Source organism: Chionomys nivalis, chromosome 7, assembly GCF_950005125.1.
Source record: "Chionomys nivalis chromosome 7, mChiNiv1.1, whole genome shotgun sequence".
Classification (NCBI taxonomy): Eukaryota; Metazoa; Chordata; class Mammalia; order Rodentia; family Cricetidae; genus Chionomys; species Chionomys nivalis.
Window position 1 is genome coordinate 61,002,761 of NC_080092.1, and position 143,396 is coordinate 61,146,156.

General features: G+C 42.8%; 3 protein-coding genes across 9 annotated transcripts in view; all 3 read left to right on the top strand.

The window, feature by feature from the left end:
- Positions 1-19,675, top strand: part of Adap2 (ArfGAP with dual PH domains 2) — a 24,630-nt gene extending 4,955 nt beyond the window's left edge. The window contains exons 4-11 of the mRNA XM_057774646.1: positions 2,038-2,117; positions 3,450-3,562; positions 8,314-8,460; positions 9,923-10,006; positions 13,904-13,966; positions 15,627-15,704; positions 16,570-16,798; positions 18,117-19,675. Of these exons, the coding sequence (XP_057630629.1) occupies positions 2,038-2,117; positions 3,450-3,562; positions 8,314-8,460; positions 9,923-10,006; positions 13,904-13,966; positions 15,627-15,704; positions 16,570-16,798; positions 18,117-18,151 (829 nt within the window). The 3' untranslated portion in view covers positions 18,152-19,675. The remainder of the gene's footprint in view (positions 1-2,037; positions 2,118-3,449; positions 3,563-8,313; positions 8,461-9,922; positions 10,007-13,903; positions 13,967-15,626; positions 15,705-16,569; positions 16,799-18,116) is intronic.
- Positions 19,676-25,162: 5,487 nt separating this feature from the next.
- Rnf135 (ring finger protein 135) lies at positions 25,163-37,680 on the top strand. Its single transcript, XM_057775419.1, has 5 exons — positions 25,163-25,528; positions 28,132-28,278; positions 31,275-31,437; positions 33,112-33,189; positions 35,526-37,680. Exons 1-5 carry the CDS (start codon positions 25,169-25,171, stop codon positions 36,053-36,055), a joined length of 1,278 nt encoding a protein of 425 aa, XP_057631402.1. The 5' UTR covers positions 25,163-25,168; the 3' UTR covers positions 36,056-37,680.
- A 7,612-nt stretch (positions 37,681-45,292) lies between these two features.
- On the top strand, positions 45,293-119,976 carry Rhot1 (ras homolog family member T1). Of its 7 annotated transcripts, XM_057774616.1 has the most exons (22): positions 45,293-45,538; positions 63,401-63,459; positions 66,145-66,226; positions 68,716-68,759; positions 69,141-69,194; positions 70,433-70,485; positions 77,302-77,410; positions 77,765-77,866; positions 87,109-87,207; positions 87,657-87,765; positions 88,765-88,885; positions 94,417-94,501; positions 95,999-96,144; positions 97,962-98,062; positions 100,299-100,429; positions 101,218-101,301; positions 102,934-103,053; positions 104,405-104,607; positions 105,582-105,677; positions 107,256-107,378; positions 117,248-117,391; positions 118,951-119,976. In XM_057774616.1, the coding sequence occupies exons 1-22, from the start codon at positions 45,463-45,465 to the stop codon at positions 119,066-119,068; spliced, it is 2,259 nt and encodes a 752-aa protein (XP_057630599.1). In that variant the 5' UTR covers positions 45,293-45,462; the 3' UTR covers positions 119,069-119,976. The 7 variants fall into 7 exon arrangements, with proteins under 7 accessions (XP_057630599.1, XP_057630602.1, XP_057630601.1 ...); XM_057774619.1 differs by lacking the exon at positions 117,248-117,391; XM_057774618.1 differs by lacking the exon at positions 105,582-105,677.
- Positions 119,977-143,396: the final 23,420 nt, after the last annotated feature.

The following is a 143,396-nucleotide window of genomic DNA, read 5'->3' on the forward strand; positions in this document are numbered from 1 at the left end:
TCCTCCAGTTCTAAAACAAGGAAAAGAAGGGGAGATGGAAGAACCACACCAGGGGCTCCAGTATGACCCCGTCTTTCTTATTCATGTGACGCTTGTCCCTCCATCTTCCTCAGCCAGACTTTTACCAGGAAATCCACTTGCAGGTTCATGCTGCTTTACCCAGCATAGCCCTCTGGTCCGTCTCTTTTGATCCCTTTGACCCCGAAAGGCCAGGGCAACCCAGAGTTCCAAGTGACCTGTTTAGGCCAGATGCACAGCTCCAGGTCACTCCTGGTCCCAGGGCATTTGGTCAGCTAACCTTTGAAACACGTACCTGGAAAAGATAAGAAGGTACAAACTGAAAATAAGTTTGTTCTCAGCTGCCCAGTTTTACTGCAGCCAAGAATAACATTTGGTTGACATTAGCATTAAGAACCTACTGTGGGCTGAGTAGTGGTGGCACTCGCCCTTAATCCCAGCACTTGGGAGGCAGACAGAGGAGGATTTCTGTGAGTTCAAGGCCAGCCTGGTCTACACAGCTAGTTCCAGGACAGCCAGGGCTACACAGAGAAACCATGTCTTGAAAAAAAAAAAAAGAAAAAAAAGGAAAAGAAAAACAAAACAGAACCTGCTGTGAGCCTGGTGTTGTGAAGCACACCTTAGCTATCTGGAAACAGAAGCAGGCAGATCTCTGTGAGTTGCTGGCCAGCCTATAGAGTAAGACCCTATCACCTTCAACAACCATGACAAAAGCCTATTGTGTGTTTAGTACGGTGCTAAATTCTTTACAGACAGCTGCCCACCCCAACAGCACTAGGGAAGGCAGGTATATTGCTGGCTCATTTCCCAAGCTTAGAGATGTTCGGTAATGTTCAGTAATTTGGTCTGGGGGTGTAGCCCAGTTGGGAGAGTGCCTGCCTAACATGTTTATATCCCTGAGTTGGGTCCCCAAGATACATATAGATGGTGTGGTGGCACACACCTGTAATCTCAGCACTTGGGAGGTAGGAGCAGGAAGATCATGAGTTCAGAGTCATCCTCAGTTACTTTAGACACCTCGGGGTCAGTCTACTCTAGGCAGTGTGGGGAATCAGAGTCCATCAGCAGGTCCAGGACATTTTTGGCTCAAGTTTACAAGAAGAGTAAAGCACGATTAATAAAAACTCAGACGGGAGGCAGAGATAGGCGGATCTCTGTGAGTTCGAGACCAGCCTGGTCTACAAGAGCTAGTTCCAGGACAGGCTCCAAAACCACAGAGAAACCCTGTCTCAAAAAAAAACAAAACAAAAAAAATAATAATAAAAAAAAATAAAAACTCAGAGACAGAAAGTGGGGTTCAACCTAAAGGTCAGAAAAGTAAAACAGCCAGCTACTAAGCTCTTACCTCTACCTCACTCCAAAATGGCAATCCTGCCTCCAGGAATCTCAGAATGAGACTGAACATGAGAGCTGTTTCCTCCCCTTTTATAATCCTCTCTAGGACAGGAACTAAAGGTGTATACCACTGGGATTAAAGGCATGCACCGCCTGGCCTCTATGGCAAACTAGCTTGGCTACTGGGATTAAAGGTGTGTGACGTTGTTGCCTTGTCTGTAAGGCTGGCTAGTGTGACTGTTTTACTTTTCTGGTCCTCAAGCAAGCTTTATTTATTAAAATACAAATGAAATGCCACTACAGCAGAGAGTTGGGGTGGGGGTGCTGGGTACAGGGTAAGTGTCTAGGGAGTCATATCTTCATCATTGACTTAGAGGACTAAGGGACAGTCTAGAGCTTCTCAACCCACTAGAAGACAAATTTCCCTGGTGTGACATCTGGAGAGCAGAAGCGCCTGGAATCTAGGAGGTTGAAGCTAGAGGTACTGCCACACATTTCATAAACCACCCACTCCCACTACAGAGAATCATCCAGCACCAATGTTAACTATCCTAAGGCCAAGAACCTCTGGGTATCCTGAGAAGGGGAGGCTGTCCCCACCCACCACTGAAGGGTCTTGGAAAGTCACTGTGGGAATGGGAAGACAATGCATCAGACACAACTGACCAAGAGGTCTCTTTTTAGGGTTTTAAAGGAGCAATGGATTCGAGCTAAGTACGAAAGACAGGAATTTATAGCTGACGAGAAAGCCGTCACAGCCCCAGGTAAAGTTACCATGTTGTCTGCATGCATGTATGTGCCCCACGTGTGTGCAATGCACCCAGAGGCCAGGACAGGGTGTTGGATCCCCTTGGATCCCCTGAGACTGGAGTTGTGACAGTTGTGAGCCGTGTGGTTGTTGGGATTTGAACTTGGGTCTTCTGGGAGAGTAGCCAGTGCTCTCAGCCCTGAGTCATCTCAGCAGCTGAAGGTTTTTGTTTAATGTTTTGAGGTCTATGCTCTAATGAGCACTAGAGAAATGAAAGGTGGGGGTAGACTTGCACTCATGCAGGGCACAACCTGACTGGCGGCCCTAGACCCAGGACAGTTTTCGATTTCCATTGACTTGAATTCTCAAGCTGCCACTGCCCTGAGAACAAAGCTTCCAGGGTTTCCAGGATGCAAACTAGTCCTCAAACTAGGGGTCACTCTTATACTCTTTTTTTTCTGTGAGGCAGGGTTTCTCTGTGTAGCCCTGGCTGTCCTGGAACTCACTCTGTAGACCAGGCTGGCCTCAAATTTAGAGATCCACCTGTCTCTGCCTCCCAAGTACTGGGATTAAAGTCATGAGCCACAACTGCCATCCCTAAATTAAAAAGAAAAGAAAAGAAAAAAAGAAGATAAAGAAGAAAAAGTCGGGTGGTAGTGACACACATCTTTAATTCCAGCACTCAGGAAGCAGAGGCAGGCAGATCTCTGTGAGTTTGAGGCCAGCCTGGTCTACAAAGTGAGCTCCAGGATAGCCAGGGCTGTTACACAGAGAAACCCTGTCTTGAAAAAATAAATTAACTTCATTTTTATGTGTATGGCCTGAATATATGTGCACACCACATGCAACACTAGTACCCTCAGAGGTCAGAAGAGAGTGTTTGATCCCCTGGAACTGGAGTTATGGGTAGTTGTGAGCAGTTATGTGGGTGCTGGGCCCTGGGTCCTCTGCAAGAGCAAGTGCTCTTAACTGCTGAGCAGTCTCTCCAACATCTTGTCCTTTCTTTGCTATGGAAAGCTGTGTGGCCAAGGCTGGTATTGAAATCATAACCACTCTCCTTCCTCAGCCGAGATGCTGGGATTACAGGCCCTGCCACACCTGTCTTCCAGTGAAGCCGGTTGACCTCAGGGAGAGTCAAGACAGAGAAGTTTTGTGCAGTAGGTGGCTACTGAAAGTCTATAAAGTTGGCCCAGGTAGGACCCTGTGTCCTGCGCCTGAAATAGGCCAGTTAGATTGGCCGTATTTGAGTGGCAGGTGGGGGCTCTTCCTACCCTCAGGAACTTGAGGCAATCCTTAGCTTATTCATGTTGACTTCATGATTTACTTCTTCTTGCCCTTGGTGGCTCAGGTGACAGAGAAGGGTTCCTGTGGAAGCGGGGGCGTGACAATGCCCAGTTCCTGAGAAGGAGGTTTGTCCTTCTGGCAAGAGAAGGCCTCCTGAAGTACTACACAAAAGAGGAGGTAAGAGGCCAGGCTGCCTGTGCTTCCTCAAGATCACTCTGCTCGCCAAGGCCTTCGTGGACAATCCCTTGTCTTTTTTTTTTTTTTTTTTTGACATTTAAGAATTTTTTTTTATTGATATTTATTGAGCTCTACATTTTTTTTTTGCTCCCTTCCCTGCCTCTCCCCTCCCCACTTCAATCCTCCCCCAAGGTCCCCATGCTCCCAATTTACTCAGGAGATCTTGTCTTTTTCTACTTTCTACTTCCCATGTAGATTAGATCTATGTAAGACTCTCTTAGTGTCCGCATTGTTGTCTAAGTTCTGGGGGAGTGTGGTTTGTAGGCTGTCTTTCTTTGCTTTATGTTTTAAAACCACCTATGAGTGAGTACATGTGATAATTGTCTTTCTGCGTCTGGGTTACCTCACTCAAAATAATGTTTTCTAGCTCCATCCATTTTCCTGCAAAATTCAAGCTGTCGTTATTTTTTTCTGTTGTGTAGTATTCCATTGTGTAAATGTATCACATTTTTCTTATCTATTCTTCAATCGAGGGACATTTAAGTTGTTTCCAGGTTCTGGCTATGACAAACAAAGCTGCTATGAACATAATTGAGCACATGTCCTTGTGGCACGATTGAGCATCCTTTGGGTACATACCCAAAATGGTATTACTGGGTCTTGAGGAAGGTTGTTTCCTAATTTTATGAGAAATCACCACACTGACATCCAAAGGGGTTGTACCAGCTTGCACTCCCACCAGCAATGCAGGAGTGTTCCCTGTACCCCTCATCCTCTCCAGCATAAGTTGTCATCAGTGTTTTTGATCTTGGCCATTCTGACAGGTGTAAGATGGAATCTCAGAGTTGTTTTGATTTGCATTTCTCTGATGACTAAGGATATTGAACATTTCCTTAAGTGTCCTTCAGCCATTTTAGATTCCTCTGTTGAGAGTTCTCTGTTTAGGTCTGTACTCCATTTTTTTATTGGATTATGTGATCTTTTGGTGTCCAATTTCTTGAGTTCTTTGTATATTTTAGAGATCAGACCTCTGTCTGATGTGGGGTTGGTGAAGATCTTTTCCCATTCTGTAGGCTGTCATTTTGTCTTGTTGACTGTGCCCTTTGCTTTTCAGTTTCAGGAGGTCCCATTTATTAATGGTTTCTCTCAGTGTCTGTGCTGCTGGGGTTATATTTAGGAAGTGGTTTCCTGTGCCAATGCGTTCAAGTGTACTTCCCACTTTCTCTTCTATAAGATTCAGTGTGGCTGGCTTTATGTTGAGATCTTTGATCCATTTGAACTTGAGTTTTGTGCATGGTGATAGATATGGGTCTATTTTCATTTTTTTTACATGTTGATATCCAGTTATGTCCGCACCACTTGTTGAATATGCTTTCTTTTTTCCATTTGATATTTTTTGCTTCTTTATCAAAGATCAGGTGTTCGAAGATTGATATCCGGGTCTCCTATTTGGTTCCATTGATCCTCCTGTCTGTTCTTATGCCAATACTGAACATTCCCTTGTCTTACAGAGGACTTCAGCCCTGGCTGGCAGGACATTCTCGTACTTTTCCTTGTCTACTGTCAGTCCAGTCTACTCAACAACCACACTCTGGTCACTTGAAATCGCATAGCTTGCTCCACTTCATTGTTGTTGTTCTCTACTTTTTTTTTTCTGTGTGAGACAGAGTCTCACTATGCAGCCCTTACAACCCAGAATTTGATATGTAGTTCAGGATAGCCTTGGACTCATTGAGAGCTGCTGAGGTTTACCTCATGAGTCTTGGGATTAAAGGAGTATATAACTATGCCTGGCCGAAAACAATTTTCATTGAGATATATTTGCATGTGTGATTTCCTCATTTAAATGAGGCTGGGCAGAGTGACAGGTGGGTGTGTGTGAGTTAGGGGCCAGACTGGTCCCTAGGACATCCAGGGGACTTCAGAGTTGTTTAGAGAAACCCTGTCTCAAAAAAAAAAAAAAAAAAAAAAAAAAAACACTAAACTAAATAACTATTATAAGACTAAATAAAACAGAGCTTTCTCTTGTTTGCCCAGGTCCCCAGAACCCCTGTGGCCAGACGGTTGCCTACTCTTCTATTTTTCCCCTTGTGATGTTAGGGATTGGGCTCATGATTTGTGCATTCTAGACAAGCGCTCTGTCACCGAGCTCTTTCCTGGTACAGCTGGCTCAGTTTCTTTATGGCATGAAGGCTGTTTTCTTTCTTTCTTCTTCTTTTTTTTCATATTCATTTATTTATTGCTTTTTTTGAGACAGGGTTTCTCTACGTAACAGCACTGGCTGTCCTGGAACCCACTTTGTAGACCAAGCTGGCCTGGAATTCACAGAGATCCGCCTGCCTTTGCCTCCCAAGTGCTGGAGTTAAAGGCGTGCGCCACTACTGCCATCTGAGGCTGGCTTCTAAGCCAAAGTGATTGCTGCTGGATGTGGTGGTGCTTGCCTTTAGTCTTTGCCCCCTGGAAACAGAAGCTGGTAGGTAGATCTCTATGAGTTCCTAGACAGCCTGATCTACATAGTGAGTTCCTGTATAGACTGGGTTGTATAGAAAACCCCTGTCTAAAAAAGAGCTGGAAAAATGGCTCAGCACATAAGAGCACTCTTGCTCTTGCAGAGGACACTGGTGTGGATCTCAGCACCCACATCATGACTCGTAACCACCCGCAACTCAAGTTCTAAGGGATTTCACACCCTCCTCTAAACTCTGCAGGCATCAGGCGTGCATGTGGCACACATACTTACATTGCTTAACGAAAGGGATGCAATTTTACATCTTTCTGAGTAGAGCATCTGGGGCCTACTGGGAAAGAAGGAAGTGGTGAGGATATCTTTGGAGGCTGGCTACCATACTGAACCCCGGGGCATTCCAGATTAGAGAACAGAAAAACAAAAAGTGCTAACACTGTCAATGGGAAGAAGCAGCCGAGCAAGCGGAGGGGTAAGGGCTGAGCTCTTCAGCCGGCACTGAGGCATTCAGCCTGTGTGTTTCCTCTGTGGCTTTCCTAGAGGAACAGGCAATGCTAGAAGGCCAGCTACTGTGCTGCAGTCTGGGACTGAGTGTGTTTCAGGAGCAGAGTGCTAGCCCTCCCAGTAGAAGTGAGGACCTGCAGTTTTAGGGTCTGGCAACTTGTTTTTTCAACACTTCTTTTTTTTCCTTTCTTTTTTCATCCTTTTTAAAAAAGCATTTGTTTATTTATGTATATATGTGGGGTTTTTTGCATGTACATTTGGACACCTGAAAGTACTGGATCCCATGGGACTACAGTTATAGACAGCAGTGATCCTCCATGTGGGTGCTGGGATTTGAACTCAGGATCTCTGGAGAACAGCCAGTGCTCTTAACTGCAAAGCCATCTCTCCAGGCCCATGCCACCTTTTTTTCCCCCTCAAGACAGGGTTTCTCTATATAGCCTTAGCTGTCCTGAAACTCACTTCAGACTGGCCTCAAACTCACAGAGATCTGCCTTCTTCTGTCCCTTGACCCATCCAAAGGCATGTGCCACCACTGCCTGTCTATAAAGAGTTTCTTTTCTTTTTTCTTTCTTTTTTGTTTGTTTGTTTATTTTTCTGGACAGGGTTTCTCTGTGTAGCTTTGGACTCTGTAACTTTGCTCTGTAGACCAGGCTGTCCTCGAACTCACAGAGATCCTCATGCCTCTGCCTCCCAAGTTTTGGGATTAAAGATGTGTGCGACCTACCTCTGCAATACCACAGCAAACGTCGTTTAGTGTATGTTTGCATAGTCATGCAGTTACTTCCTTGTGGTAGATTCTTGGATGCAAACTGTAGGTCAGACAACACGCTCAGGCCAGGAAGATGACTCAGTGGGTGAAAGGGCGCACCCCACAAGCCTGGCAGTCTGAGTTCAAATCCTGGAACAGAGGGTGGGAGGGAAGAACTGACTCTTGTCCTCTGACTTCCACACATGTACTGTGGCACATGTGTACCCACAGTCACACACAGTATGACCAAGTTTCCCTCTAGAGAGATTTCGTAGAACTTTCCTTGGTGATGACGTAATTCTGTGTATGCCCTGTCTGGTTCTCATGAGCTGGCTCGTGAGCACTTGACATGAGGAAATTTTTTTTTTTTTTTTTTCGAGACAGGGTTTCTCTGTAGCTTTGGAAGCCTGTCCTGGAACTAGCTCTTGTACACCAGGCTGGCCTCAAACTCACAGAGATCCTCCTGCCTCTGCCTCCCGAGTGCTGGGGTTAAAGGCGTAAGTCACCACTGCCCGGTGACATGAGGAAATTCTAAGGATGGAATTTGAAATTGTGTCTAAACAATCTGTGGGCCAGAGAGATAGTTCAGTGTGGCTCCTGCAGGTCTAGGGGCTCGGAAACATCGTGTCTCTGGTCAGGATCCCTTGGTATCAGTTAGTGCTCCACCACGTTTCAGAGTCCAAGGGACAGGCGCAGAGAATGTGTGTCATGGGTGCTCGGAGCCCCCACGACTGCTCCTACCTGGCTGTTTATTTCACGCCAGTGCTGGATTTCCTCCAGCAAAGTTTCTGTGGCTGAAACGTGTGAAAGTCCACAGTGCAGGCTTCCTAGACGCTTCCGGGTCAGAGGAGCCAAAGTGACTGGGCAGGAGGAGGAGCACAGGCTATTGGTAGGACAGCTGTGCCTTTGGCTACTAGAGCAACCCAGGGCTATGTACTGGGGGCTTGTCTGTGTTAAAGCTCTGAAAAAGGTGACCGACCATAAGGCACCCGTTGCCATCAGTATCTTGAGAACTGCTTTTCTCTCTTCTAGGGTAAAGCCCCCAAAGCAGTCATCAACATCAAGGACTTGAATGCCACCTTCCAGACAGAGAAGATAGGACATCCCCACGGTCTGCAGATCACCTACAGGAAAGAGGACCACACCAGGAATCTCTTTGTGTATCATGACAGTGGGAAGGTGAGATGGCTCACGTAGTTTCTGCATTCTCCAGCATGGCGCCCAGTCCTTTGGGCTCTGCTCCCGCCTCCACTGCACAGTTCATCGCATGCTCACTCAACTGCCCCTGAGACCTCCTTGCTGCAGCTGCTGAGGCTGCAGTTGCTGCTGCTTGCTTTTGTCTAGTTTCACCTTGTAATGCAGCAGAGATCTGAGGAAGGCAGAGGGGATGTGGGAGATGAACCTTTTAAGTACTGGGAACATAGCTGGGCTACCTAGGCAGTACTATTCAGCAGTACACACCTGCAGTCCCAGTACGTGGGAGGAAGAAACAGGAAAATCAACAGTTCAAGGCCAGCCTCAGCTACTTAGCTGTTTAAGGAGGCCAGCCTGGGCTACATGACTGTATCTCAAAAAACAAAAGCAAACAAACAAAAAAGTAAAAAAGGCTCTGGAGATCGACATTAGTTGTAAAGGGCGTCCCTAAATACTGTAAAAAGGAACCGGGTGGTGGTGGCGGCACATGCCCTTAGTCCCAGCACTCGAGAGGCAGAGGCAGGCGGATCTCTGTGAGTTCGAGGCCAGCCTGGTCTACAAGAGCTAGTTTCAGGACAGGCTCCAAAGCTACAGAGAAAGCCTGTCTTGAAAAACCAGGAAAAAAAAAAACTGTAAAAAGGGGCAGAGTGGGGCTGGAGAGACGGCTCGGCAGTTAAGAACACTTGCTGTTCATGCAGAGGACCTGAGTTCAGTTTCCAGTGCTCACATGGTGGCTCCAGTCACAGGGTTCCGAGGCTCTCTTCGATCCTCTGCAGACAGCACACACACACTTGGGGGCACATGCGCACACGTAGGCCCTCACACATACACCCGTAAAGTGAAAGCCTGGGCGAGACTGAAGAAAGAGAAAGGATGTCTGATCAGAGAGCAGCTGAGAAAGCCCTGGACCATCTCCACGTGAGATGATGCTGCCCCACGGTCATGAGGGATGCATTCTCTCACTGTGGCAATACAAAAGTTCATCTAGTTGTGGCCTGTGTGCATCCCAGGTCCTGAGTCTCTCTGATGGAGGAATGTCTCCATATGCAACCCCCACACACCCAAAGACCAAAGAAGTATGTGTGTCCCCACAGCACCAAAGGGTGAAGGGATATAGTCTCAGGCCCACTCCACACCATGAGTCTCCTAATAGGAATCCAGGTGATTCTCAGAAACGTTGGGAAGTATACTAAGCCATGTGTGCAGGTCACACTGGCCTTTTTCCGTGGCTGGGAGCTTTTCCTGTCTGTGACTTCTGACAGCTCAGGGCAGCCCCCTGGGCTCTGACGTCGTCCTCTCCAGATGTCTCTGAATGGGACTGTGTGGTGTGTATGTTGGCTGAAGGCACATGCGTGTGCTGTAGCCGTGTTGCCTCTGGCCCTGCCACCGGGGTCCTCCCACATCCACCCGTCTCACCACTGTGTGTACTTTGGATTTTTCCTGGCAGGAGATAGTGGATTGGTTCAATGCTCTCCGTGCGGCCCGCCTGCAATACCTAAAATTGGCCTTTCCTGATCTCCCGGAGTCTGAGGTGAGCTAAATGTGGGCTTGGCTTCTGAGTCTCTCATCCCTTCCCTTTTTTTCTTCCTGTCTCCAGACCCCTAAGATACTCAGAGGCTAGACTAGGCTTATTTATAAAGCCCAAGGAGACCTCTCCCACTAAAATGTGCAGATGAGCCCTACATACTGTAGACAAAGTGCTTTTGACCCATTTCAGCTCATAGCTCTTGCTATATAGTAATTACTTAGAACAGGCAAATGGGCTGGGTGATCATTCCTGTTACATGAGTAATGGACCAGGCCCTTCCCTGGCTATCCCAACTGTGTGTTGTGATGCCCTGTCCTTGGGAAGATTGGGGCCCTCCTTATCACAGGATTATATCTGCCTGTGCTGGCGTAGCAGTAAGCTGAGAAGTTCATTTTGATTGTCCCTAGACAAGTGGGACCTCTGTCTATTTCCTGATTGGGAAGCTGGAATGACATGAGCAGAGGATGATGTTTTAAGCCAGGAGGCCTAGGCTCTCATGGATGCTCTGTCCCTGACATGCTATGTGACCCTTACAGGTCACAGGCCTTTCTTTCAGAAAGATGGCGATTGACCCTTGACCCAGGTCTCCTTGAGGTTCCCTTTACCTATGAAATTCTGTAATTGAGCATGTGGGTTTGCTTTTTTTTTATTTATTTTTTTATTTTTTTGATAGTGTTGTTTGTTTGAGACACAGGCTCAGTGTAGCCCAGGCTGGCCTAGAACTCACTCTGTAGACCAGGCTGGCCTGGAACTCACAGAGATCTACCTGCCTTTGCCTCCTGAGTGCTGGGATCAAAGATGTTCACTTACTACTATGCCAGCTTTGAGGATATTTAAGCTTCCCATTAAAAGGATTGTTGTTTAAGTGAAAGGGACAAAGGTACCATGCTGATCCTTGGATCTGTCTGTCTGTCTGTCTGTCTGTCTGTCTGTCTCTCTGTCTTTCTTTTGGACAGAATCTTTTCTAACCAAGGCTGGCCCAGAACTAATCATGTAACTAAGAATGATCTTGAACTCCTAACCTCTACCTCCCAAATACTGATATTACAAGTCCATTCGCCACACCTGAAATCCTGAACTTTCTTTTCCTTGGGTTTTTTTCCTTTCCTTTCCTTTCTTTCTTTTTCAAGTTTTGACGTATGTTTATTTATTCTGTGTGTGCACTAAGCCATCTTAGCCTTAATCCTGGGGGTTTTGTGTGTGTGCTTATGTATGTATGTGTGTGTGTTTATGTATGTGTGCGTATGTGTAAGCCGGAAGTCAGCCTCATGTGTCACTCCTTAGCTACCACCCACTTTTATTTTCTTGAGACAATCTCTCTTCATTGGCTTGAGTTCTCCCATCAGGCTAGGCTGGCTGGCCAGAGTGACCAAAGGACCCTCCTATCTGTGTCCACCCCAGTGCTGAGATTACCACACTCACAACCATGCTCAGATTTTTTGGTGGATGCTGTTGCTCAAAGTTGGGTCCTCAGGCTTGCATGGCAAACATTTTACCCTTGGTACCATCTCCTCAGCCTGATCCTGGAGTTTCTTAGTCTCATCTGTTAGACCTTCATTGAAAGTCTAAATGTTCCTCAGTTCCCAGGGTTTACAGGGAGCTGAGTTCCCGGGATAGGGTCGGCTTCAGGCCCAGTGATGTACCCATTGAGAAGTTCCCTAGACACAGTTTCAGCAAGGCTAGGGGTCAGGGCTCAAAGTTGAAGTTGCTGTGCTTAGTCAGCCCCCCCTTCCCCAAGCTGGCTGCTGCAGGCTCAGTGAAGTCCAGAGTGCTGACCGCAGCTGACCCAGCAGAGGGGAGGGGACGGAGCAAGTGCTCAACCTTGTTTAATCCGGCCTGGCTTTCCATGTTTGCTAAACTGTGTGGAGAAAGTTAGTCTTTGACCAGTGTCCTCCATGTTCCCTTCATCAGTCTTTACCGTCCCTGCCCTGCCTGCCCCTCTTTCTTGTCTTCCCTATGTTTAGGGGTGGTACCCAGGCTTAAGAATTTGGGCTGGAAACCAATGTTTTTTTGCAGGGTTGTAATGGTTTCATCTGAAATGCCGTGTGGGTCAATAGTAAAGCGCTTGTCTAGTTTGTGTTAGAATCCGAGTCCCCTTCTCAGCACAAGGGAGAAAAGCTAGGCTTGGTGGCCTATAATCCCATCACTCTGGATGCTGAGGTGGGAGGATTGTTGAAGGTTTGAGGCCAGCCTGGGCCACACAGTGAGCTCAAAGTCAGGCCAGCTTGGGATACACAGGAAACGTGTCGGGGGTGGGAGAAGGAAAGAAAGGAGGAACGGAGGGAGGAAATGATAAAAGTACACAAAATGTCCCTGGAGTCAGAGAGCCCAGTGTGCTGCCCAGCAAGCGACATCACCCCTAAGCTTCGGGGTGCCATCCGTCATGCGACATCACCCCTAAGCTTCGGGGTGCCATCCGTCATGCGACATCACCCCTAAGCTTCGGGGTGCCATCCGTCATGTCACCCTGGCCCCATGCCACTGAGCCAGTGTCTGAAGTACAGGAAAGAGTCCTGAAGGGAACTCCAGCCAACATGTGGCTTCCCTTGTTTCTCTTCCTCCCCTCGACCTCGACTAGCCCTGAGCTGGCTCAAATTCAGAATACAGAACACGGGGGGCTTGAGAATAAATCCTATAGACTATGTCTGAGGAGAAATGGAGTAGTCTAGTGTAGATTTTCATTGTGGGCCACAACTTCTCTCTTGCTTCCTCAGCTTTGCCCCTGTAACTCCAGGGATCCTGCTGCTGTTCTGGGCATCTAGGTTGCCATTTGAAGTCCTAGATTTGTCTGGTTCTCCTTTCCCTACTTCCAGGAAGCACAGGAAGTCATGGTCAATCTCTGGGAACTTCTCTGAGCATAGGAAAGCGGGCTGTGAGGGCTGGTGGAGATCAGGAAATGGAGACAGAAGCCTTACCAAGGTAGCAGCTGGTCAAGGCTATGGTGCTAACATTCTGGTCTCCTAATGCCCAATCCAGAGTTTTCTCTATTTGTCCACCCTGGCATCGCCTCTTCCTGGCCTGTGTCATATTCTGTGACCAGGTCTCAGCTGGCACGGTGGGGCGTCTGGTCAAAGGGTTCTGCTATCTTTACATTTTGGTAGCATCATGTGTTGGTACATAGGCCTGCTGTCTGTCAACCCTGAGTGTGATCCCACCTCTGTATGTTAGCAGTCACGTGACTTCCACAGAGTCTCCACTCACATCTCTATGGCCTAGTTTCTTAGTGAGTTTGTTGAGGCTGATAAAATCTACTACGGGGGGGGGGGGGGGTCGGGGATTGTACCCTGAGCCTGCTACAGCAAGCAGGTGGGTTTCCCCTCCTTCTGCTCTTCTTCTGTTTGGTTGTTTGAGATAAGGTTTTTCTATGTAGCCCTGGCTATCTTGGAACTCACTCTGTAGACCAGGCAGGCCTCAAATTCAGAGATCTGCCTGCCTCTCTGCCTCCCAAGTCCTGGTATCAAAGGCATTCGCCACCATGCCTGTCGACAAGTGAGTCTCTTTTTTTTTTTTTTTGGTTTTTCGAGACAGGGTTTCTCTGTGGTTTTGGAGCCTGTCCTGGAACTAGCTCTGTAGACCAGGCTGGTCTCGAACTCACAGAGATCCGCCTGCCTCTGCCTCCCGAGTGCTGGGATTAAAGGCGTGCGCCACCACCGCCCAAGTGAGTCTCTTGACAGCCTTGCCTGGATCTATAATTTGGGATGAATGAAGTACTTAAGTCATGACTGCACCATGCTGGAAAACTACAGATGAATCAGGGCCCGTGCACTGGCTTTGTTGAAATATTTGCACTACACCCAGCACACACTCCAAATATGATCCATCAGCCATGAGCACACTCCCTTCTCCACTCCAAACTTCTCCTGGCTCTGACTAGGGAGTCAGCCTTGTCTCTCCCTGCAGCTCGTGCCTCTCCTCACCAGGAACTACCTCAAACAAGGCTTCATGGAGAAGACCGGTCCAAAGGTAAATTTTCTGGATTATTTAACGTGGTCCTATCCCAACCACCAATAAATCAGACAAGCATGGACGGGAGCGGGAAGGAGGGCTGAAGAGAGAGGAAGAGGAAGAATGCCAGTATCTCTGTGCTGAGGGACGGAGTAGGGACCAGGAGCTGGCTGCTGTGTGAAGCCCACATTGCTCCCGCGGTTTCTTCCCCTCGGGTACCACTTTATCGTCTTCATCAGTGTCTTTCCTCTGTCACCATTAGACTTCAGCTAACCCTGGGAAAGCAGTGCTGAGTAGGAATCCCCTAGAGAGACAGCTCTGAGCGCTAGACGTCCACCAAGACAGAGCAAGGGAGACAGCCTGAAAAAAAAAACATGACCCTGTATCCTGTCTCTTCCTCCTCACCAGGGCCTGTGCTTTTGCTATTATCTCTCCTATCTAAGGAGGAAGAGGAGCTGCCCCTGAGGGGAGGAGCCTGGGGTTTCCTGTGAGCCAGAGAAGGGTTGTACAAACCCAGATTCTTAGGCTGAGGCAGAAGAATGCAAGCTAGCTTGGCCTACATAACAAAGTCAATGTCAGTCTGCACGTTTAGTGAGCACCCCCTCCCATCTCAAAATAAAAAAAATAATAAGGTGAGGTAGGGGTGAGGTGTGTAGCTCAAGGCTTGCTTAGCATGTGGAAGGTCGGGTTCAATGTAAAAATACAATCATAATGTGTTACAGGATGACTGTTAGGAGGACCCTGAAAGGTGTTGGGGGACAGTGTAAAAGAAAACCTTAGGAGCCAGGTGGTGCCTGTAATCCCAGCAAGGCAGGTAGATCTCTGAGTTCAAGGCCAGCATGATCTACAGAATGAGGTCCAAGACAGTCAAGACAATAAGACAATACAGAGAAACCTTGTCTCAAAAAAAAAAAAAGAAAAGAAAAACGAAAAGAAGAAAGAGAAAGATAGAAAGAAAGAAAGAAAGAAAGAAAGAAAGAAAGAAAGAAAGAAAGAAAGAAAGAAAGAAATCCTCTGGAGTTGGAAATGTGGTGTACAGGCTCCTTCCCTCAGAAACCAGGCACACAGGCACGGTCCCTGGCTTTCGCCTCAGGCCTTTCTCTCCCCTGACCTAGGCTGCACTTTCTGACTTCTCTGGCTTCCTTTTTCTGAGACTTCTTTGTCGCAGTCCGAGAAAGAGGGAAGTACCCCTTCACTCATAGGCAGCACCTAGCAGTGGGGAACAAAGCAAGGGGGAGAGAAGAGGTGAGGGCAGAGAGGGGCTGGGCTGAGCCCTCAGAGTCTGAGCAGGTGCTGGCTCCTGTTATTCCAGCACTCCTGAGGCAGAAGTTGGGGGAATCCCTGCAAGTTCCAGACCAGCCAGCACTACACAGTGAGACCCTGTCTCAAAACAAACAAACAAACAAACAAACAAACAAACAAACAACCCAGAGTCTGAGGAGGTGTTCAGACGTGTGGACCCTAGAACCAGTTTGGCTGGACTCCAATCTCAGCCCTGCTCTAAAGTCATCAGCTGGGGAGGGTATGCATGCCTAGGAACTGGCCCCAGGGAGACACTCCCAGTGTCTGGTTGCAGAAATCAGGCTGCAGAAACAGTGCAATGACCTCTTCTCTGAGCTGGCCCTGACCTCTGTGACTGGCTTAGCCAAGTCTGGTAAAGAGGTTCCTCCTTTTGCAGCACAGAGAACCCTTCAAGAAAAGATGGTTTGCTCTGGATCCCTTGGAGAGGAGGCTACTGTATTATAAGAACCCTCTGGTAAGAGCCATCCCTGCTTCCCTCCTTAGCATGTCCCCAGCCAGAGGGGCTTGTGCTGATCTCAGAATATACAGAAAGGCAGGCTCTCAGAATCCCAGGACAGGGGAACCTGTAACAGGAAAGCCTGTACCCCAGATTCTCACTCAGCTCTGTTCAGGATCCCCAGTGCTGGCAACTGTGCTTAAGGTAAGGTGGAACCAACCACTCCCTTGTAACCTGGAGGTCCGGAGTAGAGCGGTTAGGGTTGTGGGCTCAGGAACCAGTTTGCCTGGAGTCTGGGCTCCAGTCTCAGCCCTGCCAGTGTAGAGCCATGCCTGGGCAGGGTATGACTTAGCTTGCTATGCTGCATTTCCCTTCTGACCAAAATATTGGCTTAGCATTAATGCCTTGCTCAGAAGGGGCCGTGATGAGTATATAAGTTGTTAACATGTAAACCACTTGAGTTGGGGCTGGGGCACCAGCCTGTAATCCCAGTCACAGGGGAGGCTGAGACAGTTGGATTGCAAATTCAAAGACTTCCTGGACTTCAGAATAAATTCAAGGCCAACCTGTGTAACTTAGAGATACTCAAAATTAAAAATTAAAAAGAAATAAAGGGCGGGGATTAAGCTCAGCAGTAGAGGACTTGTTTATTGTTTTGAGACTCTGTGCTCAATCCCCAATGCCTAAAGCAAAGCGAGAACCCAGCCTTTGAGTTCCCAGTGCCTGGTCTAGTCTCTGCGTGTTAGTGTTTTCAGCAGACTAGTATGCAATATCCTTGAGGTTTTAATTTGAAGTCACACCTGGCAATGGCGGCACACGTCTCTTTACCAAGCTTGACCTTGGGCCTGGCAGGGCTGGATAACCACGTGCCTTCCATTTTCAGGATGCTTTCGAGCAGGGCCAGGTTTTCCTGGGAAGCAATGAGCAGGGGTATGAAGTATGCGAAGACCTGCCCAGGGGCATCCGAGGGAATCGCTGGAAGGTTGGACTCACTGTCATCACTCCAGAGCGGAAGTTCATCTTCACCTGCCCCAGTGAGAAGGAACAGCGAGAATGGCTGGAGAGTCTTCAGGATGTCCTGTCTAGTCCCCGGTCGCCCCTCCACCTCCTCAGTGAGAAGCAGGGGTGGGGGTGGGCTTGGGGGTTCTTTTGGTTGAGGGCAGAAAAGGGCTCTGTCACTGTGGTCCCGGAAGGGCCTGACTCAGCGTTTGGAGTTGCCCTTACTTCCTGCCAGAGAAAAGCACACGCATTACACATTATTACCAGAAAGTCCCCTCTGCACCAACTTCCTCTATGCAGCTGTCCTCATGAGCTTCAGGCGGAGTCTGGCCCTAGCAGAACTGTGGAGGTTTGGCTCTACCAAGCTTTCAGATTCCCCACACGCTTGTCCTTTCTCTCATAAGTGCTGGCCTGGTATCCTTAGCAGAGGTCACCCTGCCAGCCGCCTTCCCAGGATTCTGGATGCCTCCCCACGCAGAAGGAAGGCTATTTTTAGTGTTCTCCCTGTCCTCAAGCCTCTCTTTTGCTGTCTCCCTCCCTTGCTCCTTCTTTTCACCCCGCATGTGTCACAAGGAGACTGTTCCCCTTTGTTGACCACCCCACGAAAAGCAGAGATGTGCTGAGTTCAGGAGGAAACATCTGGCCCAGAGCCAAGCTTCTGGGGCAGAAAGGAAAAAGTTCTCTGTTTGGAAAAGTACAGACTGAACAGGTGACCCCAACAGCCCCAGGGGGAAGCCCTTGTGCCTTCCTGGACTCACCAGTATAAACACAACTGTCAGACTGGAGAGGTGGCTCAGCAGTTAAGAACACTGGCTGGTCTTCCAGTTCAGTTCCCAGCAACTACATGGTGACTCACAACCTTCTATAATGGGATCTGGTGCCCCCTTCAGGCATGCAGGTATTCATGCAGGGCACTCATACATAAAACTTAAACTGTCACATCCTTGTGTGGTGGGTAGCTAGTGCTGCCTTTAATCCCAGCACTTGGGAGGTAGAGGCAGGTATAATTCTGTGAGTTCAAAGCCAGCCTGGGCTACACACTGGGTTCCAGGACAGCCAGGGCTACACAGTGAAACTCTGTCTCAAAAAACCAAAACCAAAACAAACAAAAACCCAATCCACAACTGTCTTCACTCACTGTCCAGTTGCTGAAGCCAAGGACACAGGAGGTAATTGAGGACACACTTGCACTCTGTCCTCTCTGGGCCCGACGCTCTATGTCTCTGCCCTGCTTTCCTATCTATGTGTCTGCCTCCTGTCTATCTCCTTCAGTCTGTTTTTCTTGTTTTATTCTCATTTAAAGTTTCTCTTTGCTCTCAGTGCTGCTCTAGTCCCTCTGTCGTGGCACCTTTGTCCCCTTGGCCACTCCTTCCCTGCAGCAGGACCTCACTAGCACTGCCTCCTTACCCAACCTTCCTGCTTCCCTTGCAGCTGCATCAGCAGAGAGTGGCTGTGGCCTCAGGTGACCCATCTCGGAAGAGTCGGCTGGCCACCGAGCACCTGAAATCCCCAAGAAGTGTTCACCTCTGCCCTGGTTGTCCAGAAGGAAGCCCCGAGACCAGCAGCAGCTGCTCCTGTCAATGAACTCTGTCAAGATCGAGGGTGTGGTTTATCTCGTGGCTCCCAGGATCCTTCGAGCAAACATTTCCCAGTCTTGGGGAGCTGGTACTGAGAAGAATGTAGCTCTCCAAGCTTAGAAGACCTGAAGGCTTTCTCATATTTGCACCGAGAGCAGGGTGAAGTGATGCATGCCTGTGGAGAGGCAGGAGTGCCATGAGTTTGGTGCCAGCCTGGACCATACAGGGAGTTCAAGTGCAGCTCAAGACCTTGTTTCAAAAAACAAAGACAAAAACAAGCGAACAACAACAAAATCTACAGAGAGGGGGTAAAGACATTGCAATATAAAAAACACCCTCAGCATCAAGATTGTGCAAGTAGAAAAAATGTAAATGTTTAATCTGAACCTAACTATGAAGAAATAATAAGATATTTCAATATTACTTACATGTTGATATACAACTAGCCTGGACTTTTCAAATATCAATATTAAAAGATAAAATTGGCCATACATGGCGATACGTGCCTCTAGGTCCATGCACTCAGCAGGCAGAGAGAGGTAAATCTCTGTGAGTTCAAGAGCAGCCTGGTTTATAAATCAAGTTCCAGGACAGCCAGAGTTATATAGAGAGAACTTGTTTCACAAAACAGAGGGGAGAGGGAGACAAAGACCAAAGACAGGAGTAGTGTGGTACCTATGATGTTTGCATTAGGGAAGTGAATCAGAGGTTCTGCTATTGTCCATAGAGAGCTCAAAGCTAATGAGACCCTGATTCAAAGGAGAACAAACAAAAAACACAAATTAGGGCTGGGGAGATGGCTCAGCAGTTAAGAGCACTGGCTGCTCTTCCAGAGGTCCTGAGTTCAATTCCCAGCGACCACATGATAGCTCACAACCATCTGTAATGAGATCTGGCACCCTCTCCTGGCCTGCAGGCATACAGTACAAAACAAATAAATAAATAAACAAATATTTAAAACAAACACCCCCCCAAAAAAAAGCCAATACCAAAACATGGCAACCAAATACAGTTGGGAAAATAAGAGAAGCCCAGGCTGGAGAGATAGCTCAGTGAATAAGAGCACAGACTGCTCTTCCAGAGAACCTAGGTTCAAGTTCCAGCACCCACTTGGCAGCTCACATCTGTTTGTAACTCTAAGATCTGACACCCTCGAACAGACATGCATACAGGCAAAGCAGCAGTGTACATAAAAATCATAAAAATAATTTTAAAAAGAGAGGCATTGGAGTTGGAGAGATGGCTCAGCAATTAAGAGCACTGACTGCTCTTCCAGAGGACCCAGGCTCAATTCCCAGCACCTTCTTGGTAACTCACAACTATAATTCCAGTTCCAGGGGATCTGACACCCTCACACCAATACACATAAAATAAAACAAAGTGATTTATTTTTTTTTTCAAAGTGATTTTTTTTTAAATATTTATTTATTATGTATACAATATTCTGCCTGCGTGTATGCCTGCAGGCCAGAAGAGGGCACCAGACCTCATTACAGATGGTTGTGAGCCACCATGTGGTTGCTGGGAATTGAACTCAGGACCTTTGGAAGAGCAGGCCATGCTCTTAACCGCTGAGCCATCTCTCCAGCCCCCAAAGTGATTTTTTTTTAAAGCCACTGTAAAGGACATAATTGATGTTGGAGCAATTAGGATCTGGATGTATATCAGCTAACAGTATTGTAAAATTGTGATACTCACGTGTGTGTATAAAGTGTTCCTGTTCTTAGGGGATGTGCGCTGAAGTAAAATGTAAATGATGTCTGTAGCCAACTTTTAAATGGTTCAGCTAAAAAAGGATCAGTATATGTCGACATGTACACTAATAGCATGCACATGTGTCCATATCTATGTCTACATGCACAGAGCACAGCACTGATGAATCCAGGTGAAATGTAGATGAGCATTTATTTTCTTACTTGTGATCATTTTATATAGATTTGAGTTTTCATATTAAAAAGTTGATAAATCGCCCAGTTGTCACTCTTCAAAAACAAAGGTTTTCCTTCCAGAATCCCATATCCATGGAGCCGGGCGTGGCGGGTACATCTTCAGACTCATGTAGGCAGGGGTTTCGGCAGGACCGCTTGAGCCAGAGTCTGGGAGCATCCTAGGCAACCTGGTGAGATAGTGTCTCAGATTTCCTAGAAGAGGCTGGGGGGACAGCTCAGTGGTAGAATGTGTGCTTGTGTTGTGCCAGGAACAGTGGTGACCAAAGGGAGGTACTGGGGTAAAAGTATTTACCTAACTAGAACAGATAGAAAAAGATTAAATAGGGGCTGGAGGGTTAAGAGCACTGGCTGCTCTTCCAGAGGTCCTGAGTTCAATTCCCAGAAACCACATGGTGGCTCACAACCATCTGTAATGAGATCTGGTGCCCATTTTTAGCGGGCAGGCATACCTGGAGGCAGAATGTTGTGTACATAATAAATAAATAAATAAATCTTTTTAAAAAATATTAAATAAAATGCTGCCAGAGAGACAAAGACTTGGAGAACTCTCAGAGAGGAGTCCTCTGTTGCCCAAGGAAAGGGTGTTCCTTGATCTCCTCTCCTGTGCTGGTTGTGTGTGGATATCTGGGCGAATAAATGACATCTCTCTCCATCTTGATAACTAGTCCATTTACAGCGCTGTGGAGCTTCTTGAGACTGGCTATTCACGGGTCATTTGAGTTAAGCTCTGAATGTTTGTATAAGGAATGGCAAGTCATTGGGGACAGGCTCCAAACAAACAGTCAGGATCTGGTCGTTAAAGTGTGGGAATTTCTCCTTTTAGTTTTAGCCCTCCCCTCCACTATACTTAGAATACTTCTGTCATTAGCACTTAAATAAGCAAAATAATAATTAGTTTTCCCCATGAGGGTTGGAGAGACGGCTCAGTGTTTAAGAGCACTTGCTACCCGACAAAGGACTCTAGTTCCTAGCGCCCACATAGAGGTTCACAACAGTAACTCCAGTTCCTTAGGATCCATCGCCCTCTGCTGGCCGCCATAGGCACTGTATGTACAAGGTGCGCTTACATACATGCAGATCAAATATACACATACAACAAAAATAAATCTTCTTAAAAGATTTTTTTTTTATTTTTGGTTTTTCAAAACAAAGTTTCTCTGTATAGCCCTGGCTGTCCTGGAACTCCCTCTTTAGACCAGGCTGGCCTCGAATTCAGTGATCCGCTTGCCTCTGCTTGAGTGCTGGGATTAAAGGACTACTGGCTAAAATATAGATTTTAAAAAGTTCCTCAGAGAATTCCATTTTTGTGCACATTTGAGAAGAAATAGAAACACAGATAATGAGAAAATGATGCCACCTTCATTATCAAAGCGCTTTGGGGAAAGAAAGCAGGCTGTATCGGGGTCTGCCATTCGCTTGAGAACACAAGAAAAGTCCCTTCACTATTTGCCTTACTTTCTATATTTAAAATGAGGAAGTCGGGGAAGTTGGATGGATGGCTCAGCAGTTAAGAGCACTTTCTGTTCTCCCAGAGGATTTGAATTCCCAGCAACCACATCAGCCAACTCGCAAGTACCTGTGACTTCAGCTCCAGGAGGAATCATCCCCTCTGGCCTTCATGGGCGCACACATGTTTAAAAATTAATTTTGAGCTTATTTTTAAGAAAGAATAAGAGGAAGCTACACTGATTGTCGAAATTCAATGTAAGTTACCCGCATTTCATCACTTGCCAAGTGCTGGGCTGAGCCCCACTTACTAAGCAGGTGAGAGCAGGTGGTCCCTGCTGTTGCACATGGCAGCCTGCAGGGGGCACCAAAGCGGCGATGGGTGTGTGGCAACCAGCCAACAGGAGCGTAGAGGGCGAGGGAAGCCTCCTTCCTCCTTCCTTTTGAGAAAGTGACGTTAAAGCTGAAAATGTCCAAACTGTGTAGAGGCTAATCAAAGGGAAGGGGTAAGGAAAATAACTCAAGTTGAGGACAGAGAATGCTCAAAGGCAGGCTGTCGTCAAATTTACAGAGATCTGCCTGTCTGTCTCCTGAGTGCTGGGATTACAGACGTGTACCTTCAGGTCTCCTGAGTCTCTGAATCTACTGGACTTCCCTGAATTCCCCAAAGAAGCAGCAATACAAATTCTGGATGTCTCTTTCCAGAACGAAGCTCGTCGGGGAGATGGGTCCTCTCTAGCTACTAAAATTCTTTGACTTTATCGGCTACAGTGCCTGCTGGAGAAGTGATTCTCAAACTCTGGGTCGCAACCCCGTTGGCAAACCTTTATCTCCAAAAATATTTTCATTGCGATTTATAAATAGTACCAAAATTGCAGTTATGAAATAGCAACGAAAATAATTTTATGATTGGGGATCACTACAACACGAGGAAACGGACTAGAGGATCGCATCCTTAGGAAGGTTGAGACCTACTGTAGAGCACGCATCAAGAGCCACTCGGGGGCTGGAGAGATGGCTCAGCGGTTAAGAGCATTGCCTGCTCTTCCCAAGGTCCTGAGTTCAATTCCCAGCAACCACATGGTGGCTCACAACCATCTGTAATGAGGTCTGGTGCCCTCTTCTGACCTTCAGGCATATATACAGAACATTGTATGCATAATAAATATTTAAAAAAAAAAAAAAAGAGCCACTCGGCTGCCTTTTCCACTACTGTGCCCCCATTGGGGGTCTACGTGGCTAAGTTCTCGGATGGGGGAAATGAGTAGAGGCACAGCTCCGTGCTCAAGGAACTCACCACCGCAAAGGGCAGGAAATAAGCAGTAATACAGCTGGTTGATTACAAGGGAGGGGGGCTTCTGTGTGGGTGTGTTCCTCAGAGCGACAGGAGAGGACAGACAAGAAAGCCCAGTGAGATACAGACATGGTCTGGCCCGGCTCCTGACCTCTGTCTTAATCCCTCTGTCTTGGTCTCTGAGGTTATCTCTTTATCTTTATTTTATTATTTTACTCATTTATTTTTAAGCAGAGAAAATGTAGATTTTTTAGAAAGGAAAAATGAGGAAAGAACTTCCAAGAGTAGAAGAGGTCTCCAAAGCAAAAAATGCTGTGTTTCCCCTTTGTGTTTATTAGATGTTATTATTGTGTGCATGTATGTATGTGTGAGGGAGTGCGTGTCACAGCACACATGTTTTAAAAAGACAATCCTGCCGGGCGGTGGTGGCGCACACCTTTAATCCCAGCACTCGGGAGGCAGAGGCAGGCGGATCTCTGTGAGTTCGAGACCAGCCTGGTCTAGAAGAGCTAGTTCCAGGACAGGCTCCAAAACCACAGAGAAACCCTGTCTCAAAAAAACCAACAAAAAAAAAAAAAAAAAGAAAGAAAGAAAAAAGAAAAAGACAATCCTGTGGGGTTACTTCCTCTTTGTCCCTTTCTGTGGGTTCCAGGACCAAATTCCTGTGTCAGGCTTCACAGTGAGCACTTCACTCAGAGCCTTCTCACCAGACCAATTTTATTCTTTTTTAAATTTTTTTTTTAAATTTTTTATTTATTATGTATACAATATTCTGTTTGTGTGTATGCTTGCAGGCCCGAAGAGGGCACCAGATCTCATTACAGATGGTTGTGAACCACCATGTGGTTGCTGGGAATTGAACTCAGGACCTTGGGAAGAGCAGGCAACGCTCTTACTGGCTGAGCTATCTCTCCAGGCCCACTTTATTCTTTTTTGTGTTGCTTTTTGTTTGTTTGTTTTGTTTTCTCAAGACAGAGTTTCTGTATAACTTTGGAGCCTGTCCTGGAACTCACTCAGTAGACCAGGCTGGCCTCGAACTCACAGAGATCCTGTCTCTGCTTCCCGAGTGCTGGGATTACAGGCGTTTGCCAGCACTTTATTCTTTGAGAGAAGTTCTTATGCATTCCAGGCTGACCTCCAACTGACTGCATAGCTAAGGATGGCCTTAAACTTTTGCTCCTCTTCCCTTACCTGAGTGCTGAGATCACAGGCTTGTGGGACCATGCCGGAGATCAAACCCGAGGCTTCATGCATAAAAACTGCTTCCCATCTCCAGCCCACCAACCCCCTTTTTAACTTGAACAACAGATCAGACAGGCTGCTTCTACTTAAAGTGGTAAGTATTCTTCATCAATTTAATGAGCTCAATGGACACCTCCAAACATTCAAACAGATTTCAAACATGTAAGATAAAATCCTCCCAAAAATATTAGACTGCCAAAGGTGTATTGAAATGAACAATGCTCTAATTTTCCTTTCTGAATATATCAAGTTAAACAAAAGTATCTCTAAGTAAAAGCTTAACTGATTGAATTGAGAGTCACTTGACAAGCCTTTGAAAAGGGATTTTTGGCATAATTTCTCAAAAATAAAAATAGTGAGTTTTGTTTGTTCATTTGCTTGCTTACTTCCATGGTTGTCTGGTTTTTCTATTCATTCATTCATTGACTCACTCATCCATTCATTCATTTGTTTATTTATTTGTTGGTTTGTCGAAGCAGAGTTTCTTTGTGTAGTCCTGACTGTCCTGGAACTAGCTCTGAGACCATGCTAGCCTGGTTTTGTTTTGTTGGCACAGATCTCAGAAAATGAAATACGATTGGGCTGAGGAGGAAGGAAGACTTGATTGGGGGAGGGGGAGGGAATGGGAGGTGGTGGCGGGGAAGAGGCAGAAATCTTTAATAATTAAATAAATTAATTAATAAAAAAAAAAAAGAAAGAAAATGAAATACGACACCGAGTAGGCGCAACCCTAAAATGAGTTCCTGAAGTGAACCCTCTTCATAGCTTAAGTTGTTGGGGTTGCATGTTGATGGATAGATGAGCCAGAAGATTGAGAGAAATGACTTTACAGGCTGGAGGACAGCCAGCGCTTTTAGAAGCTGGAAACACTGCGAGCGGCTGGGCGGGGCGAAGCTGGGGAAGTGGGCGGGGCTAATCTGGGGAAGTGGGCGGGGCGGGGCGGAACCTTACTGGGCATCCTGGCCATCGCCCAGTATGGCGGCCCTTGACCTAGGCGGTGCAGTCCCTGTGTGGCTGAGCGAGGAGGACCTGAGCTGTATTATCTGCCGAGAGTTGCTGGACTTGCCCACCACGCTGCCCTGCGGCCACAGCTTCTGCTACCGGTGCCTCGATGACTTGTGGGTCAAGCAGCGCGCCGGCGTGGGTGGCCGCCCCTGGGCCTGCCCTACCTGCCGGGAGGCCCCAGAGGCGAAGCCCAAGCTGCGCAAGAACCCGCTGCTGCAGGACCTGGCGGACAAGTACCGCCAAGCGGCGCTCGAGCTCGAGCCTGGCCCCGAAACCGCGCCCGCGCCCGCGCCCATGCCCGTTCCGCCGCGTCGCCCCGCGCCGCCGCCGGTAGGAAGCCCGCACCGCTCTGGCAGTCCGCGTGCGCCCTCTTGGGCCTCTCCTGCCTTCCCGATCTCTTCTTCCGCTATGTGATTTAATCAGTGTAATCTTTGAAAAGTTCAGAGTTGTATAAAGAAGGTGAAAAGTCCGGCGTGGAGAATGCACGCCTGTAATCCCAGGATTTGAGAGGCAGAAAACAGGGACATGCCCCACACCATCCAGATCTACGTAGTAAGGTCTGGTCACAAACAATAGTTAAAAATCTCATAAGTAATAGTTATTCTAGCCGGGCGGTGGTGGCGCACGCCTTTAATCCCAGCACTTGGGAGGCAGAGGCAGGCGGATCTCTGTGAGTTCGAGACTAGCCTGGTCTACAAGAGCTAGTTCCAGGACAGGCTCCAAAACCACAGAGAAACCCTGTCTCGAAAAACCAAAAAAAAAAAAAAAAAAAAAAAGTAATAGTTATTCTAAATCCCATCCCACCGAGGTGTCGTGCACCCTTCCATATTACCAATTTTTTTTTCGCCAGCTTTTCTGTGGTGTCTGAAAATTTTTAGTGTGGTAGAATATATTTACATTTTATTATATATGTGTATATATATTATATATACTCACCATAAAATTTGCCACTTTAACACTATTTAATTCTACTTATTTATTGAGACAGGCCCTAACTAGTGTAGACCACGCTGGCCTTGAACCTGAAGTGAGTGATGACTTGTGCCTGCCTTGCCTTTCCAAGTCTGCCATTACAGGTGTGGAGCACTTGAACTCAGAGCTCTGCTTGCCTCCGCTTTTCAAGAGCTGGCATTAAAGGCATATGCCACCATGACCGTCCAACGATTTGCACAACTTTTTTAGTGTACAGTTCGATGGCATTTGTCACCTCTCCAATACTGTGCTTCTATCACCGCTATTTCCAAAGTGATTTCATCACCACAAATAGAACCTCTGTACCCACTAAGCAATAACATCTGATTCCTCCAGCCTCCGCACACGTCTCATTGTACCAGGCTTTTTCTTTTGAGTGACCAATCAGCTCTCAAATCATGACACGGAGCCTTTTTAGCTTTTTATTTTTGGTTTTTCGAGATAGGGTTTCTCAGTGTAAGAGTCCTGGATGTTGCTATCCTAGAATTCGCTTTGTAAACCAGGCTGGCCTCGAACTCACAGAGATCTGCCTACCTCTGCCTCTCAGGTGTTGGGATTAAAGACGTGGACCACCACTGCCTGGCCTGTTTTTCTTTTTCTACCTTTTGCCTCAGTGCTTTTTACTTTTCTTCTTTTTATCTTACGTTCGCTGCTTCTCTTGTTTAGTTGGCTGCTTGGCTTCTTGGTTCTTGCCTTGGGGGTCAGTTGGTGGGTAGCTCGCTCTCTCTCTGCCTGCCAGCCCTGCATTTCCTTTCTTGCCTAGATCTTGCCCATTCAGCTCCTTATTAGACCAACCAGGTGCCTTAGGCAGGCAAGATGAAACAAATGCAACACATGTTTACATAATTAAACACATCCTTACATTGTTAAACAAATGCAGCAGAAACAAATGTAACACATCTTTATACAGTTAAAATAAATATTCTGCAGCATAAACAAATGTAACACATCTTTATACAGTTAAAATAAATATTATGCAGCATAAACAAATGTAACACATCTTTATACAGTTAAAATAAATATTATGCAGCATAAACAAATGTAACACATCTTTATACAGTTAAAATAAATATTATGCAGCATAAACAAATGTAACACATGTTTACCTAATTGAAATAGTATCCACAACAATCTATTTTATGTCTCTGAATTTACCTATTCTACATGTTTCATATAAATGGGGCTATTCCATGTCCCCTTGTGTCTAATTTCTTTCATCCCAATAATATTTTCTGGGCTGATTCATGTTGTAGCATGTATCAGCACATCCTTACTTTAGGTGACTGTCTTATCATTTGTGTGGCTATATCACTTTCTAATCAATTTATCCAGCAATGAACATTTGAATTACTTCTACATTCGACTATTATAACTACGGCTACAATGTACATTATCTTACAACTGAGTTCCTATTTTCAATTTTACTCTTACAATTTTACTAAGTTGGGGACTGATCTGAGGGCCTCAGATGTACCAGGCATGCACTTTCCCCTAGCCTCCTCATTTAATTTTCTATATAGTGTTAGGTAAGCATCTAACTTCAAGCAGGGCATGGTGGCACATTCCTTTAATCCCAGTACTCAGGAAGCAGAGACAGCCAGATCTCTATGAGTTTCGGGCCAGCCTGGTCTACATACAAAGCTCCAAGACAGCCAGGACTGTGTAGAGAGACCCTGTTTCAAAATCATACCAAAGAATCTAGCCTCATTCATTGGTATACAGATACACATTTCTAGTAGTATTTGCTGAAAAGACTGTTTGCACCTTTAAGCAGTCTTGGCATTCTTGCAAAAATTTATCTTACGGTACATCTGAAGATTTGTTTCTTGACTCTCTAGTCTTTGCCATCACTCTGAATGTTTCTTTCATGCTGCTGCCGTGGCATGTATAGCTCCCTTTATTGACTGGTGGTCCTGGGTCCAGTTTTTGGGAATCAGAAACCCCGTTTTGCTCTTTTAAAGGTGACAGTACAGAAAAGCACCACGGAAGAAGTCATCCAGAAGCTGACAGAACTGGTGCGACAGCTCGTGGATGTTGTCAAGAGCCTTCCAACGCAAAATCCTCTGTCGGGATCCGAACCGGACAATGAACTAGGCATCCTGGGCATGGTAGGTTCAGGTAGGAAAGGAAGGGCCAGAGTGAAGGACCGCTTCCAGCTAGAGCAGTCTGAGACATGGAATCATGGAATGCAACAGGTCTCACGCTTTACTATTTCTTTTTCTTTCTTTCTTTCTTTCTTTTTTTTTTTTTTTTTGGTTTATTGAGACAGAGTTTCTCAGTAACTTTGGAGCCTGTCCTGGAACTAGCTCTTGTCGACCAGGCTAGCCTCAAACTCACAAAGATTCTTCTGCCTCTGCCTCCTGAGTGCTGGGATTAAAGGCGTGTGCCACCACCACCCGGCTTTACTATTTTCTTTACTGCCAAATATGGGTGATTAGAAATCTGACATGAGGCCGGGCGGTGGTGACACACGCCTTTACTTTAATCCCAACACTCGGGAGGCAGAGGCAGGCAGATCTCTGTGAGTTCGAGACCAGCCTGGTCTACAAGAGCTAGTTCCAGGACAGGCTCCAAAACCACAGAGAAACCCTGTCTCGAAAAACCAAAAAAAAAAAAAAAGAAAGAAATCTGACATGATAGACATGAGTTAATGAAAGCTTCAAGTGGGCTGGAATCTGTCCTTCCCACTCCACTCAATCAGCCCTCTCTAAAATCACCAACGATTTCTTGGCAAATTCCACAGATTTGAAAGTCCTTCTCTTCAGTGGCCTTTAAATTTTTTTAAAGATGTATTTATCTTATTTTATATGTGTTTTGCCTGCATTAACACACACACACACACACACACACACACACACACCATGGGAATGTCTGGTGCCTGTGGAAGTCGGAGAGGATGTTGAATCCCCTGGAATCAAAGTTACAGATGAGTATGAGTCATCATGTGGGTGCTGGGAACTGAACTCAGGTCCTCAGCAAGAGCAACATGTGTCCTTAACTGCCACTCTCCAGCCCCACTCAGTGACCCTGTTTGTTTGTTGTTGTTTTGAGGCAGGGTTTCTCTAAGTTAGAGCCATAGCTGTCCAGGAACTGGGCTCTGTAGACCAGGCTGGCCTTGAACTCACAGAAGTCCACCTGCCTCTGCCTCCCAAGTGCTGGGATTAAAGGCCAACCACTGCCCACTGCCTGGCCCCATTCAGTGACTTCTTAAAAACAATAGAATAATTGTATGGAAAAAGAGCATGTGTGTGTATGGGAGAGAGTGTGTATAGGGGAGGGTGTCGGTGTGCAAGCGAGAGCGTGTGTGTGTAGGGTAGGCCAGAGCATACCTTTCAGGAGTCTGTTCTCATCTTTCACTGTAGGTCCCAGGGATTTAACTCAAGGCATCACCAGGCTTGTGCAGCAAGCACCTTTACCAGTCTTGCTAATGCCCTTTCTCCTTTAGTGATGGGATCTTGTTGTGGCTTCTTACCTCTTGCTTCTTGGGCAGCTACATGGTGTCTGCCTGACTCCGCCTTCTTTCTCCCTGTATTGAGTTTAGTTTCCCGCCTACCTGTATTCTTCCCTGCCATAGGCCAAAGCAGCTTCTTTGTTAACCAGTGGTAATAAAACATATTCATAGCATATAGAGGGGAATCCCACATCATGTGATACATATATACAAATAGATAGGCAAAGCATTCATAAACATAAAATAAAAAGAAATAAATGTTCTGGGTGGTGGTGATGGTGCATGATTTTAATCCTAGCACTTAGGAGGTAGAAGCAGGCAGATCTCTGTGAGTTTGAGGCCAGCCTGGTCTACAGAGCTAGTTCTAGGATAGCCAGAGCTACACAGAGAAACCCTGTCTTGATAAAACATTGTGAAAAAAATGCTCCACTATCATGATTTTTGTTTTGAGACAGAGTTTTACTTTGTAGCCTAGGTTAACCTTGAACTCATAGCAGTCTTCTTGCTTCAGGACTTTTTAGTTTTTTTAATTTTTATTTATTTATTTATTTATTTTTAAAGATTTATTTATTTATTATGTATACAGTATTCTCAGTACTCTGCCTACAGGCCAGAAGAGGGCGCCAGACCTCTTTACAGATGGTTGTGAGCCACCATGTGGTTGCTGAGAATTGAACTCAGGACCTTTGGAAGAGCAGGCAATGCTCTTAACCACTGATCCATCTCTCTAGCCCCCTTCAGGACTTTTTTTTTTTTTTTTCGAGACAGGGTTTCTCTGTAGCTTTTGGTTCCTGTCCTGGAACTAGCTCTCTTGTAGACCAGGCTGGCCTCGAACTCACAGAGATCCACCTGTCTCTGCCTCCCGAGTGCTGGGATTAAAGGCGTGCGCCACCACCGCCTGGCCCTTCGGGACTTTTTTAAAAAAATATTTATGCAGGAATCTTAAGTGCTTGAGTTATAAACATGACTCATTGCATTCTGCTAGGGAATATTATTTGTTTTTGTGTGTATGGTGTTTTATCTGCATGTATGTCTGTGCCCATAGGCATGCCTGGTGCCTATGGAGGTGGCCATGTGGGCCCTGGGAGCTAAACCTAGGTTCTAGAAGATCAGCCATTGTTCTTAATCATTGAGCCATCTCTCCAACCCCTAATTTTGTTTTTTTTTTTTAAATTTTTATTTATAGCCGGGCGGTGGTGGCGCACGCCTTTAATCCCAGCACTCGGGAGGCAGAGGCAGGCGGATCTCTATGAGTTCGAGACCAGCCTGGTCTACAAGAGCTAGTTCCAGGACAGGCTCCAAAACCACAGAGAAACCCTGTCTCGAAAACCCCCCCCAAAAAAAAAAATTATTTATTTATTATGTATACAATATTCTGTCTGTGTGTATGCCTGCAGGCCAGAAGAGGACACCAGACCCCATTACAGATGGTTGTGAGCCACCATGTGGTTGCTGGGAATTGAACTCAGGACCTTTGGAAGAGCAAGCAATGTTCTCAACCTCTGAGCCATCTCTCCAGCCCCCTAATTTTGTTTTTAAAAGCCTGTTTAGACTTAAATGAAACAAAACTGTGGATGGAAGGCCTGGCTCTTGAGTGTATTTGATGAGTTCCATAGTTGGCTTTTATTTACTTGTTTCCTCATTGATCAATAGGCTTCTTCCTCTGAGAAGGAACATTCCTTGAGTTCTCCAAAGGCAGTAGCGTCCAGTGCATCCGAGAGGAAAATTCGAGAGATTCTCCACAACTTAGAAGAAATTCAAGAAAAACTGCAAGGCGGAGTCACATGGAAAGAAGCTCCTGGAGAACAAGTTCCTGGTGAGCGGATGGAGCTGAACTTGACCAAGAGAGTTGGGTGCTGGAAACGGAGACTGTGCTTTCGTTTCTCCGCTGCCCAGATCTGAATAATCACAGAACTATATTAATTACAACACTGCTTGACCAATAGCTCAGACATATTCCTAGGTAGCTCTTACATCTTAAATCGACCCATTTGTATTAATCTATCGCCTGTGGCTTACTGGTATCGGTGGCTACATGGTGTCTTCTTTACTCTGCCTACTCTCTCTATATATATCTATGTTCGGATTTCCCGCCTGACTTTACTCTGCTAAGCCATTGGCTGAAACAGCTTTATTCATCATCCAGTAAAAACAACACATATACAGAAGGACATCTCACATGAGGATAGAATGACCAAGTGCCCCTGGCTTTGTCCTTTGGGGACAGGACCTAGAACATGTCTGCTTTTTTCTGTGGCGGTGTAAGTTGAGTAGGAATAGTCTGAGGTATGGTCATGGCTGTGGACAGTTTGGGATGTGGACATAAGGGATTTTTCTGTAGCATAGGCCCTGAGTAAAGCAAAACTCCCATTTTTAAGACTTGTGACCCTGGATCCCAGCATGTGGCTCATCTTTGCTGTTTGCCAGAGGAGTTTGCAGATAGGTTGATTTGGACTTTTTGTTTTCATTTTTACTTACATATATGGTGGTGGTGGTGGGCATGTGCCTGCCATAGCTCCCATGTGGAGGGAAGTCAGGCGACAACTTGCAGAAATTGTTCTCTCCTTACCCCTCGTGTAATCTGGGAATCAGCTCAGGCTGTTGGGCTTGGCAACAGGTGCCTTTGCCCATTGAGCCATCTCTGGTCCCTGCTATCACTGTTTTAGTTCTAGTTCCTTTGTGTGGGTGTTTGCCTGCATGTATGTCTGTGCACCCTGTGCATGTCTCGTGCCCTCAAAGGTCAGAAGAGGGTGAGAGTGTCAGGGTCCCTGGGGCTGGAGTTAGGGATGGTTGTGAGCATGTGGGTGCTGGGGACCAAACCAAGGTCTTCAGTCAGAGCAACAGTGCTCTCAGCTGCAGAGCCATCTCTCCAGCCCCTCGCCAGCCCCTGTTCTCATTTTTGAGATGAGGTCTTTTTATGTTGCCCAGGAAAGGGCTCCCTCCCTTTCTCTCTTCCCACTTTCCCATGGCCATTGTAGTCTAGCATATATAATTGCTTACGTTAATAATTAAACTTTGGAACATGGAGAGGGAGTTGGAGGTGTCAGCAGTGGACATGAACCTTACATCAGCCCAGGTTACCAGCTTATACCATGATGGTTTAGGGCTTTGACAGGAGGTTGTGAGTATTCTGGATATGAGGGGCTGTAATCCCCTGGAACTGTATTAATTTATCTGATAAATATGCACAAAACACTTTCTGTCTATGGGGTTTTAGGGATCTTAATACTTAGAATACAGAGATGAATAAGATCTCTGCTAGCAAGGAGTTTGTGGCTTGTGGGCGAAACAGTTTAAAAAAAAAGTCCCACAGTGATAACTTGGGGCTAGATATACTTGGTCTGAATGTGGTGTCTGGCATAACCTAAACACCCAGAATACACTAATGAGAAAGAATGCAGGCCTGTTCCTATATCATGACAGTTGAATACCTTCAGTTTGCCTTTTGCTAATGGGCCTTCCTCCTCCCAATTATTCTTTTAATTCCTAGAAATGCCATCTTCTTCCTTATGTCTGCCGCCTGTTCAAAGATGTCCTGTACCCAGAAAAGCTTCTCAGTTTGCCCTACGTAAGTATGAGGTCCACTTCAGTACACTTTACTAGGATTAGGATATACTCAGTAGATCAACCAGATCAACACACTTACTGTCGGACTAGGAGGATATAACTCAGTAGATCAGCCAGGCTGTGGTGGTGCACGCCTTTACTGCCAGCACTCAGGAGGCAAAGGCAGGTGGATATCTATGAGTTTGAGACCAGCCTGGTCTACAGAGCTAGAAACCCTGTCTTTTTTTTTTTTTGGTTTTTCGAGACAGGGTTTCTCTGTGGTTTTGGAGCCTGTCCTGGAACTAGCTCTTGTAGACCAGGCTGACCTCGAACTCACAGAGATCCACCTGCCTCTGCCTCCCGAGTGCTGGGATTAAAGGCGTGCACCATCACCGCCCGGTGCACCCTGTCTTGAAAAACAAAACAAAACAACCAAATATCTCAGTAGACAGAGTACTTTCCTAGCATGCACAGAAACCCCGGATTCAGTCCCTGGCACTGTATAAACCTGGTGTGATGTATATCCGTGTAGTCCTAGAACTTGGGAGAAAGAAGCAGGTGGCTCAGTTTCAAACATATCCTTAGCTACATAGTTTGAGGCCAGCCTGGGCTACATGAGATTCAATCTGAAAAACAAACAAACAAACAAAAAAAACCTTATAAGCAGTAGGATTCAAGAATGTGCTGTGCCCACCTCCTTGCTGTGGGACCTAACCTTTGATTTTTATACTCTTAGATTTTTTTTTTTTTTTTTTGGTTTTTCGAGACAGGGTTTCTCTGTGGTTTTGGAGCCTGTCCTGGAACTAGCTCTGTAGACCAGGCTGGTCTCGAACTCACAGAGATCCACCTGCCTCTGCCTCCCGAGTGCTGGGATTAAAGGTGTGCGCCACCACCGCCCGGCTACTCTTAGATTTTTTTTCCTTCTAGGCGAGGTTGCTCTATATGGAGAGCTTAATGTAAAGACAAAGAGGATTTGAGAATCCCAAATTCCAGGCTCATCTAGGTCCTTGAACACTTAGATGCTGAACTCATCCATGCTGATGTCACCAGTTACAACTGCCTGCTTATTTCCCCTCTTACATATATGTTGTCTCAGGCTAGTTGATCTTTAAGAGTGCATGCACCCTGGAGTCCTGAGTTTGTCTGCAGCACCTGTATAGACAGCTGTGCAGGCCTAGACAAGTCACCTCTTAGGGCCTCTGTTCTCTTATCTTTGCAGTGGTCATAACATGGTAGAGTTGGCTTATGGCTACAGGAGAGCTCGGGAGGGAGGGAGAGAAAGAAGTACCTGGAGTAGAGAAGACATGATATTCAGATATTAGCACTTAACAATAGGGGCTGGGAGTGCGATTCAGTAGTAGAGTATTTGTTTAGTATGTGCAAGACCCTGGGTCTGATTCTCAGCACTAGACAGACAAGAAGGGAGGGAGGAAGGAAGGAGATATTACATATAAATGAATAACACATAGATGTGGGCATAGATAGCTATCATACTCACAAAGTACAGGTGTTGAAAAAACTAAGAATGACCTTGTACTGCATGGGATTCAGAGATAGCTTCCGGATGGGAGGTAAAAACAATAAAAGCAGCCGGGCGGCGGTGGCGCACGCCTTTAATCCCAGCACTTGTGAGGCAGAAGCAGGCGGATCTCTGTGAGTTTGAGGCCAGCCTGGTCTACAAGAGTCAGTTCCAGGACAGGCTCCAAAGGTACAGAGAAACCCTATCTGGACCCCCCCCCCCAAAAAAAAAAAACAATAAAAGCAGGAACAGGGTATTGATTATACAACATGACCGTTATGTAGAGCTTTCTACAAGTTCATGTATCAATTTAACCTAAACGCTACCCCACAAGATAAAATGTTACTTCTTGCTAGTCAGGAAATGACTTCCAGCATGCATGGATGGTCAAAAACTAAGTATCCTGCCGGTCGGTGGTGGCACATGCCTTTAATCCCAGCACTCGGGAGGCAGAGGCAGGTGGATCTCTGGGAGTTCGAGGCCAGCCTGGTCTACAAGAGCGAGTTCCGGGACGGGCACCAAAGCTACAGAGAAACCCTGTCTCGAAAAACCGGAAAAAAAAAAAAAAAAAAAAAAAAAAACTAAGTATCCATGACTGGACAGATGGCTCGTGGTTAAGAGCAGTGGCTGCTCTTCAGAGGACCCAGGTTTGATTCCTAGCCCCAAGTTGGTGTCTCATAATGGTCTGAAACGCTAGTCCCAGAGGATCTAATACACTCTTCTTGACTTTGTGGGCACTGCATGCGTGTGCTGCACAGACATACATGCTGGCAAAATACCCATACGTACAAATGGAAAAATAACTGACTGTCATGTTCTTGTGGTTCATGTCTTCCCAGGGGCCATCAGTCCAACCTTTGACCTGAGGAGCCTCTCCTGTAACCTGGAGGTTTCCAACAGTTGCCGGACAGTGACTGTGTCGCGTTGTCCACAGCCCTATTCTTGGAGTCCGGAGAGATTTTTAATTAGCCAAGTCTTATGTTCCCAGGCCCTCTCTTCTGGCCAGAACTACTGGGAAGTGGACACTAGGAACTGCAACCACTGGGCTGTTGGGGTGGCTTCGTGGGGCATGAAGCGGGATCAGATGCTGGGAAGGACTATGGACTCTTGGTGCATAGAGTGGAAAGGGCCTGGCCAGTTCTCTGCTTGGGCTATGGTGAAGAAAACCGACCTTCACTTGGGCCGTCCTGGGGTGGTGGGCGTGTGGCTGGACCTTGAGCTGGGGAAGCTGGCCTTCTACTCAGTCTCTGCTCAGGAGAAGCTTCTGTATGAGTGTGAGGTCTCTGCCTCCTCCCCTCTGCATCCTGCCTTCTGGCTGTATGGGTTAAGTCCTGGAAACTACCTGGAAATAAAGCAGGTAAACTCATGAAGCTTCCCCTGGGGTTAGAACACGGGCTTCCTAGTCTCTGTTTAGAGGCAACTAGAGCTAGGAAACTTGAGGAAACTGGATATGGAAGTACATGTCTGTAACTCTAGCACATGGGAAACAGAGGCAGGAGGATCACTGCAAGTTTGAGGCTAACCTGGTCAGCAAAATCAAGGCTAGCTTGGACTACATGGTATGGCTCCACCCACTTTTGAAGTTTTTCATTTTTGTGTGGGATAAGATTAACTAAACGGGTTTGTGCTCTTTGAACCTTGGGCATTTAAGAGAAAGAGCTGGCCTGGCCTGTCTCCTGAAGGTGACCTCTAAGGCTAGTTTGACTAATAAGTGGGACTTTGGACAATTCTGTCACTTAGGACTCATCTGGGTCTGACTGTTGGTTCAGTCACCCTGTGGTCAACGAGTCATGCTTACACGACTGATCCATCCCTAATTAAAAGCCCAGACCCACAGCACAGCTGGTTAAACACCACTAGCTAGCATACACTAGATAAGTCCCCAAGTACCACTATTGGGAGGACAGAGCACTGTCCAGTGACTTGCGAGAGGGAGGCTTCCTGGACCCTACCTTGTGTGCCTTAGCTATTGTTCCTGTTGTTCTGTGGCCTTTCAGTGTAGTAAACCGAAATCATGAGTATTACAGCTGTGCTGAGTTCCGTTTGTTTTCAGAGTGATATTGGAAGCAGACCATTAAGGACACACAAAAAAAAAGTGCTATATATTACTTAGCAATTGCTGTGTAATAATAGTTCCATGAATTAGTGCTTTAAAATAACACACAGGCTGCGGTGTAGCTTAGTGGTAGAGCCTTTACTCTGCACACACAAAGCCCTAAGTTCTGTTCTCAGCCTTTCTTGTTACCAGAACCAGGACTTGATGGTGGATTTGAACTTAATGATGGCTGTTACCCAGTGCAGTCACCTTGAAATTTTTTAAAATTTGTTTTGTTTTTTGTTTTGGGAGTTTTTGTTTGTTTATTTGAGACAGGGTCTCTATATGTAGCCCTGACTGTTCTGGAACTCACTCTGTAGACCAGGCTGGCCTCAGAACTCTAAGAGATCCACCTGTCTCTACCTCTTGAGCAATGGGATTAAAGGTGTGTGGCACCACTGCCTGGCTTCTTCAATATTTCTTATCAGGTTCTCTTGAAATCTCCATAGTAACTCAACCATGGATGAAAAATACTTAGAAAACAGCCAGGCATGATGGAGCAGACCTTTAATCCCAGCAGGTAGAGGCAGGCAGGTCTACAGAGCAAGTTCTAGGACAGCCAGGACTGCCACACAGAGAAACTTTGTCTCAAAAAACAATGACAAAAAACATTTAGAATAAATCATTACTGTACTGACCATCTGTGAACTTCTTGTCATTATTTCCTACGTGGTATCACCTGAAAGAAATTATATAATCCAAAGTGTTGTAAGTGAATGCAAGAAGGTGTGATTAGGTTCCATGTAAACATCATGAATCTATGAAGGACTTGAGAATCCTCCAATTTTGCTACGTGAGGAAGCCCTGGAACCAACTCTGTCTATAGTGAGTGACAGCTAAATATATATGTTTGTATATGTGTATATGCATGCATACATACATACATACACAAATACACATATATATCTTTTTCTCATTACTGTCTTGGGGTATATTTAATTTTAATGATTTCTTCTCAGGAATAAACAAAAAATATCAAATTACTATCCATTGTTTTTTTTTCATAAATGTCTTTTGACCTACATAGTTTTGAGAATCATTGGTTGGTACATCTAAGTTAACAAAAAATTTTAATGTGTCTAAGGTGATTAAAATTTATACTCATTTGCTTTGCTTTTTCGGATTTCTAGTGTTGTGGGTAAGCTAACCACTTTGCCCTTAGGAAGACAGTGAAGTCAGCAAATGAAGTCAGAGTTCAGAATGAGCTGTTGGCTGTGGCATGGGAGCCCACACTCCACGTCAAGCAATATGATGAATTCTTTGCCAGCGTTGTTTCCTTCTCAAAGAGAGCCCGTGAGATAGCTTTGTTTTATAGATGAGGTTTATGCATTTCAGACACATTATGCTATTTACCTAGTGCTGAACAGCTAGGATGTGTTGGAGAAGAAATGCAGAATTCATAGTCTGTGCCTTCACTGCCTTCTAAGGGATCTTAGGCCATTCGTGGGGAAGGTGGTCGGATAGCTTCTCGATATCGATTATCTCTTAATCAAGAGCACTTGTTTGCCACTGTACTTGAAGGAGCTTGAGAAAACTCAGAAAAAAACAAACAAACTGGATGTGTCTCAATCAATAGAGGAGGTCTGAAAAGTTTTCCCATCCGGAATAGTGACACACACCTTTAATCCCAGCACTTGGGAGGAGAGGCTCTTGGAGCTCTGTGAGTTCAAGGCCAACCTGTTCTACAGAGTGAGATCCAGGATAGTCAGGGCTACACAGAAAATTCTGTCTAGAAAAAAAAGACAAAACAAAAAGTCTCTCCCTACATAGTTAACTAACGATTGTGCTGAGTGATTTACCTTCAAGCCAAACCTAGCAGAGACTTTGTCCTCTAGGGACTGACCCTTGGTACCTAAAACCACCATTTTCATCTTAAGGGGAATAAGCGTTTATTCTGGAGTCATTTTGAATGATCATAGCCTGGGAACAGAGATTTAGGTTACCCAAATACTACATGTTCCAATATGGAAGCAGTTTCATGAAAGAGAAAGTCATAAATCAAGGTAAGTTTAAAATACATTGGTGGGAACATAGGCGACGCAGGTATAAAGAGATGGGGAAATAGTCTATGGGTCAGGATGCTGTCTGATGATATTCTTAGCTTTTGGATTGGTAGAAGCTAGTTGCCTGTAAACCAATAGATTCTAAAAGGCTTTTATCTATTATCACAAGATATTAGTTCCCATGGGATGGGATGAGGGGGCAAGGAATGGCTGTTCCAGGAGCCTCTGGACCTGCAAAATTCCAATCTCTCCACAGTGCCAAAATTCTAATCAGCCAATCGGTCTCTGCAGACATAGATTCCTTTAAGGGGCTTCGCTTCTCAGGGCCACGTAGAGGGCGTGGATGCTTGAACACTGAATCAAGATCGTCTTTGCTGAAAGACACCAAAGCACTGAACTTTTTTGCTCCATGAAAACAGGCATGGTAGGAAAAGCAGTAAAGCCTTCTTACAGAACAGCAGTGAAGAAGGGGGGCTGTTGACTCCTGGTGGCACAGGACCACAATCCTGGCTACTTGAGAGGCTGAGGCAGGAGGATTGCACCCATTTAGGTTACATTGTGAGTTCAGGGCCAGCCTGGGCAATGTGGTGAAGCTCTGCTTCCTAAATAGGAAAGTGACAAAGGAGGTAGGGCTCTAACTCAGTGGTAGAACATTTTGAACGTACAAAGCTCTGTGTCCATCCCCAGCACTGAGAAGGGGAGAGAAAAAGTGAAGGCAAAGCAAATAGATGATAGATACTGTAAGACTTTAAGACAATTCTGAAGCCATTTTGACAATTCTGAATCCTCTCAGCCTCCATGCCATAGTGCTTCCCCTCCTCCCCTGGGAACCAAGGACCTAACAGCTACACTCGCACGTACTCAGTTCTGAACAATTACCCATATACGTATGTTTTGATTCAGTCCCCTGGGAAACGGGGTCAAAATGACCTCTTACCTCACCTGATCTGGCAACAGCTCTCCAGGCAATTATTGATAATAGCCCTTTCGAATAAGCCAATCAAAATAGTCAAAGAACAACCCCCCTTGCTTCTGTGGCCCCTTTAAAAGTAGACTGTGCCATCTATTCGGGGTCCCTCGGCTTCCCGAATGCTGGGGGACCCTGTCATGACAGAATTAATAAAATCCTCATGCTCTTGCATCGGCTGTGGTGTGTGAGGTGGTCTCTGGGGGCGACTCCTCCTCGGTGTTTGGACGCTAGACTCCAACAATACTTCTTTGGGTTTAGTTTGAGAGCCCATGATAGATGGTTCTGAAGGGTGGGACTGAAGCCAACCCAAGTTTTATTTGGCCTCTTGCTCAGGCCAGTGAGGAACTTGAGAATCCTAGATGAAGCCCTTGTCGCTCCACCCTCCTGGGACTCAAGAGGTTGTGTTGCAAGTTCTCCCTTTGATAGGCACAAAAGATAGATCATCTTATCTCTAGGCAGAGGGAGGCACTTTGCTCTGACTACTCAATGGTCTCTCTAGGGCAGTGGCATAAAGGTTGTCTTGTGAAAGAAAAGTGCCCCGTTAGCACACTGGAGTAAAATTCCATCGCTGCCTCCTGGCTGCCAACGTGTCCTCTTGGCTTCACCCAATCCTTTCAACACCTCTAATAAATCTGTGATGTCCCCACAGTAGGTTTCTCTGCCGGGGATGACTTCTACTTTGTGTTTTGTTGGTGTGTGGTTTTTCTTCTTTCTGTTTTCCAATACAGGGTTCCTCTGCTGTGTATTTTTATCATGGGGCTTGATCCTCAGACTGAGAGGTGTGGTGGCCCATGGCCCTGGAAGGTGAGGGAAGAGGCAGGCCGAACTCAGAGTTCAAGGCCGGCCTAGTCTATATATTGAGTTCCAGGACTGCCAGGACTACATAGACCCTGTCTTAAAAACAAAACAAAAATAGTTTCTTCACTCAGAATGTATTTTATATTCAGTGTTTAATTATCATTTACCATGTACCAGGCAGTATTAGGGATTTCTCACTATTTAGGATAATTAATTTTCATAGCAATCTCATGTAGTGTGTCCTATTGTTACTTTTGTTTGGCATGGGAGGCAACAGAGAGGCTAAATAATTTGACTAATGATGCCCAGCAAGTACTTGGTGGAGTTGATGCTCAGAACCAAGCAGGGCAAATCCGAATTCCCTGCACTTAACCATGAGCCATACTGTCTTTAGGAGAAAGTCTGAGTGACCTCTGCTGGGCATGTTAACATCATGAGAAGGACATACGGCTCAAGGCAAGCCATGGGGGTTCAAGAATGGGGGTGGGGGATGGAGGAACTCTTCAGGTGATAAAAACCCCAATGTGTCAGCTTCCCTTCTCCCTTCTTTAACAAAGTGCTGGTCTTGGTTTGTACTCGTGCATAAATAAATATTGTCAGATGAAATGATAAAATTGCTTGGTGTCGCCTCTTATAGTTCTAGATTATTTATTTATTTATTTATTTATTATGCAATATTCTTTCTGGCCGGGCGGCGGTGGCGCACGCCTTTAATCCCAGCACTTGGGAGGCAAAGGCAGGCGGATCTCTGTGAGTTCAAGGCCAGCCTGGTCTACAAGAGCTAGTTCCAGGCCAGTAGAGGGCACCAGACCTCATTACAGATGGTTGTGAGCCACCATGTGGTTGCTGGGAATTGAACTCAGGATCCTTGGAAGAGCAGGCAATGCTCTTAACTGCTGAGCCATCTCTCCAGCCCAGTTCTAGACTTTTTTGTTTGTTTGAATGACGCCCAGGCTGATCTTAAACTCCAGTTTCAGCCTCTTGAGTGCTGTGATTATACCACATTCTGCTTGGACTGTTTTATTTATTCTATGCAGATGGGTTGTTTTGCTTGCATGCATGTCTGTGTTGTGCGTGCATGCTGAGTGCCTTCAGAGGCCAGAAGAGGCCACCAGATTCCCTGAAACTGGAGTTATAGGCAGCTGTGAGTTTTGGGAACCTGGGTCTCTGGAAGAACAGTCAGTGCTCTTAAATGCTGAGCCATTTCTCCAGCCCTTCTGCTTGGATTTTAAAGTAAGTGTTATTTACAAAGTGCTTTTTCAAGAAAACAAACAAGCCTGGCAGTGGTGGTACACACCTTTAATTCCAACACTCTGGAGGCAGAGGCAGGCAGATCTCTGTGAGTTCAAGGCCAGCCTGATCTACTGAGAGAGTTCTAGGACAGGCCCCAAAAAGCCCGAAACCCGGTCTCAGAAAAAGAAAAAAAAAAAAACCACCAAAGTGCTTCTTCATAACAACATCTACAATGTCCTCCCAAGTAAACTTTTCTCCCTAGATCCGTGCCTAGCAGACATTTTCCCTTGATTTTTTTTTTTTTTTATTTTTCGAGACAGGGTTTCTCTGTGGCTTTGGAACCTGTCCTGGCACTAGCTCTTGTAGACCAGGCTGGTCTCGAACTCACAGAGATCTGCCTGCCTCTGCCTCCCGAGTGCTGGGATTAAAGGCGTGCGCCACCATCGCCCGGCCACATTTTCCCTTGATTACAGCATGTAAAAACTTTTAGCCAGCACACATCTACAGTACCGTCAAGGTCTGCAGAATTAAAATTAACCTTGCTTGCTAGCAACCACAGTGGTGCAGAAAACTCCTAAGGCCTGACCCTCTCTGAAATGTTGCTAGAGATGGCAGTCACCTAACGTGTTTGTCCTTCTTGTGATTAATGAACTGTTAGTTGTGTAACTTTTCTTCTCTCAAAGAAAAGTTTTGGATGTGCCGGACAGTGGTGGCGCATCCCTTTAATACCAGCACTCAGAAGGCAGAGGCAGGTGAATCTCTGAATCTCTGAGTCTGAGGCCAGTCTGATCTACAGAGCAACTTCTAGGAAGGTCAGAGTTGTACAGAGAAACCCTGTGGGTGTGGGGGAAAGCACACGGTCTCCAACTTACTTTGATATGTCTTAAATTTTTCTTTCTTTTTTTATGTTTGTTTTGTTTTGAGACAAGTTCTCTTTTTATATCTCTGACTGTCATTGAACTCACTGTGTAGCCTAGGAGGACCTCAAAATAAAAAGATCTGTCTGCCTCCTGAATACTGGGATTAAAGGCATGTACCACCACTCACAACTATACAAAAAACAACAACAACACCAACAAAAAACTATAATAGTGTCAATTGTTTCTGTTTTGGCTAAGATAAAGTGTTATTATGGTATCCTAGTGATAACATAGTGAGTGGACTTGTACTTCAAAAATTTGAATTTTTGGTGTTTTTCAGGGCTGCAGCAGCGTCTCTCTCGGCTCCATGATTGGGAAGATACACAATTGTGTATTAAAATATGGCGCTTGGCAGGTTAGATTTATTTTATTTTACAGTGAGTATATTTAAATGTGACTCCATCAGGAAACAGCAGAGCATCTCTATATTACTTCATAAGATTGCTCCAAACAATTCTGCAAGGAAGGGTGTGAAATCTTCATTTGGTAGAGAGGAAACAGGCATAGAGCCCTGAGAACTTTACAGCCACCCTCCTAGGGACTTTTCCCTGTTCGTAAGAGGTGTGTCCTTCCCATCCGAGTGGGGTTTTGTTGTTTGTTTGAGACAGGGTCTCACTGAGTAGCCCAAGTTGGCTTCCAACTCACCATCCTGCTTCAACTCTTGAGTGCTGGTGGGATAGTGTATATCACTCCTTCTGCCTTCCCAAACAATTTTTAGAAAGGATTTCCTTCTCTATACATATCTATATCCATACATCTATCTTTACATATCTCTATATATTTATATAAAATCAGACAAATAATGGTGACAAATAATGGTAGGGAAGATAATGTATTTGCCTTCAAGCTCAGGAAGAACCCTTTGTTGACTTTATTTATTTATTTATTTATTTATTATGTATACAATATTCTTTCTGCGTGTATGCCTGAAGTCCAGAAGAGGGCACCAGACCTCATTACAGATGGTTGTGAGCCACCATGTGGTTGCTGGGAATTGAACTCCGGACCTTTGGAAGAGCAGGCAATGCTCTTAACCACTGAGCCATCTCTCCAGCCCCCGTTTGTGGACTTTTATGATCCTGATGCTGCCGAGATCAGTAGAGTCCATCCTGGTCTTGTCATGAATGCTGGACATGGCAAAACAGAATTTTTTCTTTACAGCCACCTAGGAGGAAGGCCATCACTATGAGTGCCATGCCACCTAAGGAGGAATAGGCTCAGGGAAGTCAGTGGCCTTATTCAGGACTGTGTTTCTAGTGGGTGGAGGAATCTGGATTGAAATCCAGGAAACTGCTCAGCATCTCTGAACTGCTGTACACCACAAGACTTACAGAGATCACATACACATTTGAATCTCTTTAAATTAGTTTCACATATGTATAATGTATGTATAATTTTTGGTGTGTGTGTTGTTTTGAGATGAAGTCCCTTGCAGCTCGACTGGCATGAAATTTCTCTGTGTAGATGATATCTTTGATTGCTCAATCCTCCTGCCTCTGCTTTTTCAGGTGCATAACACCATGCCTGTTTAGGTCTCATTCTATAGTCCAGGCTGGTCCCAAACTCATGGCAATCCTTCTGCTTCAGCCTCCCATAAGCTGGAAATATAGGCATGAACTATCATGTTCTACTTTTAAAAATGTAATTAATTGGGCGGTGATATGGTAGCGGGAAAAGTGTTTTCTGTTCAAGCCTGATGATTTGAGTTTTGACCCCTGGAATCCAAAGTGGAAGTTTGAGATAGGTCACTTTTCATAGCCCTGGCTGTCCTGGAACTTAACTATGTAGACCAGATCTCTCATAGAGATCCCCCTGCCTCTGTTCTCCAGTGCTGGAGCTAAAGGCATGTGTAATCACACTGGCTAAGAATCAACTCATGAGGGCTGTCCTCTGAGCTCCCATACCCACTCAAACGCACACATCATACTCAAATACACAAAATAATACATTTTGAAAAACAACAAACAAATAGGGTGATGTGCTCTGGGGAGTATACACACCCTGGGAGCCAGTCACTTGTTCAATAAATCATTCTGAAAACCAGATGGGCAGGCAGGTCGCTTGCCCTCCAGGACCTTATTGTTTAGTGAGAAGGTTCCATGCTCTGAGTCACGACGAAGCTCCCGTTGTGTGACCCTGGACAAGGAGCTTCTTATTCTGTAAAACAGTGGCATCTGCTGCTGGAGAGATGGTGAAGGAGGTTCAGGAGCACTGGCTGCTCTTCCAGAGGTCCGGAGTTCAATTCTAGGCAACTACATGGTGGCTCACAACCACCTGTAGTAGACTCTGATGCCCTCTTCTGGCATAAAGATGTATATACAGAGCACTTGCATACATTGAATAAATAAATAAACATTAACTAGTTAAATTAAAAAACAAACAACAAAAAAAACGGTGGGATCCGACTACGGGATCTGCCACCTACATCTCTGGCAGTGTCCGTCGCAATCCGGGTTTTGCGCTACCGTCTGTCTGCCCGCGAGGGCGATAGTTCCAGCCATGAGAGCGTTCGCGTTGCGAAAGCGCATGTCCCTCGCCGCACGCCGTCGTCCGCGCCACCGCCCGCGTCCGCGGAGCCGGAGGAGGCGGAGCTGGTTTGTCCCGGCTCCAGAGCGGAGCGGCAGCCGAGGAGGCGGTGTGGCGAGTCCGGGCGGCCGGGGATCGGGCGCAGGGGCCTGAGAGGCTGGCAGGAGATTGCGGTAGCGCGGGGAGAGCGGCGCCACGAGCTGGGCGCTCCCGGCGTGAGGCGTGCGCTCCATGCGTGCGGGCCGAGTGCGGCCCCTGCGAGCCTCCAACATGAAGAAAGACGTGCGGATCCTGCTAGTGGGAGAACGTGAGTCCGCGCCCTGCCCGGCCCCGCAGCCCGGGTGCCCCCTTCGAAGCCTGCCAGCCCCTCAGCTCATCCCTTCCCAGGGCTCTGCCCTGTCCCCTCGGTGCTCCTCGCAGGCCTTGGACCCTAACGCCCGACTCTTCCGCTGTCACGGTTCTCGCCTTCGCCTCCCCGAGTCCTTTCCACTTGGGCCTCGGCGTTTCTCGGGCCACCTCCTGTCGGACCCTCTGGTCGCCTGTCAGTCTCTGACTGCCAGGCAGATGTTGGAACAGGCCGACTGAGCACTTGGGACTGCGGGAACAGGCTCGCGGGGACACTAGGGGGAAGGAGGAGTGCAGAATTAGGCGACTTGTGGACAAGGTCAGGTTTCTGGATTTTTTTTTTTTTTTTCACTTGCTGCCTTCCCTGCTACTGTGCATGGGCATTAAGAGAGAGCGCTGAGTTGCTTGAGTAGCTCGGTAGTAGAGCGCTAGGTACATTCATAAAGATCTGGGTTCCGTCTCCAGCACAAGGGAGAAAAAAGACAAAGCAGTTTAAGATAGCGTTTTTTTTTTAATTTAAATTTTTTTCTTTTGCTTTTACCGTTTGCCATTCTTGTGCCTTGCGTTGGACTAACTCCCGGTAGTCGCAATATTTCTACAAAAATTGACTCCCAACTGCAAGTTAATAGGAGCGAGTACTCAGTGAGCGGTACTTAACCAGGGAGGAACCTTTAGTTTAGGCAGTTGTTACCCTAAAAGTCTTAATTTTCGCCCTTGTTAGCTATTCCATAGTTATATGGTATTTTATGAACAAGAGCAGGTATATAAGACAGCAAACTATATCCCCGCGTATCCAAGACTCCCGAGGGATTGTTAGGTTTTAGTTTTTGCGGGTAAAAGAAAGCAAAACAGACAACAAATACAGCGCCTTTGCTGACATGAAGACTATACTATAGCTGGGATTCCTGCTCTCAGTCATGGTAACTAAAATTAAAAAGAAGGCTACAGAGGACTTGTAGTGGTTTAAAAGCTCATTAGTTAATGTTTGCCATTGCTGATTTGCGGCCCGTTATTCTAAGCCACATTACCTTTGGAGTAGCCTCTATAGGTCACTGTGATACACTCCAAAGGAGAAAAGTGCACACACACATTAAAAAAAACAAGTGTTTTTGTTTTGTTTTAACTTGGGGTAGGGTGTGCTCTTGGAACCTAGACAGCGGGAGTCCGAAATCCTAGAGCTTGAGTTACAGGTGCTTTGAGTTGCCCTACTAGGTGCTGAGACCTGAGCTTGGGTCCTATGTTCTTATGCTCTCCAGCCCCAAGTCTGCACATTTTTACTATGGTTATAATGTTCTTTGAGAAGCCTGCTGTGGTGGCTCATGTCTGTAACTCCAGGACTTGGAAGAATTAAGGCAGGAGCATTGTTGTGAGTTCCATGCAAACCTGGTCTACCTAGAGAGTTCTAAGCCACTCTGGGCAGGGTGGGCCTCAGACAGGAGAGGGGGTGCATGACAATGATGATGGACTATTTACTCATGTAGCTGTAGTTTTTGTTTTGTTTTTTGTTTTGTTTTTGACAACTCTGTAGTCAGAATTTGGAAGCAAGCTTAGCTAAGCATAGTGTGCTTTTTGGATTTCAGTTTTGATTTTTAGATTTTATTTATGATATCTTAATCTGTATTTTGCATCAAGTTCTCTGATAGTAAAGGAAGGCATTATTTAAAGTATGATTGATGCTGATACATTTGGGGCAAAATACGGAGACGTGAGCTGCTGAAACCTTAATTGTATTTTGTAAAAATCTGGTACTTTTTTTTTTTTAATGTGTTTTTAAGAAAGAGGTATGTGTTTTGGATTTAGTGTTGAGTATAGGAACCAATTATATAGCATTAGTGTATAAACTGTCCAAATAGAAACACCATACACCTGTAAGATCCAGTGGCACTCTTAGGACATTTGTATTAAACTTTAACAGCGTTATTTAGGAATATGCAGAAGTTTAAAATTTGTTAGAAAAGTACGTCATTTAATAATGAAAGCAAACCAGAGAACTACGTATGAGTTTTCTGATCATAGGAAGAAACTTGATATAAGAGAAAGCTTTCAGTGGTGCCGCACGCCTTTAATCCCAACACGTGGGAAGCAGAGGCAGGTGAATCTCTGTGAGTTCGAGGCCAGCCTGGTTTACAAGAGCTAGCTCCAGGACAGGCTCCAAAGCTATACAGAGAAATCCTGTCTCGAAAAACCAAAGGGAGAGAGAGAGAGAGCGCGCGCGAGCGAGCAAGCTAGCTTTAGTTTTTGAGGGAGATACTTTTCCCCACCTAAAAGAGTGATACCAATCATGCTAATGGCACACATCTGTATTCCATTACTCAGGAGTCTGAAGCAGGAGGATAGCAAATGAAAATTTTAAAATGGTTAGGGTATATAGCTTAGTGGTAGCACATTTGCCTGACATATATGAGGCCCTCGGTTAAGTCTCCAAGTAGGAGAAGGTTACCACCAAAATTTAGGCTAGCTGCTATTAAGAAAACAAACTGTAGCCGGTGTGATGGCACTTTTTTTTTTTTTCTTGAAATAGGGTTTCTCTGTGTAGCCTTGAAGCCTGACCTGAAACTCATTCTGTAGACCAGACTGACCTCAAACTCACAGAGATCCACCTGCCTCTGCCTCCCGAGTGCTGGGATTAAAGGTGTGCATCACCACCGCCCAGCTGTAATCCCAGCCCTTGGGAGGCAGAGGCAGGCCGATATCTGAGTCGGAGCCCTTCTGGTTTACAGAGGGAATCTTAGAACAGCCAGTGCTACACAGAGAAACCCTGTCTCAAAAAACATCAAGCAACCAAACAACAAGCTCTCCTTTTGTCCTCCCCTCTCCTCTCTCCTTCCTTTTTCATTTGAAATAAAGTATTAAATTTGCTAGGCTGCCTGCCTTGAACTTTTGACTCTCCAGTTGTCCTGCCTGAGAGCTGGGATTATTGGTTTATGCCACCTTCTTAGTTTATGCTGTGCTTGCTATTAAACCTAAGACTCGGTGCTTGCTAGGCAAGCACTCAAGTGAGGTTCTCAGCCCATGTATACATGTTTTCAAATTTTAATGTTTGAAGTATAGTTATACTCAATTGATTGTAGGATTTCAGGTTTTTTTTTTGGTTTTTCGAGACAGGATTTCTCTGTGGTTTTGGAGCCTGTCCTGGAACTAGCTCTTGTAGACCAGGCTGGTCTCGAACTCCCAGAGATCCGCCTGCCTCTGCCTCCCGAGTGGATTTCATTTATTTTAATGGCTGGTATTTGGTAGAGAAATCCTTTTAAACCTTATTTTCTTTCTTTTTTTTCCCTTCTTTTTTTTTCTTTCAAAACAGGATTTCTCTGTGTGTAGCTCCGGCTGTCCTCAAACCTGGAGATCTACCTGCCTCTGCCTAGTGAGTGCTGGTATTAAAGGTGTTTGCTGCTACCATCTAGCCTAAACCTTACTTTTAAAATTTATTTCTTACATTTGTTTATTTGTGTGTATGTAAATCTGAGCACAATTTACGGGAGTTTGTTCTCTCCTTCCACCATGTGGGTTCTGGGGATTGAACTTTGGTAGTTAGGCAAGTGCCCTTCTCTGCTGAGCGGTCTCACAGGCCCTCCTTTTGAGATTCCTCTAGTGTTAGGAAAAAGTGGTTAGGATTTAAGCTTTTAATGTATTTAAGCATATCTAGTTTCCAATTGCTTTAAGGTAGTTGGGAGTGGAGGAGGCAAAGAGAAAGAAGCATCCGTTCTTTCTGGTGTTGTGGATTTCAAGTCTGTCTTTTGTGTGGCTCTGTTACTTTATATTCCTGTCAGTGTCTGTTCCTGAACTTCATTCGCTGTTGCTCGGAAATGGTGAATGGTGTCAATATTGTGTTGTCGCAGACATCCTGCTGTACTGTTGAGGTGGAAAGGATATTTTCTTGGCCCATCCATCCATCTATCTATCTTGGTTTTTCAAGACAGGGTTTCTCTGTGTCAGTTTGGAGCCCGTTCTGGAACTCTCTCTGTAAACCAGGCTGGCCTCTAACTCACAGAGACCTGGCTGCCTCTGCCTCCCAAGTGCTGGGATTAAAGGCGTGCACCACTGCTGCCTGGCTTCTTGGCCCATTTATGATCCATCTAGGCATCATGCTAACTAACTGTTTTCTACTTAGTGAAGAGATGAAGGAACTTAGGCTGTCTGTAAAATCTTTAGGCATATTGTTGCAGAGAATGACAAGGTATTTTAAATGTTATCTATGTCATATCTTAATTACTGCTTATCAAATACCATTCAGATCAGATCAAAAGTAAATTACTATTATCACAAAACATATTCCTAAAAGTCTTTAAAAGTGCACTCACAGCTGGGCCTAGCACTTGTGAGGCAGAGGCAGGTGGATCTCTGAGTTTTAGTCCAGCCTAGTCTACAGAGTGAGTTCTAGGACAGCCAGGGTTATACAGAGAAACCCTTCTCAAGAAACACACAGACACACAATATTCACTTGCCTAGCATGATTAAGGCCCTAGGTTATGAATTGTAATGTAAACATCTGATATGCAGGCTATCACCGCTGTGAAAACATTGTTAGGCCCCGAAAGGACCCACAGGTTGAGAACCACTGATCTAGGCGGACACCTTGTAAGGTATATTCTGTATAGTCTGGAGAATGATCTACAATTGCCATACATTGGGTTGTGAATGATTGAGTTAGGTATATAGCAAGCCAAAGTAAAAAGAATAAATAGTAAGTGACAGATAAGTTGATAGGTGATAGACAGTAAAAGGTCCTCACATTGAATACACAAAACATCTAGTAGAGGTTGACATGGGCTGCTGGAGAGATGACTGAATGGTCAAGAGCAATTGCTCTTCCAGTGAACCTGGGTTCCTTTCACAGCACCGACATGGTGGCCCACATCCGTCTGCAATTCCAATTCCAGAGGATCCATTGCTGCCTTCTGACCTTTATGGGCACCAAGTACACACATGGTACACAGAAATACATGCAAACAAGATACCCCTACACATAAAATATAAATAAACAAATAAATCTAAGAATTAAAAAAAAATCTTACTATGAAAGCCCTAGTCAGCTAGAGTTCAAGATGGAGGGAGTCCCAGGCAGAGCAGAGTGTCCCCTGGGTTGTGGCTTCCAAGTGAAATAACAAATATCAGCATCAGCAAAAAAGGTAAATTTGCAATTTTACAATTTTAGAACCTACAAGTGCCTAGAAGAAGTCGACTGGCGAAGGTCCTTTAAGGTCTTTTAAGCTGTAGTTCCTTATTGAGAGTTCTGTCCACGAATGAGCATCCCATGGCTGGCAGGACTTCTGGCTTCTGTTGCTTATGGCAAGCACTTTTATATCATGGGATAAATGATAATAACCTCTGTTGGAAATTGTTCATCTTTTAACTATTCTTTTTTTTTTTTTTTTTTGGTTTTTCGAGACAGGGTTTCTCTATAGCTTTTGAGCCTTCCTGGAACTAGCTCTTGTAGACCAGGCTGGCCTCGAATTTACAGAGATCTGCCTCCCTCTGCCTGCTGAGTGCTGGGATTAAAGGCATAAGCTACCACCGCCCGACCTTTTAACTATTCTTAAGGGCACAATAATTTTACTCTTGGTCTGGGGCTGTTTTGCTATTCCCTCTTCTAACTCCAGACAAAACAAAACAAAACCTTGGTGGGCACTGTAGGACAAACATATTTGGGTTTGAAATGGGGGTGAGAAGCAGCCCTGTTTCCAGAACTAGATTCTCAGTGAGCTCAAATAAGACATAACAGCTTACCAATACAGCATACATTATAGGATGTTTGCACAAGGTCTTTTGTTCTTCATGAAGAATATATTTTGTTTGTAGAAAGATTCTTTCTATGTCATTGACACCTATGAATCAGAATCCACCCTTAAAGGGTTGGTAAAGTGCCTATCACTGAAGCATGAGAACCTGAACTTGGATCCCCAGCACCTAACTAAAAAAGCAGGGCATGGGTAAGAGCTCTGGCTGATCTTCCAGAGGATCTGGGTTTGGGTCCCAGCACCAACAAGGTGGCTGAAACCTTCTGTAACTTCAGCTAGGGGATCTCCCTCCCCCCCTCTTTTCCTCCCTCCCTCCCTCCCTCCCTCCCTCCCTCCCTCCCTCCCTCCCTCCCTCCCTCCCTCCCTCCCTCCCTCCCTCCTTTCTTTCTTTCTTTCTTTCTTTCTTTCTTTCTTCTTTTTCAAGACAGGGTTTCTCTGTGTAGCCCTGGCTATCTTGGAACTCACTCTGTAGACCAGCAGTCTGGCCTCGAGCTCACAGATATTCTGCCTCCCAAGTGCAGGGACTAAAGGCATGTACCATCACCTCTGGCTAGGATAATTTTCTTACTTTTTTAAAAAAATTATTTTTATTTATGTGCATTGGTGTTTTGCCTACATGTATGTCTGTGTGAGGGTGTCAGATCCTCCTGGAACTAGAATTACAGACAGTTTGGAACTGCCATGTGGGTGATGGGAATTGAACCTGGGTCCTTTGGAAGAGCAGCCAGTGCTCTTAACCACTGAGCCATCTCTTCAGCTTCCTAGGATAGTTTTCTTAAAAAGTCAGACCAGCCACGATAGCTTATGGGGCAAAGGTGCATGCTACCAACTCTCACAACTTGAGTTCAGTCCCTAGACCCACATGGTGGAAGGAGAGAACCAACTGATGAAAGCTGTCTCATGACCTTTACACACGCACTGTGGCAGTGTGTGCACTTCCGAGTGCTCACATATGTGTGCCCCTCCCCCTACTCTCTAATGACTTGTTTGCTCTTCAGGTACTACCTGCACGGTGTTGGTCAGACTTGGAGAGAGGTAGATTATAGGTGTGGTCATTTGTTCTCCATGCCATCACCTACCTAAGATCAGTGAACTAACTCTGTAGACCACCAGGTTGGCTTCTAGCTCACAGAGATCACCTGTCTCTGCCTCCTGAGGGCTGGGAACTAAAGGTGTGTACCTACACCATCACATTTGGGTAAGCCACAATACCTTTAATAGTTCCTTGGGAACAACATAATTACCCCTCTCTTCCTTTCTTCCTCCCTCCCTTTGAGAGAAAGTATTACTTTGTAGCCCAGGCTTGTTTGGAAAGCTTATGTAGGTCAGACTGGCATCATATCCATAGCCATCCTTCTGCTTTAGTCTCCCATTATGGGGAAAATCCTTGCTGGGATTATTTTTCTTTTCTTTTTTTTTTTTTTATTTTTTTTTTAAAAATATTTATTTATTATGTATACAATACTCTGTCTGTGTGTATGCCTGCAGGCCAGAAGAGGGCACCAGACCTCATTACAGATGGTTGTGAGCCACCATGTGGTTGCTGGGAATTGAACTCAGGACCTTTGGAAGAGCAGTCAGTGCTCTTAACTGCTGAGCCATCTCTCCAGCCCCTGGGATTATTTTTCTGAATGCTAAAAGTTGCTAGTTAATAAGTATAACTGCATACTTGCCTTCCTCCCCACTTTCTTTTGCCAATTGAAGGGTGTTTGTTAGCAAGGAAATTAGCCAATATGGCTAGAAGGGTGATAATTAGAATGGCAGAATGGTTACTTCTCCTTCATAAATATTAGGAATTTTCTGTCATTTGGAACTAGACATTCAAAAGATCTGACAAAAAGACAGAAATTTCAAACCCGGATAAATCTGTTCTGTATTATATTTTCCCAAGGATGACCTGTTTAGAAGCATGGAGTCTCAGACAGGTGGTGTGCTGTAATGAATTACATCAGAGGCCTCTGTCTTTCAGGATAATTTTGACCTTGCATTTTATAAATCACTGAACTATTTCTCAGGCAAAGTAGAATAGAGAACATTAGATAGTTGGCTAACAAAAGATAATTTTTAGCCTTTGTATTAATATGTTAAATATTTATATCAAATAAGCTTACATTGCAGTTTATATATTGGTTGTAACATTTTATTTGTAATACATTGTCATATATTTTATTATAAATATATTTTATGTAATATACTATAATCTTTATAGCAAATATAAATTTTAACTAGTATAATATATTTAAAGGATTGAGGATTTCTTTTCCTCATGGAAATGTTTCTGGAGCAGTTGAAAGAAAAAAGTTTTATTTATTTTTGAGACAGAGTCTCACTGTGTAACTCTAGTGACCTGAAACTCCCTATGTAGACCACTGGACTCAAAGAGATCCTCCTGCCTCTGCCTCTCAAGTATTGGGATTAAAAGTGTGCCATCATGTTCGGCTCTAGATGGAATTTTTATAATGTAGTGAGTTAAATTGTTTTCTAGATGAGGTAGGATGTGAGCAAATAAATAAAATCACACCCTGAGAAGTGGTTACAAATGACTGTAATTGAGTTAGCCCCTTTAATTGGGCACGATGTCTTGTGTGTCTGTGTCTTCAAGCCCCAGTAAAGTTGTTTGATTGTCTTCTTCAATCCCCAGTGTCTCCTTTGCTGTATTAGAGGCTGTGAATGTCTAGTCACAGATCTGTAGCTAGAGAGGAGCCTGCTGCTGTTCAGGAAGCCAGGACTGCCCTATTTCCTCATAGTGCTGTTCTCTCTATTCTGGAACTCACAGGAGACCAGTGGGTCTGAGGGAAAGAATGCAGCTGTGACTAGGAGGAAGGTAATTCTAATGAGTTGGCCATTTGGTTTGCTTAGTGCGAGGGATGCTGTACTGAAAAGCAAATAGTTCCTGCTCTTAAGAATTTCTAAGGAGGCCGGGCGGTGGTGGCTCACGCCTTTAATCCCAGCACTCGGGAGGCGGAGGCAGGCGGATCTCTGTGAGTTCGAGACCAGCCTGGTCTACAGAGCTAGTTCTAGGACAGGCTCCAAAGCCACAGAGAAACCCTGTCTCGAAAAACACACACACACACACACACACACACAAAAGAATTTCTAAGGAGCTGGAGAGATGGCTCAGAGGTTAAGAGCACTGCCTGCTCTTCCAAAGGTCCTGAGTTCAATTCCCAGCAACCACATGGTGGCTCACAACCATCTGTAATGGGGTCTGGTGCCCTCTTCTGGCCTTCAGGCATACACACAGACAGAATATTGTATACATAATAAATAAATAAATTTTTAAAAAAAGAATTTCTAGAAATAGTAGCTGGTGAGAAATATCCCATTTTTATCAAAGTCTAGGAACTCCCTCAAGAGCTCACTGTTGATATGTTGGAGGGTTGTCTGGATCTTATACAGATGCAGCACTCTTAGGAATGTACACTTTTATTGATTTATTTTCTTAATTATTTTGTTTTTTGAGACAGGGTCTCTCTGCGAAACAGTCCTGGCTGTTCTGGAACTTGCTCTGTAGACCAATCTGGCCTTGAACTCACAGAGATCTGCCTGCCTCTGCCTCCCAAGTGCTGGTACCTCACTCTTCCCTGTTTAAAAAAAAAAAAAGAATGCATATTTCTTAGCTAGGTTTTGGTGGCAAAGGCCAGCCTGGTCTACAGAGTGAGTTTCAGGACAGCCAGGACTGTTTCACAGACAAACTTTGTCTTAAAAACAAAATGTAGCCGGGCGGTGGTGGCATACGCCTTTAATCCCAGCACTCGGGAGGCAGAGGCAGGTGGATCTCTGTGAGTTTGAGGCCAGCCTGGTCTACAAGAGCTAGTTCCAGGACAGGCTCCAAAGCTACAGGGAAAACCCTGTCTCGAAAAAAAAAAAAGTATATAATTTCTTGAGTGTGTACAGTAGCACATTCCAGTAATCCCAGTAAATCCGGTAAACCCAGGAGGCAAGTGGCAGTATTGTTGCAAATTTGAGGCCCTTCTGATCTATATATTGAGTTCCAGGCCAGTCAGAATCCCCAAACCAAGCAAAAGAATGTATGTGTCTTCAGAACATCAACAGATGTTTTTTCTTCCTAGAAGCCAAATTTCTGATTTTTTCCATTTATTTATTTGTTTGTTTGTTCATTTTTTTGTTTTTGTTTGTTTTTAGGTTTTTTTTTCCTTTCGTTTGAGACAGGGTTTCTCTGTAGTCCTGGCTGTCCTGGAACTCGATCTATAGACCAGGCTGGCCTCAAACTCACAGAGATCTACCTTCCCCTGCCTCCTGAATGCTGGGATTAACGGTGTGTGCCACCACCCAGTTTTGGTGGGAATAAAGGCTTTTTTTTTTTTTTTTTTTTTTTTGGATTTTTCGAGACAGGAACTAGCTCTTGTAGACCAGGCTGGCCTCGAACTCACAGAGATCCTCCTGCCTCTGCCTCCCGAGTGCTGGGATTAAAGGCGTGCGCCACCACTGCCCGGCGCGTTTTTCTTTTTAAATGGCCCTTCTTGCCTTCCTCCCCTCCCAGAGTCTTGTACATGTTAAGCCATTTATTTACCACAGACTTATACCATAGCCACAGACAAGTTTTTTGAGGTTTGTTTACAGACTTGGGAAATGGGACTTTTTCTTGCCTCCTTTCCTCTCTGCTCCCCTATACCCCCTCTATTTTTTTTCAAAGATTTATTTATTTATTATGTATACAACATTCTGCCTCCTTGTATGCCCGCATGCCAGAAGAGGGCACCAGATCTCATAACAGATGGTTGTGAGCCACCATGTGGTTGCTGGGAATTGAACTTAGGACCTTTGGAAGAGCTGCCAGTGCTCTTAACCACTGAGCTATCTCTCCAGCCCACTACCCCCTCTATTTTTAAATAGAGGTGTGGAACATAGTGCTTGGTCCCTCTTTTATGACAGTTTGATTTGTCTTATTTAATAAGTTTTTCATATTATCTCCATGTGGTTTGTAAGACTAAGTTTATATGTAGACAATCATGTAAATAATTATCAAATGAACAAGAGATGTATCTCGGAAAGCAGAAGCGTATGTTCTTCCAGTGTTTCTTAGTTTGAAGAAAACAAACAGTTCAAGGAGACACGTGTTTATGTGGTACTAGAGTTCTTGGATACAAGATTTGTTGTTCTCTGGTCTTTTTATTTTGTTTTTTTGTTTGGAGACAGGGTTTATCTGTGTAACAGCTCTGGCTGTCCTGGAGCTCACTTTGTAGACCAGGCTGGCCTTGAATTTACAGAGATTCACTTGCCTCTACCTCTTGAATGCTGGGATTAAAGCCATGTGCCACCAATAACTGATTTTTTTCCTCCCAGTTTTTTGAGGCATATTTTACTTTGATAAACATGAACCTCTCATGCCCTCTGCATTCTAATACCAATTTTTGTTATCAGCTGTGGTGTCCTGAAAAATTCTATAGTGGTGTATTATTTGTGTTTTAATAAATAAAGCTTGCTTGAAAATCAGAGGGCAAAGCACCCACATTAGTCAGCTGTACAAGGCCAGGGAGTGGTGACACACTTCAAGGCCACCCTGGAGGTGATCCCAGCACTCTGGAGATGGGAGGAGTACTTGGAGGACTGCCCAAGAGTTTCATACTAACTTGGGCAATATAGTAGGTCTCCTTTAATATCAATGAGAAAAATTTAACAGAATTTCAATGCAAAATAAGAAACCACATCAGGGATGGTAGTTTATCCTGCTGTGTAAAACAGTGTTCACTTTATGAATGATTAAAGCCAGTTAAGATATAATTTTTTTAAAGGAAGGCACACAGTGGCATTGTGCAAAGTGTTGTGAACACCTAAGACACGTAGAAGTACTACTGAAGTACCTGCTGGGTAGGCCGAGGTGCTGTTCTTTCATAAAGATGCCGTGGTGAAGCCGGGCGGTGGTGGCGCACGCCTTTAATCCCAGCACTCGGGAGGCAGAGGCAGGTGGATCTCTGGGAGTTCGAGGCCAGCCTGGTCTACAAGAGCTAGTTCCAGGACAGGCTCCAAAGCCACAGAGAAACCCTGTCTCGAAAAACCAAAAAAAAAAAAAAAAAAAAAGATGCCGTGGTGAGGACTGGTTCCTCAGGCCTCAGCGAGTCCCCTTGGCGGCGGTGGATGAGAGACAGACAGATATGCCAGAGAGAGTTTGGGTTTATTTAGTGGGTTATGGAAGGGAAAGGGAGAAGAAGAGAGAGAGGCAGAGAGAGATGCTCTCCTCTGGCCTGCAGCTACATGCAGACAGACCACGCATACTCCCCCTCCCAAAAGATAGAATTATTCTCAAACAGCCCTGTGTCTACTTATAACCATTCATTATTTGCTAAGCTTACATGATGTAGTAGTTACGGATACTACTAGAATAAGAGTGAACTAGATAAAGGATAATGCACACATAATAGTGTAAAATGTTATATGTTATGTGGGAAATTTGGATTAAGGATAGACATAGATTCAGCATGCTGTTAAGCACTTCAAAGACTGAGGCAGGTAGAATGTTGTGCGTTTGAAATCAGCCTAGTTTACACTTGGAGGCTCTTTCAATGGGAGGAAAAAAAACAAACCTGTGAGATGACTCAGTAAAGGGTCTGACACCAGCCTTGAAGACCTGAGTCCCATTTCTGGGACCCACATGGTGGATCTCCATTCCCAGGTCTTAGCTCAGTTGTGCTCATATACAGATGTCTATATATACATAAATAAATTTTTAAAAAATAGACACAAATTGTTGTAGGAAATGTATTTTCCATAAATCGGAACTTTTCTCAAATTGTTTGAAAAAGTAAGCAAAGTAAAAAGCCAGGTGGCACACACTTTTAATTCCAGTGCTTGGGAGGCAGAGACAGGTGGATCTCTTTGAGTTCCATCCTGGCCTGGGCTATAGAACAAGTTCTAGGACAACCAGTGTTGGTACATAGAGAAACCCTTTCTAGGAAAACCAATAAGCCTGGTGTGATGGAATACAAATTAGGAAGGCAGAGACAAAAGACCAGCCTGGTCCAGGCCTGCCAGGGCTACGTAGAGAAACTTTGTTTCAAAACACATTTGTAAAACCATACATACACAAAATAAACAAAAAAGGAAAGATAAAAGTAAAAATTGAATAGATGTTGCTCTAATAAGTTGTCAGTGAGCCAGTAACTATTTTAACTGTAGTTCTTGCTTGTGAGTGATTTGTGCTGATTCTATATTACCATTCCCTTTCTGTATTTTTTTTTTTGTTTTTTGAGACAGGGTTTCTCTGCATAGCTTTAGTTGTCTTGGAACTAGCTCTGTAGACCAGGCTGGCCTTGAACTCACAGACATCTGCCAGCCTCTATCTCCTGAGTGCTGGGATAAAGGCGTGCGCTACCACTCCCAGCCCCTTTCTGTATTCTTAGCAGTCTTTAAAAGTAAGGCAAAAGAGAACTCTGGCTTGATCATCAAGAGACAAGCTATTTTCTTAGGTTCACAACTCATCTTTTGGTGAGATCTTACGGAAATCGCTGTCTCTGAGTTGTACATTTCCTGTCTGAAAACTGGAGAGCTGTATAAGCTAATATTGTTAGTTAGGCTCTAGAAGTTTTGTAATGTTCACTCTGATCAAAACAGAAATAATTTGTTCTGAGCCATATGAATAAAGGCCAAGCCTTTTTTGACACCAGATAATCAAAAAGTCTGTAGAGGGTCTAGAGAGAGATTGATGTGGGACGCCCTTTTGTATGTTGTGAATATGTTTTTTTTTTTAAACTATTGGTAAATGAAGAAGCTGCTTTGGCCTATGGCAGGGCAGAAATCCAAACAGATACAGGAAGAAAGAAGGTAGAATCAGGGAGACGTCAGCAGCTGCCAAAGAAGCAAGATTTGACGTAACATTCTATGAGCCTCGTGGTAAAGTATAGAATAATAGAAGTGGGTTAATTTAAGTTGTAAGACTTCACTAATAGTAAGACTGAGCTAATAGATCAAACAATTTATAACTAATATTAAGTCTCAGAGTGATTATTTGGGAACTGATGTGCAGGAGAGAAACCTCCAGTTATAAGAGATGACTCAGTAGTTAGGAGTGCTTGCTGTTCTTCCAGAGGACCCAGAGATATTTCCTACCACCCATACAGGGCAGTTCACAATCATAACTCCAGCTTCAGCACTATCTTCTGGACTCTGTGGATAGCCACACGCATGTGTGTATATTTGTGTATGTATAAGTATTATATATGTATACACACACACACATACACATGAACACAGAAAATAATAAAAGAATAAAATAGTCTATAAAAACTACGAAAAAACAAACAAAAAAAAAAACAAAACAAAACTAGAACTAGAAGCCACCTGTTAAGCCATATAATTTGTCTCTCAACTTGCATAAATTCTCCATGCTGTTTGGACCAGTGCACTCTACTATGTGTTCTGGCCATTCATCATTTTCTAGGATCTGTCTTGTGCTTTCAGTTCACTCTTTCTTTTAGTCATTTAAGAAGGGACCGAGGTTGTTCCCAACTCTTAAAAATTACCATCTTTCATATTTGGACTTGTTTTTGAAATTGTATTTTGCCACTGTTGCAGAGACTACCATAACAGGTAGATGTCTGTTTTTCTCCAGGAGCTTGGACAGACTTGGTTTGACTGTGATAATTATATGATCAGAAAAGTTACTGCAATAGAGAAGTCATATAAAGAATAAAGATTGAGATTTTAATTTTATTTTATTATAAAGGTCACTGGGACAGAAAATTTTTGGTTTTTTGCCTTGTTCCCAACTCTTAAAATGTAGAACAAAAAAAGGAAGGAATGTACATGTATATCTTCTGTTGGTAAGGATGTAAATTGATGTATTCGCTTGTGAACATAATTAACAGTGTCAATTAAATATAAAACAGACCATGTGCTAACTTGAATTCCATTTCAAGGAATTTATGTGTAAAATATGAGTTACATTATTATTTGTAGACGGAAGTTTCTGTCTTGCCCAGTTCTGCAGCTGTTTAGTCCCAAGGAAACACACAGAGGCTTATATATTAATTTTAAACTGTTTGGCCTATTAGCTCAGGCTTATTATTATTTTTTTGTTTTTGTTTTTTGAGACAGGGTTTCTCTGTGATTTTGGAGCCTGTCCTGGAACTAGCTCTTGTAGACCAGGCTGGTCTCGAACTCACAGAGATCTGCCTAGCTCAGACTTACTATTAACTAGCTTTTACAACTTAAATTAACGCATAATTCTTATTTATGTTTAGCCACGTGGCTTGGTACTTTTTATTAGTGAGGCATTCTTATCTTGCTTTCTCTATGTTTGGCTGGTGACTACGTCTCTACCTTTTCTCAGAATTCTCCTAGTGTGATTGCCCCACCTTTGCTTTCTGCCTGACATTTTATTAAACTAATATGAGTGACAAATCTTTACAGTGCACAAGAGCATTATCCCACAGCATTTCCCCTTTTTTTCTTTTCAAAACAAAACCCTTAAATCTAATATCCTTTGTTTCACTTTTTCCTGCTCATTATCCATAACAACTTGTAACCGGCGCTCTGAACAAAGGCAAACATTCATAATCCATTTTTTGGGAATGTGGGCATAGTTTTTTAGGCTACTTCCTGCTGATTTGGTGCACTGGTAATCTTATGGTGAACCAAAGAAAATTTAGGATTATGGTCATGTTCAAACTGGAGTAGTCTGTGAGGCTGGATCATCTCAGGTAGCAGTCTGTTGCTCCATCTTCAGCAGTTAAACAACTCAAAATCAATACAATAACATATAGTATCCAAATTCTTTGTGTATTTTAGATCTGTATGTGGCATTTTTTTCTTACTCTATTTCTTTTATTTTTACTTTTTACTTTTTGGTTTTTTGAGACAGGGTTTCTCTGTGTATCTTTGGTTGTCCTGGATCTTACTCTATAGACCAGGTTGGCCTTGAACTCTCAAAGGTACTCCTGCCTCCTCCTCCTCCTAAGTTCTGGGTTTTAAGGCACGTGCCACCATGCTCCACAACTTTTATTTCCTTTTTCTTTTTCTTTCTTTTTTTTTTTTTTTAGGACTTTCTCTATTTTTCTTTTCTCTCCCAAGCCTATCCATATTTTTAAACACACTGTTAACTATTTAGTTTTTTTTTTTTTTTTTTTTGGAGGGGGGCGTGTTCAACACAAAGACCAGAAAAGCAAAGCAGCCAGCCCATTGGCTCTTAGGTCTACCTTTTACTTGGTGATTCTTTCTGGATAGCTATCTTTTCTTCTTTGGGCATCTAGATGTCCTAGGTCTCTTGACTTACCAAAGATGGGTATTTTCTGTTTTCCTGCAAAGACAAAAACCAAACCAAACCCTGCCCCAACCCTTATGGGCTTCCTTTACCACCTGTATGATTGTCATCTCTGTGGGTGAGCTGTTATTTCTCTTTCTCAAGAGGTTTCTCCTTTTAAAATTTAATCTTTTTTTAATATTTATTTATTTATTATGTATACAATATTCTGTCTGTATTTCTGCAGGCCAGAAGAGGGCACCAGACATCATTACAGATGGTTGTGAGCCACCATGTGGTTGCCGGGAATTGAACTCAGGACCTTTGGAAGAGCAGGCAATGCTCTTAACCACTGAGCCATTTCTCTAGCCCTAAAATTTAATCTTGATTAATTTTGATGGTATCTGTAGCTTTTCTTCTCCTGTGGAAACAAGAGAGAAACCCCTTCCCCAACGTAGCACATCTGGTTTCCATTCTGAGGTCACCAGCTGATTTAATTCAAAAGTTTTTTCATTGTCCAGTGTCTTTCTGTAGCTCTCTGAGGACGTCCGTATCTTTAAGTATCCTGAAAAGATCATCTTTTGGGTTAATTGTCAAGTCCAGGGAGAGGCAGCTGTATCATTTTTTGTCCAGTCTGTGTAATGGAAAGTGCAGGGCTTGTCTCAACTCCTGGTTAGAGTAATTTGTTAGCCTGGATCATCTCAGCTATCCACCTCGAAATTTTTCCGAGCAGTTTGTTGTCCAGTGGCGATCTTCAAGTGGTGCTATCAGCTGTATGACAATATATGAACCAGGTGTAATCTTTGTTGTAGGCCCCCATCTTCTTCCTGGAGACTTCAGATATTATTGTAGGGAAATTTTTGTTCACTGTGGAAAATTGAAACATTATTCAGATCAAAACGGAAAGTTTGAATTTTGATAGTCATATATCCAAAGAAAGGTAGCACAGCTAGGTCAGTTATTTGGTAGAGCATGAGACTCTTAATCTTAGGGTCATAGGTTCATGCCCCAAACACTGTGTGCCAATTGTAATGCGATTAATAAAAACCCAGAGACAGATACTGGGGTTCCACCTGAAAGTCAAGAAAGCAAAACAACCAGCCACTGGCTCTTACCTCTACCTCAGTCCAAAAAGGCAATCCTGCCTCCAGGAATCCTCAGAATGAGACTGACTGAGAGCTATCGTCTTCTGTCTTATATTCCTCTCTAGGCCCCACACTGGATGCCATTTGTAGATGGAAGTTTCTGTCTCACCCAGTCTCGTAGCCATTCAGTCTCAAAGAAACACACAGAGGCTGATATTAATTATAAATGTTTGGCCTGTTAGCTCAGGCTTGTTACTAACTAGCTCTTACAACTTAAATTGTCTGTGGTTAACCATGTGGCTTGGAATCTTTTATCAGTGATGCATTCTCAGCTTGCTTCCTCTGCCTTTCCTCTTCCCAGAATTCTCCTAGTCTGATCGCCTTGCCTGGCTAATGGCCAATTAGCGTTTTATTAAACTAATATGAGTGACAAACTTTATAGTGTACAAAAGCATTATTCCACAGCATTTATAATAGTGAAAATTTAGGAATTTTTGGGAACATTAAACTGTTTATATTAACGATCAGTTCTTATGCAATTCTCAGTAGGTAATGCAGGAAGGTTTTTGTTAGTATGTTTTGTTCTTTCCTCAGACCTGATGTCCTATTTCCTAAGCCTCCCCAAGTAGTTGGTAGAATTACAGGCAAGTGCTGATACACCTGAGTTGCAGGAGATTTTGTGATGCTGTGAAATGGGCTTATTCTTTCTCCAAAGAGCTAATAAACTCCCTATGTGGTTACTGGATTTTGCTTCCTGCGAGACCAAAATAGCTTATTAAAGTAATGAACTTTTCTTCTTTTAACAGCTAGAGTTGGGAAGACATCACTGATTATGTCTCTGGTCAGTGAAGAATTTCCAGAAGAGGTAAACATTTTATGTTCCTATTTAGTGGTTTTTTTTTTTTTTTGTTTGTTTGTTTTTTGAGACAGGGTTTCTCTGTGGTTTTGTGTTTTTTTTTTTTTAATTACGAAAAATAAGTTAAAGTGATATGTCAATACTACCTTCATGTGTTTCTTCCACAGTCAGGACTTGGGTTTCTCTGTGTGTAGCTCTGGCTGTCCTGGAACTCTCTCTGTATACCAAGCTGGTTTTGAATTCAAAGAGATCCGCTGCCTCTGCCTCCTGGGTGCTGGGATTAAAGGTGTGTACCACCACTGCCCAACTTCAGGACTTTTTTTTGTTTTGTTTTGTTTTTTTTGGATTTTTGAGACAGGGTTTCTCCGTAGCTTTTGGTTCCTGTCCTGGAACTAGCTCTTGTAGACCAGGCTGGCCTCGAACTCACAGAGATCCGCCTGTCTCCTCCCGAGTGCTGGGATTAAAGGCGTGTGCCACCACCGCCCAGCAGGACTTTTTTTTTAAAAATGTACATTAGTGTGAAGGTGTCTGATCCCTTGGAACAGGAGGTACAGACAGTTGTGAACTGCCATGTGGGTACTAGGAATTGAATCTGGGTCCTCTGGGAGAGCAGCCAGTGCTCCTAACCACTGAGCCTTCTCTCCAGCTCCCAAAAGTCAGGACTTTTAAAAATCTCTTATTAGTTTATAGAGGACATCACCTTAAGAAAGAGCCTAAGTTCTCATTTTGTGCCTTTGCCTTTGTCATTAAAATTTTGTATTTTACACATTGTTGTGTGTGTGTGTGTGTGTTTGCCACAGCACAGCAGCTATCAGGACACCTAGTGTGAGTCAGTTCTCTACTTCTTCCACTGGAGCTTCAGTATCAGCTTCACACTGTCAGTCCTGTTGGCAAGGCCTTGAGCTAACTCGCCAGCAGTGGTCGTGTCATTTGTCATCTCTTTGTCTTAGTTGTTTCATTTTTAAAATGGTAGCAAAAATAATCACCTGTGTGACCTGTTCTTAGAAGTAAAATGTTTTCCAGAACCCCAATCGTGAAAGAGATGCTGAGTGTTGTATGAATTAAAACTAGATTTACCATCTGGGTACCATTTATCTTCTGCCTGGTGCTGTCAGTTTGTGAGATATTTTTGTCTGAACTACTAGAATCCTGACAGAACTAATATTATATACCTGCTTCATATTACAAGTTAGAAATGAATTCATCTATGTTGCCTATAGATCCAAAGAACTGTGTTTGTCAGTAAATTAATAATAGTGAGGTGCTACCAGGAACAAGGTGGTATTATTAATAATATATATGTATGTGTAACATATCTATTATTGGTATTTTGAGACAGAGTAGTTCAGGCTAGCCTCAAACTTACCATGTAGCTAAGGATGGCCTTGAACTCCTGATCTTCTGTCTCCACTTCCTGGTGCTATGACTGCATGTATGCACTACCATACTGGGCTACACTTATTTACATTTTGGGAATCCCAGTGTGAGGAGATGCTGTAAAGTTATGGTATTGTTAGAGAAAACAGCATCAGTGCCACAGCATAACAAAATTTTGGATTTTCCCATGCGTGATGGCACATACCTTTTGTCCTAGCACTTGGGAGGTGGATCTTTGTGAGTTCGAGGCCAGCATGGACTACAGAGCGAGTTCCAGGAAAGGCTCCAATGCTATACAGAGAAATCCTATCTCAAAAAAAAAAAAAAAAAAAAAACTCTAATATTCGAATACAAAATTAAGAATTGTTTTAAGTTTGTAAAAAACTTGAGATGTCCTTATTATAGCCTCTGACTGTGTCTTAGGGCTGGACTTTTGCTAGGCAAGCACTCTACCATTGTGCTATATCTCTGCTGGAAACTTACTTTTTTCTTGGTTTTTAAATTTTTTTTTGTTAATTTTTATTACATTTTTATTTGTTATCTGTTGTGGGAACTCCTTCAGCCTATAGCCTTTAAGATACCTGCCCACTTTGGGCATGGTTTCATGTACTATAAGTGCAGACAAAAAGCGTGCGTGTGCATCCCTCTTTGCTGGATTTGGTTCCAGTTCCCAGTGCACTGTGAATTTATCCCCAAATAAATAAACCTTTGTTATACTCTATTCTGGGCTTTTATGGAACTCTTTGGCACCTACTACAGTTATCTGTCTATGTGCATACGTACCACAGTGCACATTTGGAGGCAAAGGACAACTTGTGGGAGTAAGTTCTCTCTTTCTACCATGAGGTTTTGGGGCATCAAAGGTCTGATTACCTGGGTGGTTGGACTTAGCAGCAAGCATCTTTACCTACTGAGCCATCTTGCTGGTCCTTAAATGTTTTTATGGGGCTGGAGAAATGGCTCAGCAGTTAAGTGTGCTGACTGCTCTTCCAGTGGATCTGGTTCAGCTCCCAGCAACCACATGGTGACTCACAGCTCTCTGTAACTGCATTTCTGGTGGACCTGATACCCTCACACAGACATACATGCAGACAAAACACCAATGTAAATAAAAAAAAAAATTTTTAAAAAATGTGGTTATTTTGTAGTTTTATATGATAAAGCACCCCAATGAAAGCATTTTAGAACATAGTGCATACCTAACATAATAGCTTTCAAAGAAGGGCCTGATATAGATAAATCTACATGCTCTGTTAGTAAGTTTGATGGATAATTTCTCCACATTTATCCTTTTTTTGTGTTTGTTTTTAAATAAAGGTTCCTCCTCGGGCAGAAGAAATCACCATTCCAGCTGATGTCACTCCTGAGAGAGTTCCAACACACATTGTCGATTACTCAGGTAATCTCTTGTGGCTCTGGAGTTAATTTTTAATAGCCCTGAAAATAGAACCTACCTGAGCTTTTAAAAATGTTCAGAAGTTGAGTGTTTACGATCACATACCACTAAGACCCAGCAATACCTTTTTTGGGTATATACCCAAAGGATGCTCAATCATACCTCATAATAGCCAGAACCTGGAAACAACCTCGATGCCCCTCAACTGAAGAATGGACAAAGAAAATTTGGTACATTTACACAATGGAGTACTACTCAGTGGTAAAAAATAATGGCATCTTGAAATTTGCAGACAAATGGATGGCTCTAGAGAAAACTATATTGACCGAGGTAACCCAGACCAGAAAGACAAATATAATATGTACTCACTCATATGTGGCTTTTAGACATAAAGCAAGGAAAAACCAGTGTACAGTTAACAACCTCAGAGAACCTAGACAACAAAGAGGACCTTAAGAGAGACATACATAGATCTACATAGGAAGGAGAAAAAGACAAGATCTCCTTAGTAAATTGGGAGATTGGAGGTCCTGGAAAAGGGTAGAAAGGGAGAGGAGTGGACAAAAATGTATAGCTCAATAAAAACAAAAACAAAATCATATACTACTCTTTTTTTTTTTTTTTTTTTTTTTTTTTGAGACACAGTTCCTCTGTGTAGCCCTGGCTGTCCTAGAATTTATTCTGTAGACCAGGTTGGCCTCAACTCAGAGATCTGCCTGCCTCTGTCTCCTGAGTGCTGTGATTAAAGGTGTGTGCCACCACCACTTGACTTGGTCATATACTACTCTTGCTGAGGACCTGAATCCAATCCCTTGCACACACATCGGGTGGCTTACAACCTCCTGTAACTCCAGCCTCAGGGTTATCCAGTGCCCCTGGCCACTGCAGACACATGCGGTATGTACACTTGTACACTTGTAGTCACACAAATGTAAATATGCATATACATATGCATGTATACCTTACACCCATACATATTCAACCTGTATGCTGTAACTCATTTACAAAGTATTTTCCTAGCCCTGATTTTGATTGAAAGGATTTGTTGAATTCTATATATAACAAAAGGTTTAGAAATTTAAGAACACATAAAGAATTCAACAAGATGGCTACTTTGGGAGCTGAGGAGATTGCTCAGTAAGTGAAGACCTTGCTGAACAAGCATAAGGACCTGAGTTCGGGTATCTGATAGCTGGGCACTTTGGCAGTAATGCCCGCACTGGGAAGAGGCAGAACCAGGAACATCTCAGAGCTCACTGGCTAGCCAGTTGAGCCAGTTTGTGAGCTGCGGGTTCAGTAAACATACCAGTCTGGAAAAATAGAATGAGAATGATATAGGAAGATACCTGACATCAGTGTCTAGTTTCCATACACATGTACATGCACAGACATGTACACATGTTCACACCACAGACACACAGAGTTCATCTTACTGTTTCTGATAATTGTCAAACTATACGTGTTACTGAGTTTATTTACTTACTTAGTATGTTTGTGGATATCAGTGAGCTGCAGTATGTGTGGAGGTCAGAGGATACCTTGTTGGATTTGAGTCTCTTCTTTCACCATGTTGGGTTCCAGGGATCGAGCTCAGGCCTGGCAGCAAGAACTCTTATCCATTGAGTCATCTTACCAGCCAAGAAAGAAAAGCTCTTCTTTCTTCATTCTCAGGCTGTAGTTTTGCCTCTGGGCCTTTGTTGTTATTGCTCCTATCCACTATGCTGATAGTGTCTAGTCTTGGGCTCTATGTCCAGATTCTTGTCTGAGCTTCTGGCTCTGAAGTACTCAGTCTTCTTTCTTGAGTTGCTGATCTTTTTTGCCTGGCCCTTATTTTTTTTCTTTTTTTTTTTTTTTTCATTTTCAAGATAGAGTGTCTCTGTGTAACAGCCCTGACTGTCCTAGAAATCACTCTGTAGACCAGGCTGGCCTCAAACTCAAAGATACTCCTGCCTCTGCCTCCCGAGTACTGGGATTAAAGGTGTGAGCCACCACCACCCGGCCTCCTGATCCTGTTTCAACTCTAAACCAGATACTGGCCTAGATCTTTGATACAGTGCTTCTGCCCTTCAGTGCTAGAATCCTCTCCAATACTCCTTCCTTACCACCTTCCTTATCTTGGTTCAGCTTTTTCTTCTGGATTATTCTTATTTTGGTAACTTAACTTGTTCTATACTATATTATTTTGAATATTTATTAATTTTTATGAGTATGCCTCTGTGCCTGTAAGTATGTAATGTATCACATTCATACCTAGTGACTATGGAGGCCAGAAGAGGTTGTTGGATCCCTTGACTCTGGAGTTAGAGAGAGTTACGAGCTGCTATGTAGGTGCTGGGAACCAAATCAAGGTCCTCTCAAAGAGCAACAAGTGCTCTTAACTGTAGAACCATCTATGTCAATTTCTTTAGGTGCATATTACATAGGTTTTTTTGGCTTGATTATTAGTTACGAAAGTTTTTGAAATACAAAATTCTGACTTTTATCATTTATAGAAGCAGAACAGAGTGATGAACAACTTCATCAAGAAATATCACAGGTATGTGTAAAAAGCCATTTTGTGTGTGTGTACACATGTACATGAACAGTGATAATCCTATGAGTCTGTCGTCTTAGGGGCAGTTGTGGATTGAGACAGTTTCTTGTAACTCAGACTGTCCTTGAATTCCCAGTGTAGTTAAGGCTTGTATTGATCCCCCTGCCTCCACTTCTTGAGTGCTGTATAGGCATGTGCAACCATGCTCAAGTTTAACAGGAATTTCTCTACTCTTTGTTGTTCTTGAGGGATACTTTCTTATAAACAGGCTTTTCTTCTTCAAAAAATTTCTTCCTTTGACTCAGATCGTAGGTGGTTGATGATTAAATCCTATTGTGTATATTTTATTTCAACATGCCATTAATTTATTAATTTTTCTTCTAGGCTAATGTCATCTGCATAGTTTATGCTGTTAACAATAAACATTCTATTGATAAGGTATATTTAAATTTTCTTTATATTTAAATTAAATGTGATATGGTTTATTTATTTATTTTGAGGTGAGGTCCTTTTGTTTTTGTTTTTCAAGGCAGGGTTTCTTTGTGTAGCCCTGGTTGTCTCCTAGAGCCAGCTCTGAAGATCAGGCTAACCTGGATATCACAGAGATCCATGTACCTCTGCCTCCAGAGCGCTGGGATCAAAGGCGTGCTCTGCCACTGCTCCAGATTTGTTTTTGATTTTAAGATAGGGTCTTACTCTGTAGCCTGGGCTGGCTTAGAAATGATGATCTTCCTGCTTTAGCCTGGGATTCCAAATATGTGCCACCCTGCCTAGTTTTAGTGGGACATTAAGGACTCTTAACAAAGTAGAGGAGATATGACTCAGAATAAAATGACTCAGAGGCTACTCTTCGTCTGTAACTCCATTTGAGTTCTAGGGGCTCTGACACCCTCTTCTGGCCTCTGGGCACCAGGCATGCACTTGCAGACAGAACATTCATAATCATGTAATAATTTTTACTAAAGTATGCTTTTTCTTTTTTGTTCTGCCACCTTTTTGCAGGAGGGGGTTTCTTTCTTTCTTTTTTTTTAAAGATTTTATTTATTATGTATACAGTATTCTGCCTGCAGGCCTGAAGAGGGCACCAGATCTCATTAGAGATGGTTGTGAGCCACCATATAGTTGCTGGGAATTGAACTCAAGACCTCTGGGAGAGCAGCCAGTGCTCTTAACTGGTGAGCCACCTCCCCAGCCCCATGAGACAGGGTTTCTATGTAGCTTTGGAACCTTTCTTGGAACTCGTTCTGTAGACCAGATCTTACAGAGATCTGCCTGTCTCTGCCTCCTGAGTGCTGGGATTAAAAGCATCTGCTACCACCACCCGGCCAGCCACATTTTTGTTTTTATTTTTTATTTTTTAGTTTTTTGAGACAGGGTTTCTCTGTGGCTTTGGAGCCTGTCCTGGAACTAGTTCTTGTAGACCAGGCTGGTCTCAAACTCACAAAGATCTGTCTGTCTCTCGAGTGCTGGGATTAAAGGCATGCGCCACCACTGCCTGGGTTTTTTTTTTTTTAAAGACTGAATCTCAGTATGCCGCCCTGTCTTGCCTAGAACTCCAGGTTGGCCTTGAACTCAGGATCTCCCTGCCTCTGCCTCTTGAGTGATGGGATTAAAGGTGTGCAGCTTTTCAAAGAAGATCTGCATCATGGCGTAACTACTACTTACTTTCATTTTAGGTTACAAGCCGATGGATTCCTCTCATAAATGAAAGAACAGACAAAGACAGCAGGTATTTTTTTTCTTTCAAACTTTTTTTTTGGAAAATTTCAAACTTAGAGAAAAGATGTAAGAAGCAGTAACAAACATATCTGTTAAGTCTTTACCTAGATCTACTGATTATTAACATGTTCCCAATTTGGTTTTTCTTTCAAATATTTATTTATTTGTGTTGTGTGTATTTGTGTATGTGTGTGTGCACACGTAGGTGTCAAAGTACGATATTACTGGATTTAGGGCTGAAGTGGTTAAGAGCACTTGTTGTTTCAAAGGACCTGGATTGAATTCCCGGTGCCCACAGAGACTCACCATCTCCTCAGGCGCTAGGCAAAAGTTTGGTACACAGGTATACATGCAGGCAAAACACTCACATAAACTAATAAATAAATCTAGGTGGGCGGTGGTGATGCACGCCTTTAATCCCAGCACTGAGGAGGCAGAGGCCGGTGGATGTCTTGAGTTTGAGGCCAGCCTGGTCTACAAATTGAGTTCCAGATATTGCCAAACTCTTTTTATGAGGCTACAATTACCCTGATACCCAAACCACACAAAAACATTACTAAGAAAAGAATTACAGCCCCATCTCACTCATGAACATTAATACTAATAAAATACTGGCAAATCAGCCGAGTGGTTGTGGCTCATGCCTTTAATCCCAGCACTTGGGAGGCAGAGGCGTGGATCTTTGTGAGTTTGAGGTCAGCCTGGTCTACAAGAGCTAGTTCCAGGTCAGGCTCCAAAGCTCCAGAGAAACCCTGTCTCAAAAAAAGCCAAAACAAAACAAAACAAAGAAATACTGGCAAATCGAATCCAAGAACACATCAGAACCATCATCCACCATGATCAAGTTGGCTTCATCCCAGAGATTCACGGATGGTTCAACATATGAAAATTTGTCCAGCGTAATCCACCATATAAACAAACTGAAAAATAAAAACCACATGATCATCTCATTAGATGCTGAAAAAGCTTTCGACAAAATACAACATCCCCTCATGATAAAGGTCTTGGAGAGAGCAGGGAGGGATACAAGGAACATGCCTAAACAAAATAAAGGCAATATACAGCAAGTCAACAGCCAACATCAAACTAAATGGAGAGAAACTCCCAGCGATCCCACTGAAATCAGGAACAAGACAAGGTTGTCCACTCTCTCCATATCTATTCAATGTAGTTCTTGAGGTCCTAGTTAGAGCAATAAGACAACAAAAGGAGATCAAGGGAATATGAATTGGAAAAGAAGAAGTCAAACTCTCACTATTTCCTGATGATATGATAGTTTATATAAGTAACCTCAAAAATTCTACCAAGGAACTTAACATAAACACTTTCAGTAATGTAGCAGGATACAAGATTAACTCAAAAAAATCAGTAGCCCTCCTGTACACAGATGATAAATGGGCTGAGAAAGAAATCAGAGAAACATCACCCTTCACAACAGCCACAAACAGCATAAAATATCTCGGAGTAACTAACCAAACAAGTTAGACTTGTATGACAAGAACTTTAAATCTTTGAAGAAAGAAATTGAAGAAGACATCAGAAAGTTGAAAAATCTCTCATGCTCTTGGGTAGCCAGAATTAACATAGTAAAAATGACAATCTTACCAAAAGCAATCTAGATTCAATGCAATGCCCATCAAAATCCCAGTAAAATTCTTCACAGACCTTGAAAGAACAGTACTCAACTTCATATGGAAAAGCAAAAAACCCAGGATAGCCAAAACAATCTGGATATTAATCCACACACTTTTGAACACCTGATTTTTGACAAAGAAGGAAAAAAATGTCAAATGGAGAAAAGAAAGCATATTTAATAAATGGTGCTGGCATAGTCGCATATCAACATGTAGAAGAAAAAATAGATCCATGTCTATCACCATGCACAAAACTCCAGTCCAAACGAATCAAAGACTTCAACATAAAGCTAGCTACACTGAACCTCATAGAAAAGAAAGTGGGAAGTACACTTGAATGCATTGGCAAAGGAGACCAGTCTTTAAATATAACCCCAGTAGCACAGACACTGAGAGAAACAGTTAATAAATGGGACCTCCTGAAACAGAAGCTTCTGTAAAAGGACACGGTCAACAAGACAAAATGACAGCCTACAGAATTGGAAAAGATCTTCACCAACCCCACATCAGACAGAGGTCTGATCTCCAAAATATACAAAGAACTCAAGAAATTGGTCATCAAAAGAACAAATAATCCAATAAAAAAAAAATGGAGTACAGACCTAAACAGAGAACTCTCAACAGAGGAATCTAAAATGGCTGAAAGACACTTAAGGAAATGAGATTCCATTTTACACCAGTAAGAATGGCCAAGATCAAAAACACTGATGACAACTTACGCTAGAGAGGTTGTGGGGTAAAGGGAACACTCCTGCATTGCCGGTGGGAGTGCAAGCTGGTACAGCCCCTTTGGATATCAGTTTGGTGATTTCTCAGAAAATTAGGAAACAACCTTCCTCAAGACCCAGCAATACCACTTTTGGGTATATATCCAAAGGATGCTCAATTGTGCCACAATGACATGCGCTCAGCTATGTTCATAGCAGCTTTGTTTGTCATAGCCACAACCTGGAAACAAACTAAAAGCCCCTCGATTGAAGAATGGATAAGGAAAATGTGGTACGTTTACACAATGGAGTATTACACAGCAGAAAAAATAACGACATCTTGAATTTTGCAGTCAAATGGATGGAGCTAGAAAACATCATTTTGAGTGAGGTGACCCAGAAAGACAATTATCACATATACTCATAAGTGGTTTTTAAACATAAAGCAAAGAAACCCAGCCTACAAATCACAATCCCAGAGAACCTAGACAACAATGAGGACTCTAAGAGAGACATACATGGATCTAATGTACATGGGAAGTAGAAAAGGACAAGATCTCCTGAGTAAATTGGGAACATGGGGACCTTGGGAGAAGGTTGAAAGGGAGGGGAGAGGCAGGGAGGGGAGCAGAGAAAAATTTTTGTAGATCTCAATAAGAATCAAATATATATATACCCTGTTTTTAAAAAAAGTTATCTCGTTAAAAAAAAAAATGAGTTCCAGGACAGCCAGAACTACATAGAGAATCCCTTTCTTGGGCAGGAGGTGGGGGTGGGGGGTAGGAGGAGCAAACCAAAATGGATTTTGTTCTTCCCTTTTATTGTTGGTTCCAGAATGGAATTGAGGGTTGGCAGCAAGTGCCCTTACCTGCTGAGCCATGTCCCTGGCCCTCTACACTGGTTTTGTCAGTTCTTCTCTGTTTACCTACCTTAGTAAGCCACCACATACGTGTGCGGGGGACAGGAGTGATTAGAAACGGATTCGAGAGCAAAGCAGAAAACAGCTCTGACACTGTGAAGATTCGCGGTTACTGACAGGTTAAATATTTTAGTAACCGTCTGTTTCTGTTCATAGACTGCAGCTTGAGTCTGTTTAGGAGTCTTTCTTTGCCAGCGTTATGTGCCTTCTTTTGAGTTGTTTCTTTAATGAGGTGTGGAATTGCTCATAGTGTACACTGGGCAGAGCATAGGACTTGGAAAATGTTGAGCAACCTTTGAGATCTGGTTTGGCCACTAAAAACTGTAAGCCTCTGACTTCATTTGACGCTCTAGTTTCCTAATCTGTAATGGGGATCAAGGTTAATATCTGTCCTGGATGTGTGTGGGTGTATCAAGAATCAAATTAGCCAGTGGATCTCTGTGAGTTTGAGGCTAGCCTGGTCTATAAGAGCTAATTCCAGGACAGGCTCCAAAGCAACAGAGAAACCCTGTCTCAAATAAATAAATAAATAAATTAGATAGCTTATATATAACTTCTCTAATATGCTCTGGAAATCTTTATTTAGGAATTCATGCAAGGAGGTTCTATGCAGTTCCTTGGAAGATACAAGTGTGATGGGGAAAAAGGCAAGAGAACACATTCAGTAACTTTTACATAGAATGGTAGTTCTCTGCACAAATGTTTTCAATTGTTTTTGTTGTTTCAAGATAGGGTTTCACTGTGTATTTGTGGCTTTCCTGGAACTCACTATGTAGAGCAGGATGGCCTCAAACCCACAGAAATCTGCCTGCTGCCTCTCCCTCCCGAGTGCTAGGATTAAACGCATGTGTCGCGATCCCCCCTCGGCCAGCAAGAAGGATGCAACACCGGAGCTCTTCTTGCTAAGCAGTTTATTCAGGATCTTATTCACAGCAATCTTTCTCCCTCTCTCCCTCTTTCCCTCTCTCCCTCTGCAAACCTCTCCCAGCCCTTAAGTAGGCCTGGGCCGCCAACCCCAGATTGCCAGGTGGGCACTGCCCATAGGTCCACGCATATGCAAGCAGCTGACAATCATTGCGTGATAATAGCATAAGTCAGGCCTAGTTGATATTAGGAGTTGATTATCACAGAGAGCACTCGCTTTCGGGATCGCGGAGGGCGGAAGCCAGCACCATTAGGTGCGACTCCACGCAGCTCTCTACACGCATGCGCCAGGACCACCAAGCATATGATTTCAGTTTTAAGTCAAAAAAAAAATTTCCTTCAGCCGGGCGGTGGTGGCGCACGCCTTTAATCCCAGCACTCGGGAGGCAGAGGCAGGTGGATCTCTGTGAGTTCGAGACCAGCCTGGTCTACAAGAGCTAGTTCCAGGACAGGCTCCAAAACCACAGAGAAACCCTGTCTCGAAAAAACAAAAAAAAAACAAAAAACAAAAAATTTCCTTCCAGTATTTAATTGGACAAACACTATTTTTATTATCCTTCCTTCCTCTTTCTCTCTTTCTCTTTCTTTCCTTTCTCTTTTTCTCCCTTCTGTTTTTTTGTTGTTGTTGTTTTGATAAAATCTCACAATATAGACTGACTTGACTTCACAGAGTTCCACTTGCCTCTACCTCCCAAGTGCTGGGATTAAAGGTGCATTTATGCCTGGCCTTCAGTCATTATTTATTTGTTTATTATTTTAACCTTTGAGACAAGTTCTCACCTTGTAGACTGGGCTGAACTCAAACTCACAAAGATCTGTCTGCCTCCTGAGTGCTGCTGTTAAATGTTTGTGCCACCACTCCTGGCCCAACATCTTAATCTTTTTTAAAAAAGTGATTTATTTACTTGTTTTTTTATATGTATGTATGAAGTTTGTTGCACTTTGTGCATGCTGCAGAGGCTATAAGAGGTCATCAGATCTTCTGTAACTGGAGTTAGAATTGCTGGTGAGCCCACCATGTGGGTGCTGCGAGCAAAATTCAGGTCCTTTGGAAGAGCACTGAGCCATCTCTCCAGCTCCCATTTTAATCTTTTTAAATGTTAGGAAAATCATGTTTTAAATATTAATTGTATACATCCAGCTCCTGGCTCAGTTTTTCAGAATTCTTTTTGAGCATTTGTTCTTTCCTGCTCTGGAAATCTGATGCTCCTGTCTTTCTTCCTTATGGACAGGAAACTGTGACTTAGGGCCTTCAGCTCTGTGTTGACTCTTCATTGTTTCTTAAGCTTTGCAGTGAGTTACTGACAAATTGAAAGAAAAGAGTGACTCTCAGCTGTCCAGTGCTGTTAGCCACTTGTCTTTGTGACAATTTAAGTTAATTGAAATGAAATAAAACTTAATTCTAAGTTCCCCTGATGTACTCGTTCACATTTCAGAAGCACAGTACCTATCTGTGGCTAGTGGTTATGGTTAATAGTGCTGCTAAAGACAGTCATCTTCTCAGTAGGGGTCACCACATGCCTTTAGTCTCCACAAGGGATTCCACGAGTTTTAGCCAGCCTGGTCTATATTTCGAGTTCTAGGACAGCCAGGATTATTTAGAAAGACCCAGTCTCAAAAAGCAAAGAAAAAAGACCATCATCATAGAATGTTGTATTGGACAGTGATGCCTTAAAGGCCACAATGCCCACATGTTCTTGCCGCTCTCTCCTTGTTGGAGCTACTTCTAGGAAGGCCTCTCTGGAGAAGAGCATACTTTGGCCAGTATCTAGGAAGAGCCAACTTTTGCCACTGAATTTAGAAACTTTGGCTAAATTTAGAAATTATCACTAAAATACTGTGGCTGCTTTGTGGACCTTGTTTTATTTTTATTTAATCTCATTTCATTTTACAGATGTAGACTCTCACTATATTTCCCAGGCTATTCTCAAACTTGTAATCTTCCTGCTTCTTTCTCCAGGTAGTCAGGATGAAAGTTTATACCACTATGCTTTGCTGGTGGCCTTTGTGGGGCCATGTACAAGTGTCTTGTCGCTTGAAGCTGTAGTGTGTGTAAATGCAGTCATGGGTGAACTTGTCCTTGATTTTCATGTTTTTCTTCCTTGAAGCACAGGAGGACACTTACTTTCCTGAGTATTGATTTTCCCCAGACTGCTGTACTTTTTCACCTTATTGTTTATTTGTTTTGAGACAGGTTCTCCCTGTGTAGTGTAAACTGGTCTTAAACTCAAAATCCTCCTGTCTCAGTCCCCCAATTGGTGGCATTATATGTATGCACTGCCATACCTGTATAAACCTTATATTTTTCAGTAACTTTTTCCCTAAGCCTGCAGTTTATTTTTGGTTTGTACCTGATCTTCCTCCTGATCACCCCCACCCAGTCAGGAACGTTTTTCTAAATGCCCTTATACTTAGAAGAGTTTGTGACTTGAAATAGGTATTGACTGATTGAATGAACCTACTCTCTAGGGGCCTTGGCCTTGTGTGTGTGTGTGTGTGTAGAGAAAGAGAGAGTATAGCAGAGAAGTTATGTTGGGAAGACAAGATTAAAATTTTTTTAGTTAGAATGGGTAATGATTTAAGTGAAAATATAAATCTAACATCTCTTTTTCTTTATTGCATTAATGCCCTGTTTATTTCAGGCTGCCTTTGATATTGGTTGGGAACAAATCTGATCTGGTGGAATATAGCAGTATGGAGACTATCCTTCCTATTATGAACCAGTATACAGAAATAGAAACCTGTGTGGAGGTATGCCTCATGGGAAGCAGGGATTGTGTGGGATGGAGTAAATTTTCTGTTTTTTGTGAAGTCATATAAACCAAATGAAACATAGAATTTAAAAGTTTTCCTCTAAAGCTCTATGGAGACATTTGTACTTTCTACAAAGGAAAATTTATTTTTCAGTTTCTTCAAGGAACCTTAACTCTTAACTTACTGGCTTTTTTTTTTCCCCACTAAACCGAGTGGATGTAGCTGTAGAGAAATTGAGAAGTCCTGAGAATGGGAGGGGTTCCAAGGAGGAATTGTTTTTAGCTATCATAATTGATTCAGAATTTAAAATTTAAAAAATTTAAAACTTTTATTTTTATTTTTTTTTTTTAGTGTTCAGCAAAAAACCTGAAGAATATATCAGAGCTGTTTTATTATGCACAGAAAGCTGTTCTTCATCCTACAGGGCCTCTTTACTGCCCAGAGGAGAAAGAGGTAACCCAGGCTGTGCTCTGTTGGCTTGAATGATACAATATGCTTGTGGGTTTTAGTACTGTTAAACATTTTAAAAGATGAAGCTATTTAAATCTATTTGTGTTGCTTATTAAATTGTTAAATTGAGTGTTCTGCTTCAGGGACGCTGACATTGTGTCTCCATAAAGTTTCCAGTTTAAGTTTCTTTCAGATAGTGCCACCGACACACAGAACTGGCGACACTAGCAAAACAGCCAAGACTCAATTAATTGTTTACTTACTTGGCAGCTATAAAATCTATCAACTTCTCCCTTAATTTTCTATGTATGTATTTTGTGAGTTGGACGTGTGCCATGACGTGCCTATAGCGGTCAGAGACAGCTTGTGGTAGTCAGTTCTCTCTTCCCTCTCTTTGGGTCCAGTGTCAGACTTGGTAGCAGATATTCTTTACCCGCTAATCGATCTCATCAGTCTGAAAAAAATCTATGAATCTAAGCAAAAACTCGGGTAGAATTTTGGTTTTTTTTTTTGTTTTTTGTTTTGTTTCAGTAATTGATCTCAGGGTTTCTTTTATGCATAGTACGTGAGTGTGCTACCCTTGAGCTACATTCTTGGACCTCTTAAAAGTTTTTTTCCTGGGTACATGTGATGTAACTTGGATATGCTTTCATAGCTAAGAAATACAGTAATTCCATTAAGAAATACCTAGAATTTAATAAAAAATTTGTAATAGATTTAAAATTCATTTCTTAAAGATCTATAACACAAAGTTTACATCTTTCATGCATACAGTTGAGTTTTAGTATATTCAGAAAGTTACATACCTCATAAGGAACTCCACTGCCTTCTATTCTTCCCCGCCCTCTTTGTCCCACCCTGCCGATCCGCTTTGTCTCTCCTGGATGGTCCCTGACAGTGGCGTCACCAATGAGTAGCTTTTAATTCTCTCTGCTTCACTAGCACTGTGTTCAAGGTTCACTCACGTTGTAGTGTGTATCTATTTAATTTCTTCTAGTTAAATAAAATGCCATCATATGGAGAGAACAACTCTTCTTTATCCTTTGGTGTCTACTGAAGAAGCTTCTTCCTTTTGACTATTGTGAATGGACTGCTGTTAATGTTAACTTGTTCACAAGTTTTTTGGTTTTTTTTTCTTCAAACACCTGTTTTCAGTTTTTTCAATAAGTAACAAGACCGTTGTATGTTTAACTGAGGGAGGAACCACCAGATAGATATTCCTACAGTAGCAGCGAAATTGCCCATTCCCACCTGCCATATAAAGATTTAAGTTTTGTTTGTTTGTTTGTTTTTTGAGACAGGGTTTCTCCATGTAGGTTTTACTGTCCTGGAACTCATTCTGTAGACCAGGCTGTCCTTGAACTCACAGAGATCTGCCTGCCTCTGCTTCCTTAATACTGGGATTGAAGAAGTGTGCCACCACTGTCAGGCAATATCCAATTTCTTTTCTCTTCTTTTCCCTTTCTCCCTCCATTTTCCTCCTCTTCTCCCCTCCCGTCCTCTATCTTGCCCTCCCCTCCTATCTCTCTCTCCCCCCTGCCCCTCTTATGTATCTCTGACTGTCTGGAGTTTACTTTGTAGACCAGTCTAGACTTGAACTCACAGGGATTCCCCTGCCTCCGCCTCCCGAGTGCTGGGATTAAAGATGTATGCCACCACTTTTTTTCTGTCTGTGTCCTCTCTCCCCATTCTCTCATTCTCATGGGTCCTGGGGTGTGTTTATATTATGTGATGTATAGCTGAGGATGACTTGGGAGTTTCTGATTCTCCTACCTTTCTTTCCCAAGTGTTAGGATTACTGGTATTCACTTCCGTACCCAAATGAAATTTCCAACTTATTTACATCTTTGCCAGCAGTCATTTATGCTTTTGGTCTTTTGGTTTATTACATTCATCCTAGAAAATATCACTTTGGAGCTGGAGAAATGGATTAGCAGTTAAGAGCACTGATTGCTCTTCCAGAGGACCCAGATTCAATTCCTAGTACTCACGTGGTAGCTAGCCACTGTCTAACTCCAAGATTTGACACCCACACACAGCACACAGACATGCATGCAGGCAAAACACCAATGCACATAAAAGAAAATAATAAACTAAAAAAAAAGAAAATCCCAGTTTATTTCATTGTTATTTTAATTTATATTACCCTGATGGCTAATAATTTAAACAATTTTTTTTTTTTTTGATTTTTCGAGACAGGGTTTCTCCGTAGCTTTTGGTTCCTGTCCTGGAGCTAGCTCTTGTAGACCAGGCTGGCCTCGAACTCACAGAGATCCGCCTGCCTCTGCCTCCTGAGTGCTGGGATTAAAGGCGTGCGCCACCACTGCCCGGCTTAAACAATTTTTTTTTTTTTTTTTTGGTTTTTCGAGACAGGGTTTCTCTGTGGCTTTGGAGCCTGTCCTGGAACTAGCTCTGTAGACCAGGCTGGTCTTGAACTCACAGAGATCCACCTGCCTCTGCCTCCCGAGTGCTGGGATTAAAGGCGTGCGCCACCATCGCCCGGCAAACAATTTTTATATATCTATTTTGGAGAGATATCTACTTAAGGACTTATGCCCACTTTTTAGTTAGGTTAATTTTTATTTTATTATTTTTTAAAGATTTGTTTATTGTATAGTGTTCTGTCTGCATGTATGCTTGGACACCAGAAGAGGGCACCAGATTTCCTTACAGATGGTTGTGAGCCATTATGTACCTGCTGGCACTTGAAACTCAGGACCTCTGGAAGAGTAGCCAGTGCTCCCTTTCTGTACCTCCCTCCCCACCCAAACTCAGGGTTTCTCTATAGCTTTGGAGCCTTTCCTGAAACTCTAGGCTGGCCTCAAATTCATAGAGATCTGCCTGTCTCTGTCTCCCAGGTGCTGTAATTAAAGGCGTGTGCTATCACAGCCTGGCTCAGCCAGTTCTCTTAACCTCTGAGCCATCTCTCCAGCCCTAGACTAATTTTTATTGAGGTTTGTTGTTGTTGTTTTTGTTTTTTGTTTTTCAAGACAGGATTTCTTTGTAGCTTTGGAGCCTGTCCTGGAACTAGCTCTTGTAGACCAGGCTGGCCTTGAACTCAAAGATATCTGCCTGCCTCTGCCTCCTTAGTGCTGGAACTAAAGGCGTGTGCCACCACTGCCCAGCTTGAGGTCCTGGTTTTTTCTTTTTTGTTTTTTGTTTTTTGAGACAGGGTTTCTCTGTAGCTTTGGAGCCTGTCCTGGAACTCCCTTTGTAGACCAGGCTGGCCTCGAACTCACAGAGATTCACCTGCCTCTGCCTCCCGAGTGCTGAGATTAAAGGTGTGTGCCACCACCGCCTGGCTTTGAGGTACTTTTTTAAAAACAATTTTAGATTTACTTACTTTGTATATGTGAGTATTTTGTCTGCATGTATGTATGTATACCATGTGATGCCTGGTCCTGAGAAGGTTAGAAGAGTATGTCAGATTCCTTGTAGTTGGAATTACAGATGATTGTGAATCAGCCTGTGGCTGGGAATCAAACCTGGGTCCTCTGCAAAAGCAACAATTGCTCTTAACTGTTGAGTCAACTCTCCAACCCCAAGGGTTTTTGTTGTTGTTTTTTTTTTTTTTTTTTTGGTCTCACTGTGTAGCTCTGTCTGTCCTTGCACTCACTTTATAGGATCCACCTGCTTCTGCCTTCCCAGTGGTAGGATTCCTTAATTCCTTAGTCGTATCACTACTGTCCTGAGGTGAAATAAAATTTTGGAGGGCTGGAAGGATGGCTCAGGCATTAAGAGCATTTCCTTGTTTTCCAGAGGTCCTGAGTCCACATCCTTGTCCTTTTCAGGCACTCTCACATATGTGGCATGTTGACAGACAGACACACAGAAAGAAATCTAAAAATAAATAAAAATTTGAAGTTTATAATATTGTTGAGTAGTTGGTAAAAAAAAATTGAGACCCACCAGCCAAACTTGGCTTTTTTACAACCTATGAGCTATGAATACATTTTATGTATTTTTAATTATTGAAAAAAGTAAAAATGAACTGTGTTTTGTGATATGTAAAAACTGTGTTCCACTGGTATACCAGCCGTCCTTGTTATGTTTGTGGCTGTGGTGAGCAGTTGGAGCAGTGCTGCTGTTTAGGACTGCCAGCCCCACTGCTGCCTAGTGTCCCACTCACTTCCCGAGTGCCTCTCCCCATTCCAGTGCAAGACAAATGGCAAGGAGATATTCAGTAGCAAAGCTCTTACAGTTGTAAACCCAGACTTCAGTTGCAGCATTGTTCTTTAGGCTTTGATGCAGGCCCCAGGAAATTTCCACGCTCCATAGTCTATCTCACTCTGTAGCTGATTTTCTCCCAGACCTCTAACTGGAAGTGATGACTGCAGTGTAGTCACATCCGCAAATACAGATGCCAAGGGAGGATCCAATGCATCTATATATGCCTTCCAACTCACGGATTTTCCCAGCTAAAATCATGTGGGGCTGGCGAGATGTCTCATTGCATAACGTGCCTTGCCACTAAGCCTGTCAGCCTGAGATCAATCCCTGGGACCTGCATAGCGGAAGGAGAGAACCAACTTTTGAGGCGTCACCTCTGACCTTCATGCTTGTGCTGTGGCACAGTCATGCTTCTCCAATCCCCCAATAAATAAATAAAGATAATTAAAAAAATATGTTGTGAGCCGGGCGGTGGTGGCGCACGCCTTTAATCCCAGCACTCGGGAGGCAGAGGCAGGCGGATCTCTGTGAGTTCGAGGCCAGCCTGGTCTACAAGAGCTAGTTCCAGGACAGGAACCAAAAAGAGAAACCCTGTCTCGAAAATTTAAAAAAAGAAAAAAATGTTGTGCAGCTAGGTGTGGTGGCACACACTTTTAATCCCAGCACTCAGGAGGCAGAGATAGGAGGAACTCTGATTTTGAGGCCAGCCTGGTCTACATAGCAACTGCATAGAGAGACCCTGTCTCAAGAAGAAAAAGAAAAGCAAAAAACATGATGATAAATATATGTCAGTATTTGGCAGTAGAGATCACTACAAAAAACAACAAAAATGTGAAGTCTCACTTCAGATCAGCGATGATGTATAAGCATTTACAGCTGATCTAACATTGAATTCCAAGTTCCCTTCAGGAGAATTCTTTGGCTTGTTGGTTGGTTTTGTTTTTAGTTTTTTTGTTTTTTTCATTTTTGTTTTTGTTTTGTCTTTTTTAAGACAGGATTTCTCTTTATAACTTTGGAGCCTGTCCTGGAACTTTGTAGAACAGGCTGAACTCATACACCTGCCTCTGCCTCCTAAATGCTGGGATTAAAGTTGAGCATCACCACACCCAGCTGTTTGTATTTTTGAGACAGGATGTCTCTGTGTAGTCCTGGCTGTCCTAGAACTCTGTAGACCAGGCTGGCTTCAAGGTCATAGTCAAGGAAATTTAGAAAATATTTTGAATTATTAGAATTTACCTCAGAGGCCTTTACCTCAGTGATACATTAAATTCCCTATTAGTTTTTTTGTTTGTTTTTGTTTTGTTTTGTTGAGACAGGGTTTCTCTGTGTAGCCGTTTGTCCTGGAACTCACCATAGAGTGCTGGGATTAAAGATGTATGCCAGTACCTCCTTAGTTTATTCTAAGTTCTTGAACTATTGCTCTGTACTTAGGCCTATTATCAGTTCCTCTAATCTGCTGATCCCCTGCCCTTCCTGCAGTCCCTAAATAAAGCTATCTGCTACCCAGCCCACAGGTATATCTGATAATAAATACCATAGAAAGTTTTCAAGTTTTAGACTATATATTGTTTTATATGTGTACAAGCTTTAAGTTTAAGCTTTACTAGAATTTTTTTTGACAGGGTTAAGAGTATGCACTACTCTTGTAGAGGACCTGAGTTCAGTGCCCAGTACCCACATGTGCCGCCTCACACTGGCTGTAACTGCATCTCCAACAGCTCTGGCCTCCAAGGACACTCACACTCAAGTGCATATACCTGCGCACACACAATTAAAAGTAATTTTTTTGTTTGTTTTTTTTGGAGACAGGGTTTCTCTGTGGTTTTGGAGCCTGTCCTGGAACCAGCTCTTGTAGACCAGGCTGGTCTCGAACTCACAGAGATCCACCTGCCTCTGCCTCCCAAGTGCTGGGATTAAAGGCGTGCGCCACCACTGCCCGGCCTTAAAAGTAATTTTTAAAAACATTTTTTTTTTTTTGTTTCTTCCCTCACTTATTTGTATGTGTGTACACAGTGTGTCTGTCTGCATGGGTGAGTATAGGTCAGAGGATAACATTTGGGAGTTGGTTCCCTTATTTCCACCATGTTCATCCTGATGGCCTAACTCAGGTCTTTGGGCTTGTAGGCAGGCATCTTTACTGCTGAGCTATTATCCAGCCCCAAATTCTGCAACTTAGTTTCATATTATAGTCACAACTATTCTCATTATTTTTTTTCCTCTGGGTAGTCATAGGAATGGCATTATAAGTTAATGAATATGTCTTATCATTCTGCTGTCTTATTTCTCTGATTCTCTGGTATGAAATGGGTTCATGAGACTCTGCCGCCAGGCCAGGTGGTGGGCCTTTAATCCCAGCACTCAGGAGGCAGAGGTAGGCTGATCTCTGTGAGTTCGAGGCCAAAGTGATCTACAGGACGAGTTCCAGGATAGGCTCTAAAACTACAGAGAAACCCTGTCTCAAAAAACAAACGAAAAGACTCTACTTCCAGAAAATATATGTAAAACTTAATAAGCACTCCTTATAACAAACTGTACTAAAAATGACTTTAAAGAAATTTTGCGGTTTCTTTTTAATATGACATACTCTTGCGAGAGAGGGTAGGGAGCCAATATGAATGGATCTACCTCCAAGTTCAAATAAACTTCAGTGATCTTCAGGTGTGACAGTATATGCCCTTAATCTCAGCATTTGGGAGGCAGAGGCAGGATCTCTGTGAGTTCAAAGCCAGCCCTGTCTACATTATCAGGAAGACACAGAGAAATCCTATCTCAAAAAAAAAAAAAAATCTTGCTGGTGATTTTTTTCCCCCTGAATAGTGTTGGGGATTGAACCCATAGCCTCAGGCATGCTACACAAGCATCTCCCGCTGTACTACATCCTACATCATTAGTCTCCAGACGTCTTTTGTTCAGTATTGTTGACAGTGATCACCCTGGAGACAAGTATGGACCTTTGTGTGGGGTGCGTTTGTCTATACATGTGACCAGAGATTGATGTCAGGATGTTTTTCCTCAATTATCATCATACTTTGTTTTGTTTGTTTTTGTTTTTCAAGACTGGGTTTCTCTGTGAAACATTCCTGGCTGTCCTGTAACTCTCTCTGAAGACCAGGCTAGCCTCGAACTCACAGAGATTCACCTGCCTCTGCCTCCTAAATGCTGGGATTAAAGGCATGCACCAGCACCGCCCAACTCCTTCATATTTTTTGAGATAGGCTCTCTCACTAAACCTAAAACTTGCTCTTTCATCTAGTCTTGTTGACCAGCATGCTCAGAGACCTGCCTGTCTCTACTCTAGCACTAGGTTTTCAGACATGGGTCTATGCCAGGCTTTTACATAGCTTCTATAGATCCAGACTCAGGTCTTCATGCTTCTGCCGAAAGTACTGACTGAGCTATCTCAATAGCTCCATGAACCTTATTCTTGGGTAATCAGATATTTTATCCTTTATATGTCCTAAAATAATTAAGGAATTTGCCAAATAAATTTCTCACCATTACTTATATGTTTTATAAATCTCAAAAAGACAAGATTTACTTTCAAAATGTAAATAATCTTATAATGGCAACTAAGTAAAAGTCATATACTTTCTAACCAGTGAAATTTTGTAAGCTATTTGTGAATAATCTCATTTTTTACCCAACTTTTTACATCTGCTTGGAGTGAATAAAAACATTGAGTTCTTTTGCCTGAGCTTATAACTCAGTGCTTGCTTAGCAGAAGGCTCTGGGTTTGATGCCCAGCATGTATTTATTCTGGTATGCACACATACACAGAACCAGGCCTGATGTCATATGCTTGTAATCCTAGCACTCAGGCTGAGGTATGATGATTCAAAGTTTGAGACTAGCCTGAGCTATATTATTGCAAGGCCATGTGTCAGCAAAAAGGGGGAAGGGAGAGAAAGATAGAACATAATTAAAGTCATGGGCTTGCTTTGCTGTTCATGCTGGGTCGGACATGATCCAGTTACTTGGGAGGCTAAACTTGGGCAATTAAGTGAGACCTTGACTCAAAATACAAAGTAAAAAAGGTGGCTGGAGTAAACTGCACAAGTGTGAGGGTCTGAGTTCAGATCTTCAGAACCCACGTAAAGCTGGATACACTAGCCTGTGTCTATAATCCCAGTGCTTCTCTGTCAAAAAGTGAAGGTGAGAAAGGAAAATTCCCATAAGCAGACAATAGACTCTGTCTCAGACAAGGTGAAGATGAGCACTGACAGGCAAACTGTACTCTGATTTGTACATGTAAGCACCATGGCACATGTACAAAATATGGGGGGGGGGGTGAAGTTTAAAAAGGATTGCAGAAAAACTGAGCGGTGGTTGTGCATGCTTTTAATCCCAGCACTCAGGAGGCAGAAATAGGTGGATCTCTGTGGCCAGCTTGGGCTACAAGAGCTGGTTCTAGGACAGGCTCCAAAGCTGTACAGAGAAACCCTGTCTTGAAAAACCAGGAGTTAAAAAAAAAAAAAAATAAGAAAAGATTGAGGAGATGGCACAGTTATAGAGTGTTTGCCTAGCAAGCCGTAGGTTCGGTCCTCTATGCTTAAAAGAAAAAAAGGAAATTGCTTAGCTTCGGTTCTTTATGTTATCAGTTTTATTTATTTATTTTTATTTTTAAGATTTATTTTAGCCGGGCGGTGGTGGCGCACGCCTTTAATCCCAGCACTTGGGAGGCAGAGGCAGGTGGATCTCTGTGAGTTCGAGACCAGCCTGGTCTACAAGAGCTAGTTCCAGGACAGGCTCCAAAACCACAGAGAAACCCTGTCTCGAAAAAAAAAAAAAAAAAAAAAAAAGATTTATTTTATTATGTATACAATGTTCTGTCTGTATGCCTGCAGGCCAGAAGAGGGCACCAAACCTCATTGCAGATGGTTGTGAGCCACCATGTGGTTGCTGGGAATTGAACTCAGGACCTATGGAAGAGCAGGCAATGCTCTTAACCACTGAGCCATCTCTCCAGCCCCCCATGTTATCAGTTTTTGATGTTAAATAAAAACTATCAAAAGTTTTCTAAACTTTGTGAAAAATGTATTTTAAATCATTTTGTTTCTTTTCTCACTGTTGTGTAGATGAAACCAGCTTGTATAAAAGCCCTCACTCGTATATTTAAAATATCCGATCAAGATAATGACGGCACTCTGAACGATGCCGAACTCAACTTCTTTCAGGTAACTGTCTTTAGCTTCAGATTAAGAATGGTTAGATTAGCAGTATGCCACTAAGCAACCTGTTTTCTTATCTGCAAAGCGATCACGTTCAACTATTAAATCTTAACTTATGAAAAGCCTATTATGCCTAGGAACTGAGACTTTTTTGATAATTTGGGGTTGTGGTATTCAGTGGGTGTGTGAAGAATGATGAACTCTGAAGAGCTGTGCTTTCTGGATTTTGTATTATGTGACCACACAAAGACTGTATGTTTCTGAAAGAGAACGAGGAGTGTGACAGGGTTCTTTCTTCAAGTAGGACATACTTTGCTTAAATAATAAGAAATAGAGATGACATTTACTTGTTTATTTTGGTTGAAGCACTTAGTTTTTTTAAATAAGCACTTTTGTATTTGTGTATTATATGATGGTTTGTTTTTACATTTATTTTATTTTATGTTTTTTGCTAGAGAATTTGTTTCAATACTCCTTTAGCTCCTCAAGCTCTGGAAGATGTCAAGAATGTGGTCAGAAAGCACTTAAGTGACGGTGTGGCTGACAGTGGGTTGACGCTGAGAGGTAGGGGATGGCTTCTTCATCACTTTCTCCTCAGGGGCCTTACATGTAGGGCCAACACTGCATCAATCGTATTTCTGCCCATTTCCTACCCCTTTAAATTTAATATTTCCAATTAGTATTATTTATACGTTAGGGAAATGTTAGTATTGGTGGGAGATTATTATCTTTATTGTCAGTATAAATTAGAGGTAGGGATATTAGTTAGATTAGCTATGCAGACAATATGAGGGAAAGATACATACAACAAACATGTTACATGTTATATGTTACATGTAACAGGCATGTTACATATTAAGCCGTCTTTAGGAAAAAATTACTTTTAGGGACTGTGTATATGAGTCAATTTTCCAATTGTAGTGTTTCTTGTTGAGTATATTGCTGAATTATGGTGTTGTAATTTTTAAAAAATTCCATGAGGAGAAGTCACACTGTGCAACAAGGCTCACATAGGAGAATTAATGAAAGAGAAGAGAGAAGGGAGCAGCGAGGGGGGCAGAGACCAGACCCTGGGGACAGGAGTGGCAGAAGACAAAGGGGAGGAGGAAGAGAGGGGGGAGAGAAAGGAGAGAAAAAGAGACTGAAGGTGAGCAGTAGCACAGGTGCACAGGAGGTGCTTCTAGTACCTGCAGCTGAGAACTGTCCTGTCAGGACCCTAAGGGCAGGCCAGTACAGATGCCTGAATACTAACATATGCTGTAATAAAAAATGAAATTAAAGCCCAGACTTTTCCATTATAGAAGTATGTGAGGGGGCCTGTACATCATTCTCATTTGTTTTCATCATGTGGCTCTGGCTGTCATTGTGCTCCTTTAGATGTTACTTTGTCTCTTTTGTCCATTGCTTGCTCTTGCAGAGCTGGGTGTTTATGGGAAATGAGTCTGAAGTGAGCTCTTCCAGACACTTGAGTGCTCACAAATCCAGCTCACATTGTATGCTTTCCTCCCTGCCATAGTTAACAGTCTTCACATCAATTGTATTTACTGATTTACTTTATTTCAGGTTTTCTCTTTTTGCATACACTTTTTATCCAGAGGGGAAGGCATGAGACTACTTGGACTGTGCTCCGACGATTCGGTTATGATGATGATCTGGATCTGACGCCTGAGTACTTGTTCCCCCTGTAGGTACCTCGGCTTTCTGATTTATCTCACTTGCCAAGTATTTTTAAGTTTTATTTTGTTTATGCATAATTCTTAAGTGCCTTGTGACTAATTTAGAATTATAGGCAGTTTCTCAACTTTGGCACTCTGACATTTTGGAACAGAGAATATTTTGAGTCTCTCTATTTAGTTCTAGCTGTCCTGGAACTCACACTGTAGGCCAGGCTGGCCTAGAACTCAGAGATCTGCCTGCCTCTGCCTTCCAAGTGCTGAGATTGAAGGCATGGTGCCACCATGCCTGATCAGAAAATTCTTTATTGTAGAGATTGTCCTGTCCTCTTCACTATAGGATCATGGTGAGCAGATGCTTAAATGACAGTAATACCTCTTCTTTCAGTTGTGACAAGCGAAAATGTCCTTTCATAAGCAAAATCATCCACAGTTGAGAGTTGGTACTTAATACAGCACTATGTAATAAGCACTATTTTTTTCTCTTTCCTTTTTGTTTTTTGAGACAGGGTTTCTTTGGGCAACAGCTCTGGCTTTTTTGTAAACCAGCTTGCTCTGTAGACCAGGCTGCCCTTGAACTCACAGAGATCCCTGTGCCTCTGCCTCCCAAATGCTGAGTTAAAGGTGTGAACCACCACCACCTGGCTACTTTTCTTTATCTATTTATTTACTTAGTTGAAATTTTGTTGTTTTAAGGTAGGTTTTCACTGTGCAGATGAGGCTGGCCTTGAACGGCCTTTGCTTTTCAAGTGTTGGGATTACAGATTTGTGCCCCATACCCAACCTTACAAGTCTTTTGAAAAACTTTTATTGAGAACAGAAGGAATAAAGATACTGTGTAATCATAGTTTTAGAGTCAAAAAATGATGCTTCCCCCTCCCCTTTTGGGTTTTTTTTGTTTGTTTGTTTGTTTGTTTTTTTGAGGCAGGGTTTCTCTGTGTAACAGCCCTGGCTGTCCTAGAACTAGCTCTACAGACCAGGCTGGCCTCGATTCCCCATCACTTTTATGGCCTATTTTTAATTCATGTTCAGCATTTTCTTCCTGAACAACTGATGTGTGTAGATATTTTCCTTTGGTAATACTGTTTGAGTCTTATATATTTAAATGCGGCCTCAATGATGCCCTCTCAGGAGAGACTGGTTGTGGGTGCCTTTTCTCTCCTTTTGGGGATTGTGGTCTGTCATAATTGGGCCTTGATATCTTCTGGCCTTTCTTTCTTCCCTTTTACTCATATTTTACCTTCAGGGTACCACTTCTCTGTCTAAGAATCACACCTCCAGCTGTATGTATAATTGATTAGATTACTGGTCCAATTCTATGTTCTAGGTTGAAACTTAAGGAACCGAATGTCGGCTAAAGTTCAACATAGTTTTTCAATACACACATACTGAACGGTTGAGTTTATCTTCCCTATGCTGTTATGTGGATGGATACATTCTGCAGGAGATTATTCTTACTGTGGGGATGCATGTGTGAGTGTGACATCAGAAGAGGACATTGGTTTTCCTGCGCCATCATTCTCCTACTCATTCTTTTTTTTTTTAATATTTATTTATTTATTTATTATTTGTACAACATTCCTTCCATGTGTGCCCGCAAGCCAGAAGGGGGCGCCAGGTCTCATTATAGATGGCTGTGAGCCACCATGTGGTTGCTGGGAATTGAACTCAGGACCTCTGGAAGAGCAGTCAGTGCTCTTAACCACTGAGCCATCTCTCCAGCCCCTACTTGTTCTTTTGAGATTGGTTTCTTGCTGAACCTGGAGCAACTCTGGCAGCCAGCAAGCCCCCTTGATAAACTTCTTTCCATTTTACTCCGAACCTAGCCCTGGGGTTATAGGTGTTTATGTTACGAAACCCAACTTCTTATGTGGGTTCTGGGGACTTGACCCCACTGAGCTGTCTCTTCAGTTCCAATTATTACTTCAAAAATTTTTTATTTGTCTGGATATTTTGCCTGCATGAATGTCTCTGCACCATGTGTATGTTTGGTACCCAGAGAGGTTAAAAGAGGGCATCTGATACCCTGGAACTGGAATTACAGCAGATGGTGGTTAGCCATCATGTGGGTGCTGGGACTTAAACTGGGATCCTCTGGAAGAGTAGTCTTACATACAGCCTGATCTTAAGGAGGCGTTTTCTCAATTGGGGCTCCTCTCCAATAACTCTACTGTGTCAAGTTGATGTAAACTAGCCAGCACACCTAAAAATAAAAATTAGCCGTGGTGGTATTATGCTCCTTCTGCCCCAACACTTGTGAAGCTGAGACAGTATTCAGAGTGAAAGGAAAAGTATCCGCTCAGCACCCACGATGATGTTCTCAGACCAAGTTCTCAGCACAAAGATTTATTTGCCCCAGAGGGACAGAGGGCAGGGATGGGATAAGAGACAAGGAGAGGAGATGGAGATTGAGGGAGAAGGGAAAGAGGGCAGAGGTATTTGTCACAGAGGGCAAAGGATTGCCTCTGGATAGAGAGGTAACAGATGTGGTACATAGGAACATGGCAGTTTATAAAGGTATAAGGGGAAACCCTGTGTTAGGATGACATATCTAATTTTAACTGGGATGTTAATCAAGTGAGCCAAATGGGGCTTCTGATTGCTGGACTTCAATACTTTGATAGATGGACCTTGGTAGTCAGCTCAAGAGAAGGAAGTGGAAGATAGAAGGACCTTGGTGACTAGCTTTAAGAAAGTAATATAGGGACTGGAGGGATGGCTTAAAGGTTAAAGCAGTAGCTGCTCTTCCAGAGGACCTGGGTTCAATTTCCAGCACCCACATGGCAGCTCACAACTGTCTGTAATTCCAGTTCTACACGATGTGGCACCTCACACACTCATACAAATATACATGTAGCAAAATACCAGTGCAGATAAAATAGAAATAAATTGTTCAAAAAAAAAAAGGAAATTTTAAAAAAGAAAAGGAATGTAATCTACCAGATTTTAACAAGGCAGAGGGAGTGGGGAGAGGGCAAGGTTTGCCAGAGCCACATGCTGGAGTGAGCTAATGTCCCTTCAGAGTCCAGGGTCATTTTGATCTGTGTAGTTCTGGGCCAGTCTTGTCTTAATAATGACATCCTGCCTCAAAAATAAATGAACAAACAAATGAAAAACTCCAAAGCAGCAAATAAACAAAAATAATTTTTAAAAATTCTAAAGTAGAAAGCATGTTTTGTTTTTGTCTTCTGAGCACCTAACCTTTGACAGTTGTTAAATACTATCTCCATGTTTCAACTCATTACAATGTTGCCATTAGGGAGGAGCTGGAGGGATAGCTCAGTGGTTAAGAGCACTAGTTGATCTTACAGAGATATTTGAGTTCAATTCCCAGCAACCACATGGTGATTCACAACCATCTGTGATGAGATATGGCGCCCTCTTCTGGCCTGAAGGTATACATGCAGACAGAATATTATATACATAATAAATCTTTTTTTAAATGTTGCCATTAATATTAAACCTATAGTGTGACTTATATTACTGAATATATGTGTATATATATATATTTTTTCTTTCTTTCTTTGTTTTGTTTTTATGTAGATTTTCTCTGTGTAGTCCTGACTCTCCTGGAACTCACTCTTAAGACCAGGCTGACCCAGAACAGAGATTTGCCTGTCTCTGACTCCTGAGTGCTGGGATTAAAGGCCTGTGCCACCACTGCCCAGCATGAGTATTTATATGTATTTTATGTATGTGAGTGCCTAATTTTCATCCATACCAGAAGATGGAATCAGATGCCATTACAGATGGTTGTGAGCCACCATGCTGAGGATTGAACTCAGGAACTCTGGAAGGACAGTCAGGTGCTCTTAACCATCAAGCCACCTCTCCAGCCCCAAATATATTTTTATAAATTCATAAAAATATAGTCTATTACCAAAAAATAAAAAAATCCATGAAAACTTAGAACTAGAAGACAATTACCTTTATGTTCATTACCTACACTCAGTCCTTCCCTATCCCTAATACTGACTGACCATTTCTTGTCTTCTTCTGCATGTTATATTGTACCCACCTGTACATTTGTTTATATATAATAGGGTAAGAATTCAACAATCAAACTGTAAAATCTGCTGGTTGTGGTGATGCATGCCTTTAATCCCAGCATTGGGGAGGCAGAGGCAGGTGGATATCTATGAATTTGAGGCCAGCCTGAGCTATAAGAGCTAGTTCCAGGACAGCCAGTGCTACACAAAGAAATTCTATCTTGAAAAATAAACAACAGCCAGGCGATGGTGGCGCACGCCTTTAATCCCAGCACTCGGGAGGCAGAGGCAGGCGGATCTCTGTGAGTTCGAGACCAGCCTAGTCTACAAGAGCTAGTTCCAGGACAGGCTTCAAAACCACAGAGAAACCCTGCCTCGAAAAACCAAAAAAGAAATAAACAACAGTAACAAAAAACAGCTGCCTTTTTACATGTGTGCTGGGGGATGGAACTCAGGTTCTGATGTTTTTATGACAAGAATTTTAATGACTGAGACATCTCCCCAGCCCCTATCTTTAATATTCATTTATTTGTACGTGTGTCATATGTGTGACTTTGGCTTATATGTGTGAACATGTTTATGTATGAGGGTGGGTATGTGTCATGCTACATGTTTGGAGGTCAGGGCACATCGTTAGGTGTTGGTCTTTGCCATCTACCATTTTTTTAATTCAAATACATATATATATTAATACATTTATTTAGTTAGTTGATTAGTTAGTGTGATCAGAGGATTACAGGCACCTGCACCTGTAACATCTTTTGGCCTCTGTTTTGTTGTTTGTTTTCAAGACAGGATTTCTCTGTGTAGCTCTGTCCTCAGACTTGCTCTATAGACCAGGATGGCCTCAAACATAGAGTTTCACCTGCCTCTGCCTCCTGAGTGCTGGGACTAAAGGCGACCATTACCTCGCCTGTTTTTTTAAACATGGATATTGTTGATTCAAATTTAGTTTTTAGACTTGCTCAGCAAGTGCTTTTAGTCATCTCCTGGCTCCTTTTTAAATATTCTGTGTGTGTGTGTGTGTGTGTGTGTGTGTGTGTGTGTGAAAGAGAGAGAGAGAGAGAGACAGAGAGAGAGAGAGATTGAGAGAGATTGGGTCTAATTTTGTACAGGCTAGCTGAAGATGCCCTTGAATGCTTGATCCCCCTGTCCCCACCTCTTGTGTGCTTGGATTATAGACATATGCTATGACCCCCAATTTATGTTGTTCTGGGAATGAAGTTGAGGGCTTTGTGCATAGACAAGCATTCTACCAGCTGAGCCACATTCCATCCTATAATCAGAATTTGTAAAGTTATTTCAACCTTCCTAATAATATTTAGTAAAGTATGTATATGTCCGTTTGTAATGGACATTATTAATAATTATTATGAGGAATGCCATAACTACCCCAGAGACTTTTCTCTGAGAATGTCTATATGACTTCAGAGATGCTATCTTTGCTCATGCTGCCATCCCACGAAAATACTTATTTTAATTATTTTATTCAGTTTTCATATTAAATTTTAATATTTGATTAATGATTTATTCTTAATTTTTTTCATCAACAGGCTAAAAATACCTCCTGATTGCACTACTGAATTAAATCATCATGCGTATTTGTTTCTCCAAAGCACCTTTGACAAACATGATTTGGTAAGCCTTTGCCTGCAGTTTTCCAAAGCACGTGGTCAAATATTTTTCTATGAGTGGTTTTCTTTTATCCTTTGAGCTACCCAATGTTTATGAGAGAGAGAAATTGGGTTTTCAGCCTGAACACCAAAACAACAAAGCAGCCAGCCACTGTGGCTCTTACCTTTACCCCAGTCTGAAAATGGCAGTCCTGCCTCCAGGAATCTCATAATGAGACTGTGTGTGAGAACTGTCTCTTCCCTTCTTCTAATCTTCTCTAGTGCTGGGATTAAAGGCATGAACCACTACCACCTGGTTTCTATGGCAAACTAGTGTGGCTACTGGGGATTAAAGGTGTGTGTTACCACTGCCTGTTCTGTAAGGCTGACCAGTGGGGCTGTTTTACTGTCTGATCTTCAGGCAAGCTTTATTTATTACAGTTCTGTTGGATTTTTGGGTTTTTGTTTTGTTTGGGTTTTTTTTTTCTTTTCTTTTTTATTTATTTTATTTTATTTTTTTTGTTGTTGTTGTTGTTGTTTTCAAGACAGGGTTTCTCTGTAGCTTTGGAGCCTGTCCTGGAACTACCTCAGGTAGACCAGGCTGGCCTCAAACTCACAGAGATCTGCCTGCCTCTGCCTCCCAAGTGCTCAGATTAAAGGTGTGCGCCACCACCACCCGGCTGTTTTGTTTGTATTGTTTTTAAGGATGGAAAAAAACCCTAGTTTTCTGGTAGACTGTTTCAAAATGTGAGGAAATGCTTTTTTTTTTTTTTTTTGGAGACAAGGTTTTTCTGTTTAATAGCTCTGCCAGACCTTGCTGGCTTTGAACTCACAAAGATCCACCTGTCTCTGCCTCCTGAGTGCAGGAATTAAGAGTGAGCACAATCACTGCCTGACTCGAGGAAATGTCTTAATAAAATTCCCAGCAACCACATCACAAGCATCTGTAATGAGATCTGGTGCCCTCTTCTGGCCTGGAGGTGTACAGGCGGGAGAAACATTGTTAAGTAAATAAATCTTTTGTTTGTTTGTTTGTTTGTTTTTCGAGACAGGGTTTCTCTGTGGCTTTGGAGCCTGTCCTGGAACTAGCTCTGTAGACCAGGCTGGTCTCGAACTCACAGAGATCCACCTGCCTCTGCCTCCCGAGTGCTGGGATTAAAGGCGTGCGCCACCATCGCCTGGCAAGTAAATAAATCTTTTTTTTTGGCTTGGGTGGTTGTGGTACACACTTTTAATCCCAGCACTGTCTGGAAAAATAAACAGGAAAACATAGAAGAAGTTCTTATTTTGGGGAAGTTTTTCTATGCAGCCCTGGCTGTTCTGAAACTCACTCTGTAGACCAAGCTGGACTTGAATTTACTTAGATCCACCTGCCTCTGCTTCCCAAGTGCTGGGATCAAAGGTGTGTTCCACTGTGCCTGGCAAAAGTCCTCAAACCAAAGTTTTACTAGACTGGGTAGCTTGTTTGGGGATTTTTCTGTGGGTATCTGAATGTCATGTTACTTCCTTAATGTGTCTTCAGGACAGAGACTGTGCTTTGTCACCTGATGAACTTAAAGATTTATTTAAAGTTTTCCCTTACATCCCTTGGGGACCTGATGTAAATAACACAGTGTGCACGAATGAAAGAGGCTGGATAACTTACCAGGGGTTCCTTTCCCAGTGGACGTGAGTATAGAGTTCACCTCTTTGCTGTTGCACTTGTCATTTTGTATGTCTGTCGAATTTAGGAAATCCTTCAATCCTAATTTCCCTCTAAGCAGCATGACTCTGAGATGAACTATGGAAGTTTGTAAGTTTTTGAGAAGTTGCTATATTCTTGTAGGAAATGGTAGCATTACGTGAAAATTAAACTAAATTTTATACTTTTTATTTGATTAAGGGAATTGGAGCTGTTGTTACTGTTTCAGCAAATGGAGAGCAGCGTGCTTTACTGGGCACTAGAGTTTGTATTCTTTGTTTTAAATGATTTTTTTTAAATATTTATTATGTATACAATATTCTGTCTGTGTGTATGCCTGAAGGCTAGAAGAGAGCACCAGACCTCATTACAGATGGCTGTAAGCCACCATGTGGTTGCTGGGAATTGAACTCAGGACCTTTGGCAGAGCAAGCAATGCTCTTAACTGCTGAGCCATCTCTCCAGCCCTGTTTTAAATGATTTTTAATTCTCTATAAAAGTTAATAAGGATATGTTTAAAACCTACTTAGAGCATGGTTGGCATTGTGCCAAGAATGTGTAAGGACTTCTCTGTTCAAATATGATGTCATTATTATTTTAGCATTGCTGGAAACTTCTTTTTTTTAGATGATTTAGATGTGTTGAGGAAAACCAGGCTCCTCCTTAAGGAAGGGTACCTGAGGCATACTCTACAGCATTCTCTCTCTCTTTCTCTCCCTCTTCTCTCTGCACCACCACTCCTCCATCTCTGTCTCTCTCCCTCCCTTCCTTTCCTTTCCCCTGCCCTCTCTACTCCCTCCTTCCTCCCCACTACCTCCCTCTTCGTACCTTTTTTTTTCTTGGTTGTGAGCCTTTAACAGCTGAGACATCTCTCCCACCCTGTCTCCCTTCTCTGAGTTCAGGTCTTATCTATCCCAAGCTGGCCTGGAATTTACTATGTACCTGAGATTGACCCTGAACTCCTAATCCTCCTGCCTTTACCTCATAAGTGACTGGGATTAAACCTTATTTTATGTGCTGCTAGGGATCAAATTAAAGATTCTACCAACTGAGCTACACCCCAAACTCTTCCATCCCCCAAGTACATAAGAAGGATCTATTTCGGTTACTCTCAGGAGGTATATTTTACATTTCTGTCAAACCTTTTCATATCTGCTTAGGTTTTGTCTGGTCAGTGTACACAAGGCATTATGTTAGCCTGGGAAGCAGATAATATGATATGATATCCGTGGTGTAGGTTGTGCCAGTATTCATCTGTGCAGCAGCTCATTGCACAGGGCTGCCTTCTCCGGCAGGTGGAATAGAGGAAGTCCCCCTTATCCTGTGGTTTCCTACCAGCTTTACTATGGGAATGACAGTGTAGGGAAAGTTATGATCGGAGAGGCTGGGGAGATAGCTCAGTTGGTAAAGTGCCTAGAAGGACCCAAATTTTATTTTCAGAACCCATGTAAAACAGTACAGATTTGTCACGTCCTTATCATCCGCTCAGTGAAGGTGGACGCAGGCAGACAGATTCCTGAACCTCACTGGCCTTCAGCTTAGCTTTCTTGGGAAGTTCCGATTAGTGAGAGACTCAAAAAAGGAGGTGAACAGCTCCTCTGGCCTGCACACATGTGGACACCCACCTTTACACTTCTTACATACAGACACATACACACAGAGTCATAGTTGAACATATAAGACAATAGAACAAACTGACAAGTATTATCTGAAACCTAACAGTGGGTAAATTTTTTTTGAATTATTGGAATTTTTTTGTGAATGTTCATTTAGGACATAAACGTTGTTAACTTCCTGGTTTTAGGCTCACAACCTATTTAGATGTACAGCGTTGCCTAGAGTATTTGGGCTATCTAGGCTATTCCATACTGACGGAACAAGAGTCTCAAGCTTCAGCCATTACAGGTAAGCATATAAGGATGCTATTCAGTGATGTGAGAGTCCCCTCTGTGTGTTGTGATTACCATTAATGAATAAAGAAACTGCTTTGGACCTATAGCAAGGCAGAACCTAGGTAGGCAGGGAAAGCTAGGCTGAATGCTGGGAGGAAGATGGGTGGAGTCAGAGATGCCATGGAGCTGCCACCAGAGTCAGACAAGCCAAAACTTTGCTGGTAAGCCACTGCCACGTGGCAATGCACAGATTAATAGAAATGGGTTAAATTAATATGTAAGCCAATAAGAAGCTAGAGCTAATGGGCCAAGCAGTGATTTAATTAATACAGTTTCTATGTGATTGTTTTGGGGCTGAGCAGCTGGGAACCAACAAGCGGCTCACTTCCTCCTACAGTTCAGCTCATGTCTATGAATTATTTTTTAACTCCAGTTCGGGGGCTGGGGGGAGTGTAGCTCAGTTGGTAGAGTGCTTGCCTAGTGTGAATGAGGGTTTTATCCCTAGTGCTTGCTGTATAAACTGGGAATGGTGATGCATACCTGTAATACCAGCAAAATTTCAATGCCGTTCTCAGCTACAAATCCAGTTTGAGGCCAACCTGTGCTATGTGAGAACCCTCTCTCAAAACAAAAACAGACCTGGACAGATGGCTCCGTGGAAAAGAGCCCTGACTGTTCTTGCACAGGACCTTTGTTGGATTCTCAACACCCCCATGGTGCCTCATAGACATCTGTAACTATTCCTAGGGATCCAGCATTCTCTTCTGACCTCCATGACCACAAAGCACACACATACATAAATGCAGACAAAACACCCATACACATAAATAAGTTTTTAAATGAACAAGAACAAAACCATTGCATTGAACACAAAAGCTATGAGTACTTACACAGGTTCTGCACACCATTGGTACCGTCTACCTCGGGGGTTTGTGAAGCCTCACCCCTCTCTGAGGATGTGTAGGTAGTTAATAGTTGCTGGGAAGAGGAGAAGACATTTTCTTTAGGGGTGTGGCCACTGACAAGAGTGAGATGCCATTCCTTATAAATAACTCCTCATGTTCCTGTAAGCAACACTAATGAGTCATTAGAAAACAAAAACATGAAAATGAGGCTGGAGAGAAGGCTCAGTGGTTAAAATCACAGGCTGCTCTTCTAGAGGTCCTAGGTTCAATTCTCAGCATCTACATGGCAGCTCACATCTGTCTGTAATTCTAATTCCAGGGGATCCAACACCACCACACAGACATACATGAAAGCAAAACACCAATGCACATGAAATAAAAATAAATCAATTTTTAAAAAGGACATGAAAGACTGGTCAGAAAGGAGACGGGGATCAGTGAGAGTGGAAAAGAAATGAGAGGAAATTGGGAAGGATAAATATCATAATGTACTATATACATATGTGAAAATGAGACCCATTATTATTAATATATACTGATATAAATGTTTAAAATGGATTTAGAAATTTGAACAAAGTTATCATGAGGCAAAAAAATAAGAACAAATCATTTTCAAGTATTGCAGAGTGAAGATAAACTTATCTCATTTTATGTCTTTATTAGTTTTGCTCATGACTTGACAGTTTCTTTTTATTATTTATCAAAGGGGTTAGAGTTCATTAGCTTCTCTTCTATTCCCTGGTACTCCAATGATGAAAGTGAGGAAGAGGTCATCCTCAGCTAATAGGGACTTGGATGCTAGTCTAGGTGACATGAAATCCTGCCTCAAACTTTCTCCACCTAACCCATCCCCAAAGGAAAGAAATGTGGTGCTTTATTGTGCTAATTGCATAGCTTTGACTTTGTTTTGTTTTCTTTTTTGGTTTTGTTTTGTTTTGTTTTTTGGTTTCTTGTTTTCATTTTTTTCTGTAGCTTTGGAGCCTTTCCTCCTGGAACTCACTCTGTAGACCAGGCTGGCCCCACCTCCCGCGTGCTGGGATTAAAGTCCTATGCCACCACCACTGGGCTTTTTTTGTTTGTTTGTTTGTTTTGAGACAGGGTTTTTCTGTGTAGCCCTGGCTGTTCTGGAACTCACTCTATAGGCCAGCCTGGCCTCCATCTCAAAGATCTGGTGGGATTAAAGGCTTGGACCACCACCCAACATTATGTTTGTTTGTAAATCAAACATTTCTAAAAGTGAAAAATGCAACAATACCTAATCTTATAATTTTATAGATTGTGGGATAGAGGTTTAGTGAGTCTTAGTGGTACGTGTTCATGTTTTTGGTTTTGTTTTGTTTTTAGTAACAAGAGATAAAAAGATTGACCTACAGAAAAAACAGACTCAGAGAAATGTGTTCAGATGTAATGTAATTGGAGTGAAAGGCTGTGGGAAAAGTGGAGTTCTTCAGGCTCTTCTTGGAAGAAACTTAATGGTGAGGATTGTCAGAATATAATTTTTTCTAACAAATATTTATAAGTTTACAAAAGTTTTTGTAGGCATTATCCCTTCTTGGTAATTATTAGAAGTTTTGATCAGTCTACTTATATTAGTGCTATACAATCTAAACTGTAACAATTGGTACACCGAGAACTTGGAGTCTGAGGCTAGCCTTGGAACATAGGTCAGTTTGAGCTACTTAGTGCAAACAAAGTAACAGTAATCCTGTTGAAATATCTATCTTGCCCAGGACAGGCTCCAAAGCTACAGAGAGACCCTGTCTCTGGGGAAAAAAAAGAAAAAGAAAAAAGAAATATCTATCTGGCTTCACTGGTGTTAGCTCTCTTTTGGAAAATCAATATTTAGATAGAGATTAAATGACTGCACACATAAAAGCACCTAATGGAGTGTGGCATGAAGTTCATTATCAAATAAGTGCTGATACTTAGTTCTGACTATTTCCTTGACTAAGAATACTGTTTACATAGTGTTCTCATGTGAGACCAGATTGCACTATGAGAATTGTCAGCAGATGGCTCCAGAATCTGCTTACTAATTCCGTTTGCTACCTCTTCAGCTACTGCTTTTACTTTATGCAAAATAAATGCACCTTTTGTCTAAGACTCTCAGAGCTAAGAAATATAAAACCAGTATCCTGTTGTTACTGATAAACAGCAATCTAGAGAGGGATGAATGTGTTTTTGTTTGTTACATACCCACACATGGACAAAGGTATGTGCTGATGAAGTTACTTTAATATTTTATTTTTGGTTCTGTTTTTAGAGGCAGAAGAAAATTCGTGATGATCATAAATCTTATTATGCAATTAACACTGTCTATGTATATGGACAAGAGAAATACTTATTGGTAAGATCTTCTATAATACAGAGACCTAAAGTATTGGGTACATTTTTTTTTTTTTTTTTTTTTTTTTGGTTTTTCGAGACAGGGTTTCTCTGTGGTTTTGGAGCCTGTCCTGGAACTAGCTCTTGTAGACCGGGCTGGTCTCGAACTCACAGAGATCCGCCTGCCTCTGCCTCCCGAGTGTATTGGGTACATTTTTAAATGAGTCTGAAACAAATTAGCTTTCATTTAATGGCTGTGTATAGAATGTATGTGATACTTTTCATTTTGGTTTACTCATTGAAATATTAATTCCATTGATTCTGTGTAATTATTACATGAGTATACATAAAGGTGGAACTATGAACTTTTTTGTTAGCTACCCCATAATAAGAAACTCAGACAGATCCAGCAGTGGTGGCACACACCTTTAATCCCAGCACTTGGGAGACAGAGGCAGGTGGATCTCTGTGAGTTTGAGGTCAGCCTGGTCTACAGAGTGAGTTCCAGGACTGACTTCATAGAAACCATGTCTCCAAACAAAAAAAAAAAAAAAAAGGAAAGAAGAAAGAAAGAAAGAAAGAAAGAAAGAAAGAAAGAAAGAAAGAAAGAAAGAAAGAAAGAAACTCAGGTGGCTGGAAAGATGGCTCAGCAATTAAGAGCTCTGACTGCTCCTCCAGAGGATCTGGGTTCAATTCCCAGCACCCAGATAGCAACTCACAACTGTCTGTAACTCCAGGACCCAACACCCTCATGCAGACATACATACAGGCAAAAAACAACAATAAAAATAAATTTAAAAAAGAAAGAAAGGCCGGGCAGTGGTGGCGCACGCCTTTAATCCCAGCACTCGGGAGGCAGAGGCAGGCGGATCTCTGTGAGTTCTAGGCCAGCCTGTTTTACAAGAGCTAGTTCCAGGACAGGCTCCAAAGCTACAGAGAAACCTTGTCTTGAAACAAAACAAACAAACAAAAAAGTATATGAAAAGAAAAAATAGTGGTGAAATAGAGTAGAAAGGTTATATGTTCTCTTTGGGTACCATGGTTTCAGTTTCAGACTTGGTTCACAATAGATTAACTGTGTGATGAGACAAATTTCTAACCAAGTTGTATTCCTATGAGGAGCATCTAACAACTAAATATTAGAAAACATCCACAGTGGTAGCACTCGCCTTTAGTTCCAGGACTTAGAAGGCAGAGGCAGGTGGATTGCCAAGTTCAAGCCAGCCTGGTCTACAGAATGAGTTCCAGGACAGCCAAGACTATACAGAAACCCTGTCTCAAAACAACAACAACAAATAAAAGCACCAAAATAATAATAATAATAATAAGAAGAAGAATACATCCATGCTTTGTTTTTTGGAGATAGTTTCTCAGATAATCACATTAAACAAATGTTATGCATTTTATGATATTATAAAATTTTACTATTTCTGATAAAGGTTCTGTAAGTTTTTATTAAATCTCGTTTGTCTCATGTAGTTTTAAATATTAGTACTCTGTAGGCATTGCTGACTATTAATATTCTTATGTTCTTTTAAATCATTTTCTGTGTTTTGGAATATGCTTGCTTTCATGTTTTATTTGAAATTTGTCAAGTTACTTTTATATCAATATTGTGATTCTTAGTTTCCCATTGTCTTTTTGTTTTTACAAGCTGCACGATATTTCAGAGTCGGAATTTCTAACTGAAGAGGAGATCATTTGTGATGTTGTATGCCTAGTATATGATGTCACTAATCCCAAATCCTTTGAATACTGTGCCAGGATTTTTAAGGTTTGTTTTTATGGCCATGACTAATTGTAGCTTCATATAGGATTTTCAGAATCTGCAGTGTGGTGTTTCCTAGTCAGAAAATAAAACAAAATAGACTGCAGAGGGCTTTCTTCTTCTTGTTTAGTTGGTTTTTAAAATATATGCATCTATGTGTCCTTATTTCATTCTACACTAATAAAGTCCTGGTCATAGGAAGTGACATGTTTTTATTTACATGTGACTTTGGTGTGTATTTCTGATTGAGAACTTTTGCATTAATATAAGGCCTTCTTGGCTGTTAGGAATGCAAAGGATTATATATATTGCCAGTTACCCAAAGAATAACAACCAGAACAAGGGAATAAACCAAAGGTTTGCAAAATGTATCATTCGCTTTGAGGCTATCAACAAGAGTCAATAGGAAGAGAAAGCTATGTGTACAAAAATATTTATCCTAATATTGTCTTTAATATCAAAAACTTTGAAAAAATCCAAATAACTAATAGTTGAAGAATGGCTTTCCAGAAAAGATATCTTGTCAGATATTTTGCAAACACTAAAAACAATAATCTTCATTCTACAGTACAGAAATGATACAACTATATATTTTTAAATGTGTACAGCATAACTGCAGCTATATGTATATAAATGTATGTGTGGTGAAAGTATAGCAGCAATATCAAGAATGATTTTTTTCCAGTATAGAAAATAGATATATATTTTAACATGTTAAAAATTACTGTCACTTGTGTTGGAGAGATGGCTCAGAGGTTAAGAGCACTGACTGCTCACCCAGAGGCCATGAGTTCAATTCCCAGCAACCGCAGCCATCTGTAATAAGATCTCGTGCCCTCTTCTGGCATGCAAGCATACATACAGACAGAACACTATATACATAATAAATAAGTAAAATCTTGGGCTGGAGAGATGGCTCAGCGATTAAGAGCATTGCCTGCTCTTCCAAAGGTCCTGAGTTCAATTCCCAGCAACCACATGGTGGCTCACAACCATCTGTAATGAGGTCTGGTGCCCTCTTCTGGCCAGCAGGCATACACACAGACAAAATATTGTACACATAATAAATAAATTAATTAATTAAAAAAAATAAGTAAAATCTTAAAAAAAAAAATTAGAGTGACTCTTGAGAATTAGGATAGGTCTGTTTTGTCACCTGCTCCAGAAAAGCAGTCCTGGTCATGCATAACAACAGGAGACGGCCCTAGTGCTACCAGACTTTGCTTCTCACTTCGTTTTCTGCCTTTGCAATTATAGTTGCTTTGCCTGTCTTGGGAAGTGTTTTTCATTTACATCTAGTTAAATAGTAATTTTTGAATTTGCCATCCATATTTGATTTCATTTTTTTATTCCATAGCAACATTTTATGGACAGCAGAATTCCCTGCTTAATTGTAGCTGCAAAGTCAGACCTCCATGAAGTTAAACAAGAACATAGTATCTCACCTACTGATTTCTGCAGGAAACACAAAATGCCTCCACCTCAAGCCTTCACTTGCAACACTGCTGATGCACCCAGTAAGGATATCTTTGTTAAATTGACAACAATGGCCATGTATCCGTAAGTACTTGCTCTGTCTCATTTCATGTTGCATGGTTCATAATAACATTGCATGCCATTAGCCATGAAAGATGTTTGTCACATAGACATTCATTGTTCAGCAACAGAAAGAGACTTTGTAATGAGAAGGGATAAATTTGAGCAACTGCAAGTTGCTTTGAGTGTCATAAATGATATAAACTGTGCTTCTAGAGTACTTGTATATTTTCTGAGCAGGCTGTAGCTGTCCTGACAGGATAGTATAATAAAGCACAGCTACCGCCCAGCATTGAAAAGTAATCCTGCTATAATAAAATGGAGTTGATTTTTCTGTTGATTAATTGGCCTTTGGTGTGTGAAGAATTCTAAAATCTTTTGAGAATTTACATTGAACTTTATGTTTGAATTCAGGATTTGTCTTTTTTTAAAGTGCTGTAAAAAAATTACAGTGGAATATTTTGTATTATTTTAGCCACAAATTTCATGTACATTTATTATATCTATACATGCATATGTACAAGCATATAATTATGGTTATCGTCATAGTTCACTAACTGCCTTAAATTTGCATGATCTTAATGACATCCTACTCAAGTAGTGTGTGTGTATAAATTCTGTTTGATAACAAAACAGCTTTTCAGGCAGTGCGTTTCTCAGGATTTTAGAGCAAATTCTGTTTATTATTCTTTTAACCTTGAGGTCATTTTCTCATGAAAACTAGATAGAATAAAGTATAATTAATACAGTACTCTTATACAATAGTAATAATTAAACATTGTTGAAAACAAAGACTGAAGTTTTCCAAAAAGGTATTAATTTATACAGATTTTTGAAGTCATAATATACTGGTATTCTATTAAAACACCTTAAAAAAAAGCAGCAGGCCTTTGACTTTCTGTTTGTATTGGAAGACAAATCATTCCTATTAATATAAGAGTTAAAACCTTCTTTCTGTTTCATCTTTGCTTTACAACTCTCATGTATGTTATCTACAGAGAGGATCATTACAGAGGCAGCCTCTCCCGAGACATGGGCAGCACTGATAGAATAGAGAATTTGAGAAAAATCTGGTTCTTTCTAAAAACTGCTTTGTAAGTTGCTTTTTCTTTATGATTCTGTGGGATTTTGTTTACATTTTCTTATAGGGTGGTCAAATCTCCTTCCTTGCTGTTAGTATTTAGAAATATCTAGAAACGCACTGCTTGGTTAGATTCATTGCGTAGCTGTGACTTATGGTGCTGTCTCTGTTATGTCAGCCGCAGAGGGGACTGCAAGTGTGACTAGAGCTGCGTCTCTAAACACTTTATGCTAACTCGTGTGTGTGTATATATGATAAATGTACATACGTAGACACTTCTTGGGTAATTAATACCAAACTACTTCTCATGAAGCATCTCCCTGTTGCTCAGCATACTTTGCATCTCTCCTTTTTGGTGGGTGGAGCCTTGTGGATGTGGAAGTTAGATTCAGTTTATAAAATCACAGATGGATTCCAGTATGACAGCTGGCAGTGTCTTGTTAACAGTGATGTAATTCCTCATCACAAGCCAGGTTTTAAAAAGAAATATCTTAAGCATTGATTCTCAAAATTCCTGTTTTTCTTTATATTGGGAATTAGGCACTATTGGGAAGCTGCAAATGCCCACAGCCATGCCACCATGCACTGTGGTCTCATCAGCTCTCACAAGCTAAAGCCAAGGCAGATTGGACCAATCATTTGACTGAGAAGCCTCTAAAAATGATCAGATGTTACAAGAAGTGATGGCATTAATTCATCAGATGATACTCTCTCAGTGGGTTCTGCGCCAGTCAGTACCTCGTCATATGTGGTGTAATGGTTTTGTCTGACCACTGAGCGACAGTCATTGAAGGTCCTGCATTGTAGTCAGGTCTTAGGTGAAATGGGTCACCCATGTGCCTGTGCTAACCAGTGACTTCACTCAACCAGAAAGGAGTCAGAAAGCCCTTCAATTTCATAACTGATTCAATTGGCTCACGAGATTTTTACATCCTTACCAGAGTCTCATCCATCATACTTACAGCTGCTGTGTTTTGTAGCTGAAATTAACCCTGTGTTTCTTCTAGTACAAATTGCTGAAGCACTCTGATTTCCTTTGGGAGCCAGGGTGCTTGGTGAACTAAAGACGATGTTGTTCATATCTTCTCGGGGTTGAATATACTCGTCTATCGACTTTCGTGGTTTGTCACCCTTCTCCTTCCTGGTTCAGGCATGTGTGTATGCTGAGGGAGGAGGTAGAGGAGGGAGTGGCTGTTCAATGCTAGCAAACCTTGTCCTTTCAGTTGGCGCTATGGCTTACTCAAGTTTCATTTTTATTAATTTAGATGAGGGTGCCATCTATTGCTGTGCATATTTATTCCACTAAAACTCATCTAATAACGATTCCATTCCCCCTTCAACATTTTTTTTTTAAAGTATTAGCTAATATTCCCTAGATTTTCTATAGGGAGAGAGGAAGAGCTGTTGCTGCTTACTATGTTTTCAGCCAATGTGGAATTCTGCACAACTTTAGCATGCCCCACACTGTCCTTTTCCTTTCTTCAAAGAGTGTTGCATATGCCTAAATCTTTCTTTTTTTAAGTTGGCACACTCGACTTGTGCCATATTTATAAGAAAGAACTCAACCCTGTCCTTCTGTGTGTTTTCACAGCCATGCCCGGTTACGCTGTATGTGCACCTGCAACAGGTGTACATTTTGCATCTGTCAGAACTTCCTCAACTCAGACTTGCTGCAATCTGTAAAGAACAAAATCTTCACTGCAGTTCTTAACAGGTTCTTAACTTTATTTACTGGGTACCAGGCATTCTGTTAAAATACAAAAGAAAAAGTGGATAACTATTTATTATACAGCTACTCACTATAAAGGCAACAAGTCAGCTGACCCCTACTAACTCCCACTGAAAGTCTCAATTTGATGACAATGTTTAGTTTGGGAATCACCATTAATAATGTTTTTTTTAATTAATAGATCTATCTTGGGAACTATTAAACAAGATTTTGAGTCTTTTCACTAGGAAAGTTAGCAGCCTGTTCCATTTTAAGAGGTAGTTTGTGTATGGATCTTTTGGGTGTCCGGTGTTGACTAGGAATTTTTTTGTAGTGAAGAAAAGACATGTCAATCCAAAATCAGAAACATTGTACTGTACTTAGTTTGTGTTCCTATGATATATCATATGCAAACCATACTAATATGAACCAGATTCTCTCTTCTTGAAACCATTTGTAATTCCAGTATTCCTTTTGAGGGAATGTTTATTTGAAAGAACATATTTCTGGAAATGAGAGTAATAATGAATTTTAAGGACTTTAAGGAATATGGAAAAAGAGAAAAAAGAGCTATAATGCTAGATTCTGAGCCCCCCCCCCTTTCAGGTTTGTTAGCCTTGCTTATTCCAAACAGGCAGATTACTTATTGAAGTCATTTTAAGTTAAACTATGGCATAGCCCTATAAAGCAATGTATTCTTTTATAAATGAAGGGGGGAACGTGATGCTTTCATTCTCTCAAAGTAGTGAACTTTATTCTTATTCTGATCTTTTTTTTTTTTTTTTTTTTAAAAATATTTATTTATTATGTATACAATATTCTGTCTGTCTGTATGCCCTCTGGCCAGAAGAGGGCACCAGACCTCATTACAGATGGTTGTGAGCCACCATGTGGTTGCTGGGAATTGAACTCAGGACCTTTGGAAGAGCAGGTAATGCTCTTTAACCTCTGAGCCATCTCTCCAGCCCTCTTATTCTGATCTTGCTACCCTTTTGTAAATTAGTGTTTTTTTTTTTTTGTTTTTTTTTTTTAATTAAAGCCTACATAATGTTTAGTTTGTATCTGTCTAAGGATGATTTTGGTTTTTGAAGTCATCTAAAGACTTCATTAAGTCTTTATCATTAAGAGCCAGTTTAAACAGATAAGATGGCCTAGCTACTCGTCCTTGAATACTCTAGCTACATCTATATCCTGGCTAGAGTCTAGCTAGATCAAATAATCATCATATATGATCACCGACACAGCAGCTGAACCCGTGAAATGTTGACTGATATGCAAGAGATGGAAGCTAGTTTTGATAGTGTTCTGTAAGGGTTTCAGTGGCGCTTTGAGCACTAGCACCTCCAGAATTAGGACGCAGCCCCCTGAAGACACTACTGTGAGGGGTTACCTTGCTCCTGCCTCTGTCCTTTGAGAGCCTCTTGTAAAGAAGTGACCAGACTCCACCATGATGACTGACAGAAATACAAGGCTAGTTCAAACTGAACAAACCTAGGAGCTCTGGATCTTAAGAGTTGGAAGATTCTGCAATTCATCTGGCTAATCCCATGAGAATGCTTCCCTGCATGCCTTCCTGAGAGGCAGCTATTTGCCTGTGGATTTCATTTTTAAAGAGAGGCTTTGCTTTTTGCTTTTGCTTGTTTTTTTTTGTTTTTTTGTTTTGTTTTTGTTTTTTGTCCCCCTCCCCCGAGACAGGGTTTCTCTGTGTAACAGCCCCAGCTGTCCTGGAACTCACTCTGTAGACCAGGCTGGTCTCGAACTCACAGAGATCCGCCTGCCTCTGCCTCCCGAGTGCTGGGATTAAAGGCGTGTGCCACCACCGCCCAGCCAAACATTATTTTTATAATTTGTCCCGTTATATAACTATCATTTTGTTACTTTCGAATTGCATAGATTAGATGTGTTTAAGTTTTTAAGTTACTGATAAATAATGTTGACTATTCAGAGATTGAAAAGAGAGAGACGTGAACAAACCATTGGGAACTCTGTCAGTGATAGATGTAAAATTCAGCTAGTGAAAAAAATATTCTTGAGCCATGTGTGGGGGCATACACCTGTAATCTGTTTTTCTTTATCTACGTTTTGCCTCTGAGCTTTTTGCCTTTCTTTTTGTGTATCTTACTTTCCTGCTGTCTCCATGGCTGATGGACTGACGGCTACCTGGCTTCTGGCCCCAGGCACATCCCTGTCTTTCTCCCTCATTCTCTTCTCCTTCTCTCTCTAGATTGCTTCTCCTCTTTATTCTCTGCCAGCCCCTCCTATCCTCCCTCTGCCTAACTGTTGACCATTCAGCTTTTTATTTCTTTTTTTTTTTGATTTTTTTTAAGATTTATTTATTGATTATGTATACAACATTATGCTTCCATGTATGCCCACATGCCAGAAGAGGGCGCCAGATCTCATTATATAGTTGTCTCAACCAAAACACAAAGGTAGCAGAAGCAAATGTAACACATCTTTGCCTAGTTAAATTAATATTCCACAATGGTGGCACACACCTGCAATCCCAGTACTCAGGAAGCTGAGGCAGGAGGATCTCCAGTTCAAGACCAACCTAGTTTTCACAGTAACTTTGAGGTCTGACTGAACTCCATTCTGAGAACCTAGTTCCAAATATCAAAATAAAATATTTATTCTTACCTAATATGCATTGTATATTGTATTATAATCTAGTATAATGCATATTACCTGTTATAAATTGTATATTACCTAGTATACACACGTTATCTAGTATACACAATGCACATTACTACCTAGTATACATTGCATGTTATTATCTAGTATACATTGCATCTTATCTATCAGGAGTTTCAGGGAAGGGTTTTCTGGAATCAGTGTACAATTTTCATCACGTTCTTCTGACTTACAAGTGGATTATTTTATTTATTAACTAGGAAGTGACATGCTTGATGTTTTATTCTTGGTGAACCTCCCTTTTCTTACAGTGATTACTGATTACAAACCACCTATTTCATTATATATTCTAAAATCTCTTAATTGCTATCATAGCAGACTGATTGCTTTTCTGTATCATTGGTGACAATTTCCCCTTAGGTTGATGCAGTTTCCAGGTGAGACTGGAGATGCTTTAAATTGATGTGCTTGCTCTACACTGCAATCTTCAAACAAGCCAGCCCTATCTGTCACATCTGTTAAAATGGGAAGTGATTTAATAATTGTGTCAGCACTCCTCACTGGTAATCAGGTAGTCAAGATGGAAAGATGAGAAGTGTTGAAGGGAGCTGCGGGCTGTGTTCCTGCCGCCCCAGCTCCCAGTAGCCTGGCCAGCTTATGCCCCAAAATAACAACACACAAACTGTATTCTTTTAAACACTGCTTGGCCCATTATATCTAGCCTCTTCTCGGCTAACTCTCGCACCTGGACTAGCCCACTTCTAATAATGTGTGTAGTAGCACCCCAAGGTGCGCTTACCGGGAAGATTCTAGCCTACGTCCATCCTGGGTTGGAGCTTCATCGCATCTGCTCCAGAGAGGAGAGCTATCGAGTCTGAGCTCACTTCCTCTTCCTCCCAGCATTCTGTTCTGTTTACTCCACCCACCTATGTTCTAACCTATGAGGGCCAAGCAGTTTCTTTATTATTTAACCAATGACCTTCCTCCATCAGAGGAGGAAAACAATGTATGTTTCAGAGGACTCTTTCTTACCTCAGTTGCTGCTTTGCCGTATATTGGATAGAAGTGCAGTGAACTTCGGAGGTTCTGTGCTAAATTTCTTCTGGGTTATAGAAGAGCATAGAGAAGCAGCACAGGTGAGCTGAGGTCAAAACTCAGCTCCCAAAGGATCTAGCATTCTAGGTAAGTGATGTGGAAGTGTGAGGAGAGATGGTGGCTGAGACAGGCCTGTCTATAACATAAAGGCAGTAACTATTCAGCTGTAGCCCTGTATGGTGTAGCACTAGTGTTGGCTGGCTTTCTATTCTACAAACGCTTAAAAATAACATTTTTATGTGACAAGAGCTTGGTATGGTGGGCCTTAGTTCTAATCTCAATACTAGGCAGGCTGAGGCAGGAGAATTACTATGGGTTTAAGGCCAACTTAACATACAGAATGAGTTCCAAATCAGCCTGGGCTAGAATGAGACTCAGGTCTTAAAAAAAACAAAAGCAAAACAAAAACAAACAAACAAACAAAAAAAACCCACCTAAGCCAGGTGTGGTAGCACACACCTTTCCCAAGCACTTAAGAAGCAGAAACAGGCAGATCTCCAAGTTTGAGGTCAATCTACAGAGTAAGTTCCAGGATATTCAGGGTTTTGAACCTTGTGTCAAAAAAAAAAAAAAAAAAAAAAAATCCAAGCAAACAAAATTTAACATGAAATTTCCTGGTAACTGACAGATATCCATTACAAAACTTTTGAAATTACCAGGACAAAGAATGTTTCCAGGCAGTTGTTTTGCAATCTTAGTTTTAAGGTAAAGTTTCCTGAGAATGGAGGCACACCAGAGTATGGTGTAGTGCTGAGGCAGAATATCACCACAAGTTCAAGATCGTGTCACAAACAGATAGGACAGAAAAAAAGGCCACCCAAGGAATGACAGTGTCTCTGTTCTTCACCCCGTAGTTATTACTCACCCAAGAAAAAGTGGATGGTGGGATGAGAATGGAAACGTCTCTGTTTTCTCAGGTTTTGACAGTGTTTGGTGGTTGGTCACTTAATTGGTTTGTCATGCTTAACATATCTTATTAATGTAATTAAATATAAGGAGGAGAGAGAGAGAGAGAGAGAGAGAGAGAGAGAGAGAGTTACTTTATTAAAAGTCACCTGAGGACTTTTCACTGAGTCTCATTCCCTGAAGAGTGTTTTCATCTTCCGCTAAGTGATTTAAAGAAAGGACATGGCGGCAGGCTCACAGACACTTGCATTTAATCCCAGCACTCCAGAGGCAGAGACAGGAGGATCCCTGTGAGTTCCAGCCAAGCCTGGCTTACATAGTTCCAGGACATCAAGGGCTGCATAGACATATATTTCATACCTGAATAGTTTTGTGTTTTCTTTAGAACTATGAATAACTAGAATTGTATGAATTAAAATACATTTGAAGGATCATTACCATGTCAGATTGGGCTACACAAACGGCTCAGAGGTTAAGAGCACTGACCGCTCTTCCAGAGGTCCTGAGTTCAATTCCCAGCAACCACATGGTGGCTCACAACCATCTGTAATGAGATCTGGTCCCGTCTTCTGGAGGGATACATTCAGGCAGAACACTGTATACATAATAAATAAAAATCTCTTTTTTCTTTTTTTGTTTTTCAAGGCAGGGTTTCTCTGTAGCTTTAGAGCCTGTCCTGGAACTAGCTCTTGTAGACCAGGCTGGCCTCAAACTCACAGAGATCCACCTGCCTCTGCCTCCCGAGTGTCCAGCCAATAAATAAATAATTTTTAAAAACAAGAAAACATGTAGTCAGATCGTTTTATCTTTGGAAAGGCTTTCATTTCCAAAAGTGCAAATTATGCTAATTGGGGAAAACACCTTTTGAGATTATTTTAATTTTTAAATACTTTTGGGATTTGAAAGTGATAAACTGAGTATATAAGAATGAGTTTGATTGTTTCTTTGAATTACCCAGAATTCTTGTTTATTACCTGTTGTAGGAGCCTGCTTGTTTGTTCTCAGCCACTCAGACTCAAAATAACCACACAGAAACTGTATTAAAACTCTGCTTGGCCAATCACTTAAGTGTATTGCTGGTTAGCTTTTACATCTAGTTAGCCCATTTCCATTATTTTATATTTTACCATGAGTCTTGTGGCCTACTGGCAAGGTTCCTGCTGGCAGCTTGCGTCTTTCCCCTCTCGTGGCTACATGGCGTCTCGTGACTCCTCCTTCTTTTTCCCAACATTCAGTCTAGTTTTCCCCACCTACCTTTATTCTGCCCTTCACTCGCCCAAGATAGCCCTTTATTAACTTATGGTTTTCACAGCATACAGAGGGGAATCCCACATCAATTGCCTATTGTTTTAACTTAAGAACACCCCTGCTTCATGTGATAATGTTATAGGAGATAACATATAGGAGAGTGCTGTAGAGTTGATCTGTCCTTTGGGTGTTCTTTTTCACTCAGTCGCCTCTGCTACTTGATGATTTTTTAGTCATCTTTTAAAATTTTTTGTACAGTAGATTTTGGTCATATTCTTTCTCCTTTTTAAATACTCTCGTTCTTTTTCAAAACCTGGTTTCTATGTGTAATCTTCCCACTCTTCTTAACTTAAAATTTAATCGTAATTGTTTATTTATTTATTTTATTTTTTGGGGGGGGGGGATTTTTCCAGGCAGGGTTTCTCTGTAGCTTTTGGGGCCTGTCCTGGAACTAGCTCTTATAGACCAGGCTGGCCTCGAACTCACAGAGATCCGCCTGCCTCTGCCTCCCAAGTGCTGGGATTAAAGGTGTGCGCCACCACCGCCCGGCTCATAATTGTTTATTTTACAATTCATTATTTTTGTGCGATTTTCTTTGGTGCTTAGATTGCTTTAGGATTTTTTTCATTTTATTTTATTTGCATTAGCCATATAAATTATTTATTCATGTTTGGTTTCAAAGTACATAATTCACAGTATTTGCTGACTTAAAGATACTTGGATAGACATTGTCCCCATTGTATTTTTAATACATTTTAAAACTGATTATATATGGTGTTTATTTTAAGCTATTTACTAATGGACTACTACTAATTGTCTGTTACTTTGATAATCACCCAACTTCTTTCCTTATAAAGTTTGAATTAATGTTTATTTAGGTGCCCTTTTAAAGGAAAGGACTTTTATTTGTCAGACCAAAATGAATTGCTTTTTCATAGAATTATATTGTGAAAAGGATCTATTCTTAGGATCATAAATACCAGGACTCTAAGTGCTCTTAGAATGCTGTGCTGCAGTAAAGTAATGCATACAAAGAAACCCTGTTTTAGTGTCTTGTATGCATCATCTACTCCCCTGTGTCTTTAGGGTCAGCTCTTTCAATCTCTATAACATATAGGTGGGACTTTTTATTTTAGATTTATTTTTGTATATGAGACTTTTCCCTGCATGTGTGTATGTACACTACCACATACATTCTTGGTGCCTGAAAAGGCCAGAAGAGGGTATCAGATCCTCTGGAACTGCAGTTAAAGATGGTTGTGAACCACCATGAGGGTGCTGGGACTTGACTGCAGAGCCTCTGGAAGAGCAGCCAGTGTTCTTACCTGCTGAGCCATCTCTCCAGTCCCTATAGTTAAATTTAAGATAACTCAAGAACTTGTTACAGATTCTCAGTCAGCTGCTGCTGATTAGGATTTCAGATTATTTTCCTTCTGGTTCATATATTAAAGAACATGACACAGTAAAGTTTGCCTGATTTGCTCTTTAAGCAACCCTAGTCAACAGAGATCGTGGAGCATTTCCTGTATATCTGAATCATCTGTAAACTTGGGTTCTTACTGCTTGGGGAAGCATTACTTGACCCTAGGGCAAAGCTGTACCTCTCCCAAAGTGTATGACTGTTAGGCATGCTGCTCAGTTAACAGCTTGCTTGTGATTTCTGTCCCAGTTCATCTCTATTGCGTGCTGTGCACTGATTTCTTAATCTCTCCTGAGAAACCTGTTAAATATTTCATGCCTTCTGGCTCCATTAGGAGACCTGTGCTAGCAGGCCAGGACTGTAGGTCAGTTTTAGCATGCTGGCCTCACATCCACACACACACACACACATAATGAAATCAGAGGAATAAACTGATAGCAGTAATGGCATTATTATTAGACATAAATTTAGGAAATGCCAGGTAGAAACACTTGGGGAACTGAAGCAAGGAGGTCCAGAAACCTTTCTTCATAGAGTATAACTCAAAAAACCTCATGCTTTATAGTTACCTAAGAGTACTTTCTTAAAAGTTCATCCCTGAGATACATAAATGGAGTTGTAAAATTAGAATACCACTTATATTAGTGCATCTGTTTCCTATGAGTTATAGTTAGAAAGGATAAATGGAAAGATGAAAGGAATGAAAATTAAAACTTCAAATTCCTTTCTAAGAAGTTACAAGAGAATACTAATTAAATAATACTGAAAGTATAGCAAATGGGCTGGAGAGCTGACTCAGTGGTTAAAAGCACTTGTGGCTCTTGCATAGGACCTAGGTTTGATTTCCAGTACCCACATGCTGGTTCACTCCACTTCCAGGATATTCTGTATACTGATACCCTCCTTCTGACCTCTAAGGGCAATAAGCATACACGTAGTGCACATACATGCATACATACAAGCAAAACACATTTTAAAAAATCTAATAAATTTAGCCAGGCAGTGGTAGTGCACACCTTTAATCCCAGCACTTGGGAGACAGAGGCAGGCGGATCTCTTGAGTTTGAGATTAGCCAGGTCTACAAAATGAGTTCCAGGACAGCCAGGGCTACACAAAGAAATGCAGTCCCAAAAACAAAACAAAACAAACAAACAAACAAAAAATCTAGTAAGCTGTTTAAAAATACAACAAACAAAACAAAAAGGAAGCTGACTATGGTGACACACTCTTTGGTTTTTTCGAGACAGGGTTTCTCTGTGGTTTTGGAGCCTGTCCTGGAACTAGCTCTTGTAGACCAGGCTGGTCTCGAACTCACATAGATCCGCCTGCCTCTGCCTCCCGAGTGCTGGGATTAAAGGCGTGCGCCACCACCGCCCGGCCAGGTGACACACTCTTAAAACTCCCAGAACTCAGGAAACTGGGGCTGAAGAACAAAGGAGAAAATTAAAAAGCAAAAGCAAGCTATCTGGACATAATGACTCCTGTCTGTTAATCTAGCCCTGGGAGGCAGAGGTGGCAGGATCAGAAGCTCAGGGCCAGCCTAATCAACATCACAAATCCCTGCCTGGAAATAAGTAGAGCTGGGGATGTAGCTCAGTGATGGAATGTGCCAGGCCCTAGGTTATTCCCCACAAAATAAAAACTCAAAATTGAAACAAAAGCTGTAATGCACTTTCAACTGGTGCTATTACTTTAGGGCAATGGTTCTCAGCCTTCCTAGTGTTGCGACCCTTTGATACAGTTCTTCATATGGTGACCCCCAACCATAAAATAATTTTTGTTGCTACTTCATAACTATAATTTTGCTGCTGTTATGAATCATAATGTAAATATCTGTTATGTGATGGTCTCAGGCGAGCTCTATGAAAGGGTCATGGACACCCATCCCCACAAGGGATATAGACCCACAGGTTGAGAATCACTGCTTTAAGTCATCTCTTTCCCTACTGGAAATGCAAAATGCAACCTCTGTTTCTGTATGAAAACTTGATGAGCTAATAGTTTGGAATGTCGGGATCATTTTTTTCCATATATAATACTTTTAGTTTTCAACATTCTGAAATTTTTTTTCCGAAACAGGGTTTCTCTGTGGTTTTGGAGCCTGTCCTGGAACTAGCTCTTGTAGACCAGGCTGGTCTCGAACTCACAGAGATCCGCCTACCTCTGAACATTCTGAAATTTTAAGCTTATAAAAGCTTCACAACTTATGATTGTTAACCTCAGTTGAGTGACTTCTGTGGTTGTCATATGTTGTCAGGCAGTGCTTATGGTAGAGGTTTGAAAGGTTTTCTCAGTGTGTCATTCACTAAGACCAGTCTCCTAGGGATATGTAGGGGATCCATGTAGCAGCTTCAGGTTTCCTTGTTCAGTGTATGAATGTTTTAATACAGTTTTTAACTCCGTAATTATCTATGTGATGCATATATTTTAAATATAGAAAGCATAAGATTCAATCTTATAGAAAAGGAACCTGAAATATATGTAGGATGTTTATTTGAGAGATGTTATTTTAAGTCCCGTTCTTTCGTGAGCCCTGCTGTGAACTGCCAACTGTGTGCATGTGTATGAAAGGTTAAAAGCCCGGGTAGCTGAATGGGGTGCCATGCTGTTAGCAGACGACGAAGGCAGTATCACTCACCAGGTGCACGCCGTCAGCTCTGTAGAAGATTCCATCTTCATGGAGTCATCTCGTGGCCAGCTTTTTCTTGATGACAGGTAACATTTCCCACCATCAGTGGGTTGGCCGCGTTAGAATCTTTCCAGCTAGAAAAAAACTGAGATCTAAATATTCTCTTCCCTAACCTTTTAAGAAAATAAAAACATTGCCTGTTGGAAAAACTAGCTTGCAATGTAGAATAAACCTGTGCTATCACTTTGCTTTGTCCAACACAACTGAGAAGAGACTTGTGATGAGAATGTGATGTGGAGTGCATGTGTTGTCTGGCTGTGCTGAGGTGCATGGGGCACTGGCTTGTGTTGCAGTGGTTTCTAGAGAAGAACAGATTGCATTTTGTGAAAGCTAATCCAAACATTATGTAAATATGACCAAGGCAAAGTAGCTGTGCACAGAGTTGACCTCTTGACTCTTAACTCCTTTGCATACAGCATCTTGGTCTTTTAGTATCCGCCTTTTGCTTCAAATCTGCCTAATTGTAAAATAACCAAGACTGTCTCACTAAGCTCTTTCTGGAAGTTTTTACATCACCTCAATTGTGTGCACTTACCTAAGAACCCAGCCTAATTCTCTTCATCGACACTTAAATAAAATGTTCCAACCATTTAAGCTTTATCCTTGTCATGGTAAGCTGTCATACTTGAGACACCTGAGGGTACTTAGCAGTATTATTAACTGAGCATGCCCACAAACTCAGTTTGTGGTATTAGACTGTCCCTGTTCTCATTGTATATAATATAGCTTCTTTGTGTCATCACCTTTTGATGAATCATATTCCATCATGCCATTTATTTGGTGTCATTATCACTGCCTGTCTAACTAACATCAAGGTTTGTTGGGTTTAGTTTTAGTTTTTTTTCTCTTCAATTAGCATTAACCAAACTAAGCATTAATCAGTCTTCCCTTCTTCTTTGGGGGGTATTTTCTAGAGGGGGTGAATTTCTAAGTCTCAAGTTTCCACATATTAAAAATTGCTCTTGCCGGGCGGTGGTGGCGCACGCCTTTAATCCCAGCACTCGGGAGGCAGAGGCAGGAGGATCTCTGTGAGCTCGAGACCAGCCTGGTCTACAAGAGCTAGTTCCAGGACAGGCTCCAAAACCACAGAGAAACCCTGTCTTGAAAAACCAAAAAAAAAAAAAAAAAAGAATTGCTCTTGAGACAGTATTACTGTCACTTGTCAATTAACTGCTTACAAGAAAGCTTTTGATTCCTGAGAATAGAAGTTTTTGTCTTGCTTGCATTTCATGAATATGACCCTAAGAATTGTAAGACTCCAGCCTAATTCTCCTTTTGAAGGACTGTGGTAACATTAAAATGTGTTCAGCTGATTTATCTAACTTTATTTCCCATGTCACAAATGTGTATAAAATTTTAAGTGTCAGCTTCCAAGTAGTAGCTAATTGTAAAGACATTTGTCTTTACTGATGTCTGTATTGTATGTATAGCCATATATATGAATGTTTTGGGTAAGCATTACTATATGTAATTAGCCTGACAAGTGTGCTAATATTTCACCCAGATAGAGGGTTAGGTTAGATGATTGCTGTAAAATTTCCCTACTAATAATGTTTTAAATATAAATTCTATTTTCTGACTGCAGGCACGTGACACAAGCTGACCTCAAGAGCTCCACGTTCTGGCTTCGAGCAAGTTTTGGTGCTACTGTTTTTGCAGTTTTGGGCTTTGCAATGTACAAAGCATTATTGAAACAGCGATGATTAAAAAGTAATAATAATCGGCCTACCAAAAGCAAATACTTTTATGTACATTCTGAATGCTTTAAATTCTGCTAGAAATATTGAGATATTTATACATGCAGAGTTACTTTATTAATATTTGTAATTCATGCATAAGAGTATTTTACTGATAGTTGATGACTGCAGTATTGGCTGGCATGTGGAAGCAAACACCCTTAGTAGCCAAATTTAAGTAAGTGGCTGAATTTCAGAGGCCAAAAGGGAATATTTTGTAAATAATGTATATATTCAGGCAAGATATGGTCTCCCACAGTGTCCTAGAAATGGTGTTTGCAGACATTTCTACATTAGTGTCATAGTGTTCACTTGGCTCACTCTGCTAGGTTTCAGTCACCAGAGATCGCGTCACTCTTGAACCACACATTTATTTCACGTTGACTCAGAATGATCCTTTGGCTTCTACAGCCATTTCTCCCTGTTTTTAAGATCACACAGGAGTCAAGGTTAGCTTTCCAAAACCACTTGTTTCCGTCACTTATGCTAGGCCAGAATCGAAGCCATTGTGAAATCTAGAAAATTGTGTAGCGGAGAGTGTGACTGAGGAGCGGAGGCAGAAGCAGCTGGCAAAGGTGTTAGCTGTGTGACTACAGTGCTTGTCAGTGTGCGGGATTTTATAGCCCTTTCAATCAAACGGGAAACAATTTGTATATTATCAATGTTTTTAGTTTGAACAGGCCGCCCTGACCACTGCTGAATTTCATATGAAGTGAAACTGTTCTATAATGGCCGTGTCTGTTGTAGTTTCTGCCATAGCTGCATGCGTCACAAAGTGTTCTATATCTGGCCAGGATAATCTGGAGGCAGCACTTTTTTAATGGTAAAATAAATCTAATGAATATAAACTCTCACAATAAACCTATTTTTTTCCATCATTGACCTTTTTAGGTATTTAAATAAATAATTGCTGTGTAATGTGATGTGGGGTTTTGTCTTATAAAGTATCTCTGTCCAGGTGGGAGTCAGCTCCTCTGCTTTCTTCCTTTCTTAGTTTAGAAATTATTTTTTATACAAAAGCACCATCCTCAGGAGGAGGGAAGCCGAGTAGGCTCTGTGTAAAGTCTAGAGATGTGTCCTCAGAGGCCAGCATACCTCTGCCTGTGTCGGCTGCTGTGGCTGCTGCTGGCTTAGGTTAGACCTCACCTTTAACATGATGGCTCTTCCCTCTGCTGTCCTGAGGACATTTTTTTTTTTTATTAAAAATTTCCACCTCCTCCCATTTCCCTCCCACTCCTCTTACTCTCCCTCCCCCTCCCTCTCCAGTCCTAAGAGCTGTCAGGGTTTCCTGCCCTGTGGGAAGTCCAAGGTCCTCCCCACTCCATCCAGGCCCAGGAAGGTGAGCATCCAAACAGACTAGGCTCCCACAAAGCCCATCCATGCAGTAGAATCAAAACCCAGGGGCTGGAGAGATGGCTCAGCGGTTAAGAGCATTGCCTGCTCTTCCAAAGGTCCTGAGTTCAATTCCCAGCAACCACATGGTGGCTCACAACCATCTGTAATGAGGTCAGGTGCCCTCTTCTGGCCTGCAGACATACACACACACACAGAACATTGTATACATAATATATAAATAAATAAATAATCTTTAAAAAAAAAAAAAAAAAAAAAAAACCAGTGCCAGTGTCCTTGGTTTCTCAGTCAGCCCTCATTGTCAGCCACATTCAGAGAGTCCGGTTTGACTGTAATGCAAAGGACACTGTCATTAAGACAAAAAGGCAACCTGAGGACATTTTCTCAAGTGGTCACACTTCCTGAGCAACTGATCACAGCTTAGCCCATTATAAACTTGTTCTTTTACTTATTCCCTGTCTCTTCTTCCTCTTCCCATTTTCACTCTAAATTTAAAGAAAAAGAAAATTAAACATGACAACACCTCAGTTTTATTATTTTAAATTTTTTATTATACTGTATTTATTTGTGTATGTGTGTGTATGGGCCCGTGTGTGTTGTAACGTGTGTGGTCAGAAGACAACAAATCAGAGGAGTCAGGCCTCACACAGGTACAGGGTGGGTCTTGGCAATGGGCTTGGTGAGCAGGAAACTTTGCTGCGCTAGCTCTCAGACCCTTAATTTTGATTGCTTTCTGACAATTTCCCATATGCCAAATAAATTGATCTGTTGCACATTTTTCAAAGAAAGCTATGTCCTTCCTTCCACATTTCTTTTTGTTTTGACTAAAATAATATCTCTTAAATATTGCTGTGTTTGTGAGAAACAGGAAAGAAAACAGTTTGTCAAGAGATGGAAAGTGGCCGGGTGGTGGTGGCGCACGCCTTTAATCCCAGCACTCGGGAGGCAGAGGCAGGCGGATCTCTGTGAGTTCGAGACCAGCCTGGTCTACAAGAGCTAGTTCCAGGACAGGCTCCAAAGCCACAGAGAAACCCTGTCTCGAAAAACCAAAAAAAGAGAGAGAGAGAGAGAGAGAGAGAGAGAGAAAGTGGCCATGCATGGTGGAGTACACCTTTAGACCCAGCACTCAGGAGGCAGAGGCAGGTGGATCTCTGAGTTTGAGGCCAGCCTAGCCTAGTCCACAGAGTGAGTGCCACAAAAGTTGTCACTTCGTAGAGAAACCCTGTCTCCAGGTGGATTGGGGTATGTGTGCGGAAAGTGCTGGGTTTATATATTTAAACTTTTTTTTTCTCACTCTTAATATTTCTTTCTTTCTTTTTTTTTTTTTTTTTTTTTTTTTTTTTTTTTTTTGAGACAGGGTTTCTCTGTAGCTTTGGAGCCTGTCCTGAAGATAGTTCTTGTTGTAGACCAGACTGGCCTCGAACTCACAGAGATCCGCCTGTCTCTGCCTCCCAAGTGCTGGGATTAAAGGCATGCGCCACCACCGCCCGGCTTATTTATTTCTTTTTGAGGGTTTTGTTTGTGTTTTTTTGTGACAAGGTCTTACCTAAATACTTTGGGTGTCCTGGAACTCCCTTTATTGACCAGGGTTGCTTTAGATCTTCCTCCTAAGTGCCAGGATTAAAGGCTAACAGAATGTGCCACCATGCCTGGCTGATCTTGTCATTTTGTCCTTGATTCACAAAACGTCAAGAGAGGAGAGATGCCCCAATTGTCTTTGTTGGTGTATGACCCACATTGTACAGTCTGGTTACCCTCTTCTGTCTGTCAGCTGAGGTGGTGTGGTAAGCAGGTGTGTAGGTATGTTCCTTTGTTTTACATCCATTTTAGGAACTAGTTAATGTGGGAAAAACACAGTAAGAGGCTTCTTCTAACTTGGACGGTTTGCTCCAAAAATGCAAGCTATAAGAATACTTTAAAAAAAAAAAAATGAAGGAATTGGGGACTAAAGGATTAAAAGAAAACCTTTCACCGAATACCAGCTGCATTGTCTTGTAAAGAGCAATTCTGAGACCACTTGTTAAAATGTTTTTTTTATTATTTTATTTTCTGTTTTTTTTTTTTTTTTTTTTTTGAGACAGGGTTTCTCTGTAGCGTTGGAGCCCGGCTGACTTTTCTATCTAATAAATTAAACACTCCAAGTGTTTACCAGCTTTGAGCCAGGTGGTGGTTCCAGGACAGACTCCAAAGCTACAGAGAAACCCTGTCTCGAAAAACAACAACAACAACAAAAAAACAAAAAAAAAGTTTTAATGAGTAATAAGACATTTTAAAAAGAACTGTCAGCCGGGCGGTGGTAGCGCACGCCTTTAATCCCAGCACTTGGGAGGCAGAGGCAGGCGGATCTCTGTGAGTTCGAGACCAGCCTGGTCTACAAGAGCTAGTTCCAGGACAGGCTCCAAAGCCACAGAGAAACCCTGTCTCGAAAAACCAAAAAAAAAAAAAAAGAACTGTCACTTTGAAGGCTTGTCCCATGGCTTACTCACCATAACATACTCTCCCTTCATGCCTCAGGGGTCTTCGCTTTGTGCTGTGATATCATTCTTATGTACATTTGACCAAAAAAGCTCCCATATTGTTTGTAGTAATAAATACCAGAGTAAGTGTGGGCTGTGATGGTAGACATTTGGGGAGCACATAACCATCTGAAGTGACTACAAAAGGAAAGTAGAGAACAGTGGACATCTTGTTCTGTGCATATTTGCACATCAGCCACATGGAAGGCATCACAGGAGAGTAGACTGATGAGCCAATCCTGAATGAAAGGATAACCATACTGACCTGCAGAAAGATGGTGGAACTATGAGCAGCAGGAAAGAAACAGAGGTAAGTGCGCAATCTCTGTGGTTTCCTAAAAGGCCCTTGGAATGCAAGTAAGATTAGCTTTGATACCCCCACTTTGCCTGGATTGTATTAGTATAAGTCAGTATAAAGGCCTCTTTAAAATGTACACTTGTTTTTATCTTTTTTGTCTGTTTGTTTTCAAGACAAGGTCTAACCCTAACACTAACAAGTTTCTCAGTGTATCCCTGGCTATCCTGGAACTCACTCTGTAGACCAGACTGACCTCAAACTTAGGGATCCAACTGCCTTTGCCCCCTGAGTGCTGGAATTAAAGGTGTGCGCCACCACCACCCAGCCAGCTGTTTGTCTGTTATCTTTGGAGGGTTGCTTCCAAGAGCTTCATGAATACCAGCCCTCAGATGCTTGAGAGTATGTGTGCGTGTAAATAATATATATATAACATTATAATAATGTATATAACCCATGCACATCCTCCTAGTTTACTTACAATATCTATTTAGTGCTTGCAATATATTTTACAGTATAAAGGCCATATAAATAGTTATAATATATTGCTTAGGGAGTGATGATAAGGAAAAAATGTCTGTTCTGGAGCAAGTGCAGCCCATGATGAGATGTGTTGGACAGTACAGGTCTGTGAAGGACTGGAGGCTACATCAGGATACCTGCACATTACTCTATCTTCATGGGCTCCCTATCATACTTGGCAGCTTACAAATTCAAGTTATAATTTTTTGCTACTTTTTGAAAAAATATTTTTAATACAAGTTTGATCAAATCTGCAAAGAGAACTCACAGAGGTGATTATGCAGATCTTAGAAACATGTGTCGGTGGATGTATAGCTCAGTGGTAGAACATGTGCTTAACACTTGTAAGTCCCTGAGCTTCGTCTCCAGTACAGACAGAGCAATAGATAGCGTAGTCTTACTAGCATGCTTATTTATAACATTTTAATTTGAGGGGGGTGATCTTGAGACAGGGTTTTTCTGTGTAGAGCCTTGGCTCTCTTGGAACTCACTCTGTAGACCAGGCTGGCCTTAAACTCATAGAGATCTGCCTGCCTCTACCTCCCAAGTGCCGGGACTAAAGGTGTGCACTACCATTACCCAGCTTCTTTCTTGTGTTATTAACTCTGTTAAAATACCCTCTCAGCAAGAACAAATAAATGTCTGTTAACCTGTTTGGCCCTTAGACATGAAAGTCTCATCTACTGTGGATATCACATTGGTATATCTGAGATTGTTCTAGTGTATCCAAATTTCAGAAACCAGTCCTCTTCCCCTGTGACACACTCAGACTCCCCAGTCTGCTACTGTACTGGATGTAGAGATTTTGCCACTATTAGGACTATGGCCAGACCTCACAGAGCCACTCTGCTTCTTGGCCATGCTTTCTAGGGGAGCATTTGCACTGTAGGTTTTTTGTTTGTTTTGTTTTTTTCTTTTCCCAGAGCTTGTTACCAGAGTGATATTAATGTGCCTGTAGTAGTTTAACTTACAGGCTGCAAACTACTTCTGTAAAAGGTACAAACAATAAACATCAAACTTCCACTACAGAACCCTGTGTAGAATGAAGATCCCTGTAGACAGAAGGTAAGCAAATATATGTGACTTCATGTATACTGAAATTAGAATTTCATACAACCTTTACATGCCACAGAAGAGCCTTTCTGGATTTTTCTTTGGTGATAGTTTTTTTGGTTTTGTTTTTTCTCATGTGTGAGTGCATCTAAGTATATGTGTGCGCACGCGCGCATGTATAAGAAGCCCTAAGGTTGACTTCATATGTCTTCCTTAATTGCTTTTCACTTTATTTTTTTATTTTATTTTTTGTTTTTTTCGAGACAGGGTTTCTCTGTGGCTTTGGAACCTGTCCTGGAACTAGCTCTGTATACCAGACTGACCTTGAACTCACAGAGAGTTCAAGTTCTGCCTCTGGCCGGAGTGCTGGGATTAAAGGCATATGCCACCACCTCCCAGCTGCTTTACACTTTATTACTGAAGCAGGGTGTCTCATTTGAACCCAGAACAGGCAAATTTTGCTAGTCTAGCTAGCCAGCTTTTCCAGGGGATCCCATCTGTACTTTCTAAGAACTTGAATTACATGCAGACCTCCTGACCAAATGGGCGTTTACATAAATTCTGGGATCTGAACAATAGTCCTCATGTTTACAGGGGAATGCATTTAACCACTGAATCATCTCCCCAGCCCCTTGCATAGTCTTTGTTTTGGTTTGGTTTTTGACTTTTTGAGACAGGGTTTCTCTGTGTAACATCCCTAGCTTTCGTGGAACTACCTTTGTATACCAGGCTGGCCTTAAACTCAGGGATCCACCTGCCTCTCTGCCTGCCAAATTCTGGGATTAAAGGCATGCGATACCACTACCCAGCTTGTTTTGGGTTTTTTTGTTTTGTTTTTTAAACATTGTCTCATTATGTAGCCCTAGCTATTCTGAAATAGCCTTCGATTCATAGAAATCCATCTGCTTCCGCCTCCCAAGTGCTGGGATTAAAGTTATGAGCCGCCACACCTGACTCCCTTGGGTTTACTTGACCACTAAAAATCTAGAGTTCATTCTTAGATGTACAGAAACTGATTTAATTCAGCAGTTGTTGTTAGTCATTACATCACCATGGAATTGGAATGCACAACACTTAGAATATAAAGACACTGGTCATGTTTGTGTGGAAATGAAGATTGGAGGTGGAGGATGTATCTTTGTATTCAGAGCCTCCTTTATATAGGTTCTGAACTAAGTACCAGGTGTGTATGAAATAATCTGGCGTGGTGATGCCCGGTGGTGCTTGTCTTGGTCTTGGTCTTCCACTCCCATGGTCATAGTAAGTACCACAAGTAGAGAGCTTATAAGAGCAGTAATGGCTAAGCTCAATCACCAGAGATTTTTCTGCAGTTGAGTTCCCAGAAAGTTCTGCAGAAGGTGGTGTTCAACTTAGACCTGAAATAATTCACAGTTGTATGTCAGCTGGGAGGTGGTGGTGCAAACCTTTAATCCCATCACTTGGGAGGCAGAAGCCAGCCTGGTCTACAAAAACAAAAAACAGAAACAAAGCAAAAAGTTATCTGTCTCACTGAGTTGGGAAGTTCAAGTGCCTATGTGCCTCTTGCTGGGGTTAGAGGTCAGTTGCTATTTCATTGAAAGAACTGCCCCCAACTTAGCTTGTATAAGAATTGAAATTCATACTTCTGTAAAATCTGTCAAAGCAGCAGCTGAATTTGGAAAGTACACTGTGTAATGTGCTTGGAACAGGATAGTTGTTCATTTCAAACAGCATGGGAACAGTGCTCAGCTGTTAGCTATATGTGGCAGCTGAAATACACCAGAGTACAACTCCATTGCCAGCCAGGTATAGATCACCTCGCATTGCCATCCGAGTTCAGCCACATTTAGGATTCACTTTGGAAAATGGAGAGTGACTATGTCCAGGCCCACTGAGAAGCTCGGTGTGGCTAGCAATCACGGAGAAAGAAGTAAGAGATAACTGGCTAGCCAGTCAGAGCTGCATGATAAGACCCTGCCTCGAAATATATGTTTATATATTATATATATCAATATAAAGAGACCCTTTCAGAGGCAGGTAGATCCCTATGAATTCAAAGCCTTCCTGATGTACATATGCCAGACAAACCAGGGCTACATAATAAAACCCTGTCTCAAAAAAAACAAAGAATGTGAAAAGAAAGGGTATGAAATTATGGCAGACAGGTAAAATATCCACTAAAGATCATTAATTTTGCAGAATGATACTTGAAGTCCTGTGTCCTAGAGAAATAGGAGTTCAGCTGACAGTTTCCAGGAAGGACCTCTGCAGTGCGTCAAGCAGTGGGTGGAGGGGACAGGCTCTTAGTTGAAAGCCTTTGTTGGAAGATACAACTTAGGATGCTCTGACTTTGTAAGACAAGAATGTGCACCAGCCTTGCCTGGAGCAGTCTGAGGTCCTAGGCAAGATGGAGAGGATTTAGAAGCATCTGAATTTATTGTTTCCAGGTTTCTGTCCCCATTCCCCACCTCAGCCCTCTGCAAAGGAAGACCAACTCTTTAATAAAGTGAGTCTCTACTCACCCTTTCATGACAAACAATAGCCTCATGGAAAACTTGACCTTAGTGAAATTGCTGGCCTGTGAGTGCCTTACATTCTCCTAGTATGCAGCCAGTGTTGTGTTGATTGAACCAAGCAATCCTTTCTTAGGGATTCTTTCTTCAGCTTTCCTTTTCCTTTTCTTATTCTCCCTATTTCTAGAATTCTGAGAGCTGTTCTGTTCATTGTTTCTACCCATCATTAAGGGAAAGGATAGGGAAACATTCCCATGGTAACGGCTTCATCTCAAAATATCTGAATGCTCTCAGCTGCCCTCCTATTCCAGGGAAAAGACGAGCTACTCCCCCTGCCCCAAATCTTCTCAAGAGTATAGCTGACTGGTCTATCTCATGCTGCAGTAAGGCCTGCTCAAACCAGAAACAGAAAATCCCAGAGAGCCAGACTGGTTTTTTAGCTAACTGAAACAGAGTAAAGAGATTTCAAATATTCAATGTTACACATCTCTGATACTGATTCTGAGAACTGGTGAACCTGCACAAGGAAATAAGGTAAACATGATACAGATGATACAGGCCGACACAGGCTCGGTTCAAAGACCCACATGTGCCACACTGGTTAGCAGCAGAGAAACAGGTTTGTACACGTTCAGATGTGTGTGCTGACCACTGTTAGAGAGGTGGAGAGGGAAAATGAAACATGATAGCATCATACTTCTTATTGATGGCCTACTTTACGGCTGGCAAAGGGTCTTCTGTAGTGAAATTGAATGATGGAGGGGATGAGACGTGCCCTCCCTCCCACACACAGGGGTTCTCTGTAGCTTTGGAGCCTGTTCACACAAAGATCTGCCTGTCTCTACCTCCCAAGTGTTGGGTTAAAGGTGTGTGCCACCACCTAGCCTTTTTATTTATTAGCTGGGCAGTGGTGGCGCACCTCTTTAATCCGAGCACCCAGGAGGCAGAGGCAGGTGGATCTCTGTGAGTTCAAGGCTGGCTTGGTCTACAAGAGCTAGTTCCAGGACAGCTAGGACTGTACAAAGAAACCCTGTCTCAAAAAAACAAAGAAAAGAAAAAGAAGAGTAAAGGTTCTGACCCAGCCTAGTGGTGCTTTAATCCCAGCACTTGGGAGACAGAGGCAAGCAGATTTCTGAGTCTGAGGCCACTCTGAGCTACAGAGCAAGATCTAGGACAGCCAGGGGAACACAGAAACCCTGTCTTGAAGAAAGAAAAAGAGAGTAGAGGTTTTGGATTGTGAACATTTGATATGATCCCTTTTCCTGAGTTGAAATAAAGGAGGATAATGGTGTAGAGTTGCTAAGGATGATCCAGTGACTTAGGTTTTTTTTTTTTTTTTTTTTTTTTGGTTTTTCGAGACAGGGTTTCTCTGTAGCTTTAGAGCCTGTCCTGGAACTAGCTCTTGTAGACCAGGCTGGCCTCGAACTCCCAGAGATCCGCCTGCCTCTGCCTCCCAAGTGCTGGGATAAAAGGCGTGCGCCACCACCGCCTGGCTGGGTTTTTTTTTAATGTGTTCTGTGTTCTGTCTGCTTGTATTCTTGTATATCGTGTATATTCCTGGTGTCCAAGGACCTAGAGTTAAGGATGGTTGTGAGCCACTGTGTGGGTGCTGGGAACTGAACCCAGGTCCTCTGTGAGAAGAGTCACAAGTGCTCTTAACCACTGAGCCATCTTTCCACTCAAACACACTCCTCTCGAGACAGGGTCTTTAAAAATGTAGTCCTGTATAGCCCTGCTCAGCTCCATTTCTGAAATTTAGTCTTCACTAAGTGAGGAATTCCAGGACAAGTTTTTTTTTTTTCTTTCAACTTTTAAAGATGTTGATTTTTCTGGGCTTCATTGTTTGTTGTTCTTTGATTTTGGGCTTTTTTTTTTTTTTTTTTTTTTTGTGTGTGTGTGTGTGTGTGTGTTTCAACACAGAGTTTCTGTGTATAGCTCTGGCTGTCCCAGAGCTTGCTCTGTAGACCAAGCTGGCTTTGAACTCAGATATCTGCCTGCCTGCCTGCCTCTGCCTCCCTAGTGCTGGGATAAAAGGCATGAACTACCAACACCCATTAGTTTTGTTTTTCAAGACAGGGTTTCACTGTGTAGGTATGCCTCTAGGAGTAAAGGTGTGCGCCACTACTCTCAGACACCTTCACTGTCATTACAATAAATCTATAGTCAGCTTTCATTGAATTCCTTGTGTCTGATTTATAATTTTTTGCACATTTATTTATTTGTGAGGCATGGAAGTATGTGCATGCCATAACATGCATGGGGAGGTCAGAGGTTAATTTGTAGGAATCAGTTTTCTCTTCCACCATGTGACTTCTAGGTATTTAACTTAGGTCATCGTCAGATTTGGTGGTGCTACTGTAAGATGAGATAGCTCGCTGGCCCTGTGTTTCTAAGGTTTTTTGTTTTTGTTTTTAATTTACTTTTATGTGTGTGACTGTTTTACTTATATGCGACATTTGTATGAGGTTATCAAGGAGGTCAGAAGAGGGCATCAGATCCCCTCGAACTAGAGTTACAGATGGTTGTGAGTCACCATGTGGGTGCTTGGAATTGAACCAGTATCATCATCTGGAAGAGCAGAGGATCTCAGTGTTCTAACTGCTGAGCCATCTCTCCAACCCCCAATAATTTGTCTTAAATTATGCATATGTATGTGAGTATGTTCAGAACACAGAGAGTCCAAAAGAGGACACTGGGTCTCCTGGAGCTGTGTGCGTGTTTGAGGACCCAAACCCGGGTCCTCTGCTAGAGCAGTAGGTGCTCTTAACCACCTAGCCATCTCTCCAGCCCCCTCCCCACAGGGTTGATGTGCACAGCTTGTGCACAGCTGCTTGGTGTTCTAGTGCTCAGTGATACTCTTGATTTATTTATGTTTCCTGTTTTATTTTACAGAGTCCATATTTCACATAGTACTGTCATCAAGCTGGCTGGCTTTCCCCGCACCCCGTATGCTTTCCAGTGTCTTTCTGTTTTAGACATTGTATTGTATATGTCTAAAATCCAGTTGGGATTTTGTTTGTTGTCTCTAAACCTCTATTTCCACTTTTGTCAACCTTCAGGCTTCTCTCCACAGGGCAACAGGAGTGTTCCTTCTGAGATTCGACATGAGAGGACTGCACTGGTGTCTCTCACCTGCGGTGCCTGCAGTGCAACCATGCACTCTTGAGGCCAGCCTGGGCTACATATTGATACTCTATCTCAAACATGCAACAACAGAATGATATAGCACAGGCCCTGATCTTTCCAGTGGCTTCTCACCTTAGATAAAAAGACATGGCTTTTTGTTTGGTTGGTTGATTTGGTGGGTTTTTGTTTTGTTTTTTGTTTGTTTTTGTTTTGTTTTGTTTTTTGAAATAGGGTTTCTCTGTGTGGCTTTGGAGCCTTCCCTGGAACTTGCTCTGAAGACCAGGCTGGCCTTGAACTTATGGAAACCCACCTGCTTCTGCCTCCCCGAGTGCGGGGATTAAAGGCATCTTTTTTAGCCTTTTTTAAAATATAGCCATTAAGGCCTCTCAGCACAACTTCACCTGACTCATAAACCGTACATGGTTAGTGTCTACTCCAGGGCCTCTGCACTTGGTTACCAGTCTGACTGACATGCTCCTCTCCCGTTTATCCACATAACATGTTTGACCTCCTTCAGGGTGTATTCAGGTGTCATCTTAAATAAGGTCTTTCACTCTGCCTGCTTAAAATCTACTCCTCCATTATACAGGCACTTCCTATCTTGAATACTTCATTTTTGTACATAGTGCTTATCACCATTTTAAACACTAAAGTATTATTTTTTAAAGATTTATGGTTTTATATGTGTGTAAGGGCCTATGAGTACAGATGCCTGCCAAGGCCAGAGGCATTGAACCCCCTGGAGCTGGATGGAGTCACAGGCAGTTGTGAATTGCCTAACATGGGCACTGGGAATTGAGCTTGGGTCTTCTGCAAGAGCAGTGAGTGATCTTAACCAATAATCTATCTCTCTCCCCCCATGCCACCTCCCTGATGGAGGAAGGTCATTGGCTAATAAAGAAACTGCCTCGGCCCATTTGATTGGCCATCCCTTAGGTGGGTGGAGTAGACAGAATAGAATGCTGGGAGGAAGAGGAAGTGAGCTCAGATGCGAGGTGCTGCTCTCTGGGGCAGACACAATGAAGCTCCGACCCAGGATGGACGTAGGCTAGAATCTTCCCAGTAAGTGCACCTTGGGGTGCTACACAGATTATTAGAAATGGGCTAAATTAATACGTGAGAATTAGCCAAGAAGAGGCTAGATATAATGGGCCAAGCAGTGTTTAAAGGAATACAATTTGTGTGTTGTTACTTTGGGGCAAAGCTAGCCAGGCGGCCGGGAGCCGGGTGGCAGGAACGCAGCCCGCAGCCCCCACAACAACTTCCCCGCTCTATTTGATACAGAATGCAGTCTTGTAACCTGAGCAGAGTCAGTCCTTGGGGTCACATGCACACCCACACGTAGTGTCACATGCTATTTTAGACTTTTTTTTTTTTAAACCGGATTTCTCTGTGTAGCCTAGGCTGTCCTAGAACTTGCTTTGTAGACCAGGCTGGCTTTGAACTCACAGAGATCCGCCTGCCTCTGTCTCCTGAGTGCTGAGATCACAGGAGTGTACCGCCACACCCAGCTATACTCTTCTATATAATAAATCACTTTTGTTACTTTTTAATCTCCAGACACTGTAAACTCCCTAAAGCCATGATTTTGTCTGTTTTGGTCACTACTTCTAGAGTGGTATTAGGAATAGCAGATACTTAGGTATTTATTGAATGAAGTGAGAGACTCAAGACCCTTGGGATGGGTTGAACAACCTTTTCACAGCCATCACAAAATACCAAAATTTACATTAAAATTGATAATTAGCAAAATTATAGCTATGAAGTAGCAGTGAAATAATTTTATGGTTGGGAGGGGTCACCACAACATGAGGTGTTAAAGGGTTGAAGTATTAGGAAGATTGAGAACCACTGATTCAAGGGGTTGGGAATGTAATAAAAATGTAAAAAATAGCCAAGTATGGCGCTATACACCTGTAATTAAAACACTCAGAAGCCAGAGGCAGGAGGTTTTTTTGGCCTACATAGCAAATGGTTACAGGAGACCCTGTCTTAAGAAAAGAAAAATTAGCACATTTTATAAAAAGTGATTTCTAGAGTTCTCACATGTCATTTAATTAATTATAGTAACCAAAAATCATAATTATTACCATCACCACCCCCATTATAAATGCAGTGGTTCTGAGGCTAAATGAGTTTGATTAGCCCACTGTAGACCCAGCCTTGCAACAGGACAAGCTTAACCCTTGTCCTGTACTTACAGATACCACCGTGGCCTTTAGAAATAGAAAAACTCTTCCCAGAGTTGGCGTTGCTTGTGAGCCTTTCCCTAGGGAGCATGCAGAGCCTTCCCCATGGACGTGGTATAAGCAGCTCAACATTTCTGAATTACAGTACCCTGAGAAGAGCCCAGCATGGCAGTGAGCACACCACCTGCAAATGCCCAGGAGAGCCCAGGGCTTATTTTTAGCCAGGATAGGAAAAGTGCCGAATGTCTTCCAGGAGAGCTGGCAGCTGGCAGGCTGCTGATACAGCTGTGCTTATGTAAGCCGGTGGCAGAAGGGGGTCCGAGGTTACAGAGAAACAGTAGCTTGGCACACCTCTGCTTGCCGAGGCTCTGTCAGTCAGCACATTCTGTCGGGTCATAGGTCAGGAGTTGTTGCTGGAGAGAAGGGTGATCTGGAGTGTGCAGAGAGCATAGGAACGGCTGGCTCCCCAGGTCTGAGTAGACGTTAAAGCTGCCCCTTGAAAGTTCTTCCCATGCTGTTATCAGGGGTAAATAAAAGAACAGAAGCACTTTCAATGGTACAGTTGTTAAGCAGAGCAGTTCAGCTTATTTGACCACACGTCTCAGGTGTGCCAGATGAAAGCGATCTGTGACATCCCACCCTGCAGATGCCGCCAGTCCTCAGCACTTGCTTTGTCCTGCAAGCAGCAACAGTTGACTCACTGGAGCTGCGTGCCCTTTCACAGAGTCAAGATAGAATGTCTTAGCAGGGACTGACTTTAGTTAATGTAAATCAAAGACAAAACCTAGAGTCGCAGTGTAATGAAGCCTCCTGTGCCCATCACCAAGCTCCAGCAATAATCAACATGGTAGTCTTGTTTCATGTCTTCTCCCACATACTCTGGAATTGTTTGGAACATATTCCAGACAACACATTTCACCTGAAAATAATTTATTGTGTACCTCTGAAATAGGATTTTTGTTTTTTGTTTTTATCAAGACAGGGTTTCTCTGTGTAGCCCTGGATTTTCTAGAACTCACTCTGTAGACCAGACTGGTCTCAAACTCAGAAATTCCACCTACTCTGCCTCCTGAGTGCTGGTACTAAAAGTGTACACTACCACTGCCGAGCAACTCATAATGAATTTTAAAGAACAAATGTGACTGAACTGTCTGTCTCTAATACAGTTAAGCACTTCTTGCAAAGTGTGTTGATTGTTACTTTCTGAAGTCTGCCTAGTCGCCTGCACTGTGTAGATGTTATGGAGTCTGCCCATGCTGGCTCCCTGATGACTTGTTGGCCCTGTGAGGTGCTATGGCTATTATTTCCAGTAGAGGGCACTGTAGCCCCAAGACTTCATGTGGCTTCTAGCCAGCTACACCAGTGCCTCTTAGGAGGCAGTATTTAGTGCATATTTATTATCAGGCATCTATTGGGTGCTTCCTGTGTCAAAGATGAAGACAGGTCAAACACAACGTGCTGTGACATCCTATTGGGAAATGGTTTCTTTGTATTCCTTTTAAAAACATCAGCTATGTCATCTGGTGGAAACTATTTTAGCTGCCTCCTCTTACAAACTGCAGATTCAGTTACCTGGTTAGATTTTTCTAACCACCATATATGGTCTTTTGAGAATGTGAATGCATCCAAGTAAGATGCCAAGATGTGCTCATCTTTGAAATAATTTGTTTCTGATTTTGATACCGTGTATCAAATCTGTTGGAGAGAGGGAGGAAACTGATACTTACTGAGAGCTGCATGAGCCACATCCTCTGTCCCCTTTCTCATTTTTATCTGCATCCTAGCAAGATAGATGGTAATAGCCTTATTTAAATCCCAGAGAAGAAAACCAGGCATGGTGGTACAAACCTGTAACCCCAGCGCTCAGGAGGCAGGCAGATCTCTGAGTTCATGGCCAGCCTGATCTACAGAGTGAGTTCTAGGACACCAGAGTTCTAGGACATCAGGACAGCCAGGGCTACACAGAGAGACCCTGTCCTGAAAACAACAAATAAAAGTCCCAAATAAGCATGAGGCTGAGGGAGTAGCAGGGGCAGAACACCTGCCAACTTTATATGGGGCCTTGCATTTGGTCTCCTGCACCACAAAAATAAAACATTGAAAGCTGAAAATAAAAAACCTGTCAGGTATAAGCTCACACTTGTTATTCCATTAGTTGGAAGGCAGAGGCAGGAGGATCACTGCAAGTTCAGAGCCAGCCTGGTCTAGGTAGTGAGGTCCAGACCAATCAGAGCCATAGCAAGAAACCTTGTATCAATAAGCACCAAACTGAAAAAAATAAACCCAAGGAAGCAGATTCATTGAGACTGACCACTTACCAGATACAGGTGGACATTTAGATGAATAATTTTTTCCTACCAAACCTGACAGGACACACTGACTACTGTGGTCCTAGAATGTAGAAAATATTGGGCTTTGTAAAGATGCCTTGATATTTAGAGGTCTTGTGATAGTACTACAACCCAGAAGTGACAATAAACAGATACCTGACAATGGGGTCCTAAGGAGTGTTCTCATCATGATGTCCCATGTATTGGTCTCCACAAACCCTCTCCATAGCTATGATTCTGGTTTCTGCAGAGGGAAGCACCTATCATTGGAAACATGACATCATCACTGGGGCTCTGCACAGGCAGACACTTCTATGCTGATAAACACTCAGCTCTCCCCTTCTCTAGGACCAAGGCTTTTGGGGATATTGGCACAACCCCTCCCCCACACACCAGAAAATTCTTGAATGCTCTGTGATAATACAGTACATGCATTTAAATGTTTTGCAGCTACTCATCTGTAAACCTGCTTACTCCCATCACCTGCCCTGGCAACACAACTGAACGCCTATCATCGGAGCTCGAGCTGTGCTGGTTAACGCATCAGTTACATCGAGGAGCAAATGACAGCGGGCGGTGGGGAGAATGGATTTACTGGTTTAAGTTAGGAAAGAAGGTACAGGTGGCAGTTGTCAAAAGCAACAGAGCCAGGAGGCGTTTAGAGAAGCCCAGTCCTGAAAATTCAGCTTTAGGCAGTCACAGCAGCAAGGTTCTGGGAAGCAAGGACAAGCGTGGGTGTGTTCCAAGCCGCCAAACTCTTCCTAATAACCCTGGGATAATGAATGAGTCTTCAGCAGGAGTCTGCTCTCTGGTGAAAGGACCTCCCCCTGCAGACTGTCCCTCTGCAAATGCCATTATGCTCCAGGAGCCATCTGGCAAACACGCTCCTTCATTCCTTCAGTGTTCCTGGTAATTCCCCCTTCTTGGATATAAATTGCTGCAGCAAGGCAAGCCAGTTGAATGTTTACTGGAGCTTCCCAGGCTTTCCCTAGCCTAGTTAACCACATAGCTCACTGCCTATGGAGCTGCTCACAGCTAATGAGCTCTTGGAAGCATGCATCTCCCTTCTCTACTGCTCCTGGGTGTTTTGGAGTGTGCAGAGCCAGACACAGAAGCTGCAAAACAGCTACAGCAATCAGATGGAGAAGCTGGGCAAAGCACATGCTTCTCGTGCTAGGAAGTCCTTCCTGGAGGAGGGACAGGTTAACTCCAGCTCTGCAGAGGACTTGGACAGCTCCCTGAGGAGCCACAGCGGGCTGCTACAGCTGTAGGACAGATCACATGTTCTATGTTTCTGCTGCACAAGGATGGATGCCTAGGAAACAGAAACTACCCACTGCAGCCTCTGGGTCTTGTTTTACACAAAACCAGCTTCCTCCCCTGGCCTGACTTGATGGTATACAAGGCTGGAAAGTTGAGGGTCATGTTGGGGCCATTTGAACAAACCTCCTGCTTTCCAGCCTGCTTCACTGATTGCATTCAGAGAATAGAGACAAAAGGATAGATTTGTTCTTTAGCCAGTCAGTGGTGGAGTCCTTCACAGACAGGATGGCCACACTGAATTATCAACTGTAGCCCCACTCATCCATAACCATGTAATCACTGGATTATCCTAAAGGGGATGAGAGATGAAGCAGTCAATGCCTAGACTTAGGGTGTCACGATCAACCTAACAGCAGCAAGCAGCTACTATACAGACTCACACCTATATTAGTACACACAGTTCCTTCTGCCTTAAATACCTCAAGCCCCATCAACTTGTCTACCCTTTAGGATTTAGCGTTAATCACTTACTTGGACCCCCTTTGCCACCACATATTGTTTGCATTCATCTCTGTTCGGTACCTTCAGGCTTTGCCAGTGTCTTACCCACCTGACACTGTCCTCACTAAGGCAAAGCCATGCCTCACCAACCTCTGTCTGGATACAGAGTCGTGAAAAATGTTTATCAGCAGTGCTTTGGAAGGGAAAGCCAAAGATAGGGATGCAGCTCAGTCGATAGAATGGCTCTCTAATATGCATGAGTCCCAGGGTTCCAGTCCCAGCACATAAACCACTTGTGGTGACTCATGTCAGCAATCCCAAGAGGGTCAGAATTTCAGGGTCATTCTCAACTAAGTAGTGAAATAGGGGCTGAACTGTTCTACCTGAGAGCCTGGAGGTGAAGAAGGACATTTGCAGATAACAGGATTTAGAGATAAAGCCTCCAGGAGGTGCAGAGATGGCTCAGTGGCTAAGAACACTTGCTAATCATTCCAGAGAACCTGAGGTTCGTTCCTAGCACCTGTGTTGAAGAGCTCACAACCACCTGTAGCAACAGCTCCAGGGGCTCCAGTGCCCTCCTTAGCTTCTGTGGTTATCAATATACATATGGCATACATCACACAGATACATACACATAAATAAAAACACATCTTTTAAAATTATTTTAGTGTTAGGCGAGATGACACATACTTTTAATACCAACACTTGAAAGGCAAAGACAGGCTGTGAGTTCAAGGCCAGCCTAATCTACAGAGCAAGTTCAAGACTAGCCAGAATTACATGGTTAGACCATGTCTCAAATAAGTAAATAAATAAATAAAAATAAGGGCCAAACTAATAGCTCAGCAGTAGAGAGTACTGGCTGCTCTTCCAGAGGACCTACATTCAATTTCTAGCATCCCTTACGGTGCCTGACAGCCATTTATAACTGCAGTTCTAGGGGATCCAGTGCCCTCCATTGGCCTCCAAAGGCATGCATGCATATAGTACACAAACACATTCATGCAAAACATGAATATATTATATAATTAATTAAATTTAAATAAAAAATATACACAGAGAATTCTGCTTCCCAAGTGCTCAGGTTTAAAGCCTATATGTATTTTCACTTGGTTTTTACTTTCATAGATAACAGTCTTCTGCAAAAACTCCAGGTCCTCTCCTTGTTCCACAAAAGATGAGATTAGAAGTGTACCTTCCCTGGAGTCCTAGGGCTAAATAATGACAGAGCTGGAACAAGAACACAGCTCTACTGACCTGTTTTCCTGCTGTCAGGCACTAAGGAATCATATCCTGAGCTGCATTTTCTCTGTCCTGGCTGGGAAAGAAGGCTGATGGATAATGACCATGCTTCTGGGCTAGGGAGAGAGAGAGGGGGGAGGGTTAGAGAGACAGTGAGTGAATCTCAGAGCTGGCTGGGAGGGAGGTCATGGCTCATCTAGTTCATCCTCTGCATTTGCAGATGAGAAAATGGAGACTGGTGCGGATGAAGATCTCCCAAGGTCACATGGTCAGCTGGTGATGGAGATGCAAGCCTTCTGGTCTCGGGGGGCTGTGCTCTTACCCAACAACTACACTCCGGAGAGCTGAGGGTTAACCTCCCATCCCAGAAAGGTGGATGACCTAGCTCTCCCAACCAGCTGCTCTCCCAGGGGCAGGTCTCTGGAGTCCTTGGCTCTTCTAGGCTTTTCTTCCCTCTTGGTGGCACCATGCTTAAGTAGAGTGTGTTCTGCATAAATAATAATGAACATTCTCCTTCCAGGGAGGAAGGCCACGTCTGGGCAGGCAAAGTGACAGATGGTATTTACAATGCACACTGAGGAGTTTCCCCAGAGCCTTGCTCGGGCTGTGTAGATGAGACATGGAAGGAGCACAGTTAATGTCCACTCCTACTCTCAGGAAGCTGCTGCTGCGGCATTGCTGTCTGCAGCACCTCCCAGGTGCTAGCTGGCTCTTATGTTATAAACATGAAGGTTCAGGGTGCTTTTCCTCAGGTGCCACTGCTGCTTCCTTGTCATAAAGCCTGCCTTGTGCACCCCAAGCCATTCTTCACAGAAACCTGCACTGGCATTCTCCCTAAAAGGAGCCTGTTGACGTCCCCGTTAGGCCACACTGATTCTGAGATGCTGTCTCAAGGCCTGGCAGCATAGAAAACAAATGGACTCATTCATTGAGCACATACTGTACAGAAGGAAGTATGTGTGTGTGTGCACACGCGTGCATGCACATGTTGTTGGCAATCGAACTCAAGACCTTGTGCGTGCTGGGCAAGCACCCTGCCACTGAGCTACATCCTCGGCTCAGGGTATCACAATAACTTAGGCTCGCTTTGAACTCACTCTATAGCCCAGGCTAGCACTGAAGTTGAGGTCATTCTGCTTCTCCCTTCTGACTGCTGGAGTTACTGCCACCACATCCAGCTTTTTCGTAGACTAATAAAGACACTACAAACAGTACCACGTCCTTGCCCTTATAAACAGTACATTCTTGTGTAAAGATTTACCACAGACCTTGTAGCTAACTGCCTTTGGTTCTCCAATATCCTCATCAGTTCTTTCCCTCTACAGTCTGTTGGGCAATTGGTACCTGTCTCTGTGCAGTGAGAAATCAAGGGAAACTGCTCCCCTTGTCATTCCACACATGTTATCCGAGAGAAGTAAGACAGAGACTGAGTCAAGAAGATCATGAGCTCAAGAGCTCAAGGCTAGGGCTGGAGAGATGGTTCAGTGGTTAAGAGCACTGACTGCTCTTCCAGAGGTCCTGAGTTCAATTCCCAGCAACCACACAGTGGCTCACAACCATCTGTAATGATACCTGGTGCCCTCTTCTGGCCTGCAGGTGTACATGCAGGCAGAACGCTGTATACATAATTAATAAATAAATCTTTAAAAAAAAAAAAAGAGCTCAAGGCTAGCCAGGCGATGGTGGCACACGCCTTTAATCCCAGCACTTGGGAGGCAGAGGCAGGCGGATCTCTGTGAGTTCGAGACCAGCCTGGTCTACAGAGCTAGTTCCAGGACAGGTTCCAAAGCCACAGAGAAACCCTGTCTCGAAAAACCAAAAAAAAAAAAAAAAAAAAAAAAAAAAAAAAAGCTCAAGGCTAGCCTAGGCTACACAGGGAGATTTCGAGAAAAATAGATACAAAGTACAATCCAGGATACAGTGGTATGCACTGATGGCCCCCATCACTAGAGAAGCTATACGTCAGGTAGGAACTCTGCCACTGAGCCCTGTACTTTAACTGTTACAATGAACACCTTGATGAGAGGAATGGGTATTCAAACTCCTCCAGTTCCAAGGGTCTTAATGTCCCTTTGTAAAGTGGAGGCATTTGTATATGTTCTGGGTGCCTTTCTGAGGATAATATGAAATGACAAACGAGAAAGTGTGCCGAAATAAAGGCTCACGCACACAAGTGTATTATTATTATTATGCGGAACCATCTTTTCTCCATAACATAAAACTCGCCTTTTGTTGGAGGCTGAGAGTAATAACTATGTAATTAGACTTTGTGTCATATCAAGCGAGGCATGCTCTGTTTTTCATTAAACAGACATTTGTTTGGCTTCTACCGTGTGTAGCCTTGTGCATTGTGATGGATGTGAAAACTGAATAAGCCATAATCTTCTTCAAAGAATGCCCACGCTTGTATCAGGGAGATAAAACTTAGATTAATGCAACGCAAGGTCAAAGGAAGGAAGTCCTTCAGAGGCAGGGAGGAAGGGCCCGCCTTGGTGGAAAGATTGAGGAAAGGCTTGTTGGGCCTCAGGATTCTCACCAGAGAGTTTGGCAACATGGTAGGACCTTCACCCAACAGACAAGACCCAACCATTGCATGATCAATTCTCACATAGAAAAGCTCCAGGCCCAGAAATGGGACCCTGGGGACCAGCCAAGCCCCAAGGAGATGGCAGGGAAGGAAGGTAAACTGAGGCAAAGCAGCTGTCAGGGGATCCAAGTGGGTGATTAGATCAGTCTTGGGACTGGTAAAGTTTCCTCTGCGCCTTTTTGAGCTCAACCACTGGGTGCCCACACCTCTCTTTGAAAGGGTTTGGTGTCTGTGAACCTAGACATGTTTCAATAATGATTTAAGTTATTCAAAAAAGTGAGGGCCCTGGAGTGAAGAGACGAAAGGAGAGGAAAAATCCTCTGCTTGGCAGCCTTGTTCTGTTTGATCTCGCAGACAGCGGGCAATAACGGAAGAATGCTGGAGCTAGAGATGGAGGGTGGTTAGATTCCGAGCGACAGCCTCCTCCTGGAGCTGGGTCTGCTGTTTGGACTTGCAGACTTCAAACATGACTCGGGGATTCCTGGAAGACAAAAGAATTCAGGGCCGAGCCTTGGATCTCAGTCAAAAATAACTCATGTCTTCATTTCAGGCAGGCAAAGGCGGCAGCCTAGGACTGACTGGCCGGCTTCTCAGAAGACCGGAGCTACAGGTGCACTGAGAGGGTCAACTTAGATTTTCTGTGGAGCAAGAAGGAGCCTTGAAGGGGTATGGTCCTGGCTGAAGATGATAGGAAACCCACATGTAAGAGGTTATGATAGAAGTTGCCCTCTTCATCCTGCCTCTGAGTGCTGCCTGCCATTTGCTTTGAGTGTGTTAATTATAGCCCTTAACGTTCCTTTCCTGGCTTCTCATTAGCGTTAGGTATCCATAAACAAACAACTTGCTTCCATGCCTCTCCCTCCCACAGGGGTTCTGGCTCCCCCTGCCCCTTCAGTCCAGAGGTTGGAGTCCAGGGTCTCATGCATGCTAGGCCAGTGCTCTGCCCATGAGCCACACTCTGAGTCCCTTCTGGCTTTTCAATACCAGCCAAACTGTTCCAGCTCTGAGGTCCAGCTTTTCTTCCCTTCGAGGGTATGTTTGAGAGACAGCCCCCTGACATTCTCCCTGCCGTATTATGTCACTGGGCTGTCATTAGAGGGTTGTCTACTTTTCTTCCAGGAGGGCAGGCTTGGCTCTTTTCTAGAGCAGTTTGTGGTCTCAGCACCTTGGCCAGGGGCTGGCAACACCGGACACTCACAACACGCTTGCTGAAAGTAGCTGTGCAGCAGCTGCCGGCTTAGCCCTCCTAGAACGCTGCTTGGGTTAGAAGCTGAGGGCTTCGCCATTGCCTGCTGGGCAAGGGCCAGCCTCCTCAGACCGCGTGAAGGACTTTCTCAACGTGGTCCTCCTCGTTGGCTTTGCCTTATTTGTGTCCATCCACTCAGCCGTCCCCCTCAAGGTCTGCCATGGCCTGCCCTGTCTTACGCAGCCATTCCCTCCGGGCAGGAAGCCTCACACACCCTGTGCAAAGCTGCCCCATTCTCACAGCCCCTCTCAGCCGTGCTCGCCCGCCCCCAAGTCTGAACCGCTCTCCCCAAAATTCCCCAAAGGTCTGTGGATTAAAGGCTTGGTCCAAGTTTAGAGCTCTTGGGGACTTTTAGGCATGGGGTCCTGTGCAGTTTGTTATGTCTGTCATTGGGGCTCGTTCTTTGGTTGTGGGTTCCCAATCTCTCTTTCTTCTTTTCTTTTTCTTCCCAGCCATTAGGTGTGCAGTTTTACTCCACTTACCCTGCAACATGCTGCCTTTTACCATAGCCCCACAGCAACAAGTCCAACAAGTCACACTAAAAGTGTGAGCCCAATACATCTTCCCTCACCGCTGTTGTTGAAGAGAGTCTCGCCATGTGTAGCTGTGGCTTGCTTGGAATTTACTATGTATGCCTAAGTTGTTTTAGTATTTTTTTTAAGATTTATTTGTTAGGGCTGGAGAGATGGCTCAGCGGTTAAGCCTGATATTCCAAAGGTCCTGAGTTCAATTCCCAGCAACCACATGGTGGCTCACAGCCATCTGTAATGAGGTCTGGTGCCCTCTTCTGGCCTGTAGGCATATATTGTATACATAATAAATAATTTTTTTAAAAAAAAGATTTATTTATTTTTTATGTACACAGTGTTCTGCCTGAATGTATTCCTGTATGTGGGTAGGGGGGTGGTATTTTGACTGCATGTATTGTCTATGTATCATGTGTTGCAAAGCCCCTGGAGGCCAGAAGAGGGTGTCAGATCATCTGGGACTGGAGTTACAGTTGTGAACCACTAAGTAGGTGCTGGGAATCAAACCTGATTCCCCTGGAAGAGCAGCCAGTGCTCTTAACTGCTGAGCCATCTCTCTGCAGCCTCTATGTATGAATGAGATGAGGTCTTACAGCCAGGCCTGATGTGCAGACCTACAATCCCAGCTACTTGGGAGACTAAGGCAGGAGGATTCACAAGTTCAAGGCCAACTTTAGCAACCTATGAGACCCAGTCTCAAAATCAAAGTGAGAAAGGGAAGAAAGAAGGGAGAAAAAGAGAGAGAATGCTGTATTGCCCTGGCCTGATATACAACATTTTATGGGCTCAAATAATCCTCCTGCCTTAGCCTCTCAGCAGCTGGGTCTGAAGACTCCTGTCACTGCATCTGACTAGGAAGAATTTTATCAAGTATATTGTCCTGTTCGCTGTTCTTTCATGCTGCCCTTAGGATGGAATCCAAACTCCATTCTCAGGGAACTAGCAGCCCTCACATCCCTCTCCCCTTGAACTGGCCTCTTCTATGGATGCCTTACTCTAATTTCCAACCATGCCAGATCCCTTGCAGTTCCCCTCCCGTGCTGCAGGCTGCCC

Excerpts from the sequence above, each read along its gene's own strand:
- Rnf135 (XM_057775419.1), top strand. The coding sequence starts at position 25,169 with ATGGCGGCCCTTGACCTAGGCGGTGCAGTCCCTGTGTGGCTGAGCGAG. Across the intron at positions 25,529-28,131 it reads GTCGCCCCGCGCCGCCGCCG|GTGACAGTACAGAAAAGCAC; the intron begins GTAGGAAGCCCG and ends GCTCTTTTAAAG. Across the intron at positions 33,190-35,525 it reads AGCTTCTCAGTTTGCCCTAC|GGGCCATCAGTCCAACCTTT; the intron begins GTAAGTATGAGG and ends ATGTCTTCCCAG.
- Rhot1 (XM_057774616.1), top strand. The coding sequence starts at position 45,463 with ATGCGTGCGGGCCGAGTGCGGCCCCTGCGAGCCTCCAACATGAAGAAA. Across the intron at positions 45,539-63,400 it reads GATCCTGCTAGTGGGAGAAC|CTAGAGTTGGGAAGACATCA; the intron begins GTGAGTCCGCGC and ends TTCTTTTAACAG. Across the intron at positions 98,063-100,298 it reads TCAAGCTTCAGCCATTACAG|TAACAAGAGATAAAAAGATT; the intron begins GTAAGCATATAA and ends TTTTGTTTTTAG.